The sequence below is a fragment of the Balaenoptera acutorostrata genome, chromosome X (genome assembly GCF_949987535.1).
Source record: "Balaenoptera acutorostrata chromosome X, mBalAcu1.1, whole genome shotgun sequence".
Classification (NCBI taxonomy): Eukaryota; Metazoa; Chordata; class Mammalia; order Artiodactyla; family Balaenopteridae; genus Balaenoptera; species Balaenoptera acutorostrata.
This window is the reverse complement of record NC_080085.1, coordinates 131,190,918-131,332,982: the sequence shown is the minus strand read 5'-3', so window position 1 is coordinate 131,332,982 and position 142,065 is coordinate 131,190,918. Positions and strand designations below refer to the sequence as shown.

General features: G+C 49.1%; 5 protein-coding genes and 2 pseudogenes across 12 annotated transcripts; 3 read left to right on the top strand and 4 right to left on the bottom strand.

Moving 5' to 3' along the window:
- Positions 1-3,930: 3,930 nt before the first annotated feature.
- ZNF275 (zinc finger protein 275) lies at positions 3,931-22,249 on the bottom strand. 6 transcript variants are annotated; one of them, XM_057538463.1, is made up of 5 exons: positions 22,112-22,237; positions 11,737-11,828; positions 11,168-11,275; positions 10,175-10,259; positions 3,931-9,870 (listed from the first exon to the last, which is right to left on the bottom strand). In XM_057538463.1, exon 5 carries the CDS (start codon positions 9,839-9,841, stop codon positions 8,714-8,716), a length of 1,128 nt encoding a protein of 375 aa, XP_057394446.1. In that variant the 5' UTR covers positions 9,842-9,870; positions 10,175-10,259; positions 11,168-11,275; positions 11,737-11,828; positions 22,112-22,237; the 3' UTR covers positions 3,931-8,713. The 6 variants fall into 6 exon arrangements, with proteins under 6 accessions (XP_057394446.1, XP_057394447.1, XP_057394445.1 ...); XM_057538464.1 differs by lacking the exon at positions 22,112-22,237 and adding an exon at positions 21,931-22,105; XM_057538462.1 differs by lacking the exon at positions 11,737-11,828 and having other exon boundaries at positions 22,112-22,249.
- Positions 22,250-41,146: 18,897 nt separating this feature from the next.
- On the bottom strand, positions 41,147-43,085 carry LOC130706440 (melanoma-associated antigen 10-like). Of its 2 annotated transcripts, none has more exons than XM_057538492.1 (2): positions 42,820-43,085; positions 41,147-42,509 (listed from the first exon to the last, which is right to left on the bottom strand). In XM_057538492.1, the coding sequence occupies exons 1-2, from the start codon at positions 43,013-43,015 to the stop codon at positions 41,635-41,637; spliced, it is 1,071 nt and encodes a 356-aa protein (XP_057394475.1). In that variant the 5' UTR covers positions 43,016-43,085; the 3' UTR covers positions 41,147-41,634. The 2 variants fall into 2 exon arrangements, with proteins under 2 accessions (XP_057394475.1, XP_057394476.1); XM_057538493.1 differs by lacking the exon at positions 42,820-43,085 and adding an exon at positions 42,584-42,645.
- Positions 43,086-46,539: 3,454 nt separating this feature from the next.
- On the bottom strand, positions 46,540-47,778 carry LOC130706333 (uncharacterized). The gene has a single exon (XM_057537719.1). The coding sequence runs from the start codon at positions 47,776-47,778 to the stop codon at positions 46,540-46,542; it is 1,239 nt and encodes a 412-aa protein (XP_057393702.1).
- A 478-nt stretch (positions 47,779-48,256) lies between these two features.
- Positions 48,257-49,880, top strand: LOC130706438 (melanoma-associated antigen 10-like). 2 transcript variants are annotated; one of them, XM_057538475.1, is made up of 2 exons: positions 48,257-48,636; positions 48,947-49,880. In XM_057538475.1, the coding sequence occupies exons 1-2, from the start codon at positions 48,441-48,443 to the stop codon at positions 49,822-49,824; spliced, it is 1,074 nt and encodes a 357-aa protein (XP_057394458.1). In that variant the 5' UTR covers positions 48,257-48,440; the 3' UTR covers positions 49,825-49,880. The 2 variants fall into 2 exon arrangements, with proteins under 2 accessions (XP_057394458.1, XP_057394459.1); XM_057538476.1 differs by lacking the exon at positions 48,257-48,636 and adding an exon at positions 48,811-48,872.
- A 16,651-nt stretch (positions 49,881-66,531) lies between these two features.
- LOC130706332 (homeobox protein Hox-D1-like) lies at positions 66,532-90,024 on the bottom strand (annotated as a pseudogene).
- Positions 90,025-92,366: 2,342 nt separating this feature from the next.
- LOC103020146 (melanoma-associated antigen 10-like) lies at positions 92,367-95,078 on the top strand. The gene is made up of 2 exons (XM_057538439.1): positions 92,367-92,781; positions 93,768-95,078. Exon 2 carries the CDS (start codon positions 93,845-93,847, stop codon positions 94,643-94,645), a length of 801 nt encoding a protein of 266 aa, XP_057394422.1. The 5' UTR covers positions 92,367-92,781; positions 93,768-93,844; the 3' UTR covers positions 94,646-95,078.
- A 10,781-nt stretch (positions 95,079-105,859) lies between these two features.
- Positions 105,860-129,353, top strand: LOC130706331 (homeobox protein Hox-D1-like; annotated as a pseudogene).
- Positions 129,354-142,065: the final 12,712 nt, after the last annotated feature.

Here is a 142,065-nt window from a genome sequence, read left to right as displayed (position 1 = left end):
TGCTCCAAGGAGGCGAGGGGAGGAGCCAGGATATATAGGAGTTTTGCAAGGAAGGGCAGGTAATTGGGAACATCAAAAAATTATTGTTAAATAAAGAAAACCAGATCTCTCAAGGTAAGGAATTTAGTGCTTTTCTTTGTCTGGGAAGATGCAAGAGTCTGGGCTCACTGAAATCATTCCTTTGATATGCACCTCAGCTCTCTGGGGCCAGTATCCTGTGTTTTCACATCCCGAGTTTCCTCAGGGCTCATCGCAGGGAGTGGCTGCAGTCTGATGGCTGCTGGATGGCAGGTATTCTTTTCAGCCCTGAGTTTCCTCAGGGCTCACCGGCTCACTTTGGAGGGCTGCAATCGTTGGTGACTGTGACATCCTTTGTTTCTTGATATGGCAGGAAATATTCCATTTATAACTATTCCATTTATCAGTACAAACTTCCTTGTGGAAAACATACTACTGAAACCTTTCTTCTCAAATCCTCGAAAAACATGAGGTCATGCTGAGGCAAGTGCACAGCACAAGGACCCAATGAACCAGTCACAGGCAACTGAGAGCATGGGTCCTGAAAGTGTGTAACAAAATTGTAATAACAGTTACATTTGGAGAAAATTTCAGAATTATGGAATCTCAGAAGTTCATTCTCTGATAGCGAGATTTGGGATTTGGCCTTGGCCATCTTCCGTGCCAGCTTGGTGCTGTGAGGCTTCTAGAGGTTCAGGGTCAGTAGTCCCCACCCCCAACAATTCAGCACCTCCCATTCAGCTTCCCAGGGTGCAGGCGTCTCCTGGTCTGGGGGGTGGGGTTTCTGAGTCAAGGCTGAGGCTGCATCCATTCCCATCCTCCGGGCACATGCCACTCACCTGTCATCTCCAACCAGACTTTGAAGTGGCTGTCCTGGAACACACAGAGGCCTGGGACGAAGTTGCGTCCGGCCAGGCTTCCTGCTGCCTGACGCGCCTGGGGCTCTGGCACCCACCCCGGCTCCCCCGGGGCCCTCCTTCCCTTCCCGAGGGTTCTGGGCCGCACCTCGCCCCATCTCCCCGTCTGTAAAGGGAGCCATCGGGGCCCAGCTCCGAGGGGGGCGGGTGCGGGCGGAGGAGGCGCCCCGGGGGCGGGGAGTAGGGCGTCGCCCTGCCCCCCAGCCCCCCAGGCCCTGTCTGGTAGCCGCCGCCCGCCTCCTGCCCTGCCCCCACCTGGACATGCCGCAGAATCCTCCCGGCGCACCAGTCCCCCAGCTCCGCGTAGCTGCCCGCCAGCTCCTCGTCGGCCTCCCCGAGCTGCTCCACCAGGCTGAGCAGCACCATGGGCACCGCCATGGACTCCGAGGCCGGGGCCCCGGGCAGGAAGGTCTTTGTGATGTAAAATCAACAGGACCTGAGGATGGAGGGAGGGTGATTCATTTGCTAATATTATGCGCGTGTGTTTGGCTCTGTAGTTTTTGGTTTTTTTTTTAATGTTTAACCCAAGTGTAACCGGTACCCACTAAACTGCACAAATCCTAGGAGCCCAGCTTTGTGAACTTAGGTCCCATTTGTGGTAACATTTTGGTTATGGGTCTGTCTTGCTCTAGTGCTCTGTCCCCGGGGGCAGGGGTTACGTCATTCTCTTTTGGACTTGGAAAACAGAAGGTCCTCAATAAATGCTTGTTGAATGAAGGTCAGAAAAGGGGTGAGGGGTGAGAGAGTACAAGGTTTTTTCTAAGCTGTCTTGCCTGAAAAAATTTGGGGGCCATATTTTTATTATATATTTTAAAATATTTTAATTAAAGCAGTAATATGTGCTCAGTGGGAAAAAGGTCAAGCAGTTCACCAAAGTGTAAGTCAAACTCATAAATGCATGAATCCAAGAGAAGCCCAAGTCCCCTCACCTCCATTAATGGTGGGCAGGGCAGCCTTGCCCACGTGTTTCTCTCTCCTTCTTTCTTCTTTCTCTCATCACCAGTGTGATAGTTTCAGTCCAGTCCTGCTGGACCACCTCAGACTCACATCAACGGTGCACTTCAATGTGAGGCTAGTGGCAGCCCAGCAGTCAGTCTTTTGAATGAAATGCATTTTAGCCCAGTGTTCCGATGAAGACCTGGGCCAGCGGGGCTGGCACCCAGCAGACGCTCAGCATCTCTTGGAGGAGCTGCTGAGGGTGGACCTCGATACAGCTCTGGAAGCTTCAGCCTAGTGGGCTAGGAGACTATTGGGACTATTCTGCATTTTAGCATAAGTATCCCCTTTCTACTTACATGCTGGCTACGGACTGCATGTCTGTGTCCCCCCCACCCCCACCCAACTCATACATTGAAATCCTAACCCTCAATGTGATGGGATTAATAGGTGAGGCCTTTAGAGGGCTTTTAGGTCATGAGGATGGAGCCCCATGAATGGAATTAGTGCCCTTATAAAAGAGACCGCAGAAAGCTCCCCCACCCTTTCCACCACAGGACACAGCTAAATGACAGCCATCTATGAATGAGGAAGCAGGTTCTCACTGGATACTAGCTCTGCCAGCACCATGATCTTGGACTTCTCATTCTCCAGAAGTGTGAGCAATAAATGTCTGTTGTTTAAAAGCTACCTAGTTTATGGTATTTTTGTTATAGCAGCCTGAATGGACTAAGACAATGCCAGTGGCCCCTCCCAGGTGGTTGGTGAGCTGGGCAGAAGTGGGCTGGGGCAGAGGGCCGTGGGTGGGAGCCTCCTTAGCAATGAGGGAGGCTCAGACGCTGGCCCATAAGGTGGGGGGGGTCTGGGTACTGTGAACTCTCAGGTAAGCAAAAGACTTCTGGGGGCCCTCAGAGGAGGGTGTGTTGAGAGAAGCTCCAGGGCTCCAGGGCTCCAGAAGGCAGGGGCACTAGAAGAGGGGCAGAAATGAACATTCTCCATCCGCCCCCTGCTGGAGGTCCACAAGGCCCCAAGAGAAAAGCCCCAGGCTGTCCCCCCTCCCCTGGGCCCATTACTAGCTATTCAAGTGGACCTGTGGCCTTGACTTTTACACAGGGAAGTTTGCCAGAACAGAGCTTGCACATGTTTTAAGGAAAAGTCGGTGAAACTCTTAGTAGCAAGTACATCATGAAACCAGCAAAGCAAATGAATGGTTCTTTCCAAACAACTGGCTTGCAAGCAGAGATGGCTGGGCTGCGGGTGGGGCACGGTGGTATCACGCCACCTGCTTAGAAGCTGCATTTGGGTAGAAGAATAATTGACAGCGTGATGAGGATGGGACCACGGGGGAAAGATGACATAGGCCTTGCCTGGGCGCCTCCAGGGAGACTGGGTTGGTGGGTGAAGTCATGAGCCTTTCCAAAATGTGGCTTCCTCTTGTTGGAGCACATCGTGGCCCAGAAGGGCCCAACCCAAGCACTTCCTGGAGCCCACTTTACACTTGGCCTTCCAGGATGGGGCAGCTGACTCCATGGCCGATCTCTGTTTGTTTGCATTTGGGAGGGTCAGGAAGCCAGCAGCCTGTCCTTGTCACCTGCCTTTTCTGAGGCTATGGACACTAGAGAGAAGGCCGGCCACTGGCCACTAAGAAGACTGACCTCCCCACTCCCACGCAGCCCAGAGAGGCTGGCCAATTCTCAAGTCCCAGAAGCCACTTCTGTCACCCCATTCCTGATTCCTAGGGGAGAAGCTCAGGGTCAAGCCGGTCTTCTGCTTCCACTTGGAATTCAGACCCAGGGGAGAGCCCCAGCTGGAGTGGAGGGAGGCAAGTGGCTGAATGACGGGCCCCTTCTGCCAAGGGACAGCTTAAACTTCCAGGAAAACCAGCCATCTCTCTCAGGGCACCTCCTTTCCCCTCTAGGCATCCAGCAGGCAGTTGCAGGGGCGGGGGCGGGCAAGACAGGGGCGGAACTCCAGAGCGTGGAGAAAAGAGGAAGGGAAGAACTGATAAACCAAGCTTTGACGAAATAAGTCAAGGAAGACCAATGCCATTGAACATATATTTATTGAAATCTACTCTATGCAAGGCACTGTGCTAGATCTGGAAGGGGAATCAGACATGAAGGGTCACCCCTGTCTTCTAAGAGCTCACAATCTAATGGGTTGGGGAGGGTGGGGAGGGAGAAGCTCTAGTGCAAAGCTGATTGTAGTAAGTGCCATAAAACAGACAAGTTAAGGAGACTGGGGAGGAATGAGAAAATAGTGCCAACAACCAAAATACGAACTGGGGCAGGACATAGCTGTTCTCAGATCTGCAAGTAATGCTGAAGGCCATTTTTGTTTAAAGAGACCATTTCTACTTTTGAAAATAAACACCCAACTGATGCAATGAGAACTACACAACGTAAGTATACTAGTCATACAGAAGTTATCAATTCCCCAATCTGACGGATTTGCTACAAGTAGCGAGACACTTCCAAAATAAAGAACAGGGTGAGCGGTGACTTAAACTCATTTCCTGGGGCAAACATGGGGTCAGTACAGGAACAGTGCCCAGACAGAAAAGCATTGGTCAAACTCACTGAGACTAGGAGGCATAGATTTGCACCCACCCTAGCAAACAGAATACAGTACCACATTTAAAACAGGTGTTTACGACAGTCAGGTGGGCCTTGGGCCAGGAACGAGGGCCAGGTAGGACATGAGGAAAGCGAGCTGTGTGATTCTTCTCAGGAAGCAGCCAAATGGGACAATGCAATTGCTCCTGACAGACTGCAAAAAGCAGAGACCCACTCAAGCTGGCTTAGGTCAAGGGAGTCTATGGCAGGGACACAAGTGGACCAGAGAGGGCAGTTGCCAGAGATCCCAGAAGGTAAGCCAGTCAGGCCTCCCTTGCGTTGCTGGGGTTGAGGCTGCTCTGGGGGTGCCCAGCCGGAGCCCACAGATCTTCAAGCCAGTGCCACCCATGGGGGCAACTCCTCTAAATCCCAGGTGGCTCCCTCTTTCTTCCAGCACCAACTAGAAACTTCTCTCTCAGTTTCCTTGTTTGTACTTCACAGTTGGAGAACCCGAAAGGTCTGGTCCATGTCTCCAGCGCTGTGGACCGGTTGCCGCCCTTGAGTCAGGTGCTCAGTTCTGGTTGAATTAATGTGGCCTAGACGGGGTGGGGGCCACATGGCGCACAATGGGGCTGGAGCCCCAGGCACGCGGAATGCAACCCCACGGGAGAGAGACACGCCCACCGTAACCGGGCGGGGCTCAGTCTGGAATGACACAACTAATGGGTATGACACAACTAATCCACACAGTTAATCTTATTAAGCAGCAAAAGTGGTAAACAGTTACTTTCTTTTGAAAATTTCTGCAAGTATTCAAAACTTTAATAAAAGCAATGGAGGGTTTCTTTCAGAATATAAGAAAAGGGCCTATTTCGAAGGAGAGCCAGCATTCTATATAACCCACCTGCTCTCCATTTGCCTTGCAAAAGGAATACGTGTGATTAGAAAGAAAAATGAAATGAGGTAGATACACAAATGCATAGACAAGCACACACGACAGCAAGTCTGATCACATTTTGCATCTGACGGAGCAGTAGACCTAGAGAGTCCAAGGAAATCCACCCCCCAGGGACCAGAGGCAAACACCTGAACTCGGTGCAACTACAGGACACACATTAAAGCCACAGAGAGAGCACGGACTTCACCTGCAAACAGAGTGACGGAAACGACGTGTTCACTCTGGCAGACGGTTTGTTCGAGAGAAAATCATAGAACCAAGAATGGAACAAAGGAAAGGAGGGCATGACGGGATGCCAAGATGCCGTGCCCTGGCTGGGGACAAGTGCAGCGGTGACGGCGACGCTAAGTTCTGAGTTAATACTGCATCTGGATCCTTCATAAAACACGGGCAAGACATGGCAAGGTACTTCCAGGTTAAGGTGCCAGACTTGCCCCGCCGTGGACGCCAACATTCCTTACCAAATAACAGTTGTAGCAAATACATCATAACAGCTTGAAAAGAGAAAACTCATGAGAGAAGGAAGTAGTGATTTCACACGCAGATTCACAACTACTGCAAGAACTGACGCCCCCAGAGCAGAAAGAATCACTATGCAACAAGTGCTATCAGCTTCTCTCCAGCCCGGGGGTCAGGATGGAGACGTCCCAGAGAGCCACTGGCATGGCCTGGGGGCCATTCCAGAGTACCTTCTGGCTAAGGTCACAAGGGTCACTGTGGGACCCTGCTTCCCAGCCTCTACCCCAGGCACAGCTGCTGGGAAGTCACACTACAGCCCCTGCGAGGCCAGCTTCTACCTGTGGGCTCTGCAGGCCACTGGAGGAGCCAGGTTCCTGGCCAGCCCTTGCCGCTGAAAGTGACAGGCCAGCCCCAGGATGACCAACTTCTACTTTTATGCCACGTGGGCCGTCGTCAGAAGGGCATCGTTGCCCTCCAAACCCTTGTTTTACTGCCCTCCTGGGCAAGGCTGTTACAAGTCACAGCCCAGGCCTGGTGAGGCCATCAGTGGGGCACGGTTCGTCTCCGAGCCTTTGCTCTGTCGCCCCTCTTAGGTGTGGCTGCAGGAGGTGACGTCAGAACACATGGGTGAATTTCCCCCTAGTTGCCAAAAGCAGAAGCCACCAAACCGACCTCTTTCTAGTTCCAGAATCACTCGCTAGGAGGATGTCATCCATGTGACAGTGTCAGTCGGGTAAGTTTTCTTGTGTTTTAGATGTCTCTTGGGTGGATCTGCTGCTCAGGCACTGAATCCACGCTGAGCATGGCCAAGGCTCCCAGGAGCTGGAAGGTTGGCCAGCTGCTGCCAAGACCAAGTTCGGACCACCCCATTGACCTAGGTGAGGCCCAGCCCTGCTGCTGAAGGTTAGGGCTATACTGAGGAACAGTCAGAGTGTTCTGGCCAATCCGAGATGGAAATTCCTCTCGAGTGCCTGAGTGGCCAGGTTGGATAGTCAAGTACCGCCCACAGACATGCAGAGTCTGCATCTTGGATGAGGAGTGAGCCTGTGTCTCTGGCCCATTTCCATCCAGCCTGCCCACCTGGAGCATCCACCTTCTGGTGGGGCAGGGTTTTCAACTTTTCGTTTGTAATTCAAATTCTAGAAGAAAATGTCATCATCTCTAACTACTGAAGCAATGGAAGTTAAGACTTAACTGACAACAATGAACATTTGGATACGTAAAGATCAAAAGCTTGCACAACAAAAATGTAATAAAACTGCTACAAAGAGCAAAGCAATAAAACTGGAAAAGAGATCATCACAATCGATACAGAAAGAACTGCCGTATAAAGTCAATATATCCAAAGGTAACTTGGTAACTGGTCAAAGGAGATGAACGTACTCTGCATGCAAGAAAATGGAAACAGTATTTTAAGTCATCACGTGAGAGAAAGAAGATGAGACTAGGAGTCAGGAGGCCTGGGTCCATCCTCAGTTTGGGTACTAATGAGTCATAGAACAACAGCGATAACCATGGCGATGACGGCACATGACCCCACTGAGTGTGCGCCTCCATGCCAGGCGCGGCATCGCAGTCCCTGCGATAACCTTAGGAGGTAGTCCTGCGATCATCCTCATTTTACAGAGGTGGAAACGGAGGATCGGAGAAGTACCATCTAGGCCCCATATGAGAGGCTATCGTTCCCGAAAAGGAGGCGTCACCTTACACTTGAGTCCTTGCGACGTCCCTATTACGGGGATGCTCTCTCAACTACTTGATTTTGAACAAAACAGTGCTGCTTGAGGACAAGACTCGTTAGCCTGAAACAAACCCCAGTCGACGCTAGTTTTGGATATGCCTGGGAGTCACCAGATTGAATTGGTTTAAGAAAAAAGGACACAAAAGAAATTTAACTCAGATTTAGTACTTCTTAAGAGTACGACCTCACAATGACAAGTCTTCGATGCTTTAAGAAAGCCTTTTAAAGGTCATTTAAAAAAAGGAAAACCTTAAGTGGTTGCATTGTACAGCTACAGAATAAATTAAAAAACGACAACAATCATTCTAATGTTACATGAACCTGTACTTATGGCTTGGGAGGCGGTTTCTAGTGAGAGCCTTGTGCAGGGATTGTCACAGTGCTATGTGGCACATAGCTCGGATGGATGGAAGTCATTGGATGTGTGCTTTGAAAATGATGACGCCAAAGGGCCTCTGAGGTTGGTGAAGACGGTGAGGTTAGAAATGCATATGAGGAATTAGGATAAAATGATCTCATGGAGTGGAGCTAGGGAAAAAAGGAATCTTTTCTAAATTAATATATTATTCTATATAATATGTGATTTACAATATGTATGTAGAACTAAATTAATAAATTAAATATTATAAGACATTTGATTATTCTATTTACAACCCTAAAAATTTATAAATTCAAGTAGGCCAAAAAAGTTTGGGGCTATCGATCTCCTGTTGGGGAAAGTCGGGATCACATTCCATGGACACCATCGTTGAATAGCTCTGGGTCTCAGCTTCCTTGAAGGGGGAGCTTGCAGGAGAGGACCAAGCATCCCGAGCTCCACCCCCACGTCCGGGTTTCTCTTCTCTCGTTCTCCAATTCAAGGCCTGTGCATTTTAATACCTTGAAGGTACTCGATTCCAGCTGAACCAGCCAAAACTCAATCAAAATGGTAGAAGCTACTCTTGAGAGGCAAGATGGGAAACACAAACACTTATAAATTGCTGGTGGCAGTATAAATCGGTTTCAACCTTTCTGAAGAGAAAATATATAAGCGCTACAAAACTGTTCATCTCCTTTGACTCTGCCCTCCCCCTCTAGGGCCCCGGGCCCCGAGGGAATCGGCCGCCGGCCACGGGGCCGCGGGCCTTCCCTACTCGCGGTGGGTGGGTTGATGCTTCTGCAGCGCCGACCGCCTCTTGAACACGCGGCCACACTCGCTGCACTCGCAGCGTCTTGCTCCGCTGTGGGTCCTCTGATGGCGACTCAGGCCGGAGCTCCGGCGGAAGGCCTTCCCGCACTTATCGCACTCGTAGGGTTTCAGTCCGCTGTGGATGCGCCGGTGTTTGATGAGGTCGGAGGGCCCCCGGAAGGCCTTGCCGCAGTCGCCACACGCGTAGGGCCGCTCCCCGGTATGGATGCGCTGGTGCTCCAGGAGGCTGGAGCTCTGCCGGAAGGCCTTCCCGCACTGGCCGCACTCGTACGGCTTCTCGCCCGTGTGGATCCGCCGATGCTTGGTGAGCTCTGAGCTCCTGCGGAAGAGCTTGCCGCAGTGGGGGCAGCCGTAGGGCTTGGCCCCACTGTGGATGCGCTGGTGCTCGGCCAGGCCGTTGACCCCTCGGAAGGACTTGCCGCAGTCGTCGCAGTCGAAGGGCAGGTGGCCGGTGTGCATCCGCTGGTGCTTGAGAAATTCCTGGCGATCCAGGAAATCCCTGCTACACGTCTTGCAGGCAAAGGGCTTCTCCGAAGTGTGCAGCTTCTGATGGCGAAAGAGGAGGGTGTTGACTTTGAAGGAGCGCCCGCATTCCTCGCAGTCAAAGGGCTTCTCTCGGCTGTGGACGCGCAGGTGCTGACTGAGGCCCGCGCTCTTCTTGAACCTCTTCCCGCATTCTTCACACGCGAAGGGCTTCGCCTCCCTCTCCATTTGCTCTCTCTTCTCCATGGCCTCGTCAAGGGCCCGGCTGGGGCCCGGCCGGGGCTCTGCCGCCACGTGGCTCTTCCGGTGCTCGTTGAACTCAGACACCCCCCGAAAGACCTGCCCGCAATCGCCGCACTCCCAGCCCTTTTCCTCACTGTGAATTCGCTGGTGCTGCACGAGGAGGACCTTAAGCCGAAAGGCATCCCCACACTCTTTACATGCAAAATGATGTTCTACAGGTAGATTCCGGGGGCTCCCTCCCCTCCCCTCAGAGTCCCCGTTCTGTTTGACCTCAGGGCTGTGCTCACTGGCCGTCGGGGAGCTCGTGGGCGCCATCTCCTGTGACTGGGCGTCTTCGCCCATCCTCGGCGGTTGGGCCACCCAGATGCTTTCTGAAATGGAAACCACAAGACACTGCACTCTGCCGAGGAGGAAGGAAGGAGGTTACTCTCCTTTGTCAACGATCACTTTCCTCCTGAGACAGCTGCCAAGCATCGGGCCTGGAGGCCACCGGGGCAGGATGGCAGCTCCCCACCCAGCTGGAAACAAGCACGGTAGATGGAAGGGGCACAAGGGCCTGATTGCTGGATGCTCCCTGTCAAGGTGACTGAGGAGCAGCACACCACTCCCACCCCAAAGGCTCACCTGGGCCTCCCCAACGACGCCCTGACATTTCTTCAGGTTTCTTTTACTCACCTGAATGCTCAGCTCGTTCCACGTGAAGGGATGGGTCAGACTTGCACCAGGTGAGAGACCAAGTCAGGATTCAAAACAGGAACTCCTGCTTGCGGAAAAGGAAACAGGCTATGGCAGCATCCGGAGATGACATCAGGATGGGGTAGGAATGGTTCAGGGCCTTTGAAGGGGAAAGCCTTTCAATCCCCAAAGGCTGGGCTGGCTGTTCCCTTAGGCAAGTCATTCATCCATTTAAAATGCCTTTCCCAACAGTCGGCTCCTTCCAGGGGCTGGATGAAGCAAGCTCTGGGCCCATGTGGGTGGAGAACCAGCTTGTCTTCCTGAGGAGCTGATCCTCCCTTTCCCCATCCACCCTCCTCAAGGTCTGCACATTGAACTTGGGGTTCTCCCAGAACTGTCAAAGCTGACCCCTGGCAGTCTCTCCTCCGAAGAAGCCTCCCCACCTCACCACGTGCAGCCCGATGGTGCAAAGGAGCTTGCTACGTCAACCTCTCTCAACAGTAAACTACAGTAAAGTTGTCATGAAATTTATATAATTTGTGGGTTAAAAAAGTATTTAATTAGGTGGCATAGGAAGGGTGGGAGGGAGGGAGACGCAAGAGGGAAGAGATATGGGGATGTATGTATATGTATAACTGATTCACTTTGTTATAAAGCAGAAACTAACACACCATTGTAAAGCAATTATATTCCAATAACGATGTTAAAAAAAAGTATTTAATTATAGTGGCTAGTTTGTTCTAATTTCTTTCCCAATGAAAGACTGAGGGCGCTTCTTTCCATGCCATTAGGAGTTGGGAGGGACACCTGTTACTTTGAGAGATCGGGTGTAGCAGACCCTCTGTATTTCCTCACAGCCCATTCCCAGGGAGCATAAGCCCCTGGAAGGTGAGCTTGTGTGACGCTATGCCAGGTGCCCCTTATCCTACTCCCAGCGGCGTAGGACCATGAAGCTGGTGGCAAAGCTTGTGGAAGGGCTGGGGGCATCCTTACCCACAGAGGTCACATTCCTTCAATATGCCGGTGTCCTCTGCTCAGGATCCAGCCTCAGCCACTCCCTTTGATGAGGTACTGTGCCACGTCACCAAATGTCACCGGATCCTGAAAGAATTCCCAGGGATAATCTGTCCTTCCATCCACTCTAGAATGAGGCAAGGGCAGTGCCACTAACCCAGGGATGAGAGGTGAGAGTCTGAAGTGAGCGTACATTGCTAACATGGAAATATAACTACAAGCCTCAAGAAGTGCTAGAAAGAGAACCTGACCACGTGCCAAGAGACCTGGGCTGTGGCCCTGGCTCCCACTGTCCTCCCAAGGGAGTTCGGTTCAATCACTTTCCTGGATTGAAACGCAGCTCCCCCATCAGTAAGATGGGAATTACAAGCCCAGCAGGCAACCATTCCTTGGCAGACTCCTGGGAGAGAAGCAGAGAGAGGGAGGGAAGGCAGCAGCTGGGGTTCAGGCCCTGTTGTGTGTCATGCTGGGGCAAGAGGCAGAGTCCAAGGCCAGAATCAGGGAGCAGTGACAGATTCCCAAGCCAGACTGAGGGAAGCACAGCTCACCTGGGCCTCCAGCACCCCAAGGGGGCCTGCCAGGACTTGGTTTCCCAGGAATCCATCTTGGGGAAGAGCAAGACCCTGTGGGGCAGGCAGAGCTAAGGAAAGTGAAAGGTGCCGTGAGTGACAGCAGCCCTGCCTCTGGGTCCTGTGGGATGAGACTGGTGACTTCCTTTTCCCCTGTTTTAAATTTTCTTGAGTCTTCTGTTGCACAGAGGCTGAATGACAAGCCAGAGCACGGATATACCTAACAAAATGTATCCCAAACAGTGGGGAAAGTGGGCTGGCAGAGAATTGATACAGGCAGGCCAGAGGGAACCCAGACAAGACAAATGAATGTTAGCCCAGGCACAGGCAGAAGACAAACTCAGACCAAGAGCCAGTGGCAGGGAGACTGGCTCTCAGAGACAGGTCGGCCACAGGCCTCCTAGCAGTAGGCCTTGTAGAGTTCAATGCTCACACTGCACAGGAAGGAAGTATCCCCAAAAGAACATCAGAAGAAATAACTAGGAAGTGAGAGGTCCTTCTCAACTTTGTAGGGGCAACAAAAAACCAGACTGGGCTACTGGAGGGAAGAGACATAACAGGGCAGGAGCCAGGGCCTCCTGACTAGCAGCAAGGCCCTCTAAAGGCCACACTCCACCCCACCGAAACAACTCACCAGGTGACAGCTTGCAGACAAGAATGTTTCTGTGATATATTTGACAAAATGAAAAGTTGAACAAAATACCTGGAAAAAGACACCTCCCAAAAAAAAAAAAAAAGATCTTCAAAGACTGTTGCTAAATAAAGGATTTGAACCACATGTGTACGTTGCCTTTGTCTTTCGGATCCCACCACAGGTGTGCATGCATCGCAGGCCTCCCACTTCAGTGAGTTCACAGAAACAGGAACACAGTTTCTGTTCTGATGTCAGGTCAATTCGGTTCACAGTTATATGAAAAGGAAGCATTTTTACACTAGCTCAAGGAGTACAGAACCCAGATACTCCAGAAATACTTTTACGTAAAATTAGATGTTATATTAAAAGGGTTAGACAGAGACTTCCACTTCTAGCCATGAAGGAGTAACAAGGAACAGATTTAATGTCGTGCCATAAATAAGTAGAAAACTGGATAAAATAGATGTGAAACAACAGTGTTTAGATATTGGACAGCAGGCAGCACAGGATCATGATCCTTGTGAGACGAGAAACAAATGAGGTGAGCTTTATCAGTGTCCCAGATCTCTTCCTGGAGGCAATTTCCAGATTGAGAGTATAGGGAAGGGGGACCCAAACAGAGCTTGGTGGCTTTATTATCAACACAGACCAGCGTTCAGGGAAGCTGAGGCTGAGCAGAGTTCCAGAAAGTAGGGAGCTATGCAGAAAAAAAGAGCTCCAAAAAATCTGTACAAGGCTCCCCTTTAGTCTTTCTTAACTACTAAGCCATGCATGCATAGAGTGAAACTCCCAAAGACTAGGAAAAGAATGACCAGGAAGCTGTAAGTTGAACAATTCCTAGGACACACAAAGGTAGGAAGATGTTCAGGGTCTAACCAACCAGAGCAGGGAGTCCTCAGTGATCACATGGGGTATTCACTAGAGAATCAGAGGGGCCTTAGTAGTAGGACTGATCTATCCCTGGAGCCTCAGCTACCCTGGATCTGCTCTAGAAAAACTTGAAATTAGGCCTTGAAGGGATCAAACTATTCCACAAATAACTACCTCCCAAAACAAAGTCCAACAATTTTCACAGTGAAACAACAAAATCCAGACAATCAACAACATAATCTCTACAATGTTCAACATCCAATAAAAAATTAAGTAAATTCCATATATATGTGTTAGCATACGGTATTTGTTTTTCTCTTTCTGACGTACTTCACTCCGTATGACAGACTCTAGGTCCATCCACCTCACTACAAATAACTCAATTTCGTTTCTTTTTATGGCTGAGTAATATTCCATTGTATATATGTGCCACATCTTCTTTATCCATTCATCTGCTGATGGACACTTCGGTTGCTTCCATGTACCGGCTATTGTAAATAAAGCTGCAGTGAACATTGTGGTACATGACTCTTTTTGAATTATGGTTTTCTCAGGGTATATGCCCAGTAGTGGGATTGCTGGGTCGTATGGTAGTTCTATTCCTTAGTTTTTTAAGGAACCTCCATACTGTTCTCCATAGTGGCTGTATCAATTTACATTCCCACCAACAGTGCAAGAGTATTCCCTTTTCTCCACACCCTCTCCAGCATTTATTGTTTCTAGATTTTTTGATGATGGCCATTCTGACCGGTGTGAGATGATATCTCATTGTAGTTTTGATTTGCATTTCTGAAGAACCTAGGGGCAAGATGGGAATAAAGACACAGACCTACTAGAGAATGGACTTGAGGATATGGGGAGGGGGAAGGGTAAGCTGTGACAAAATGAGAGAGTGGCATGGACATATACACACTACCAAATGTAAAACAGATAGCTAGTGGGAAGCAGCCGCATAGCACAGGGAGATCAGCTCGGTGCTTTGTGACCACCTAGAGGGGTGGGATAGGGAGGGTGGGAGGGAGGGAGACGCAAGAGGGAAGAGATATGGGAACATATGTATATGTATAACTGATTCACTTTGTTATAAAGCAGAAACTAACACACCATTGTAAGGCAATTATACTCCAATAAAGATGTTAAAAAAAAATTAAGTAAATGCCAAGAAGCAGGAAAATGTGACTCATGGAAAGGAAAATAATGTCAATAGAAACACTCAGAAGTGATCACTGACAGAACTTACAGACAAGGATAACAGCTAGTTTAACAATGTATAACTATTTAAAGAAAAACAGGAACATAATGAAAGAAATGGATGATATAAACAAGAACCAGATGGGACTTATTGAGGTGAAAACTGTAATATTTAAAATGAAAATTTCATTGGATGTGATTAACAGCAGATTAGACACAGCCCTCTCCCCCGAAAAAGATTAGAAAATTTGAAGACATAGCAATAGAAATTATCCCAAATTTAGATCAGAAAGAAAAACATATTTAAAAAACAGAGTCTCAGTGACTTGAGGATAACAGAAAGTGGTCTAACACATATGCAACTGGAATCTGAGAAGATGAGGAAAAGGAGGAGGGGGATAAAAGTATAATTGAAGAAATAATGGTTAAAATGTATTGTTTTCTAAATTTGATGAAACCTAGATCCAAGAAGCCCAATTACCCCCTAGCAAGACTAAACAAACAAACAGAAAACAAAACCAAAAAAAAACCCCAACAACCCCACACATGTACACTAAGACACATCATAATCATATTGCTGAAAACTAGTGATAAAGGGAAAATCTTAAAGCAGCCAGAGGAAGAAAAGATGTTGTATACAGAGGAGCAAAGATAAGAATAGCTGCTAACTTCTTATCAGAAAATGTGCAAGCCTGAAAACAACTGAATGACATTTTTAAAGTGCTAAAGGAAAAAAAAAACATGTCAACCGAGACTTCTATATTCAGGGAAAGTATCCTTCAAAAATGAAGGCAAAATAAAAACTTTTTTAGACAAAGAAAAGCTGAAAGGATCTGTCACCAGCAGACCTGTACTACAAGACATATTAAAGAAAGTTTTTCCAGTGAAGGGAAATGATACCAGATGGAAACTTGGATCACAAAGGAATGAAGAACATCAGGAATGTAAATATGTGCAGAAATATAAACACTTTTACCTCTCTCATTTTTAAATCTTTAAGAGATAACTGAACATTTAAAGTAAAAATAATAAGGTAGTGCAGGGTTTATAACAGATGTAGAAATAAAATGTATGACTGTGTGCTTTACAAAGCCCTCCAAGACTCTGATGCATGCCAGTAGTGGAAATAAAATACAGTTCTAAAAAATAATCCAAAAGAAGAAAGGTAAAAAAAAACAAAGGAAAAAGAACAGATGGGGCAAATGGAAATAAATACCAAGAGGCATATTTAAACACAACCATATGGATAGTTAAATTAAATATAAATGAACTAAACACACCAGTTAATAGGCAGAGATCATCAGATTGTATTTTTTTTTTAAATGAGACTGAACTATATGCTGTCAACAAGAAACTTTAAATATAAAGAGTTTAAATGTAAAGACAGAAATAGGTTAAAAGTAAAAGGATGGAAAACAATATACTATAACCAACAGGAAGAGTCTCAATAATCCCAACGTCATAGAAACATGAGGGAGACCTTTCTGAAGAATCCTAGAACTCAGAGCAGGAAGAAAACTGGAGAGCTTAAGTATAAAATCAATAGGTGGTAAGAGACAAGAAAAAAAAACAGAAAAAATTTTAAAAAGTAAATGAAAATGAAAAAAAAAAATCAACAGGTGGCCAATACAGAATGACACACAGCAGATTACAAAAATTTGAATCCTCCTTCAAAGAAGATTATAGACAGACAGTAACTGTTTATTAAAAAATCCAAAGAGTGTAGGGGAAGGGGAGAGAATAGTATATATTTGTGTTTTAGGAGAAAAAAGGAATAAACTGAGAGTGACTCACAGTGAATGAGCACATCGAGACTGCAATGTGCACCACCCTGGGGTAGAGTCCAGGTCTAGAAAGGTCTTCTGCTTTCTGTTTCTGTAATGAATTTTTAGTAACCAAGCTGCATTTCTTTGGTAATCAGAAAGGAACAACAATTTTAAAAGATTTCAGTTGACTTTGGATAAGAAAGATGCTCAGCATGTGCGAGGACAGGGCTGAGGCCAAGGAGACAACAGGGAACTGCCCCTGAAGCTGGGCAACATCCCGAGGTGCCCACACAGGCAAGGCAGGCACAGTGGAGCAGTGCTGGCAGGAATGTGTGGGCAGTCCCAGAAAGCTTAGAGGCAGGTCCATGGGGTTGTCACTTCCTGGGATCATCCCCCCAAGCTATCGGAACCATGACAGATGTGAGCAGAAGGCCTCCTTCGGCCCCCGTGTCCACGGAAACTCTATTTCCATCTTTAAGCAGCTGCCAGCACAGGTGCTCCCCAGTGTGTGAGGGAAGCCGCAGGTGCCCAGCAGCCAAGCCCTCTGTATCCCACTGTCACCTGGGCAGGGCACCCTCGGAGCAGTTGGATTCTTCCTGGTATACATTTGATGTCTGGTTTGACTTTGGCTTCCAATACAAAATGAACTGGTCATAGATTACTTATACAATTCATTCTAAAAAATTCACTTCCAATTGACATTGAGGTTTTGTTGCCAAGTGGAATGGAGAGGAGAACATCTCACCTTCACCTCCTGAGGAAGATGGTCTGTTACAAGCCTCATCTCACCACCCTCAGGCCAGAGACCTAAGGCCTTAACCCCTTCCAAGGCCCTGGCTGAGCCCACCAGACCCATATCCTGCACCCCATGTCTCAGTCATTCCTTCCAGACCCTCGGCCTTCATCCTGTCATAAACACGCCAAGGCAATACCCCTGAGGGCCTCTGAACCTGCCTCAGGTGGCTCCTTCGAAGAATTTGGGCCTCACTCAAGTGTCACCTCCTCCAAATGTCTTCACTCTCCAGCCCCATCACGGTTTACTTATAACACGTTTCACTACCTAAAACGTATCCTCCAAAACTGCTTGTTTTTACCTGATTCTCCCTGGGGGAAATGTCACCTCTGACAGGACAGGGCCCTTCTCTTTCTTGGTCACCCCTGAATCCCCAGCATCTGCAGCAGCTCCTAACACTCAGTGGGCATGTGAGAAACTGTGGTGGGAGGGGTGTGTTAAATTCATCTAACTTCCATTAACAGAGCACCTACTATGCGTTTGGCACTGTGCTTCTCCCTTCCCATAACGTAACTATCGCCACCTATAGTCATTCCCGCCTCCATTTTACAGAGAAGGAAGACACGGATCTGAGAGGTGAACTAACTTGCCTAAGGTCTAGCTCCCAAGATTTGAGACATTTCAAACCACACCAGAAAAGAGAGAAATAATATGCCACCAGGTAATATCTAACACCAGGCCTTATCCAAAGGCCAGGCAGCCATTGAGTGTCCTTGAAGCCTAATGGTGCGTATGGGTTTAGGGGACTGGCTTTAAATCCTCCCATGAACATGCCATCACAGACCCTCCCTGCGCAATAGATACACACGTCATTCTCTCTCTCACTCACAGTTTTTCCAAGCCACCCATGTTTAATTGAGCAGGTCCTCCTGAAGTGTTCCCATTTAACTGAGCGGATCCCACCAAAGTGTTCTCACTTAATCGGCGTGATTAATCGTTGAAGTCCTGGAGCCACAACCCCCAAGTGAATTGTTAATTATCCTTTAAGTCCTGTGTAGCAACAGGACTGGCCCTTCCTGTACCAGGCTTGCCCAAGGGACTTAACCCAAGTGCACTTCAGATCACTACCCACAGTGACAGAACCCATGGACACACAGAGACCATTTTGAAGGTGCTCATAAAAATGGGAGGGAAAAAGTGAGCCCTGCTTTCACAAAAGGAAGCTAAACTCTGCACAATGAACAAGGTATATCGGGTAAAAGCTTTATGAGACGCAAAGGAAGATCATTAAAAAAGATAATACACATTAATCCCACTGCAGTTAAAAATAAAATCATCATCAATCCTGAAAACAATCTGATAATTCAGAAGCCGGATTGCCCAACAGCTCCACTTTAAAATGGTGGAACTAATCTGGAAAAGAAACTGCACTCTGTGACAAAAGTGACACATACAGGTGTCTGCTGCCTTCCAAAAGTGGACCTTGGGAGATCAAGGTCAAAGCAATTCCAGGCACAATATGAAAACCATTGTAGTGCACCCGATGGATACAGGGGGCGATCCTGATCTTGAATGCGAGGCACTTTCACTCACCATGGAAAAGCCCCAAATCTCGGAAGTGCACTTCTTCACCCAATCGGGAAAAGGAAGTTGGTAGACAGACTATGGGAAAACAAACCTCTGCCTCTTAATGTAAATATTATCTTCCTTCTTTAAGTGGGATCTGAAGTATAGTCTAACGACTATATGCTCCCAGAGAGTGAAGGCCGTATCAAGGTTGACTGCGGATTCCACTCTGGACCTAGCCAAGTGCCACAGACACCGCAGCTGCTTCACAGACACACTTCTGAAAAATCATGCTTCCTAAAGCATGAGAGTTCACGTGAGTGAACAAATGTTCCTGAAATGTGCTTTAGATGGCAATGTAAATTTTAACCAACTTATTTAAATCCAATTTTCCGTATTGAATCAGAAACATTGAGAACCAAAACAACCATTTCACTCTGATTTGAAAGAACAGAAGTTAACAGCTGAACCCAATGGAGACAAAAGCCAACATGTGTCACAAAAAATAGTGAATAATTAGGTGTATTCTGGTCACCTTTGAGCTCGGGACCCCTCCTTAGGATGTCTGGCTACTAGGAAAGTTCACTTCTGAGCCTAAAAGATCAGTGTTAGACTAATTCCATGGCACAAGTAGCCAAGCAACCTCCTCAGCAGGTGCCATCCTTCCCTGGGCAGTGGGGGCAGGGGACAGGGAGCAAGGCCACCCAAACTAGATCAATCTGGCAGCTTCCAGAAACTTCAAAGGGGTGCCAGAAACACCTGGACTCCCTGGAGCATCTAGATAAGGACCTGAAACAGAATGTCCTCAGGCCCCCAGAAGACAACAGGTGGCTCATGGTGTTCATTTCAGTTCTGGGCCAGAGCAAAAATGCCCTGGAGGGAATCTTTATAGGTCACACGAGAGACTGCACTCGCGACCATCTAATTCAGATGGGTGCCTTCAGCTCCCTCTCCCACCCCTAACCCTAACCCTAAGTCATCCTATTAATTACCTAGATTCCCAATTCTCCTTACTGGATATCTGTTCTCCCTTGAGTTGTGTTGTTTAGATCGAGAGAACTATCTCTGGGCAAAGATGGTTCAACGGCACTGGCATATATAAAAATATAAGTGCTTCCAGAATCAAAAACAATACTTCTCACCATCTTGCATCCCCATGGGGTCTTCTAACAGCATGGCCAGCTTTAAGGCCAGCAGACATGGTCTATAAACATCCAGACTTGCCCCAAAGAGAGATGCAGGGATGGCATCGTGTCTCAGAACAATTCTGAGCGATTAGTCAGGCAGGTAAGATCCCACCTGTTGGACTGAAATAATTTGGGGGGGACAGAAGCAGACTTGGGTACTCCTTCCGGGAACACGTCTTTTTGGGTCATGAGTGCTCAACCAAAGGACAGGCTGTGAGACTGAACACACTGCTGAGACCCCAATCCACCTGAGTCAGGCAAGGCTGGGATCCTGAGCCGAGCCCCTGGGCTGGAGCTGGGCTTAGCCTTCACCAGCTCTCAACCCGTCCCGCCAGGATGTGGCCGCAAAGGCCCCATTTGGGCCCACCCTGTACTGTGCAAATGCACTGCTACTAGAAGTGAATCCTAAAGGGCCAGAAGAGAGGGTGTTTCACCAGGAAAGTCTGTTTCTCTTGGGATGTTTGTGTCTGTGTGTGCCTTTTTCTGTGTGCGTGGGTGGCAGGCATCTGTCTCCGTCTTCCCCGTTTTCCTCTCTCACTCTACCTGGGCACCTGTCTCTCTCTGTTTAGGTTTCCATTTTCTTTGCCTTCTATAAAAAGCCAGAAGGTAGACCAGAAGGGGATTTTGTAGTGTTTGTTGTACTTAATTGAGGGAAGGTTTATGTTCCCATTTCCCCAAGAAGACGCATGCTATCTTACTGAAAATCAAAATAAATTTTAAGTATAGCTTCGTTTAAGTCACACTGCCCAGGATATGAACGATTCTAAATGGGGGTGGGGGAATGTTGTGCAAATCCCAAGGGGCCCTGGGCAGTTGGGGAGCCCAGGCAGGTTAGGGCCAGGGTTGGACGGGTGGGTTAGAACCCTGGCCTGGGGTTTGCTAAGAACTCAAGGGACAGAGTAGCTGGTGTAGGTGGGGATGAGAAATCTGCATTTTCAACCAGCACTCAGGAAACTGGGATGCTGATCTGTGCCTGGTTAGCACTGGGCCCATCTAGAATCCGGAGGCTTCCTCACCTCCAGGGCTCATCAGACAGGATTCTGGCCCATGAGCCTCCTGAATGGGATCCCACTCTCTGTGCTGACTGTCAGATTTCTGGGAAGAGAATTCACACTTTCTAGTGATTTTCTAAGGGGTCTCCTCACCCAAAGAAGGCTGAAAATCACTGTTCGATAGGATTCTAAATGTAGATCCTAAGACATTTGGGGGGAATGGATTGGACTGTGTCAGGCACAGGGCAGGAGGGAGCATGAGGGATAGGGTGAGGCAGCATTAGTACCCAGAGGGGGTGCTGTTCTAGCGATCCCATCTGAAATCCTTTGGTAAAAGAAAAGTGTCGGGTCTGAGGTTGAAGAGGAAATATTTCACTGACCAAGGAGACTGGAGGGGGCTGGTGGCCCCCAGCTGCGCCAACGTTGGCTGGAGGGTGTCAGTTGGAACAGGATGGGACCTCCGGGAAAAGGGCCAGGATTCTGGGGGGGGGGTTGGTGTTTGAAAGGGACCATGGGCTTCGGGCAGCAAGCGACTGTGTGGGGGGGAGGATGGAAAAAGACATGTAATTAATCACCCAAATATAGACTAGAGAAGGCAGCAAAGGAGTTTAAGGGGGGGGGGGACACTGGAGCGGGTGATGGTGGCCCCAGAAGAGCGACAGAAAAAGCACTGTTCAGATCCAGGGCCTTGAGCTTGTTTTCACCCAGCAAGGGCTGCCCCTCCCCCTCCCTCACAGCATTTGGGCTCTAGGCTGCCCCCCCCATCCTCCCCGACAAGCTGACGCTCGACCCCCACCCAAAAGGAAAGGAGAGACTCCGCCAGCAGGAAGTCCCCAGTACCGTCCCCAGTACACCTACCCGCGTCTCTGACTGCTGTTCAGCCCCTCCCCCAGACTAGGGAAAAGCCCTTTTAACACCCCCCAACGCCCCCTCCCACTTGGCCTCCTCTGCACTTGGGGTGGGGGGTCCCCTCTTCCCATAGCGACCGGTTCCCATCCCCTAGCGTCACCCCAAAAGCAGCGTAGGCCTCAGCACGTCCAGCGATTCCCGCCCCTAACCGTCGCCCCCTGGCCGCCGCGGGAAGGCCTTCGGCCTCTTCGCACCCGCCATCCCGGACCCGCCTCCCGCTCCACCTGGCCCCAGGGCCGAGCAGCTTCCCGCGGGAACAGAGACGTCCCCCAACAAGCTTGGCCGCCCCCTGCCCCCCCCACCGCACACCTTCTGGAACACTCACCCCAGTCCTGCACACTCTCCTGGGCCGTCCCCTGCACATCCTCCCGAGGCCCAAACGATCACCCGGGACCCGCACATTCATCCGCGACTCCCAGCACATCCTCTGGCGGCCCGCGCGCTCATCGCGGCCCCGCACACCCTCCCGGGCTCCGCGCACATCCTCTTGTGGCCCGCACGCTCACCTCGGCCCGGCGGCGGCCAACGCGCGGTCCTCGGCGGAGTGGCGCTGGCGCGGCCCAGGCCCGGCGTGGCAGGAAGCGCCACGGAGCCGCCAGCAACCGGCTGAGCCCAGCAGCCCCACGGCGCGTTTCCGGAGCCGCGGGCGCCGCCGTGGGTAGTGGGAGAGCGAGGCCCCGCCCCGGCTCCGGCCCCGCCCGGCCCGCCGATCTCGATTGGCCCGGAGAGTGGGGGGGCTGGAAGGGGGCGTGGCCTAGCCCGGGGTGGGTGGGTCAGGTCAGACCCCAGGGGAGCTGCGCGGTGGGGCCAGGTGAATGTACTAATGAATGAATGAATGAACTAGCGAATGAACCAACAAGACCACGAAGGAGGGAACGAAGGAATGAAGAGGACCCCTCCCCCTTGGGCGCCTTTAGGACGGGAATATGGGTGGGGGGATGAGAACGGAGGGCGACGGAGAGCAAAGCCAGCCCCCACTGGAGGGGTCAAAGCGCCTCGCTCAGTCACGGAAGGTGTGAGCTCTCGCCGTGCCAGGCACTGAGAATACAGCTGTGAGCAAAACCAGGCTGCAATCCCTGCCCTCAGGGGGCGCGCATTTGGCGCCCAAGAGCTCCTGTGAGTATGTTTGTGTGTGGGTGTGTGCGCGCGCGCGCGCGCCCGCGTGCTCGGGTAAAGGTGGAGGGGAAAGTCACTTGAGTTAATTTCAAAATGACAGGTCATACTGAGAAGAGAAAAGAACAGGATTCTTGGATCGGGGCTGCTGCAAGTAATGACAGCCACTTCCAGAGGAATTTCTGCCAGTCAACAAAGATCTAGGAATCTGCTGCACCCTGCAGTGTGCTAAGCCCATCGATGCTTTCTTGAAGATTCCTGTTTCGTAAGGAATACAGTAATAAACAAGGGTCAACAAACAACACACAAGAATGACAAGAACTGTGAAGAACATCAATTAGGGGGGTGTTTGGGAGTGATGGGTGGGGAATTTCAGTGAGGCTATGGTTGATATGAGACTTGAATGACAAGAAGGACTCAGCCGTGTGAAGGTTGTTGATAGGAAGAGCATCCACAGGTAAAAGGAACAGCAAGTGCAAATTCCCTGTGATAGGAACCAACTGGGCATATTCTAGGATCAAAAGGAAAATGCTGGACAGCAGTAAGCCAAGGGAAAAAGAGCCACACTAGCTGGGCACTGAAATTAAGTCTGAAGGACACGGTCTAACTTTTTTGTTCATTTTTTATTAGTATACATTTATCGTTTTATTAGTGATAATGATTATAACCAACTTCTTAAATATTCTTGTAACAATTTTATCTGTTAGATGCTACCAACTTTTTTTAATTTACCTTCCACATTTTATTATGAAAACTTTGCAACATACAGATCAATTGAAAGATTTGTACACATATACCAATCACCAGTATTCTACAATTAGCATTATGCTACACTTGCTTGATTGCATGGTCATCCTTATTTAACTGATCCATTTCAAAGTATCAGGAAGTTGCAGACATACAAGCACACTTCACTCCTTAACACCTCAGCACGCATAGCATTACCTAGAGATCAATACCTGTTTACTGTTTTTTTTTTTGGTTTTGGAGGTAAAATTTACATACAGTGAAATGCGCAAGTCTTAAGTGCCCCATGCAGTGAGTTTTGACAAATGCATACGCCAAGCTCTTGTCAGGATACTGAACATTATCAACACCCCAGAAATTCCCTTTGTGCCCATTCCCAGTCAGCTCCCACCACAATTCCACACAGAGGCAACCGCTGTTCTAAATTTTTTCCATCTTAGATTACTTTCACCTATTTGAGAACTTCATATGGATGGAATCATGTGGTATGTACTATTTTGTGTCTGGTTTCTTTCATTCAGTATGATGATTTTGAGATTTATCTATGTTGTTTAATGTGTTGCTTCTTTCCTTTAATAACTGAATAGTATTCCATTATCTGGATATATTCGAGTTGGTTTTTATTCATTCACCAGTTTATGACCTGGTCTCTTTTCATTTTGGAGTATTATAAATAAAGCTACTGTGAACATTCGTGTACAAGTCTGTGTAGACATATGCTTTCATTTAGTTGGGTAACTACCTAGAAAGGGAATTGCCACATCATAGTAGAGTTGTTTTATAAGAAACTGCCAGAATATTCTCCGAAGTGGTTGTACAATTTATGTTCCCACAGATATGTATGAGAGTTCCTTTTCTTTCCAATCCTCCTCTGTATTTGGGGTTGTAAGCCTTTATTTTTAGCCATTTAAGTGGGTGTGAAGTGGTAACTCATTGTGATTTTAATTATCTCCCTGATGACTAATCATGTTGCGTGTGATGTTTTTATGTGTCTGTTCAAATAGCTTGCCCACATTTATGGGTTGTTTGTCTTTTTATTATTTACTTGTAGGTGTATTTTTTTAAAAAATAGCTCTTTTGAGGTATATTTGGCAAACAATAACCTGGACATGTTTAAGCTGTACTATCTGATAAGGTTTGACATATATATATATATACATATATATATATGTTCATGAAACCATCACCACAATCAAGGCAATTAAAGATATCCATTACTCTCAAAGTTTCCTTGTGTCCCTTTGTAGTCCTTTTCTCTTGTCATTTCTTCTTCCTCTTGTCCTCAAGCAACCACTGATCTGCTTTCTGTCACTATAGGGTAGTTTGCATTTTCTAGAGTTTTATGTAAATGGAATCATATAATAAGTGTACTTTTGTATCTGGCTCCTTTTACCCAACAAAATTATTTTGAGATTTATCCATATTGTTGCATGTATCAACAATTCACTCCTTTCTATTGCTGAATAATATTCCATTGCATTAATGTACCATAATGGGTTTATCCATTCATTGGTTGATGGACATTTGGGTAGTTTCCAGTTTGGGGCAACTATAAATAAAGCTTCTATGAACATTTGTGTACAAACCTTTATATGGACATACATTTCCTTTTACCTTGGGTAAATACCAAGGAGTGGTATGGCTAGATAATATAGTAGAGGTATGTTTAACTTTCAAAAAAACTACGAAATCGTTTTCCAAAATGGTTGTACCATTTTACATTCCCACCAACAGTGTAGGAGAGCTCCAGTTGTTTCCTTTTACCTTGGGTAAATACCAAGGAGTGGTATGGCTAGATAATATAGTAGAGGTATGTTTAACTTTCAAAAAAAACCATGAAATCGTTTTCCAAAATGGTTGTACCATTTTACATTCCCACCAACAGTGTAGGAGAGCTCCAGTTGTTTCCTATCCTTGTCAATACTTGGTATGGCCAGTCTTAATTTTAGCCATGCTGATAGGTATGTAGTGTAATCTCATTATGATTTTAATCTGAACTTCCCTGACTAGTGATATTGATGTCAGCCATCTGTTACTCTTCTTTGGTGAAGTGTCTACTTAAACCTTTTGCCCATTTTACAGTATTATTATCAGGTTGTTTGTCTTCTTATTAAGTTGCAAACGTTCTTTATATATTCGGAATACAAGTCTTCTGTCAGGTATATGCTTTGCAAACATTTTCTCCCAGTCTGTAGCTTGTCCTTTGAAGAGCACAAATTCTAAATTTTGATGAAGTTAAGTTTATCAATCTGCTCTTTTATGAATTGTGCTTTTGGTGTCATATCTAAGACATCTTTGTCTAACCCAGGGTCACAAAGATCTTGTTTTCTTTTAAAAGTTGTATGGTTCTAGGTTTTATATTTACTTAGGTTTCTGATCCATTTTGAGTCAATTTTTGTGTGTTTTGTGAGATATGGGTCAAAGTTCATTTTTGTGCATGTGGATATCCAATTATTTCATCATCATTTGTTGAAAAGACTATCTCTACTGTAATTTTTTGCCTATATCAAAGATCAGTTTTCCAGAAATTTGTGGATTCAGGGCTGTCTATACTGTTCTATTGATGTATTTTCTATCTTTATACCAATAACATGAAGTTTTGATTAGTGTAGTTTTGTAATAATCTTTGGAATCAGATAGTGTAAGTTCTATAACTTTGTTCTTTTCAGTGTTGTTTTAACTAGTCTAGGTTTTCTTGCATTCCCAAAAATGGGATTTGGGGATTTTGATTGGGACTGGTTTAAATTCTGTAGATCAATTTGGAGAGAATTGACATCTTTTCACCAATACTGAGTTCTTTGAGCCATAAACTAGGTCTCTCTCCATTTATTTTGGTCTTTAATTTCTCTCACCAATATTTGGTATTTTTCAATGCACTGTTCTTTCATATTTTTTGTCAGATTTGCTCCTAAGTATTGCACATTTTTGATGCTATTGTGAGTGGTATTGTTTTTAAAATTTTTAATTTCTGATTGATCATTGCTAGCATATAGGAATACAATTGATTTTTGTATATTGATCTTATATCCTGCAGCCTGCTGAACTCACATATTAGTTCTAGTAACTTTTCTATAGATTCCATTGCATTTTCTAAATAGATAATCTTGTCATCTGTGAACAAAGACAGTTTACTTCTTCCTTTCCAGTCTGGATGCTGTTTACTTCTTTTCCTTGCCTAATTTCCCAGGCTTGAACCTCCAATACAATGTTGAATAGAAAGTGTAAGAGTGGACATCCCTGTCTTCATTCTGATTTTAGGGGGAAAGCACTCAGTCTTTCACCACTAAGGATGAGGTTAGCTGTAGGTTTTTTATAGATGTCATTTATCAGGTTGAGGAAGTTTCCTTCTATTCCTAGTTTTCTGGGAGTTTTTTTTTTTTTATCATGAATGGATGTTGGATTCTGTCAAATGCTCTTTCTGCATCTATTGAGAATATTGCTATAGTCGGAATGTATCCCCCCTGCCCCCCCCCCAAAATCGTATGTTGAAATCTTAACTCCCAAAGGTGATGGTATTAGGAGGTGGGGCCTTTGGGAAGTATTTAGGTCCCAATGGGATCAATGCCCTTATAAAACAGGCTCCAGAGATGCCTTGCTCCTTTAGCATGTGAGGACCTAGCAAGAAGTTGCTGGCTATTAACTAGGAAGGGAGCCCTCACCAGGATGCAACCATGTTGGCACCTTGATCTTGGACTTCCAGCCTCCAGAACTGTGAGAAATTTCTGTTGTTTATAAGCCACACAGTCTGTGGTATTTTGTTATACCAGCCTGAATAGACTAAGAGATATGTCATATTGTTTTTATTTTTATTTGTTAATATGCTGAGTTACGTTGATAAAATTTCAAATGTTTAAACTTGTATTCTCATTATAGACTACTTAGTCATAATATGTTATCATTTTTGTATCTTGTTGAACTCCATTTGCTAAAATTTTGTCTAGAATTTTTGCGTGTATGTTGATGAAACACATCAGTCTGTAATTTTCTTTTATATGATGTCTTTGAATGGTTTTGATATAAAGCTAGTGCTGGCCTCGTTGAATGAGTTGGAAGTATTCTTTCCTCCTCACGTCTATGGAAGAGTTTGTGTAATATTGACATTATTTCTTCCTTAAATAATTGGTAGAATTTGATATTCCCGCTTGCATATTTGTTTACATGTGAGGGCAGGCTGCAGAGGATGTCATGCTGGGTGGCTAAAACTTCAGAGACCCAGAGGACACAGTTCAGGGTGACCACAGTGGAGGGAAAGTGAGAAGGAAAATCCTGGACAGGAAAGAACCACAGGCACAGAACCCAAATTTGGCATATAAACTCTACCCAAATCTCTGGTGACACTGGGATGTGTATGTACAGGGTAGACTCCAAGAAAATAACTGAGCAGAGATTTCAGATGACGCTCAACACAGGGGAGACAGAGTTTGGAGTCTGAGTTTAGCTAAGTTAACTGGCTGCTAAAGCAGCAGCAGCAACAATAACACCTCTTTGGAGAAATATAACAGAAAGCAAGAAGCCAGAGCCACTAGAACACATTATTGACAATGTCCAGGATATGATGCTTAATTACTAGACGAAACAAGAAAATGTGGTGACACTCAAGAAAAAAAAAACATTCAAAGGAAACTGACCCTGATACTATAATTCACAGACAATATTTTTAAAGCAGCTATTATAAATATGCTTAAGGACATAAAGCATGCTCATAATTATATTTTTACAGTGATATATGTGCTTCTTCATTAACATATAATATAACAGTATCTAAAACTGGTCTACCAAGTGTCTAATTTTGAGGTAATGCTATTTTTAGTAAATATTTCTAGATATCTGCAATAACTATAATGGGATATAGAAATATTTATTTTTGTTGGTGATGAAGTAACATGTACTGCTAATAGTACTGTGGCTTGCTGTCCACATTCATAATTGAAGGATATGCTATATTTTAGTTGCTTGAGTAAAAATAAATATGAATTTTCCCCCATTCAATTACAGATTCCTTGAGTTCTTAATGTCAGGTTTAGATCTTAAGGTCACAGATACTGTTTTTCCCAGTAAAACCAAAAAACCATGTCTGGCATATAAGAGGTGCTCAAAAATATTTCTTAAATACATGAATACATCTGTGTTCCAGTCTGGTGGTTAAGGGATTAAAATATGTTCCCTAGTCTTTCATATCCATCTTAATAATGAGCTGAGGGGCTTCCCTGGTGGTGCAGTGGTTAAGAATCCGCCTGCCAATGCAGGGGACACAGGTTCGAGCCCTGGTCTGGGAAGATCCCACATGCCGCGGAGCAACTAAGCCCGTGTGCCACAACTACTGAGCCTGTGCTCTAGAGCCCACGTGCCACAACTGCTGAAGGCCTCATGCCTAGAGCCCGTGCTCTGCAACAAGAGAAGCCACCACAATGAGAAGCCCGCGCACCGCAACGAAGAGTAGCCCCCACTTCCTGCCCGTGCAGCAGCAACGAAGACCCAACGCAGCCAAAAGCCCGTGCGCAGCAACGAAGACCCAACGCAGCCAAAAATAAATAAATAATTAAAGAATTTATTAAAAAAAAATGAACTGATAACAAAAGCTACTATTTGATGATTGTTTGATATGTGCCAGGCACTGTTTTATAAATAGTATCTCATCTTATTCTTACAATGACCCTGAGGCATGTACTATTATTACTCCCATTCTCTTGTTACAGAAACTGAGCCAAATAGATTTTAAGCAATCTCTTTAAGGCTACACTGCTTTCTAGCTGGTGTTAGAAAGCAGATTTGTGTGATCCAGAGTCTGTATTCTTAAAGTATTAAGATAAGCTTACTCTGGGTGTCTCAGGCTTGGAGATTGGCCCTCAGTTCTAACATGTCCTGCCCAGGTCTCCTTTGTTGACTAAGGCTCAGACCAGTTCTCTTTCACCCTCATCTTCTTAGGCAACCTGTAGGGCCACCTGGGGGATCTCAGCCATCCCCTCAGCTTCACAAACCAACTCAAATCTAAAGACCACCAAACCTGGATCTCCAGGGCCGAATTCTCTTCTGTTCTCCAAATCCTAATGCCCATCTGCCCACTGGACACCTTCCGCTGATGTTCTTTAAGCTCCTCTACACCAATGCAAGGGTCACCTTCTCTGTGAGGACTTTTCTGACCTTTCCTAATAGATCTTCTCACCTGCTGCGCCTGCCATACTCTGTATACACCTTACCACCACCTCAGTCATATCATATTATCCCCTGCCTCTCCTTACCACTCTGGAGACCATTTCTAGTTTGTTTCTAAATTCTTAGGAATTAGGACAATGTCTGACACAGTAGGTACATAGTAGATGCTGGTTGAATATATCAATACATGAATGAATGATATGTATCAACCCTACTACTTAAATAACACTTTGGCTGTTGTGTTTATTATGACCTATATACATAATCAAGTGTGTAATGTAAAAATATAAATGTAAAGTGTAAAATGTAAAAATAAAAAATACATGGTCGAAGGGAATAATAATGAATTTATAAAATAGGAAATTTTAGCAAGGAAAAAGAAACCAGTCAGAGTAAAATTAAGCATTACATATAGAAGAACATTAACAAGAATTTTCACTAAATTCTCATTAGAAACAGTGGAAGCCAGGAGACAGCAAAACAACATCTTTAAAGTGCTGAAAGGGAAAAAACTTTCAACCCAGAACTCTATATCCAGGGAACATATCCTTAAAGAATGAAGGTGAAATAAGTATATTTTGAGATAGATGAAAGCTAAGAGAATTCATCAACAGATCTGCACTAAAAGAAATGCCAATAAATGCTTTCAATCTGAATAAATATGACAGTAGAGAGAAACCTTGACTTGAAGAATACCAGAAATGGTAAATATGTGGGTAAATATTAATACTTTCTCTTAATTTCCTTATAACACATGTGACTTTTTAAAGTAAAAATGTTGAAAGTGTATTATAGGGTTCATAACATATGTAGATGTAATATATATGGCAACTACAGCATAAAGGATGGGGTAGAGGGGGAACAAATTTATGTAGTAGAAAGGTTCTTACATTTATGTACAATATTAACTCTAAGCAGACAGTGAAAAGTTAAGGATATATATATTATAATCTCTAGAACAACCACTAAAATAACGCTGCAAAGAGGTATAGCCAAAAATATAGCAGATAAATGAAAATGGAATTCTTAAAAAATATTTGATTAACCAAGACAGGAAAGGGGAACACATGAACAAAAATAAGTGGGATAGATAGTGAAAGGATAGACCTAGGTTCCAACCGTTTAAAAAATTACATTCAATGTAAATGGGCTAAACATTCCAATTAAAAGGTAGAGATTATCAGAATAGATAAAAAAGACCTTTTCTGTCTATAAGAGATTCAGTTTAAATATAAAGATACAGATGTTTGATAGTAAGAGGATGCAAAATGACATACCATGCAAGGAGTAAGCATAAGAGAATGGGAAGGGCTATATTAATACTAGACAAAGTGGAGTTAAAGACAATGAGTATTACCTGAGATAAAGGGTAATAATAATATAAGGATCAATTAATCAGGAACACATAGAATTCATAAGTGTATTTGCACCCAATAACAGAACTTAAAATATCTGAAATAAAATTTGACAGAATAAAGGGAGAAATAGATATTTCAACAATTTTAGTTGGAGATTTTAACACTGCTGCTTCAGCAATTGATAGAACAACTAGGCAAGAAATCGGTAAATATATAGAAGATCTGTATGACATAACCAATCACCTTTACTTCACTGACACTTATAGAACAGTATACCTAACAACTGCAAAATATAGATTATTTACAAGGGCACATTGTACATTCACCTGGGTAGATCAAATGCTGGGCAATGAAACAAGTCTCAACAGAAAGAGAGAAATTTTATCTAGTAAATTATCTGAGTCCACGGTGGCATTCCACTACAAATTAATAACCATACTATATCTCCAAATATTTGGAAATTCAACATCATACTTCTAGAGAACCCATGGGTCAAAGAAGAAAACATAAAAGGAATTTAGAAAATATTTCAAATGGAATAATAATAAAAATAAAACGTCAAAATTAGTGGGAGACAGCTAAAGAAGTGATTAGAAGATTGTTAAGTACTAAACCTTGATAAAAAAGATTTTGGAAAAAAGGGAAATTATGGAAAAATACCCCTCATGAACAGTGTAACAAAAATCTTTAACTATCAGCAAGTCAAATCCAGCAATACATAAATAGGAAAGTTTTTCTATTGCCTACTCACAGATGTGAGGCACAGATATTCAGTGACTTGTATAGGCCACTCAGCTGTTAAGAGACTTTATGTTCACCTGACCCAAAGCCCACACGCTTTCTAATGCCATGGCTGCCCGGGTGGGTGAGGGCAGGCTTTACAGTGTGAAGAGGTGTGATAAGGCTCCTGGCTCGGGCACAGCCAGCCCGTGTCTGTTGTGCAGAGTCCAGGCTTAATGAGGGCAGGATGTGAGTGCAGGGTGGGGTCCTGTTATTAGGTTCCTCTGCCCCCACAACTCCTGGCTTCCGGCACCCCACCCCCGACACATTTGGGACAGTTACCGATGGAGGCCATTCTGTTGCTGGAGGGCCAATGAGTGTGCCTGGATGCTCCCAGCCCTGCCACATCAAGCCCTTACCAAGCAGGTCCCGTTGCGGCAACACTGACGCCTCCAGGGCTCTCCTGATCCAGCCATTTGCCCTGCACAGAGACGCTGAGACCTTTCTCCTTCGTCCACCTGGGCTTTCTGGGAGCAGTGGGAAGACCACGGTGGCCTCAGCACGGAGGGCCTGGGACACCCCCGGACTGTGCAGCGCTGAGGCGCATTCTTCTGGCTCTCAGGCTCCGTCCAGGGCTTCGAGGTGGCCTCTGGAGTCGGCTCGGCAGCCCGCAGGCAGCGCCCACAGAGTCGGAGAAAGTGAGCGGGCGACCAGGGGCTTCGCTCAGGCGGGACCCCAGAATTACCGCGGGCGCCCTGGGCAGGGGCCAGATCGCTACCCCGACAGGCAGTGGGGGCGGGAGGGGCGTCGGGGGTCCCGTCACGCTGGCGAGGAGGGGGTGGGGCTCCTGCCTGCGGGCAGCGGGGGGAGGGGGAGGGGAGGGGATGGTGGCTCCAGCTGCAAAGGGGCAGGTGCTGGTGGGAGGGGGAGGGGCTCCTGACTCAGGATGGGGGGTGCGAGAGGTGGTCTCCAGGTTGCCGGGGTCGGCGTAGGGGGCAGGGGCGCTCCAGGTCCCGCACTGGGAGAGAGAGGCTGGGACGGCCCCTGGTTGGGGGGTCTGGGAGGGGAGGGCTCTGCTTCGCCTAGCCTCCCGCCCAGATGAGTGCTCCCTGGCCCGTGCTGGGCCTGGCCGCCGCGCCCCCCCAGCTCCTCAGCCTGCCCCCGCGCGTGGCTCCCGGTGGCCGCGCCGCTGCCTCTTGCGCCCCCTGGATGCCCGAGGTGGCCGCCAGGCCTGCCGCCTCCCTGACCTTGATCCCTCGGCCCCTGAGCCCCTTCTGCTACTACTGCGTGGGCTCCCGCTGTTTCAGGGAATACCCGGCCCCTCCGGGCGGGCCCACAGAGGACCCTGACCAGGCAGACCCTGCAGACACACGGAGGTGGTAACGCGGTCACAACCTTGCAGGGCAATAAAGAGCACGGGGACATGAGAGCGATGTTCCGCCCAACACGTGTTTGGCGCCTCCGTCCTGGGCCCGGCTGAGCAGTTGAGTCCCCTCAGCAGGAAACGATGACAGGGGACAGCCCACCCCCGGCACAGTGCGGGCACCTAGCAGACACCCGGTGAAGCCCCTCAGACGCCCTGCCTCCACTCACTAGAGAGACCCTTCAAGGGCTTGACAAGCACAAGGAAGGGCCTGGCATCCGCGGCTTCACGGTCGCGGGGACACCGTGTCCAGCAGGGTCTTGATTTGACAGATGAGAAGAGCTCAGGCCTCCCCGGGTCAGAGGCCTGAAAAGAGCCCTTACTGTCCTGAGACGCACAGGGGTGGAGGGGACGGTCCCCGCCAGGGGCCTGCGGGGGTTCAGTTTGGGGGTGCTCTCTGGTGTCTGGACAGCAGGACTGAGGTTTGCTTTGCACTGCGGGTCCTGCGTCTGGTGACATGTTCTTGGTTCTCTTTCCCTTGCCTTTTCGAGCTAAACACTTCAAGGGCGCCGTGCTCCAACACCCTCTGGTCGCTGGGGTGTCGAGCTTAGAGCGCGAGTCCTTGTGGACGAGCCCCCCTAAAGAGTGTTTGCCTTGAGGAGCAAAGGAAGTAAAGCTCCACGGTCATACTGTTGAGATAAGAGCCCCGAGCTCAGCGGGAGGAGAGAGCGCACACACCAGTCCACCAGAACCAGAAGACTGGGGGCTCCCTTCTTTGCACTTTGGCGGCAGGTAGAGCAGGCCCCCTGAGGCGGGCACACTGGGCGGTGCAGGACAGGAGCGCTGTCACCCGGGTGCTGACCTGCAGGTGCCGCCCGGCCCGGGCTGCTCGCGCTTACATCCCGAGGCCCGCTGGTGCGCGCTCAGCCCCTTTCTAGGGTTCGTTGACTGCGGCACGCCTTCACTTTTTTTTTTTTTTTTAAAGAAAGGTTGTGACCAAATTAAAGGTTGTTGACCAAATTCTTTTTTTAATTTTTATTTATTTATTTATTTATGGCTGTGTTGGGTCTTCGTTTCTGTGCGAGGGCTTTCTCCAGTTGCGGCAAGTGGGAGCCACTCTTCATCGCGGTGCCCGGGCCTCTCTCTATCGTGGCCTCTCTTGTTGCGGAGCACGGGCTCCAGACGCGCAGGCTCAGTAGTTGTGGCTCACGGGCCCAGTTACTCCTCGGCATGTGGGATCTTCCCAGACCAGGGCTCGAATCCGTGTGCCCTGCATTGGCAGGCAGATTCTCAACCACTGCGCCACCAGGGAAGCCCACGCCTTCACTTTTAAGGAGTAGGTTGCTCTCCTCTTGGTCGTGGACTTGCGTAGGCCTCCTGACCTGGGACCACAGGGCGATGCTCCTATTTAAAAACCACTTTCCCGTTCACCTCAGCCCGTGGGGAACTTGCTTACATGTAACTCTACAGAGAAAGGGGAGATTGTGCGGACTGTAATATCAAGCTATCTGCTTTTCACAAAGGCACCTTTTGATTTACGAAGTCCAGGCTGCCTGGCGTCAGTAAAGAGAGCAGCGGCGTACCTCACGCCAGCGCTGAGTCCCTCTAGACTTTGCACCGCGTGTCTGCGGACTGACGTTGGCTGAGCTCCCGCCCTCCTGGGCTGGGTAGAGGCAGCTGCCCAAGCTCCCGCAGGAGTAAAGGGGACGCGAGAAGGGGCTTCACAGGCTGACCTGTGACAGCCACATAGAGTCGCCGAACCACTCGTGCCCGGGCCACCAGAGGAGAGGCCGGGCTGGTCCCGAGCCCTGGGCTTGACTTCTGTTCCCAGGGCGTCCCAGGCGACAGTGTCTAGGACAGTGGAAAGGCTTCTCAACCGGAAAGGGTGGCTCAGAGAGAGAGAGGGCTGCGTCACAAGTGCTCCAGACTCTGTAAGGGTGACCCTGGAGGCCGAAACGGGCAGAGCCACGTGAGTCTGGCGATCGATGGCGGACTCACTTGCCACCAGCTCTGCCCGAGCCTCCTTCAGCCCCGTGGTCAGCCCGGGGCTGCCCGTCCACCAGCCGCGGCCTCGTCGCCCTCGCTGCCGGCTGTGCCGATACCAGCCGCGGCAGGGCCCCGAGGGCTCAGCACCACGCGGACACACACGTGACTGAGCCAGCTCGCACTGGTCAACGACGTACATTCTGGAAATGTGCTGGGTCCCCGCTTCGGGGGTGGGGGGCGGGCGTCCTGAGCCTGCGTCCCCACGAAGACAGTGAGCAGGGTCAGCGCCCAGTGATGTGTGCAGAGCACTGAAGGCCAGGGCGCGCCCCCAGCTCACAGCTGCTGCCTCCACGTGTGGGGGATGGGCTGGGGGACCTGGCCAGGCCTCTGTGGCTGTCACAGCGATAGGGCGACATCCCCTCCCAAACACTGCTAAGGAGGCGGCGGGGGGGAGCGGGAATTGCCTGGAGTTCCAGGGGTTAGGACTCGACGCGTTCACTGTGGTGGCCCGGGTTCAATCCCAGGTCGGGGAACTAAGATCCCCCAAGCCTTGCGGGGTGGCCAAAAACACAAAAAAGGAAAAAAAAAGGAGGGTTGGGGGAGCAGGGGAAGTAGACCCAAGGTACGAGGAATGATCCAACCACCAGCAGCCAGAGGAGCCGCGGGTCAGCCCGGGTGAGGGGTGGTCCCATCTGCCGCTCCTGTCTGTCACAATCCAACAGCTAGTGGACGTCAGGGGGGTCTCTTGAGCAACCCAACAGCAGTGCCCCAAAATGAACGATGCAAAAATGGACAGAAGGGAAGGAAGAAACAGGTGTACAATAGAAGTGGGAGACTTCAGTTCCCCCTGTGATGGATTCAAATGGATCCCCCAGCTCCCACCCCAACCATTAAATCCACCTGTTGCAGTGCTAATCCCAAGGTGAATGTGTTTGGAGATAGCACCCTTGGGGGAGTCAGTAAGGTTAAATGAGGTCATAAGGGTGGGACCCTAATTCCACAAGAGTGGTGTCCTTTGGAAAAGAGGAAGAGACAGGGAAGATCTCCCTCCCTCCCTCACCCTCTCTTCCTCCCTCCCACCCTCCCTCTCTCTCTCTCTCTCTTTCTCTCCCTCCCTCCCTCTCTCTCTCTCTCTCCGTACCTTCCTACCCCTCTCTTTTTCCCTCCCTCGCCCCCCCTTTCTCTCTCTCCCTCCCCCTCTCTCTGTCCTTCCCTGCCCCTCTCTATCTCTCTCCCTTCCCTGTATCTCCCTCCCTCCCCCCTTTCTCTCTTGCCCTCCTTCCCTCTCCCTTCCCCTCCCTCCCTCTCTCTCCCTCCCTCCCTCTTTCCCTCTCTCTCTCTCTCCCTCCCTCCCTCCCGTCCCCCCCCAACCTGTGCACAGAAGCAGCCAAGTGAGAGACCAAGAGAAAACCGGCTCTCTGCGAGCCAGGAGGAGAGGCCTTCCCTCACCAGATAGTCCACACGTTAAGCCACACAGCATCCCTCAGTAGACTTAAGGGGATACAAACAAAAGGACTGAAATCATACAAAGTATGTTCTCTGGCCAAAATAGAGTGAAATTAGACATCAATAACAGAAGGAAACTTGGGAAATCTGCAAAGAGAGGGAAATTGTGCCAGGCCTCCCCAAATAACAGCATTAGTCTGGGACGATGCCAAACGCAACAGCACAGGATGAGGGGCTGAAACAGCAGACACAGATTCTCAACGGTGGTGGGGCCCGGGAGGCCGAGAGGGAGGGTCCAGCAGGGGTGGCTCGTACTGCGGCCGGTCTCCTTGGTTGCAGGTGGCCGTGCTCTAACCGCCCCTCACGTGGTCACCCTCTGTGCACGCACCCCCAGGCCCTGCCTTCTCTCCTTGCATGTGCTGATCTGCTCTTCCCTCAAGGGCGCCAGCCATCTTGCTTTAGACCTCATCCCAATGGCCTCACGTCAACCTGAGAACCACTAACTCCCGTCACAGTGACATTGTGAGGTTCTGGGGGTTGGGGCTTCAACATGCAAAATTTGGGGGGACGCAGTTCAGTCCGTGACAATAGCCCAGGGAACACACAAGACATCACAAGGGAAATTAGAAAATACTTTGAAATGAAGAAAACACATACCAACGCCCCCAGGACTTACGGCACGCGGCCAAAGAGGCACTTGGGAGTTAAAGCTGCAAACACCTGTGTTCAAATGGAAGCAACACCTCAAATGAATAGCCTCACCTTGAACAGGGACAAGCGAGAAAAAGAGTAAGGCGAATCCAAGCATTCTGATAACAAATTTTCACGAGAAAAGGAAAACTGCACTAATCCACGTATGCGGGGATCAGAAGACACGTACTGGTTTGGAATCTTCACAACGTGGGGGAGGGCGCGTCTTTCTTACACACTCAGTAACAAGAGCTACATCCACCGACCACTTCATTTGGCCCAGGCCTTTTACAAACAGGTCACATCATGGGGAAGCCCACGCCAATGCTTTTGCCTTGTACTATTACGAGGCCCATTTTACAGACGGAGAAATCGAGGCATAGGGAGTCTCCATGATTTGATCAGCTTATCACTAGAAGGACTCTTATTCAAGCTGAGCTTTGTGTACGTGCAAAGCCCCGTCCCTGCACTGGCCTGACTTGTCTCCCCAACAGTCAAGGGGGATTCAGCTGTCCTCCACGGGGTCCTACTACCTGATGCCTCAGGCCACATAATGGAGAAAACACAGGGAAGCCAGGCATTAGTGCCCATGAGAGCCTGACACTGGATTCTGCCCACGTGGCCTCCCCAGCCCCATCAGGTCACCATCTCTCGTGAAATGGACACGAGGGCCAGGGAGGAGGGTGAGGGTCTAGGACTGAGGGTGTGAGGATGGAGAAGGGTCCTGGACGTGGGGGTCCGAGGCACGGCCCTCGGCAGGCGGCTCTTCTGCGCAGGCTTGGGCCCTGCTCTCTCCTTCCACTGCCCACTCTGCTCCCTTCTCTCCCGGCGGCGTGGTGGCCCCACCTTCTCCTGCAGGCTCACTTCCCCGGGCAGACTGGCTGTGAGGCAGGCGGCAAGCCTGCATTCAAAGCACGGGGACCGCCGGGCTGGAGGACTCTCAGCACCCCCACGGGGCGTGAGTGTCTGTGCCCTTCAGGGCCCCGTGGATGACCTCAGTCTGGGTACTGGAACATACATGACGCGTTCCCTATACATACATGTGGTATGGCGATGCATGTGTATATAGGCACATATATTCTACACACATGTTATATATATATACATAGGACACACACTGCACTGCACAGACATGTAAAATGTATTACTCACTATGAATGAGGATGAAAAAGTGACAAACACGTAACTCCAACAGGTAATATGATCTAATCATCAAAGCAAGCGTTTCCCTAAATCACCTGCCACTGCTCAGGCCTCTTCAGCTAAAACTAAACGTTTCTTAAAACAGGTTGCCAAAGTCCGGAGGCTGGTGAGGAGCCCCGAGGGGACGGTGTGCGGTTCTCTGTGCTCCCCCCACGGTCATGGGCGCGGCAGCCCCCCATCCAGCATCTGTGCTGGGACTGCAGCCTTTCTCTCCCCTGCCTGCCCCCAGAACTCATCCCTGTGCGGATCACAGAGGGATTGTCTTCAGCGTCCATTTCTTCCCGTAGAAGCCCTTCTCGTGGCCCAAGAGTGCTCACTTTTGGAACACCTGCGTGTGTCCTTTTCCCATCGCCGTCCCAGACCGTCGGATCCAGCCTCCCTGGAGGCTGCCTCGAAAGCCCTGTTTCCTTTCCGCAGTGGGGTGGTTTGGTTTCTGCTGCCCCCGATCCTGGCCTCCCACGTCCACCTTGGGTCTCTGTGGGTACTTGCCCTTTGAAGGACTTGATTTGGGGCTTCAGCGTGTAGCCTGTCCCATTGAAAGCGAGCATTTCACTGGTGCGCTCCCAGGCCAGCCCTGCTCTCCTTCCCCACGCCCGCCCCTGCCCCCCTCCACCTCCACCCCCGGGGCCCTGTCTCGCTGTTACCTTGAGGATACATAGAATGATTTTGTTTGCTTTCAGCTTACACGCGTTTGAACGGGCCTAAGTGACACGGACTCACTCTCAAGGAAATTTCCTACTTGCTGACCTAGACGCGACTGGAGGAAGCCCCTGTCCACGTGCATTTGGAAATAGATGAGGGTCTGGGTGTCAGACGCACCGAAACCCGAATGAGAGTCGTCCGTCTTCACCGCAGGTGGGAGGATAGGATGGTGGGTTTGGCGATGCGCGTTCTCTGTCCGTTGTGGGCGACTTTGTCCTTCATAGCCACCGTGGAGGGGACAGAGTGGCACCTTGGAGAGGCCCGTCTGCGAGGATCCGAGGTCCCTGTCCCAGCTCTGCCACTAAGCAGGGTCATCTGCCCTCTGTGAGCGCCACTGCCCTATTTCTGAAAGGGGAGAGCTAAGAGGGTGTGGAAGAGGACCTCCCGAGGTGCCTTTCAGCCTAAGGACTGGCATCCTGGATGGAGCTCCCAGGCCTAGATTCGGGCCTGCTCCCTGGTCTTTACGCTTCTAAAGTGGTTTACAAAGCATTCTTTCAGGTCAGTTCCTCCTGTAGGGACGTGACCTCGGAGGCTGCGAATTTCGGTGGAGGCCGTCGGTGGCCCCTCGGAAGGGGCCCGAAGGCTGGGGCCTCCTTGGGCGGGCCCGCCTGTGTGGCCTTGCCTGCTGCCGCCCTCCTCGGGCCCTCCCTCGCCCCCTGGGTCCCGTAGGAGCTGCCTCCTTCCTGGTCCCCCTCCCTCCCAGGTGCCAGCCAGGCCCCGGCAGTGGGTTTGTGTGCACCGTGGGGGTCTTTCTCAGCCGGGTCTCGGGACCCTTCAGTTGGGCGGGCACAAGCCCTGGTGACGTCCAAGGCCTGCCTTTCCCAGCCTCGCCCTGCGGCCCCTGCCCTTGGCTTCCGCGCCCTGATGCCCCCAGCCCAGAGGCCCTCCAGCCGCTCCCCTCCCTCGCTGCCGCCAGGGTCTCGGGGTGTCTGCCAGCGTTCACTTCCCTCCAGTATCTGAGGAGGCTCCTGGAGGGGCCTTGTCCCGGTAGGCACTGGGGCCTTACAGTCAGTCCCAGGCAGTCTCAGTCCCTCCCTGCCCGTGGCTCAGCCATGAGCAGCTCAGCAGGCCGGGCTCCCGTTGGGCAGGAGGGCCCCAGGGCAGGAGCAGGGACGGGGCGCCGTCACGCGGGAAGGAGCCGGCACTGGACAGAAATGCCGGCGCCTGGCAGCGGCGGGTCTCAGCAAACCACAGACCAGCCCCGCACCGCCTCTGCTTCTCCTCGGCACCTTCCTTTCTTGGGCCTGCTTTTCGTCAACTGAAAGACACCGTGTAGCACCGAGAAGAGCAATGAGTCGCCAGTCAGAAGGTCGGCCACGGGCCGGGGGTGGGTGGGAGCAGCGTGGGCTCGAGAGGAAGTCAGACCAGGGCTCTGGTCCCCACCCCGTCACTTAGCAGCACGTGACCCTGGGAAGATTCCCAAGCCCCGTGGCCTCAGGTTCTTCACCTGTGAAGCGAGTGGGTGTGACGAGCCGTGTCTTGTAGGGGCTGCAGGGATGCGCGTGAGCTTCGTAAAGCAGCTCACAGGACCTGGCGTCTGTGGGAACGTTGATGACTGGCAGTTATTTCTCATATTGTTTGGATCACAGACCCTTCCCCTCTCTCCTCTGGCCTTTGGTTGGGCGGTTTCTTGTCCCGGTCATGTCAGAGAACATGCAGCTTCATCACCATCACCTCCCACAGAAGGAAGCCCCGCTTCCCAAAGGCCCAAACTGCCCTGGCTCGGGGCACTTACACTCCAGGGCCCGCTCCTGGAGCCCCACCGCCTCGTCCCATGTTGACTTGTTCTGTGGGACTTGGGGGACGTCTCACCACCTTCCTCATGTGACTGCGGCTCCTAGACCATCCCCCTAGGTGTGGGTGTGTCCTGCTTTTCCTAGCATTCCCGCTACTAACACAGGCCCTTCCAGAGAGCAGAGGCTCCGTGGAGGGCTGCCGAATAAATAAGCCAGAGAGCAGGGGGCTTACTTACTCAAATCAAGTTTTTCATGCTTTCGTAAATCACCGTGCAAATCCAACTAAACAGAGATAGCTTAGTTTTACAGAATGACAGACAAGAAGGATAAGAAGCAAAAACTCACTACGATTACTTTTATTTTTCTAATTCTTCCCCCATCTATATTACTGCTAAGTACTTTCACACTTCCAGAGCAGTTCTGATTCCAATTCCATGTTATCTGCCTCAGGGTCACAAAATGGAATGGGAGATTTCCCAATCTCTTTTACAAAACAGCAAAACTCTTGTACTTAAACTGGGTAATTATAAACACATTCTAATCAAAGTCATTCACAAAGTTAGACACTGTAGCTTGTTTAGTCTTCCATTAAAACGAATAACATTTGAAAAATTCCTAAAGAAAACAGATGATATTCCATGTCAACATACACAACAGGAACCCAAAGATGCTACACACCATGTTCCCCCCACTCGCAGGGGCCCTCGCTACTTGGAAACTCGACCGCTCTCTCTTCAAACTCAGAGTGAAGGACCAACCTCACTTCCTACCAGTGAACTTGGGCCTGGAAGGAGCCTGGCTGCTGCTCTGGCTCAGGCCCCCTCTTCCTCATCGCTCACACCCTCTGCACACAGGGATAGGAAGGACCTGAGATCCCATCCATTGACCCTGAGCAGATGCTCCAGGACCTGCCACTTGCTGGTCTCCACGTAGGCCCGGGGACCCCACAGGAACTCGTAGCGGGTGGGGTCGCTGTGGGGCACCTGCCGGTACTCCAGGTAGCCCTCCTGCACCCACACTTCGGTGAGGAGCTCCCTGGGCTCTCCATAGATGCAGTGCTGCTCCCCTACATACACCTCCATGATGCTGAGCAATTCCCAGACATCCTCCTCAGGGGTGCGGTCACCGTACAGGGCGATCTGGCCCAGAATCAGCACCAGGAGGCCGGCCTTGGGCCTCTGCCCATCGCTCAGCACTGCATCACAGGTGAGGCCCAGGGTGGGGACCAGGACGTAGGTGCACTCGCGGGGGTCCACCTCCTTCACGTCCACGCCAAACACCAGCTGCATGCACTCGCAAGCTTGGCTGAAGACCACGGGGAAGTGGTCCCGATGGTCGCCGAGGACCATATTCAGCATCTCCGCCTTGCAGATCGGCTCCTTGGTGCGATACTTGAGGAGCAGGAACGCCACCAGGTCAGCCATCAGCACAGTAAGTGCCTCCTGGGGCAAGGACTCGGCATAGGCGGAGAAGGAGGGGGCGACGGGGGAGGAGGAGGACGAGGGGGAGGCGGCCTCCTCGCCCGCAGCCCCGAACACCTGCGCCTCCACGGGGCCCTGGGCCTGGACTGGGGCCTGAAGGTCAGCCTCAGGCTGGCGCAGCTCGCTCATCTCGACCAGGGCCCTGATGACTGGGGTCGGGCCGCCGACGGGAGTCTGGGCAGGGGTGACAGGTGGGGACCACGGACCTGGGGGAGAGAGGGGGTGTGAGCGGCCTCGGCGGAGAAACGCACCCTGGGCAGCTCTGACAAAGGCCACTTACAGGGCTCGCCTGGAGGGGTTCCCTCGGGCATCACAGGGGCGCTCCTCCTGGGCGGCCTGTCCCCTGCCAACCTGAAGAAGGAAGCGACGTGGCCCCTCAGGGTGCAGCCAGCACAGCCCCAGGTACCGACCGGGGCTGAGAGGGCTGTGGGGAGGTGCGGTGACTTGGGCCTTGTGGGGTCCCCTCTGTTCTGGGACGGGGAGCCCCTGGGTGCACACTCAGGGCACACACCTCACCTTGACTCCTGGCGCTGCCTGGGCCTCCTCTGCTCTGTGGCCTGAGGACACGTGCCTCAGACCTGGGCCTTCGCCTCCCGGTTCCTGGAGCCCCTGTAAGGGGAATGGAGGGCGCACCTCGGGTGTAGGTTGTGCCACAGCCCTGGGCCCCTCGGTGCTGGTAGGAGGGGTGGGCCGGACTCTGTGGGCCCCCCATTGTTCCGGGGATTGGGCTCTCCTCAGTCCTCTCCCGGGGTCCACACCTTGACCCCGGCAGATCCTGGGACTCCTCCCTCTGCTGACCTGATGTTTCCCCTCAGACCAAGGTCCTCACATCCTTAGACGCCTCCATCCCCAACCACGTGGCAGAGGTGAGAGCCTGCAACGTCAAGTCAGCCCTGCCCGGGACCTCCCAGGGCTGACAGCATGGGCGAGCTCCTCTGAGGTCCCCTCTGTCCTCCCACAGGGTCCTCACCTTGACGCCCGGCAGGACCTCGGATACCCCCCTTTGCCCACCTGAAGCCCTGCCCCTTACCCCAAATCCGCACTCTCTCTGGGACCCGGATGTCAGGAAATGCTGCCTGGGGTCATCCCGCCCCGCTGTTGCCCAGGGCTGACCACACGCATGGGTTTCTGTGGGCTCCCCTCAGTCCTCCCTCAGGGCCCTCACCTTGATTCCACGCAGGACCTGGGATCCTTCCCTCCGCCCACCTGAGACACCGCCCCTTATACCCGCTCCCCAGTCTCTCCGCGGCCAGGATGTCAGGAAGTACTGCAAGCGCTCATCGCGCCCTATGGCCTCCAGTGCGACCTGGAGCTTCTCGATGCCTCATGCAGGGGGCCAGAGCCCCTCCCTGGACCCCCACAAATCCATCTGCCATGGCCAACAGCCTCCACCGGATCACAGCAGCCCCAGCGCCTGCCCCTCTCAGCATCACTTACGCCCCTCGTGGCCAGGCGGCTCCTCCCCGCACCCTCCCCCACTACATCCCCCCATACACCCTCCCCCACCCACCACCTGCTGGCGTTCCGCTCTGGGCCCTGCAAGCCGGGCGCCCCCCCATGCGTAAGAGATCAGACTGCCTCTCTCACCTCCCCATACCAGGGAGTCCTCCCCCGAGCACCCTCAGAGCCAGGGGCTCTCGCCTCACGCACCCCAGACGCAGAGCCCACCCCCTTGCCCTCACCCACCCGGGAGCCGGAGCCCCCTTCCTGCCACGAGCGTCCTCCGCCCCCCACCCCACCCCCCGCCCCGGCGGGAGCTCCCATAACGCCTACCGAGCCCGCGCCCGGGAGTCCTCCCCATCGACCCGCGCCTCAGCCAGGAGTAGCTCCGCCTTCCTCCCGCCACACGCAGCAGCCGTTAGCCCTCGCCTCGTGTCTCGGCCCGGGGAGGGGGCCCGAGAGTCCTCAGCATCGACCCGCGCCTGCGCCAGGAGTAGCTCCGCCTTCTTCCCGCCACACGCAGCAGCCTTTAGCCCTCGCCTCGTGTCTCGGCCCGAGGAGGGGGAGTGGCCCGCCCGTCGCGTCCTCCCCACCCCCACAGCCAGTCGTCCTCTCCTCTGGCCCCCAAAGCTGGCTCCACCCGCCCAGGAGGAAGCCCTCCGCTCTGGATCCCCCCACGCTTAGCCATTAGCCCCACCCCGGCAGCCAGCGGAGCTTCTTGATGCCTCATGCAGCAGAGCAGGACCCCTCCCTGGACCCCCACAAATCCATCTGCCATGGTCAACAGCCTCCACCATATCACAGCAGCCCCAGCGCCTCCCCTCTCAGCATCACTTACGCCCCTCGTGGCCAGGCGGCTCCTCCCCGCCCCCCCACTACATCCCCCCATACACCCTCCCCCACCCACCACCTGCTGGTGATCCGCTCTGGGCCCTGCAAGCCGGGCGCCCCCCATGCTTAGAGATCAGACTGCCTCTCTCACCTCCCCACACAGGGGAGTCATCTCCCGAGCACCCCCAGACCCAGGGGCTCTCGCCTCTTCCACCCCAGACGCAGAGCCGACCCCTCTTGCCCTCGCCCAACCGGGAGCCGGAGCCCCCTTCCTGCCACGAGCGTCCGCCACCCCACCCCACCCCACCCCACCCCCCGTCCCGGCGGGAGCTCCCATAACGCCTACCGCACCCGCGCCCGGGAGTCCTCCCCATCGACCCGCGCCCCCGCCAGGAGTAGCTCCGCCTTCCCCCCCGCCACACGCAGCAGCCATTAGCCCTCGCCTCGTGTCTCGGCCCGGGGAGGGGGAGTGGCCCGCCTGTCGCGTCCTCCCCACCCCCACAGCCAGTCGTCCTCTCCTCTGGCCCCCAAAGCCGGCCCCACCCGCCCAGCAAGAAGCCCTCCGCTCCGGGCCCCCCCACGCTTAGCCATTACCCCACCCTCTGCACCCCGACTCCAGAACGACCCCACCAGCCACCCTGGCAGCCAGCGGTCCTCCCCTCGGACCCGCACACTGGGGGACACTTCCCTCAGCCCCCCTTCAGCCCGCTGCCCTCCGCCGCCCCTCCCCCACTCCCCATCGAGCAGCCCGTACCCCTCCCCCCACCCCCACTCCTTCCCAGCGCCCCCGGTACCTGCAGAGTCCAGCCACCCGCAAAGCCCCCGCCTGTCTCCTGACTTTCTGTGACTCTGTGGATGACGCCAGAGTCCCGCTCAGAAGGGGCTGAAGAGCTCGTCTCAGCACTGCAGCCAGGAAATGTGAAGCCCACTGTCCCAGGCACTCTGTGCGAACACCACGTTGGTTTCCGGGTGCTCCTGGAAGCCCGAGGAAGATGAGGGAGAAAGATCTAGACGTCTCCTTACACAGAAAGTGGTTGGATCAGAAGAGCACGTGAGGAGGCGCTTTGCTACAGAAGCAGCAGTAGCCATGCGCACTGAGGGCCTGAGGTCCCAAGGCTTGGCGCCTCCGGAAGCAATCACAGTAGAAACCCACCTGTAAAGACAGATTGACCAATGTGCCACCATGGGCTCTGCATCTCCAAGTTTGCTCCTCCGACTCGGCAGCCTTGCAGGGAGGCCTTCCTATTGGTGGAAGGCCAATGGGCGTGTCTTTTGCTTCCGGAGGCGCCAAGCCTTGGGACCACACGCCCTCAGTGCGCGTGGCTACTGCTGCTTCCGTAGCAAAGCGCCTCCTCACGTGCTCTCCTGATCCAACCACTTTCTCTGTAAAGGGACGTCTAGAACGTTCTCCCTCATCTTCCTCGGGCTTCCGGGAGCACCCAGAAACCCACGTGGCGTTCGCACAGAGTGCCTGGGACAGTGGGCTTCACAGTTCCTGGCTGCAGTGCTGAGACGAGCTCTTCAGCCCCTTCTCAGCGGGACTCTGCGTCATCCACAGAGTCACAGAAAGTCAGTAAACAGGTGGGGGCTTTGCCGGGGGCTGGACTCCACAGGTACCGGGGGCGCTGGGAAGGAGTGGGGGTGGGGGGAGGGGTACGGGCTGCTCGATGGGGAGTGGGGGAGGGGCGGCGGAGGGCAGCGGGCTGAAGGGGGGCTGGGGGAAGGGTCCCCCAGTGTGCGGGTCCGAGGGGAGGACCGCTGGCTGCCGGGGTGGCTGGTGGGGTCGTTCTGGAGTCGGGGTGCAGAGGGTGGGGTAATGGGTAAGCGTGGGGGGGCCCGGAGCAGAGGCCTTTTTGCTGGGCGGGTGGGGCCGGCTTTGGGGGCCAGAGGAGACGACGACTGGCTGTGGGGGTGGGGAGGACGCAACGGGCGGGCCACTCCCCGGGCCGAGACACGAGGCGAGGGCTAATGGCTGCTGCGTGTGGCGGGGGGGAAGGCGGAGCTATTCCTGGTGCAGGCGCGGGTCGATGGGGAGGACTCCTGGGCCCCCTCCTCGGGCCGAGACACGAGGCAAGGGCTAAAGGCTGCTGCGTGTGGCGGGAAGAAGGCAGAGCTACTCCTGGCTGAGGCGCGGGTCGATGGGGAGGAATCCCGGGCGCGGGCAAGGTAGACGTTATGGGAGTTCCCGCCGGGGCGGGGGGTGGGGTGGAGTGGAGGACACTCGTGGCAGAAAGGGGGCTCCGGCTCCCAGGTGGGGGGGGGCAAGACGGATGGGGTCTGCATCTGGGATGTGAGAGACGAGAGCCCCTGGCTCTGAGGGTGCTCGGGTGGGGGGACTCCCCGTTGTGGGGAGGTGAGAGAGGCAGTCTGATCTCTACGCATGGGGGGGGCGCCCAGCTTCCAGGGCCCAGAACGGAGCACCAGCAGGTGGTGGGTGGGGGAGGGTGTATGGGGTGATGTAGTGGGGGAGGGTCCAGAGCGGAGGGCTTCCTGCTGGGCGGGTGGGGCCGGCTTTGGGGGCCAGAGGAGAGGACGACTGGCTGTGGGGGTGGGGAGGACGCTACGGGTGGGCCACTCCTCCTCCTCGGGCCGAGACACGAAGCGAGGGCTAACGGCTGCTGCGTGTGGCGGGAGGAAGGCGGAGCTACTCCTGGCGCAGGTGCGGGTCGATGGGGAAGACTCTCGGGCCCCCTCCCCGGGCCGAGACACGAGGCGAGGGCTAAGGGCTGCTGCGTGTGGCGGGAAGAAGGCGGAGCTACTCCTGGCGCAGGCGCGGGTCGATGGGGAGGACTTCCGGGCGCGGGCTCGGTAGGCGTTATGGGAGCTCCCGCCGGGGCGGTGGCTGGGGTGGGGGGAGGACGCTCGTGGCAGGAAGGGGGCTCCGGCTCCCGGGTGGGTGAGGGCAAGGGGGTGGGCTCTGCAGCTGGGGTGCGTGAGGCGAGAGCCCCTGGCTCTGAGGGTGCTCGGGGGAGGACTCCCTGGTATGGGGAGGTGAGAGAGGCAGTCTGATCTCTTACGCATGGGGGGGCGCCCGGCTTGCAGGGCCCAGAGCGGAACGCCAGCAGGTGGTGGGTGGGGGAGGGTGTATGGGGGGATGTAGTGGGGGAGGGTGCGGGGAGGAGCCGCCTGGCCACGAGGGGCGTAAGTGATGCTGAGAGGGGCAGGCGCTGGGGCTGCTGTGATCCGGTGGAGGCTGTTGGCCATGGCAGATGGATTTGTGGGGGTCCAGGGAGGGGCTCTGGCCCCCTGCATGAGGCATCGAGAAGCTCCAGGTCGCACTGGAGGCCATAGGGCGCGATGAGCGCTTGCAGTACTTCCTGACATCCTGGCCGCGGAGAGACTGGGGAGCGGGTATAAGGGGTGGTGTCTCAGGTGGGCGGAGGGAAGGATCCCAGGTCCTGCGTGGAATCAAGGTGAGGGCCCTGAGGGAGGACTGAGGGGAGCCCACAGAAACCCATGCGTGTGGTCAGCCCTGGGCAACAGCGGGGCGGGATGACCCCAGGCAGCATTTCCTGACATCCGGGTCCCAGAGAGAGTGCGGATTTGGGGTAAGGGGCAGGGCTTCAGGTGGGCAAAGGGGGGTATCCGAGGTCCTGCCGGGCGTCAAGGTGAGGACCCTGTGGGAGGACAGAGGGGACCTCAGAGGAGCTCGCCCATGCTGTCAGCCCTGGGAGGTCCCGGGCAGGGCTGACTTGACGTTGCAGGCTCTCACCTCTGCCACGTGGTTGGGGATGGAGGCGTCTAAGGATGCGAGGACCTTGGTCTGAGGGGAAACATCAGGTCAGCAGAGGGAGGAGTCCCAGGATCTGCCGGGGTCAAGGTGTGGACCCCGGGAGAGGACTGAGGAGAGCCCAATCCCCGGAACAATGGGGGGCCCACAGAGTCCGGCCCACCCCTCCTACCAGCACCGAGGGGCCCAGGGCTGTGGCACAACCTACACCCGAGGTGCGCCCTCCATTCCCCTTACAGGGGCTCCAGGAACCGGGAGGCGAAGGCCCAGGTCTGAGGCACGTGTCCTCAGGCCACAGAGCAGAGGAGGCCCAGGCAGCGCCAGGAGTCAAGGTGAGGTGTGCGCCCTGAGTGTGCACCCAGGGGCTCCCCGTCCCAGAACAGAGGGGACCCCACAAGGCCCAAGTCACCGCACCTCCCCACACCCCTCTCAGTCCCGGTCGGTACCTGGGGCTGTGCTGGCTACACCCTGAGGGGCCACCTCGCTTCCTTCTTCAGGTTGGCAGGGGACAGGCCGCCCAGGAGGAGCGCCCCTGTGATGCCCGAGGGAACCCCTCCAGGCGAGCCCTGTAAGTGGCCTTTGTCAGAGCTGCCCAGGGTGCGTTTCTCCGCCGAGGCCGCTCACACCCCCTCTCTCCCCCAGGTCCGTGGTCCCCACCTGTCACCCCTGCCCAGACTCCCGTCGGCGGCCCGACCCCAGTCATCAGGGCCCTGGTCGAGATGAGCGAGCTGCGCCAGCCTGAGGCTGACCTTCAGGCCCCAGTCCAGGCCCAGGGCCCCGTGGAGGCGCAGGTGTTCGGGGCTGCGGGCGAGGAGGCCGCCTCCCCCTCGTCCTCCTCCTCCCCCGTCGCCCCCTCCTTCTCCGCCTATGCCGAGTCCTTGCCCCAGGAGGCACTTACTGTGCTGATGGCTGACCTGGTGGCGTTCCTGCTCCTCAAGTATCGCACCAAGGAGCCGATCTGCAAGGCGGAGATGCTGAATATGGTCCTCGGCGACCATCGGGACCACTTCCCCGTGGTCTTCAGCCAAGCTTGCGAGTGCATGCAGCTGGTGTTTGGCGTGGACGTGAAGGAGGTGGACCCCCGCGAGTGCACCTACGTCCTGGTCCCCACCCTGGGCCTCACCTGTGATGCAGTGCTGAGCGATGGGCAGAGCATGCCCAAGGCCGGCCTCCTGGTGCTGATTCTGGGCCAGATCGCCCTGTACGGTGACCGCACCCCTGAGGAGGATGTCTGGGAATTGCTCAGCATCATGGAGGTGTATGTAGGGGAGCAGCACTGCATCTATGGAGAGCCCAGGGAGCTCCTCACCGAAGTGTGGGTGCAGGAGGGCTACCTGGAGTACCGGCAGGTGCCCCAAAGCGACCCCGCCCGCTACGAGTTCCTGTGGGGTCCCCGGGCCTACGCGGAGACCAGCAAGTGGCAGGTCCTGGAGCATCTGCTCAGGGTCAATGGATGGGATCTCAGGTCCTTCCTATCCCTGTGTGCAGAGGGTGTGAGCGATGAGGAAGAGGGGGCCTGAGCCAGAGCAGCAGCCAGGCTCCTTCCAGGCCCAAGTTCACTGGTAGGAAGTGAGGTTGGTCCTTCACTCTGAGTTTGAAGAGAGAGCGGTCGAGTTTCCAAGTAGCGAGGGCCCCTGCGAGTGGGGGGAACATGGTGTGTAGCATCTTTGGGTTCCTGTTGTGTATGTTGACATGGAATATCATCTGTTTTCTTTAGGAATTTTTCAAATGTTATTCGTTTTAATGGAAGACTAAACAAGCTACAGTGTCTAACTTTGTGAATGACTTTGATTAGAATGTGTTTATAATTACCCAGTTTAAGTACAAGAGTTTTGCTGTTTTGTAAAAGAGATTGGGAAATCTCCCATTCCATTTTGTGACCCTGAGGCAGATAACATGGAATTGGAATCAGAACTGCTCTGGAAGTGTGAAAGTACTTAGCAGTAATATAGATGGGGGAAGAATTAGAAAAATAAAAGTAATCGTAGTGAGTTTTTGCTTCTTATCCTTCTTGTCTGTCATTCTGTAAAACTAAGCTATCTCTGTTTAGTTGGATTTGCACGGTGATTTACGAAAGCATGAAAAACTTGATTTGAGTAAGTAAGCCCCCTGCTCTCTGGCTTATTTATTCGGCAGCCCTCCACGGAGCCTCTGCTCTCTGGAAGGGCCTGTGTTAGTAGCGGGAATGCTAGGAAAAGCAGGACACACCCACACCTAGGGGGATGGTCTAGGAGCCGCAGTCACATGAGGAAGGTGGTGAGACGTCCCCCAAGTCCCACAGAACAAGTCAACATGGGACGAGGCGGTGGGGCTCCAGGAGCGGGCCCTGGAGTGTAAGTGCCCCGAGCCAGGGCAGTTTGGGCCTTTGGGAAGCGGGGCTTCCTTCTGTGGGAGGTGATGGTGATGAAGCTGCATGTTCTCTGACATGACCGGGACAAGAAACCGCCCAACCAAAGGCCAGAGGAGAGAGGGGAAGGGTCTGTGATCCAAACAATATGAGAAATAACTGCCAGTCATCAACGTTCCCACAGACGCCAGGTCCTGTGAGCTGCTTTACGAAGCTCACGCGCATCCCTGCAGCCCCTACAAGACACGGCTCGTCACACCCACTCGCTTCACAGGTGAAGAACCTGAGGCCACGGGGCTTGGGAATCTTCCCAGGGTCACGTGCTGCTAAGTGACGGGGTGGGGACCAGAGCCCTGGTCTGACTTCCTCTCGAGCCCACGCTGCTCCCACCCACCCCCGGCCCGTGGCCGACCTTCTGACTGGCGACTCATTGCTCTTCTCGGTGCTACACGGTGTCTTTCAGTTGACGAAAAGCAGGCCCAAGAAAGGAAGGTGCCGAGGAGAAGCAGAGGCGGTGCGGGGCTGGTCTGTGGTTTGCTGAGACCCGCCGCTGCCAGGCGCCGGCATTTCTGTCCAGTGCCGGCTCCTTCCCGCGTGACGGCGCCCCGTCCCTGCTCCTGCCCTGGGGCCCTCCTGCCCAACGGGAGCCCGGCCTGCTGAGCTGCTCATGGCTGAGCCACGGGCAGGGAGGGACTGAGACTGCCTGGGACTGACTGTAAGGCCCCAGTGCCTACCGGGACAAGGCCCCTCCAGGAGCCTCCTCAGATACTGGAGGGAAGTGAACGCTGGCAGACACCCCGAGACCCTGGCGGCAGCGAGGGAGGGGAGCGGCTGGAGGGCCTCTGGGCTGGGGGCATCAGGGCGCGGAAGCCAAGGGCAGGGGCCGCAGGGCGAGGCTGGGAAAGGCAGGCCTTGGACGTCACCAGGGCTTGTGCCCGCCCAACTGAAGGGTCCCGAGACCCGGCTGAGAAAGACCCCCACGGTGCACACAAACCCACTGCCGGGGCCTGGCTGGCACCTGGGAGGGAGGGGGACCAGGAAGGAGGCAGCTCCTACGGGACCCAGGGGGCGAGGGAGGGCCCGAGGAGGGCGGCAGCAGGCAAGGCCACACAGGCGGGCCCGCCCAAGGAGGCCCCAGCCTTCGGGCCCCTTCCGAGGGGCCACCGACGGCCTCCACCGAAATTCGCAGCCTCCGAGGTCACGTCCCTACAGGAGGAACTGACCTGAAAGAATGCTTTGTAAACCACTTTAGAAGCGTAAAGACCAGGGAGCAGGCCCGAATCTAGGCCTGGGAGCTCCATCCAGGATGCCAGTCCTTAGGCTGAAAGGCACCTCGGGAGGTCCTCTTCCACACCCTCTTAGCTCTCCCCTTTCAGAAATAGGGCAGTGGCGCTCACAGAGGGCAGATGACCCTGCTTAGTGGCAGAGCTGGGACAGGGACCTCGGATCCTCGCAGACGGGCCTCTCCAAGGTGCCACTCTGTCCCCTCCACGGTGGCTATGAAGGACAAAGTCGCCCACAACGGACAGAGAACGCGCATCGCCAAACCCACCATCCTATCCTCCCACCTGCGGTGAAGACGGACGACTCTCATTCGGGTTTCGGTGCGTCTGACACCCAGACCCTCATCTATTTCCAAATGCACGTGGACAGGGGCTTCCTCCAGTCGCGTCTAGGTCAGCAAGTAGGAAATTTCCTTGAGAGTGAGTCCGTGTCACTTAGGCCCGTTCAAACGCGTGTAAGCTGAAAGCAAACAAAATCATTCTATGTATCCTCAAGGTAACAGCGAGACAGGGCCCCGGGGGTGGAGGTGGAGGGGGGCAGGGGCGGGCGTGGGGAAGGAGAGCAGGGCTGGCCTGGGAGCGCACCAGTGAAATGCTCGCTTTCAATGGGACAGGCTACACGCTGAAGCCCCAAATCAAGTCCTTCAAAGGGCAAGTACCCACAGAGACCCAAGGTGGACGTGGGAGGCCAGGATCGGGGGCAGCAGAAACCAAACCACCCCACTGCGGAAAGGAAACAGGGCTTTCGAGGCAGCCTCCAGGGAGGCTGGATCCGACGGTCTGGGACGGCGATGGGAAAAGGACACACGCAGGTGTTCCAAAAGTGAGCACTCTTGGGCCACGAGAAGGGCTTCTACGGGAAGAAATGGACGCTGAAGACAATCCCTCTGTGATCCGCACAGGGATGAGTTCTGGGGGCAGGCAGGGGAGAGAAAGGCTGCAGTCCCAGCACAGATGCTGGATGGGGGGCTGCCGCGCCCATGACCGTGGGGGGAGCACAGAGAACCGCACACCGTCCCCTCGGGGCTCCTCACCAGCCTCCGGACTTTGGCAACCTGTTTTAAGAAACGTTTAGTTTTAGCTGAAGAGGCCTGAGCAGTGGCAGGTGATTTAGGGAAACGCTTGCTTTGATGATTAGATCATATTACCTGTTGGAGTTACGTGTTTGTCACTTTTTCATCCTCATTCATAGTGAGTAATACATTTTACATGTCTGTGCAGTGCAGTGTGTGTCCTATGTATATATATATAACATGTGTGTAGAATATATGTGCCTATATACACATGCATCGCCATACCACATGTATGTATAGGGAACGCGTCATGTATGTTCCAGTACCCAGACTGAGGTCATCCACGGGGCCCTGAAGGGCACAGACACTCACGCCCCGTGGGGGTGCTGAGAGTCCTCCAGCCCGGCGGTCCCCGTGCTTTGAATGCAGGCTTGCCGCCTGCCTCACAGCCAGTCTGCCCGGGGAAGTGAGCCTGCAGGAGAAGGTGGGGCCACCACGCCGCCGGGAGAGAAGGGAGCAGAGTGGGCAGTGGAAGGAGAGAGCAGGGCCCAAGCCTGCGCAGAAGAGCCGCCTGCCGAGGGCCGTGCCTCGGACCCCCACGTCCAGGACCCTTCTCCATCCTCACACCCTCAGTCCTAGACCCTCACCCTCCTCCCTGGCCCTCGTGTCCATTTCACGAGAGATGGTGACCTGATGGGGCTGGGGAGGCCACGTGGGCAGAATCCAGTGTCAGGCTCTCATGGGCACTAATGCCTGGCTTCCCTGTGTTTTCTCCATTATGTGGCCTGAGGCATCAGGTAGTAGGACCCCGTGGAGGACAGCTGAATCCCCCTTGACTGTTGGGGAGACAAGTCAGGCCAGTGCAGGGACGGGGCTTTGCACGTACACAAAGCTCAGCTTGAATAAGAGTCCTTCTAGTGATAAGCTGATCAAATCATGGAGACTCCCTATGCCTCGATTTCTCCGTCTGTAAAATGGGCCTCGTAATAGTACAAGGCAAAAGCATTGGCGTGGGCTTCCCCATGATGTGACCTGTTTGTAAAAGGCCTGGGCCAAATGAAGTGGTCGGTGGATGTAGCTCTTGTTACTGAGTGTGTAAGAAAGACGCGCCCTCCCCCACGTTGTGAAGATTCCAAACCAGTACGTGTCTTCTGATCCCCGCATACGTGGATTAGTGCAGTTTTCCTTTTCTCGTGAAAATTTGTTATCAGAATGCTTGGATTCGCCTTACTCTTTTTCTCGCTTGTCCCTGTTCAAGGTGAGGCTATTCATTTGAGGTGTTGCTTCCATTTGAACACAGGTGTTTGCAGCTTTAACTCCCAAGTGCCTCTTTGGCCGCGTGCCGTAAGTCCTGGGGGCGTTGGTATGTGTTTTCTTCATTTCAAAGTATTTTCTAATTTCCCTTGTGATGTCTTGTGTGTTCCCTGGGCTATTGTCACGGACTGAACTGCGTCCCCCCAAATTTTGCATGTTGAAGCCCCAACCCCCAGAACCTCACAATGTCACTGTGACGGGAGTTAGTGGTTCTCAGGTTGACGTGAGGCCATTGGGATGAGGTCTAAAGCAAGATGGCTGGCGCCCTTGAGGGAAGAGCAGATCAGCACATGCAAGGAGAGAAGGCAGGGCCTGGGGGTGCGTGCACAGAGGGTGACCACGTGAGGGGCGGTTAGAGCACGGCCACCTGCAACCAAGGAGACCGGCCGCAGTACGAGCCACCCCTGCTGGACCCTCCCTCTCGGCCTCCCGGGCCCCACCACCGTTGAGAATCTGTGTCTGCTGTTTCAGCCCCTCATCCTGTGCTGTTGCGTTTGGCATCGTCCCAGACTAATGCTGTTATTTGGGGAGGCCTGGCACAATTTCCCTCTCTTTGCAGATTTCCCAAGTTTCCTTCTGTTATTGATGTCTAATTTCACTCTATTTTGGCCAGAGAACATACTTTGTATGATTTCAGTCCTTTTGTTTGTATCCCCTTAAGTCTACTGAGGGATGCTGTGTGGCTTAACGTGTGGACTATCTGGTGAGGGAAGGCCTCTCCTCCTGGCTCGCAGAGAGCCGGTTTTCTCTTGGTCTCTCACTTGGCTGCTTCTGTGCACAGGTTGGGGGGGGACGGGAGGGAGGGAGGGAGAGAGAGAGAGAGGGAAAGAGGGAGGGAGGGAGAGAGAGGGAGGGAGGGGAAGGGAGAGGGAAGGAGGGCAAGAGAGAAAGGGGGGAGGGAGGGAGATACAGGGAAGGGAGAGAGATAGAGAGGGGCAGGGAAGGACAGAGAGAGGGGGAGGGAGAGAGAGAAAGGGGGGGCGAGGGAGGGAAAAAGAGAGGGGTAGGAAGGTACGGAGAGAGAGAGAGAGAGGGAGGGAGGGAGAGAAAGAGAGAGAGAGAGAGAGGGAGGGTGGGAGGGAGGAAGAGAGGGTGAGGGAGGGAGGGAGATCTTCCCTGTCTCTTCCTCTTTTCCAAAGGACACCACTCTTGTGGAATTAGGGTCCCACCCTTATGACCTCATTTAACCTTACTGACTCCCCCAAGGGTGCTATCTCCAAACACATTCACCTTGGGATTAGCACTGCAACAGGTGGATTTAATGGTTGGGGTGGGAGCTGGGGGATCCATTTGAATCCATCACAGGGGGAACTGAAGTCTCCCACTTCTATTGTACACCTGTTTCTTCCTTCCCTTCTGTCCATTTTTGCATCGTTCATTTTGGGGCACTGCTGTTGGGTTGCTCAAGAGACCCCCCTGACGTCCACTAGCTGTTGGATTGTGACAGACAGGAGCGGCAGATGGGACCACCCCTCACCCGGGCTGACCCGCGGCTCCTCTGGCTGCTGGTGGTTGGATCATTCCTCGTACCTTGGGTCTACTTCCCCTGCTCCCCCAACCCTCCTTTTTTTTTCCTTTTTTGTGTTTTTGGCCACCCCGCAAGGCTTGGGGGATCTTAGTTCCCCGACCTGGGATTGAACCCGGGCCACCACAGTGAACGCGTCGAGTCCTAACCCCTGGAACTCCAGGCAATTCCCGCTCCCCCCCCCGCCGCCTCCTTAGCAGTGTTTGGGAGGGGATGTCGCCCTATCGCTGTGACAGCCACAGAGGCCTGGCCAGGTCCCCCAGCCCATCCCCCACACGTGGAGGCAGCAGCTGTGAGCTGGGGGCGCGCCCTGGCCTTCAGTGCTCTGCACACATCACTGGGCGCTGACCCTGCTCACTGTCTTCGTGGGGACGCAGGCTCAGGACGCCCGCCCCCCACCCCCGAAGCGGGGACCCAGCACATTTCCAGAATGTACGTCGTTGACCAGTGCGAGCTGGCTCAGTCACGTGTGTGTCCGCGTGGTGCTGAGCCCTCGGGGCCCTGCCGCGGCTGGTATCGGCACAGCCGGCAGCGAGGGCGACGAGGCCGCGGCTGGTGGACGGGCAGCCCCGGGCTGACCACGGGGCTGAAGGAGGCTCGGGCAGAGCTGGTGGCAAGTGAGTCCGCCATCGATCGCCAGACTCACGTGGCTCTGCCCGTTTCGGCCTCCAGGGTCACCCTTACAGAGTCTGGAGCACTTGTGACGCAGCCCTCTCTCTCTCTGAGCCACCCTTTCCGGTTGAGAAGCCTTTCCACTGTCCTAGACACTGTCGCCTGGGACGCCCTGGGAACAGAAGTCAAGCCCAGGGCTCGGGACCAGCCCGGCCTCTCCTCTGGTGGCCCGGGCACGAGTGGTTCGGCGACTCTATGTGGCTGTCACAGGTCAGCCTGTGAAGCCCCTTCTCGCGTCCCCTTTACTCCTGCGGGAGCTTGGGCAGCTGCCTCTACCCAGCCCAGGAGGGCGGGAGCTCAGCCAACGTCAGTCCGCAGACACGCGGTGCAAAGTCTAGAGGGACTCAGCGCTGGCGTGAGGTACGCCGCTGCTCTCTTTACTGACGCCAGGCAGCCTGGACTTCGTAAATCAAAAGGTGCCTTTGTGAAAAGCAGATAGCTTGATATTACAGTCCGCACAATCTCCCCTTTCTCTGTAGAGTTACACGTAAGCAAGTTCCCCACGGGCTGAGGTGAACGGGAAAGTGGTTTTTAAATAGGAGCATCGCCCTGTGGTCCCAGGTCAGGAGGCCTACGCAAGTCCACGACCAAGAGGAGAGCAACCTACTCCTTAAAAGTGAAGGCGTGGGCTTCCCTGGTGGCGCAGTGGTTGAGAATCTGCCTGCCAATGCAGGGCACACGGATTCGAGCCCTGGTCTGGGAAGATCCCACATGCCGAGGAGTAACTGGGCCCGTGAGCCACAACTACTGAGCCTGCGCGTCTGGAGCCCGTGCTCCGCAACAAGAGAGGCCACGATAGAGAGAGGCCCGGGCACCGCGATGAAGAGTGGCTCCCACTTGCCACAACTGGAGAAAGCCCTCGCACAGAAACGAAGACCCAACACAGCCATAAATAAATAAATAAATAAAAATTAAAAAAAGAATTTGGTCAACAACCTTTAATTTGGTCACAACCTTTCTTTAAAAAAAAAAAAAAGTGAAGGCGTGCCGCAGTCAACGAACCCTAGAAAGGGGCTGAGCGCGCACCAGCGGGCCTCGGGATGTAAGCGCGAGCAGCCCGGGCCGGGCGGCACCTGCAGGTCAGCACCCGGGTGACGGCGCTCCTGTCCTGCACCGCCCAGTGTGCCCGTCTCAGGGGGCCTGCTCTACCTGCCGCCAAAGTGCAAAGAAGGGAGCCCCCAGTCTTCTGGTTCTGGTGGACTGGTGTGTGTGCTCTCTCCTCCCGCTGAGCTCGGGGCTCTTACCTCGACAGTATGACCGTGGAGCTTTACTTCCTTTGCTCCTCAAGGCAAACACTCTTTAGGGGGGCTCGTCCACAAGGACTCGCGCTCTAAGCTCGACACCCCAGCGACCAGAGGGTGTTGGAGCACGGCGCCCTTGAAGTGTTTAGCTCGAAAAGGCAAGGGAAAGAGAACCAAGAACATGTCACCAGACGCAGGACCCGCAGTGCAAAGCAAACCTCAGTCCTGCTGTCCAGACACCAGAGAGCACCCCCAAACTGAACCCCCGCAGGCCCCTGGCGGGGACCGTCCCCTCCACCCCTGTGCGTCTCAGGACAGTAAGGGCTCTTTTCAGGCCTCTGACCCGGGGAGGCCTGAGCTCTTCTCATCTGTCAAATCAAGACCCTGCTGGACACGGTGTCCCCGCGACCGTGAAGCCGCGGATGCCAGGCCCTTCCTTGTGCTTGTCAAGCCCTTGAAGGGTCTCTCTAGTGAGTGGAGGCAGGGCGTCTGAGGGGCTTCACCGGGTGTCTGCTAGGTGCCCGCACTGTGCCGGGGGTGGGCTGTCCCCTGTCATCGTTTCCTGCTGAGGGGACTCAACTGCTCAGCCGGGCCCAGGACGGAGGCGCCAAACACGTGTTGGGCGGAACATCGCTCTCATGTCCCCGTGCTCTTTATTGCCCTGCAAGGTTGTGACCGCGTTACCACCTCCGTGTGTCTGCAGGGTCTGCCTGGTCAGGGTCCTCTGTGGGCCCGCCCGGAGGGGCCGGGTATTCCCTGAAACAGCGGGAGCCCACGCAGTAGTAGCAGAAGGGGCTCAGGGGCCGAGGGATCAAGGTCAGGGAGGCGGCAGGCCTGGCGGCCACCTCGGGCATCCAGGGGGCGCAAGAGGCAGCGGCGCAGCCACCGGGAGCCACGCGCGGGGGCAGGCTGAGGAGCTGGGGGGGCGCGGCGGCCAGGCCCAGCACGGGCCAGGGAGGACTCATCTGGGCGGGAGGCCAGGCGAAGCAGAGCCAGGGGACCTCGGCGGGCTGGGCCACCTCTGCCAGGCCAGGGCCTAGAGGGACCAGAGCCTGCGCGTCGGGATCCGGCGCAGGGGGCTCGGCTGCTGTCCGAGGAGGGGCCGGAGGGACAGAGTCAGTCCTGGCCAGGGCGGCTGCATGGTCGAGTTCCGGGTCGCTCGGGGTCCCCTGGATGTCCTCAGGATAGAGTGGGAGGCCGTCCTGCGGCTCCGAGGCGCTGGGCGCCGGGAGGTACCCCAGGGCTGCCGGCTTGCCGTCCACCTTCCAGGATGCAGGTTTAGTGCGCACTCTCCCCTTCATCCTCACGAGGAGGTGCGGGCAGCCTCTCTTAAACAGGGGCCCTTCTCGTCCTCAGCCATGCGGAGGGCGGCGTGTCCCTCCTGCACGTAAACGGGACAGTGCAGCGCGGCCGGCAGCACCCTGGGCTCACACTCCCGCTCAGCCCCTCACAAAAGTGCTCCGGTTGCTCGGGGGTGACATCACAGCCCAGCCAGGAAGTGACATCATACAGGGCAGGCCCGTCAGCACGTCAGCCTCCTGCTTCACGCCCGTCACCGCAGGGGGCACGATGACACCCGTGCACGGGTGCAGAGCCACAGGCCGAGCCCTCGTGCAAACCGGGCACGGCCTTCTGGTCCCGGAGCCCCCGGGCCAGGCCGACGTGCACGGACCCACGTGTGACCCACGAGGTCAGAGCTCCTCCTCTGTGTCCACTGGCCTTCAGGGCCCTGCACAGCACCCATGCTTTCAAGCACGAGCAACGTCCGGGACGGGGTCCACGGTCAAGGGCGCAGGCACCCTGCCCTTTTGGCACCGTCACAGGCCGGGCAGCCGGTCCTCCACGGAGACCCTCTCCACGCCCTGCCATCGGTCTGCAGGAGGTCCAGGGCAGGGGCTGCAGAGGTGATGGGTGAGCTCCTGGGGACAGAGGAGGACAGGCCGCCGTCCCCTGCGGCTCCTGAGCCTGCACGTGTCCACCCCAGGCTGGTCCCGCTCTGCACGCCTAGTCTCCTGTCACCCGGGACGGGGCGGTCGCCCTGGGCCTTCACCCACAGTGCAGCTCACTTTCCGCTGACCGCCGTCCACGGGACCCCCGTCTGGGTTTGCGCACAGGCCGTGAGTGCTGCCATCCTGCTCTGGGGCTTGCTGCTCGAGCATCAGACAGGCGGCCTTGCACAACCACCCGTCTGGCACGTTCTCCCCACGTGCGCCGCCACCTACACTGATGCCCCACCCCCCTACTCTGGTCACAGGCTTGAGGATCTTCCTGAGATTTCCATGAACCAGAAACGCCTCCAAACCCAATATGTCACCAGCCCAGGGCCCAGGTGCCCGGCCCAGTGGGTGAGAGCGAGGGCTCTGCCAGAAGATGCCAAGGCCGGACCCACAGCCCTGCTGATCCCCCAGCTGCCTGGCTCACACCCTCGGAGCCTCTGCTTCCCCACGAGGATACTCGTAGGAGCACGTGCTTCGTGGGGTCCTGAGGACTCAGGGGGACATACAGCAGGAGGCAAGGCACCTGACACTTAACTCACAGCTACTGTGGTTACGGAGAAGCATGCTGTCTCACAGCAAGTTTGAATCTAAGGAGCTTAAGCAATGGTCCATCAGTGGCCCTTGGCTACGTGCAGGAAGCCTTCCATCACCAGCAAAGGGTGGCCTTCCTTGTCGATTCTTGCAAACCGTGGGCTGAAACGCCACCTGAGTTAACTGTCTCCAGAGACAGCTCGGGTGAGCTACACAGAAATCACAGTGCATTTTGCATAGATGTAAGTGGTACTCAGCGCCCACGTGACTGGGCAATGCCCCAGGACCACTGAAAAGCCGAGTTCCACTTTAGAATGTCTGGGAACTCGCAAACACTCTCGGGCGCCTCCTCAGCTGTCAGCATTGTGGCCGTGTGCTCCCACGCCAATAGCCGAATCCCTGGGCCCCCCGCTTTCCTCTCTGGACTGCATATTCCAGCTGCCCCTGGAGACTCCTGAGAGATGCTCACCCACCCCGCTCCCCTCGGCTGCTGGTGGCAGCTCGAGGTTTCCGTTTGTGCTGGCTGACAGGACTTCCAGCATCCTGGACCAGAAAACTACTAGAGCTCGTCAATGATTTCGGTCAAGCTGCAGGATACAAAGTTCATATACAGAAATCTGTTGCATGTCTATACACTAACAACAAACTAGCAGAAAGAGAAATTAAGGAAATAATCCCATTTACCGTTAAATAATCCCATTTAATGGCATCAAAAAGAATAAAATACCTAGGAATAAACGTACCTAAGGAGGAAAAAGACCTGTACTCGGAAAACTATAAGACACTGATGAAAGAAATTGAAGAGGGCATAAAGAGATGGAAAAATATACCGTTTTTTTTGGATTGGAAGACTCAATATTGTAAAATGACTATACTACCCAAGGCAATCTACACATTCAATGCAATCCCTCTCGAACTTCCAGTGGCAGTTTTCACAGAACAAGAACAAATAATTTAAAAACTTTTATGGACACAAAAGACCCCAAATAGCCAAAACAATCTTGGGAAAAAAGAACAGAGCTGGAGGAATCACGCTCCCTGACCTCAGACTATACTACAAAGTTACAGTAATGAAAACAGGATGGTACTGGCAGAAAAACACACATATAGATCAACGGAACAGGATAGAGAGCCCAGAGATAAACCCACTCACTTATGGTCAATTAATCTATGACCAAGGAGGCAAGAATATACAGTGGAGAAAAGACAGTCTCTTCAATAAATGGTGCTGGGAAAACAGGACAGCTACCTGTAAAAGAATGAAATTAGAACCTCTTCTAACACTGTATACAAAAATAAACTCAAAATGGATTAAAGACCTAAATGTAAGACAAGATACTATAAAACTTCTAGAGGAAAACATGGGCAGAATGCTCTTTGTCATAAACCACAGAAGTATTTTTTTTGGATCCATCTCCTCAAGTAAAGGAAATAAAAGCAAAATGGGAACTAAATTAAACTTAAAAGCTCTTGCACCGCAAAGGAGACCATTGAAAAAATGAAAAGGCAACCTACCGAACAAGAGAACATATTTGCAAATGACTGATAAGGGGTTAATATCCAACATATGTCAACAGCTCATACAACTCAATATCAAATAAAGAAACAAACCACTTTAAAAATGGGCAGAAGAACTGAATACACATTTTTCCAAAGAGGAAATGCAGATCACAAACAGTCACATGAAAAGATGCTCAACATCACTAATCATCAGGGAAATGCAAGTCAAAATCACAATGAGATACCACCTCACACCTGTCAGAATGGCTGTCATCAAAAAGAACACAAATAACAAGTATTGTCAAGGATGTGGAGAAAAGGGAACCCTTGTACACTGTTGGTGGGAATGTAAATTGGTGCAGTCACTGTGGAAAATAGTATGGAGGTTTCTCAAAAAACTAAAAACTGGGGACTTCCCTGGTGGTCCAGTGGTTAAGAATCCGCCTTCCAATGCAGGGGATGCGCATTCGATCCCTGGTCGGGGAACTAAGATCCCACATGCCGCGGGGCAACTCAGCCCACGTGTCACAACTACTGAGCCCACGTGCCCTGGATCCCGCGCACCACAGCTAGAGAGAAGCCCACGCTCTGCAACTAGAGAAACCCACGCACCGCAATGAAAGATCCCGCATGCCGTGGGACCTGACGCAGCCAAATAAATAAATAAATATTTCTTAAAAAACCTAAAAATTGGGGCTTCCCTGGTGGCGCAGTGGTTGAGAGTCTGCTTGCTAATGCGGGGGACACGGGTTCGAGCCCTGGTCTGGGAGGATCCCACATGCCGCGGAGCGACTGGGCCCGTGAGCCACAACTACTGAGCCTGCGCGTCTGGAGCCTGTGCTCCGCAACAAGAGAGGCCACAATAGTGAGAGGCCCGCGCACCGCGATGAAGAGTGGCCCCCACTTGCCACAACTGGAGAAAGCCCTAGCACAAAAAAAAAAAAACAAAAAAACGAAGACCCAACATAGCAATCAATCAATCAATCAATAAAGAAATCTTAAAAAAAAAAAAAAAAAAAAAAAAACCTAAAAATTGAACTGCCATACGACCCAGCAATTCCACTCCTGGGTATATGTCCGAAAAAAACAAAAACACTGATACATGCACCCCAATGTTCACAGCAGCATTATTTACAACTGCCAAGATATGGAAGCAAACTAAGTGTCCATCAATGGATGAATGGATAAAGAAGATGTGGTTTAAACACACACACACACACACATGCACACACACACACAATGGAATACTACACAGCCATAAAAAAGAATGACATTTTGCCATTTGCAGCAACATGGATGGACTTGGAGGGCATTATGCTAAGTGAAATGAGTCAGAGAAAGACAAATACTGTATGATCTCACTTATATGTGGAATCTAAAAAATACAACAAACTAGTGAATATAACATAAAAGAAGCAGATTCACAGAAATAGAGAACAAACTAGTGGTTACCACTGGGGAGAGGGTAGGGGGAAGGGGCACGATAGGGATAGGGTATTAAGAGGTACAAACTACTATGTATAAAATAAGCTACAAGGATATCTTGTAAAACAAGGGGAATATAGCCAATATTTTATAATAACTGTAAATGGAGTATAACCTTTAAAAATTGTAAATCACTACATTGTATGCCTGTAACACATAATACTGTATAGCAACCATACTTCAATTTAAAAAATGAGTTTTCTGAATTGGTTTTGGGGTTTCTAGAATTAGCTCTCTAATCTGATCCGATCTAAAGCTGCTAATGACTCTATTTGTAGTAAAGACAGCATTGATAGTCCATGGCCATAGAAATATGCATAATATCTCCTCTGGATACTCCTAATCAACCACTTATAAGAAGTGCTGAGGACTTCCCTGGTGGTGCCGTGGTTAAGAATCCGCCTGCCAATGCAGAGGACACAGGTTCGAGCCCTGGTCCCGGAAGATCCCACATGCCGCAGAGCAACTAAGCCCGTGCGCCACAACTACTGAGCCTGCGCTCCACAGCCTGCGAGCCACAGCTACTGAGCCCGCGTGCCACAACTACTGAAGCCTGTGTGCCTAGAGCCCCTGCTCCACAACAAGAAAAGCCACCGCAGTGAAAAGCCCACACGCCGCAACCAAGAGCAGCCCCCGCTCGCCACCACTAGAGAAAGCCCGTGCGCAGCAACGAAGACCCAACGCAGCCAAAAATAAATAAATAAATAATAAATAAAATATCAGTGGCTCCCATGGGACGTAGACGGGTTCCCTTGGCCTGCATTCCGGGCCCAGCCTGGCATGGCTCCTGAAAGCATTGCTGCCTTGATGTTTTCTTCCTCTCATCCTATCCCCCAACATGGGCAGATGTCTAACCAAGGGCCTGGCTCAGAGAAAGAGCTCATAAAACGGTAGCCTACTCACATTTCATGAGGCTCCACTTGTAGGCTTCGTTTCTGCAGGGGCCACTTGGCTTGGTTCTCTCTTGTTGAAGCTATCTGTCCCCACGGATGGGGTCTACACAAAGCCCACGGCACATTGACCAGAATATGTGTGAAAGTCACCTTGTATAGACAAAGAGATCCCTGCCTGACTATGCAGACCAGAGCTGCCTCTGCCCTCCCCCGCTCCTAACTCAGCTTACAGAACAGCCTCTGAACAAATTACAACCGCATGTTCAAGCCTTGGGGTTTGAGACGGATTATGGAGTTCTTCTTTCTTCTAATGCCTCCTCAAGAATGAACTCATGTCCTGCAGCACTGAACAGGGGATTTGAATCCCTAAAGCAGGTCAGTGAGGTCAGAACCTCAACCTACCTGCACAGGTGTTATTTGCCAGACAGTGTTGATCCGAGGCTGGCCTCCCCCACCTGTCTGCTGGTGCCTGTTCAGGGAAGGTAACAAACATGGTGGGTGATGGGGAACCCACATGCTTAGGGCGCTGATATCACTCTTGACGCCGCAGCTGACAATCGGCAGATGCCTCGCACTGGCCTTTGGAATACCTGCCCTTTTGCTACTTCCCTTCAGCCTGAACAGCAAGCATTATGGAAAGCCACATCACTGAGAATTCTGCTGCCCTCTCACGAATTGGAAGTCGTAAGTGAGTTGCAGCTGTATCAGAGACAAGCAAACGACTAAAGCAGTGAGTTGTAATTTCTTCATATCCTTCCAAAAGTTGTCTTTTTAAAAGTTATATCACTTCTATAGGTGTTGTTATCGGTAAGAGTTCAAGCAGAGAGAACCTGTAGCGTGTACATGTGCGTGAATGTGTATATACATCTACTCCCAAGCCCTACCTAACGTCTGAATCCCCCTCTAAGAAAACCACTAATTTGAAAGTAACTGGTTTGGAGTCCCTAGAACAGAAGTGGCATTACTTACAACAGCTGTTTCTCTGAGAGCGTCACAGGCAGCTGCCCGTCTGACTCTTCTCACTGGTACTCCTTCCCTGCAGGGGACTGCCTTTGCAGGTGCTGGGTTATGTTGTCTACCCTGGGCTACTGACAGCCAGTGCCAGAAAGCAACATGCATCCTCAAGCGCCAGGGAAGCAGATGTATGGGAAAACCCAGAGCTGGGCTCAGAAGAGCAGAGAAATGATGGAACTATGTAGAAGCTGGTCGCAAATAGGAGTACTCCTGTTGATATGACTTTTCCACTCCAGCCAAGGCTCCCAGTTACCTCTCAAATAACAGCACGATGAGTTGGATGCGCAGCAAAAACACATGCCCTGTCCTGCCTGATTCATACATCATGGAAGGGTGGTGGAAAGATGTAAATGAGTATTTGGGGCTGAGCAGCAGACGTCAGGATGTTGATCTACTTACTTATCTAAATGAGAAGAGGCTAAGGAATAGCAAAAGACTGGTTTCAAATTGTTACTGTGACCCCTGTGATCTGAAATGGCAGCACAAGTGAGTGGAAGAATGAAATGCAAGTTAATACCCTGCAGTTTGGCTGTTGGAGGCTTAAGTCATGGGAAGGGAGACCATCCATGTGTTCTGTCAAAAACTCCAGAAACAGCGCTCCCTAACTACCACTATTTGCCTTGGGCTCAATCAAAAGCCAGAATCTCAAGCCTACTGTGCCCTGTTGCTTGTTTTAGCAAATGAGATCATCTCCGTGATCCACTGTGTAAACTGCAATGTGCTGGTAAGCAGTTACCATTGTTATTATGATAACAATATTTATGCATGCCACAGTAAGCCACTGGAGCCATTTACTACATTCAGGATGTTAAGGGGCTTCACCAGAATTGGCCACTGGGTGGCTGCAGAGAAAGTAAGAACACTCGACAGAAGCAACAGTGCCCTCCGGAGCGTCGGAGGACCTGAGGGCTTCCGGGCCTCCATCAAGGATGAGGATGACCACACGCCACGTACTGCAGGGGGCTGAGTGTTTCAAATGCATCACAGCTCTATGGAGTACAGGTTCTAGCCCTGTTTTACAAACTTTCCCAGTTCAGTCAGTTTAATGAGCTGACTGACTTAATCCAGTGTCTGGTGAGGTGAGGATCTGCTGATTTAATAAGCAGTCACTTGGCATTTACTATGTGCCAGGCACTGTTGTATGTGCTTTACAGATATTACCTGGTTTTGTCCTCGTAACTGCCCCGTGAGGTAGGTGCTATTGCTGCCCACAGTTTACAGATGAGGGAACTGAGGCACAGAGAGGTCAGAAGCTTACACAAGATCACACAGCCAGGAAGTGGCAGAGTCAGGATTCGAATCCGGGCTGGCTGGATTCAGAGCCCCTGCTCACAGCCATGTACTTTGCTGCCTCCTTTAAACCTAAGTCTGGCTAAATATTCTCACTCAGAAACAAACACTTTTTTTTTTTCTGTAGCGCATTCTGTAATTTTTATTACAAAAAGAAGTTCAAACCCTTTATATGGTATGACATTAAATGTCACCTATGAGTTCATTGCAAGCAAACCTCTCAAAAAACGTACATACTATATATATTTACATTCAAGTTTGAGTAGCCGGTGTCAAGGTATAGTTCAGGATCTCTACCCACCCTGTGGATTTGTTCAGCTACTAACTAAACAGCGACTGTATCTTCACTCGGGCACATGGAGAGGTAGAACCTGCTTTTTAAAGGAAACGAACAAACAAACACAAAAAACCTGTAGCGCAAACATGAAGATCATTGTTGAAGCAGCTTATACATCAAGGAGGCCCTGACTGTAGCTACCTTTGGTCATCTCAAGACTACATGGAGTCTTGTCTTTTAAATTAAAACCAGATGAAACTTTGGGTAGACGCTCTTCTGAGCACATCAGGCGGTTGGGAGAGCTCAGCACCGAGAACTGCACACGACTAAGTTAGGCAACATGGCAGCAGGGCTAGGCTGGCGGCTGGGCACCTTTTCCCTGATAAGACACAGTTAATACACACATCAGTGGCTTTAGAGACTGCAAATTAACACCCAACTGTACACCCTCAGCTCCGAACTCAGAGCCACCAAGATACTTCCTCTCCCAAGTGAACCCTCCATTATTTCTGCCAGGCCCGCCTCCATCCCAAATTGAGCTAACAAGGCCAGATAGGGGTGGGGTGGCCTGTGAGTTCTGCAGGCCACGGTTCCTCAGCCTCGTGACTGAAGCTCATGAAGGTGCTTGGGCCTGAAAAGGCTCCCCGGGTTCTGGCCAGACTTAGTGGGGCTCGTTCCGGAGAGGAGAAGTTGCAGGGAAGTCACGGTGGTGGCCGAGGGCAGAAGCCCTTCTCGTCTCGTTCCCCTTTCTTCTGTTTCATCCTGCGGTTCTGGAACCGGATTTTGACTTGGGTGTCGCGCAGCTGCAACGAGTTGGCTACCTGGATGCGTCGGGCCCGAGTTAAGTACTTACGGAAATGAGACCCCTTCTCGAGTTCTGTTGGTTGCTGGGTGCTGAAGTCCGTGCGGATCGCGCTGGAGGAGCTGGCGAATCTGCTTGTCTTCGGGGGAGGCGTTCCTCTTCACTGTCGTCCACTCGAACGTGCTGAAGGCGGCGGGGAGGCCGCGGGGCGGGGGCGCGGACTTGGGGCAGGCGCCGCGGGCGCGGGACGCGGTCTGGAAGGCCCCGGAGTGGCCCTCGGCCGGCTCTTTGAGACACGCCGGGAAGGGGGCGGCCCCGCCGAAGGCCCCGCGCAGTCCGCCCGGCTGCTGAGGAGGAAGGAGCCGCCGCCCGGGAAGACGGCCGAGGCGGCGTAGCGGACGTGCGCCCCGCCGTCGCCGGCCGGCCGCCCGCGCGCGCGCCGGAAGTCGTACGCGGGCCCGGGCCCCGGGGGACCGCAGTCCGCGCCCCCAGCCGCGGCAGGTGCGGCGTCCGGCTCCTCGTCGGTCCCCTCCGCGGGGGCACGGCGCGTACGCGGCCGGGGGCGGCGCGGGAGGCCGCGCCGGAGCGGCCGGGGGCAGGCGGCTCACGAAGCCGCCGTCGCCGCTGCCCAGGGGCAAGGCCGGCTGCGGGACCACTGGCCGGGCGTCGGCGCGGCAGAACTTGGGCGCGAAGCTCAGCACGTCGCCGCCGCCCCTGCCGCTGCCGCGCGACACGTAGCGCAGGTAGGAGCTCAGGGTTCCGGCCCACCCACCTGAGCGCGGCGGCCGGGCCCCGGTGAGGGGCCCGCAGGACCGCCGGGGTCTGCGCCGCTCCGCCTTCCCTCTCTAGCCGAGCTGCCCTCACTGAGCCATGGGCAGGAACAAGCACATTTGTAATTATCAGTGTTTGTTGTCTGTGTGCCTTGACACTTCTGGAAGCCTGCAGAAGGAACTCTGTTGTGTGCCCGCACCTCCTATGAGATGGTGAGCTGCAGAGTTCACACGTCATGCTCCGTGGTCCTGGTGCCCATCATGGGCCTTGGCACCCAGCAGAAGATCGGAAAGTGCCTCACAGCCCACGCGATCTGGTTGCATCAACTTTATTTGGCCTCCCACACGTGTAACACGTCAACACGACCATAAACACAAAGCAGGAGCAGTAACACGAGTACACCTCTCTAAACGTCTTTAGAAGAGGTGCCTGATCCTCACACAGCCAACGTAGACAGAACCGTTTTAGCCCACGTGAAACTTGAAAACATCACATCTTTCGTGAAAACCAGATCCGTGCTGTGAAAGAAGCAAATGATGGCAAGAGAGAGCTCCTCACAGACTGAGCAAGTTGAGACACTGTCCTCCAAGCGGTGGAGGGACGGAGGTGGCACTTAGGAAGAAATGACCAACCAGGCGCAAGAGGAAGGCAAGTTAAGCTTGGGGTTGGCGGTGGGGTGGAATGCGCTACAATATCCCGATGCTTACAGAAGTGTGAGATGGAGCCCCTTCCTAAAATATCCCCCAGCAAACCCAAGTGTTTACACATCCAGTAGCTTTAAATGTAGTCCGAATGAGCTGAGTTCTACCCTTTAGAGCCTGCCTTCTTTGCCTACCCTGCAAAACTGTACCCCAAGCCTGCTGGGCGTAGATAGGATAACCCTGAGGCTATAAGACTCCAAGCCACTGCTGCCTTTTGGAGCTCTCTGACCCAAAGACTCCCACTGTGCCGAGAGGTGGCCTCACTCTCTGATCCCTCCTCTCCTCTGGGACTTCCCTTGCGTCTTGCCCTTCTGGGTGGTGAGCCTTTGCCGTTATCTCTGCAAGGTCTCTCGCTGTGAGGGACTTCCCTTCACATGCCATCCTGTCGAAGTACTGCCCATATAAAGCTTGTCTTATGCTGCTGCCATGTTATGGTCATAACCAGCCCCCAGATCCTCAAACTCACAAACACTTCGGTGTGAAAGGGTCTAGAATCAGCTTTAAAAGTAACATACACCAGATTGTTAGTTGTGGTCGTTTCTGAAGATGGGGCTGAATTGTGAAGAAACTCTGTAAAGGGAGAACTATGATTTGTCTGAAGTTTTAGGATTTTTTTCAGCAAGAGTGCGTGCACTATTACCATTCTACTTACAATACTTGAGTAACTCTAACAGAAAGAGTAGCTGTGTGTTAGTCAGCTAAAGTAACTGTGAGTTGACACAACAGGGAAAACCCGAAATTTGAATGGCTTAACACAATACAAGTTTATTTTTGGTGCACATAAGCTCTGACTTTTTTTGGTAGGGGCTCTCTGCTCTCAGGGGGCCCAAGTTTCCAGGCTGTTTCCTTTTTGGAGTTCCACCACAGGATTGCCATGTTTGCTGCTGAGCGAACGAAAGCACAGAAATGGCACGTTGGCTCTGGATGTGACAAGTAATGCTTCCACTCATATCCCGATGGCCACGGCTGGTCACATGACCCTTCCTGACTACAAGTGGACTGGCCATGTAGCACCCCCTGTGTCCAGGATGGGGGAAAGGAAGACAAGATATGGACGAGCACTGGTAGTCTCTCCCATACAGTGTGACTTAGTAGGTGCTTACTTAAGCGTGACCGTTATAATTTGTTAGGACAACAAGCTTCTTCATTTCTTGGAGGGGTTTCTGAGAAGGCCAGATCTGCCTTGCTATCCTCCAAATATTTAAGTGCCTCCTGTATGACAGATGTTTTCACACACAGTATCACATCTCATTTTAAGAGGATCACATAAATATCAGCCGGGTGGATTTGCGCTTCACCACATAGTAGCTTTCTGCACTTACTTCCCTTTGCAGTACTGTCTATCATGCTGACTGTAATGTCAGTTGGCTGGGAATGGTCTCCTTCCTTTTGATGCAAAGGTAAAATCTTAACCTGGGAGTCTCAGCGGCCTCCACAGGGCGGAACGTACCTGAGCACCTGCACAGCTGCCCTCGGGCACCCTGACAGCCACGACCTTCCTGTGGGGCAGGGACCAGACAAGAGGCCATGGAAGGATGGTTAATTCTTTTTTCTTTTAAAAGCTGAGCTACCAAGGAACTATGTTTCACCTCCTCAGAGGATCCCACGGTTTTCAAGAGTTCAACCTTAGTAGATGTTGGCTCCGCAGTGGCTTCCGTGGTCCTTCCTCATGTACCATTTAGGAGGGAGGCTTTGGGTGACCTAGGTAAGCTCATGCATCTGTGCGTGGGTTCAGTGGCCAGTTTCAAAGAAGGCACCCCGTTAAAATCCTGCTGCAAATGTCAGGGAGGTTTCAAAAACCCTCTCTCTCAATTCAGGGCTGTCTCCAAAGAACCAGTCGATTACGTGGCAAATCAGACTACTCACAAACCCAATTGCAAAACATTTTGAGAAAGCGTTGGAGTTGCCCAGAAGGATTACCAGGTGTCTAAAGGTTATTATCCGAAGTCAAAGGGACTGTCGGTGTCAGAGGGGTTCCGGAGTGAGGGATGGGAGAGTCGGAGGATTCTTCTGCAGGGACTAGGAATGCTCTGTGTCGGGGGAGGGCAGGAGATCCTGTGCAGCCCTCAGAAGGGGCAGCAGGTGGTCAGCAGGTTCAGGTTCCAGAGCCTGACAGGAGGGCACGTGGGGGAAGAGCAGGGGCAGGGTGCTGTCACAGGGGAAGGTGCTGGGGCTGGACAGACATGCCGGAACCTCAGCCCGCAAAGACCCTGGGACTCGGGCGGGAGGACCTCAGGTTAATAAAGCTCACAGGCAGCACTGAGGTCGTCTTTGATTCTCGTTGTCGCCTTTCTTGGGCCTGCTTTTTGTCAACTGAAAGACACCGTGTAGCACTGAGAAGAGCAATGGGTCGCCAGTCAGGAGGTCGGCCACGGGCCGGGGGTGGGTGGGCACAGCGTGGGCTCGAGAGGAAGTCAGACCAGGGCTCTGGTCCCCACCCCGTCACTTAGCAGCACGTGACCCTGGGAAGATTCCCAAGCCCCGTGGCCTCAGGTTCTTCACCTGTGAAGCGAGTGGGTGTGACGAGCCGTGTCTTGTAGGGGCTGCAGGGATGCGCGTGAGCTTCGTAAAGCAGCTCACAGGACCTGGCGTCTGTGGGAACGTTGACGATGGGCAGTTATTTCTCATATTGTTTGGATCACAGACCCTTCCCCTCTCTCCTCTGGGATTTTACTTTTATTGTCCTGTTCAACACAGTCTTGAGTCTCCTCCAGAGGTTTCTCACGTTCTGTTGTTTAGCTTTGGTTGTTGATACTGTGTTTTTCATTAGTTTCATTTTTCCCTTCTCTAGTTTGCGAGGGTTGGTTCTGGGAGCAGAAGACGGCAGTCTACACTTCATCGCCATCGTGGCAGCTACAGGTAAGGCCCTAAACCTGTAAATAATTTAAGCAGACTTGACACCTTTACAACAGTCTGTTCCCCAGAAATGAATGTGATATACTGCTTGATTTATTTGCGACTTTTTTTTTTTTACCTGAATCTATCAGTAAATTTATACTGATGAGTAGCCTGTACTGTATAGTAGCGTCCATTAAGATCTTATATACTTTTGTTAGGCTTCTTCTTAGGTAATTTTTCGATTTTGTCACTGTTGCGAATGGGGTAGTTTCTATTATATCTTCTAAATAGTTGGTGCTTTTTGTGTGTGTGTGGCAAGGCTCTTGGTTGTGATCTTCCATACAATATTTCTCTGGTCTCTTATTAACTCGAGTATTCCATGTACTGATTTCTTTTTTTTTTTTTTGTCTTTTTTTTTTTAACTTTTGGGGTTTTTATTTATTTATTTATTTATTTATGGCTGTGTTGGGTCTTTGTTTCTGTGTGAGGGCTTTCTCTAGTTGCGGCAAGCGGGGGCCACTCTTCATCGCGGTGCGCGGGCCTCTCATTATCGCGGCCTCTCTTGTTGCGGGGCACAGGCTCCAGACGCGCAGGCTCAGTAGCTGTGGCTCATGGGCCCAGTCTCTCCGCGGCATGTGGGATCTTCCCAGACCAGGGCTCGAACCCGTGTCCCCTGCATTGGCAGGCAGATTCCCAACCACTGCGCCACCAGGGAAGCCCTACCGATTTCTTTGAATTCTCTAGGTAGATGACCATATTGTCCCAAAATATTATCTCTTTTTCAATATTCATACTTCTCATTTACTTTGATATGCATAGTTCTGACTGTGTGTTCCAGTGAACTTTTGCATCGTAGAGGGGAGAGCATACATCTATGTCTTGTCCCTGTCTTTAATGGGAGTGCATCAAACATTTCACATTTAAGTATGTTTGCTGTAGATATTAGGAAGGGGCAGTTCCCTTCTAATCTTAATTTGCTAAAAGTTGTACTCATGTTGAATTGCTTTCAGAGGCTTTTTCCATACCCACTGACACGCTTCAATGTTTTCTCCTAACTTGTTATTGTGGAGAATTACAATTGAACTATTTTCTAGTTTAAATCATATTTTCATTCTTTAGGCACACCTGTCTGTTCATTTAACTCACTGCTACATTGAATATGCTATTAGTTTGCGTAGGATATTTGCTACTGTGTGGGTGAACTTGGCTCAAGTGTTCTGTTCATGGGAGGAGTGGGGTACTCATCTGGCTTTATAGTCAAGCAGAGCTAGTCTGGGAAAATAAGTTAAATCACTTCCCAGTTTTTTTATGCTTTGGAAGACTTTACTTAAGATGGTGATTAGTTTTTCCTGACCATTGGTAGAATTGGCCACCCAAAATGCCTCTCCTGGAGCATTTGCGGGTAGCTTGGGTGTTGAATACAGTTCAAGTTTGTATTGTTTAAAGTTTTCTATTTCTTTATGGACCGATTTGGTCTTTTTTTTTTTTTAATATTGTCCATTTCACCCAGGATTTCAAATTTAATTGCATGATATTTATAATAAAACTTTTATTACAGAAACTGTGAAACACACACAACAGTAGAGAATAGTATAACGAATCCAATATACTTGACACCCAGCATCAATAATCTTCAGTACATGGCCAGTCTGGTTCCAGTGTACCCTCACCTTCCCCACATCTCTGCCAATAGAATACTGTGAAGGTAGTCCAAGACATCACGCTATTTCATCTCTAAGTATGTCAGTATGCATTTCTAAAAGACCAGGAATCTTTTATTCAACATAAACCCAAAACAATGATCATTCCTAAAAATTTAAATAAGTTTTAACTTCACCAAATATCTAGTCATTTTTCACATTCACCTTATACATTAAAAAATGTTTTTTAGTTTGTTTGGATCACAAATATGGTCTATATATTGTGATTGTTTTTGGTTAGGTCCCTTAAGTCTTTTTTAATCAGTAGGTTTCCCCTGTACCACCTTTTTTTTTCCTTGTAGTTTTTTTGTTGTTGTTGAAAATTAATCAGGTCTTGTACTTTGTCAAGTTTCCCGTTATATGGATCATGTGGAATGAAACACTTTGGTGTCATTTAACATGTACTGTGGCCCCTCAATAGTTCTTTAAGTTGGTAGTTACGGGTAGGAGCTTGATTAACTTGTTTGTTTATTTACAAGACTGCTACATAGGTGATGTATGCACTTCCATTAGGAAGAACATAATGTTTGCTGTCCTTTGTGCTGAAGTTGGCAGTCACTGATGATCATCACCTTCATTTATCCATTGGGGGTTGCAGAGGGGTAATTTTCAAATTCTCTCATTCATTTGTAGTTTATTACCTGAAATAGTTTCATATGTAGAAACTTTTCCTTGTCCACCATTTGCTTATCTTGAGGGAATCATATAACATACTTGCTGTGTCTTTACATCACTTAAATATCTTTTGCATCTATATTTTATACAGTTTTAACTTATCTTGTTTACTTGTTATTTTTCTTTAATATCTGGTCATATTTTCAAAAAAAGTCTGTTTCGTAAATATTTTCAAATAATTGGCATTTGTTTGTTGGCCTTACTCTTTTCTAATTCATTATTTCTACACTTATCTTCATTATTTCCTACCTTCTACTACTTAAGGTTTAATATAATGTTCATTACCTAGCTTCTTGAATTTCTTGGGTGATTTAAAGATTTCTTCTTTTCTAATGCATCTAGTTAAGGCTATATATTTCCCTTTGAGTACCATTTTGGCTCTACTGCACAGGTCGTACTATATAACTTCATGTGTATTGATTGAATTGTTTTACAAGTTGACTAAATCACTCTATTACTTAGGTTGTTAGAATTTTTTCAATATATATCAGAAAACTAGGGAGTGTAAAATTTATTTTTGAGAAGGCTGTGAAGATGATGATGAGAGATATGTTATTTGGGGGAAGTTTCAGAGCCCGGGGGTGTTTTATTTGATTATTATTATTATTAATTACAGAAGAGACAATCGTATTTAACTGCTGGTGACAGAGCTGGGTTTATCCCAGTAATGCAAAGAAGTTTAACACTAGAAGATCAATCAATATAATTGGCCACATGTAACAGTCAGGGATTGTCCAGGGAAATAGAAAGCACTGTAAATATTTAACACAGAGGGAATTTAATGCAGGGGATTGGTTACACAAGTGATAGAGAAGCCAAGCAGTGGAGACTTGGGAAACCCATTTATTAGCAACACGAGAAAATCACTCTCACGTCTAGCACGGAAGGACCAAGAGAGGAGATAGTGTTACTGGAACCTGGGTGTTGGATTCAACAGGATCTGGAGCCATGATGGGTCAATCTGATGGTGGCTGAAGCCATGGAGAATACATAACCATTGAAGGAGAAGCCACCTGATGCAGAGGAAGGAGAAAATCTCTGACTGCTCTATCTTCCAGGGTTCTAATCTCTTGATGGTATTTCCAGTTAGCTGAACCAAAATGGCAGCCACATGTTGGCTAGTTTGAGTTGCAGCCTGCAGGGGTCAGCCCCTGTATAATCTAGAGCAGAGCAATGAGGAATGAGGGGTGCATCTGGGAATGAGTAAGCCCAGGATTGCCTTATTACAATAACAGATTGAATGAGAAAAATCAGATCTAAATCGACACAGGCAAGTATCTAATAGAAATCGACATCCATTCATCGTAAAAAGAAGTGTTAGTCCAAAGTGTTCAACTGGGATTATGAGTTTTGGGGAGGAAGACCAGAGAGATAAAGTGCCATTCTTATGACATTATATCAAGGGTACATACTATCAACATGATTTATCACTGTTGATATTTACCTTGATCACCGAGCTGAGGTAGTGTTTGTCAGGTTTTCTCCTCTCTTGAGCTCAGATGTAGCAGTAAGGAAGAGAAGGAAGAGAGGAATCTAGCACTTGGATCATTTCCTAAATAACCAGCCCAGGAATCAGTGCTAACTGTGGCTAACTTGTCACATGGATTACAACCCAACACAAAAAAAATCAGCCCTACTTCCTGCAGTGTAAGAGAAGTCTTCCACCGTGGAAAACAATCAATAGGATCACAGTGTGTATAGAGAAGATATGGGGGTTTGTGTCCAACTTAGAGGGGCCCTGAATATCAGAGTAAGGGGTGTGGACCTTATTTTATGGGTGGTGGAGAATTAAGCAGCAGAGTGACATGATCACATGTGGGCTCTTCTCATCCTTCTTAGTTCCTTTTGGGTGTGGGGTTTGGATCTGTTTTCTCATATACTGCCTGTCTGCCAACTTTCCTCACGGGGTATGAGGAAGGCTTAAACGTTTTCAGTTTGAAGTGTACCTATGAATACCTCCAAAGAAGGGTGCCATTTAAACTCCCATCTGAGAACAATCCTTTGCTCATTTTGAGATCAAGGTGTTTCAATAAGAAACACATTCAGGACTACAGTTCTGCAGCCTGTGGAAGGAAAACCACATTCACAGAAAGACAGACAAAATGAAAGGCAGAGGACTTTGTACCAGATGAAGGAACAAGATAAAACCCCAGAAAAACAACTAAATGAAGTGGAGATAGGCAGCCTTCCAGAAAAAGAATTCAGAATAATGATAGTGAAGATGATCCAGGACCTTGGAAAAAGAATGGAGGCAAAGATTGAGAAGATGCAAGAAATGTTTAACAAGGGCCTAGAAGCATTAAAGAACAAACACCTAGAAGAGTTAAAGAACAAACAAACAGAGATGAACATTACAGTAACTGAAATGAAAAATACACTAGAAGGAATCAATAGCAGAATAACTGAGGCAGAAGAATGGATAAGTGGCCTGGAAGACAGAATGGTGGAATTCACTGCCGCAGAAGAAAATACAGAAAAAAGAATGAAAAGAAATGAAGACAGCCTACGAGACCTCTGGGCCAACATTAAATGCAACAACATTCGCATTATAGGGGTCCCAGAAGGAGAAGAGAGAGAGAAAGGACCCGGGAAAATACTTGAAGAGATTATAGGTGAAAACTTCCCTAACGTGGGAAAGGAAATAGCCACCCAAGTCCAGGAAGCGCAGAGAGTCCCAGGCAGGATAAACCCAAGGAGAAACACGCCAAGGCACATAGTAATCAAATTGACAAAAATTAAAGACAAAGAAAAATTATTGAAAGCAACAAGGGAAAAACGACAAATAGCATACAAGGGAACTCCCATAAGGTTAACAGCTGATCTTTCAGCAGAAACTCTACAAGCCAGAAGGGAGTGGCACAATATATTTAAAGTGATGAAAGGGAAGAACCTACAACCAAGATTACTCTAGCCAGCAAGGATCTCATTCAGATTCAGCGGAGAAATCGAAAGCTTTACAGGCAAGCAAAAGCTACGAGAATTCAGCACCACCAAAGCAGCTCGACAACAAATGCTAAAGGAACTTTTCTAAGTGGGAAACACAAGAGAAGAAAAGGACCTACAAAAACAAACCCTTAACAATTAAGAAAATGGTCATAGGAACATACATATCAATAATTACCTTAAACGTGAATGGATTCAATGCTCCAACCAAAAGACACAGGCTCGCTGAATGGATACAAAAACAAGACCCATATATATGCTGTCTACCAGAGACACACTTCAGACCTAGGGCCACATACAGACTGAAAGTGAGGGGATGGAAAAAGATATTCTATGCAAATGGAAATCAAAAGAAAGCTGGAGTAGCAATCCTCATATCAGATAAAATAGACTTTAAAATAAAGACTGTTACAAGAGACAAGGAAGGACATTACATAATGATCAAGGGATCAGTCCAAGAAGAAGATCTAACAATTATACATATAAATATATATGCACCCAACATAGGAGCACCTCAGTACATAAGGCAACTGCTAACAGCTATAAAAGAGGAAATCGACAGTAACACAGTAATAGTGGGGGACTTTAACACCTGACTTACACCAATGGACAGATCATCCAGACAGAAAATTAATAAGGAAACACAAGCTTTAAATGACACAATAGACCAGGTAGATTGAATTGATATTTATAGGACATTCCATCCCAAAACAGAAGATTACACTTTCTCCTGCAGTGCACACGGAACATTCTCCAGGATAGATCACATCTTGGGTCATAAATCAAGCCTCAGTAAATTTAAGACCCCGAATAGCCAAAGCAATATTGAGGGAAAAAAACGGAGCTGGAGGAATCAGACCCCCTGACTTCAGACTATACTACAAAGCTACAGTAATCAAGACAATATGGTACTGGCACAAAAACAGAAATATAGATCAATGGAACAGGATAGAAAGCCCAGAGATAAACCCACGCACCTATGGTCAACTAATCTATGACAAAGGAGGCAAGGATATACAGTGGAGAAAAGACAGTCTCTTCAATAAGTGGTGCTGGGAAAACTGGACAGCTACATTTAAAAGAATGAAATTAGAACACTCCGTAACACCATACACAAAAATAAACTCAAAATGGATTCGAGACCTAAATGTAAGACCAGACACTATAAAACTCTTAGAGGAAAACACAGGAAGAACACTCTTTGACATAAATCACAGCAAGATCTTTTTTGATCCACCTCCTAGAGTAATGGAAATAAAAACAAAAACAAACAAATGACCTAATGAAACTTAAAAGCTTTTGCAAAGCAAAGGAAACTACAATCAAGATGAAAAGACAACCCTCAGAATAGGAGAAAATATTTGCAAACGAATCATCGGACGAAGGATTAATCTCCAAAATATATAAACAGCTCATGCAGCTCAATATAAAAAACAAACAAACAACCCAATCCACAAATGGGCAGAAGACGTAAATAGACATTTCTCCAAAGAAGACATACGGATGGCCAAGAGGCACATGAATAGCTGCTCGACATCACTAATTATTAGAGAAATGCAAATCAAAACTACAATAAGGTATCACCTCACACCAGTTAGAATGGGCCTCATCAGAAAATCTGGAAACAACAAATGCTGGAGAGGGTGTGAAGAAAAGGGAATCCTCTTGCACTGTTGGTGGGAATGTAAATTGATACAGCCACTATGGAGAACAGTATGGAGGTTCCTTAAAAAACTAAAAATAGAATGACCATATGACCCAGCAATCCCACTACTGGGCATATACCCGGAGAAAACCATAATTCAAAAAGACACATGCACCCCAATGTTGACTGCAGCACTATTTATAATAGCCAGGTCATGGAAGCAACCTAAATGCCCATCGACAGATGAATGGATAAAGAAGATGTGGTACGTATCTACAATGGAATATTACTCAGCCATAGAAAGGAACGAAATTGGGTCATTTGTAGAGACGTGGATGGATCTAGAGACTGTCATACAGAGTGAAGTAAGTCAGAAAGAGAAAAACAAATATCGTGTATTAACGCATATATGTGGAACCTAGAAAAATGGTACAGATGGACCGGTTTGCAGGGCAGAAATAGAGACACAGATGTAGAGAACAAACGTATGGACACCAAGGGGGGGAAAGCAGGGGTGTGGGTGGTGGTGGTGGTGGGATGCATTGGGAGATTGGGATTGACATATATACACTAATATGTATAAAACAGATAACTAATAAGAACCTGCTGTATAAAAAGTAAATAAATTTCAAAAAAAAAAAAGAAAGAAACACATTGAGTTCACCTGTGTTCTCTTTATTCTTTCAGGTCAGGCTCCGTCCAGTGGCTGCTCGACATCATGGCCCCAGACCCAGGCAAGCATGAAGTCTCGATGAGGGGCTAAAAACACCAGCTGAGCATCCTCATTGTGTATTATGAATTCTCTAACCTATGGTCGGTCATGTGCACAATTGCATTTCCATCTGAATTTTGGTCATAGGCGTATTTTTTTGCTTAGGTATCTATCAACTTACTGTCTTGACCTCTCTGTCACTAGAATGGTGGAGCTGCTAACCAAACACAAAAGTCTTAGGTCCTTTTGACTTAAGCAAAAATGACACTAAATTACTAAATACTTGTTTCGTACGCTCACTTTTCTGTAATAATGATAGGAATGTGAGGCCTGGAATTTGGACTGTGCAGGCACTCGTTTCTTGTGTACTGACATTTAACGTGTACACTAGCTGGGAGGGGCCAGAATGCTTATCCTGTTAGGAGGAGAGTCAAAGGTCTCTGTCTCTTGAATGTGCCAGAGGATAATTTAGGAAAGGACTTGGTTTTGTGCTTCTGGAACTCATCAGAACATTGTGCCCCTCCCCAGACCTAACCTGCCCTCCTACTGTGCCTGGTTGGCCATTTCCTCCTAAGTGCCACCACTGTCCCTCCAGCACGTGGAGGACGCTGGCTCAGCTTGCTCGTTCTGTGAACAGCTCTCTCTTGCCATCATTTTTTTTACAGAGCTTTTTTTCCCATTTATTTGTTTGTTTATTTATTTATTTATTCATTCATTCATTCATTTATTGGCTGTGTTGGGTCTTCATTGCTGCACGCGGGCTTTGTCTAGTTGTGGTGAGCGGTGGCTTCTCTTGTTGTGGAGCATGGGCTCTAGGCACGCAGGCTTCAGTAGTTGTGGCTTGCGGGCTCTAGAGCGCAGGCGCAGTAGTTGTGGCGCACGGGCTTAGTTGTTCCGAGGCATGTGGGATCTTCCCGGACCAGGGCTCGAACCCGTGTCCCCTGCGTTGGCAGGCGGATTCTTGCCCACTGCGCCACCAGGGAAGCCCCTCTCTTGCCCTCATTTTGTTCTTTCACAGCATTGATGTGCCTGTGTAAGGATCAGGCACCTCTCCTACAGATGTTTGGAGACGTGTGCTTGTGTTACTGCTCCTGTTTGTGTTTATGGTCATGCTGACATGTTACATATATTGGAGGCCAAATAAAGTTGATGCAACCAGATCGCGTGAGCTGTGAGTAAGATGTTATTTAACAAACACTTTCTGATCTCCCACTGAGTGCCAAGAACCATAGTGGGCACCAGGACCACAGAGCATGACACATGACCCTTACCCGGAGGTGCTCACAATCTTGATAGCTTGGTTGCTGCAAACCTTTGACTGTTTTTCAGAGTTCTGACAAAGTTGGTTCTGACAGTTTCCGCTTGATTTTTTGATGTTTCTCTAGTTCTAAAGATTTCCTCTTTAGAAACTTTAAACGTATGATATCAGTTCTTGAACAGTTGTAGTACTATTCAGGTTATGCATTTCATCTAGGGTGAGTTGGGTAGTTTCTGAATTTTGAGGAATTGTACAGTTCCATTTAAGTTCTTGAATTTAGGTACATAGATTTGTTCTTAGTGTTTCCTTCCGATCCCAACATCTTTAGTGTAGGGCTTGTAGACTTGTAGTGATATTCAGTGTTTCCTTTCTGATATTAGCAATTCGTGTCTTCTCTTTTTTTACTTTGTTTATCTGGCTAGAGTTTTATCAACTTTATTGATCTTTTCAATGAACCAGTTTTGCTTTCCATGATTTTCTTTTCTTTCTGATTTCTATTTTTTTCTTCTGTTTTTTGTCTGTTTATTGGTGTGTGTTTGTTTTCTGATTGCTTTGGGTGAAGTTTTTTCTTCTTTTTCTTTCTCAGTTAAGGTGGAAGCAAAGATTATTGATTTGTGGTCTTTCTTCTATCTTAATCTAAGCATTAAATGCTATAATTTTCCCTCTTAACACTGATTTAGCTGCATCTCAGAAATTTTAATATGTTGCACTTTCATTTTAATTCAGTTCAGTACCGTTTCTATTTCCTTGAGAATTTCTCTTTGACCTATGGATAATTGTTTAATTTCCAAGTGTTTTGAGATTCTTCTTATCCTTCCATTATAGTTTGAATTCTAGTTTGATTCCTTTATTGTCAGAGAACATACTCTGCATCATTTAAATTTTTTAAATGTGTTTTTATGGCACAGGATGTAATCTATCTTGGTGGATGTTCCACATGTGCTTGAAATAAATGTGCATTTTGCTGTGGTTGGTGCAGTGATATGTAGATCCATAGTGTTTGTGAATCACCCAGGGCCCAGTCTGACCCTTGGGCAACTGTTCAATTCGCCATGCTTTTCGTATTCTGTTTATGGTGAGACTTCTGCATGCACAGCTCAGGTCAAACCCAGGAATTCCTACAACTTGATGGAACCCCTTGCTTATATTTGCTCCTTTCCGCTATCTTCCCTCACTCTCTGGCCACCAGGAGACTCCCCTCCTGGTCCTCTAACTCTGTGTGCGGGGTCTTTAGTCTCCTCACTCTGTTGTGTACGTCCCTTGAATGGACTTGCCTAGATGACCAAGTGCTGAGATAATAGAAAAATAGCAAAACAGTTACCTCTCACGTTTTGGACAAAAGTTTTCCCTTACGGAGAGAAACATTACCCTCCCTCAGAGTTTTAGGTGTCTGTCATGCTGTTACTGAGGCTCCCGCCACAGGGTTACAGCTTCGGGCCTGGGGCTTTTGCTTCTACCTACGTTATAAACCCGTCAATATATTCGTGTTATTTTGCTTTACATCAGTGGTCAACAAACTTTTCCCGCAAATGGCGAAATTGTAAATATTTTTGGCCTTGTAGGCCGTATTTTCTCTGAGGTAGATTTTGTATTTTCTTTTTGTATTATATTCATGATAACTATATGTTTATGTATTCATATTTAACATTTATCATTAATTTAATTACTTAATGGCTCAACTTAATTATGTAATATTAGTATTCAATTTAATACTTATAATAGTAATTAACTTATATTATATTTTTATATTTAGTCTTTACCTAATGTTCTTTCTTTTGTTATAGGATCACATCCAGCATACCACGGTCCATGTAGCTGTCATATTTTCTTAAACTTCTCTTTGCAGTGCCAGTTTCTCAAACTTTACTTTTTTTTTTTTTTGATGACATTGACAATTTTGAGGAGTACTGGTTAAGAATACTGTAGAATGTCCCTCTACTCGAATTTGTCTTGTGTTTCTCTCATAATTAGAGTGTTGTTATGAGTTTGGGGGAGGAAGACCAGAAAGGTGAAGTGCCCTTCTCATTGCATCATATCAAGGGTACATACTATCAACATGACTTCCCACTGCTGATATTGACCTTGATCACCTGGCTGAGATGGTGTTGTTGAGGCTTTTCCACCAAATAGTTACTCTTTTCCTCCCCTGTTTCCATACTCTAGTATTTGGAAGGAAGTCACTATGTGCAACCCACAGTTAAGGAGTGAGGGTTATATGTTCCACCTCGTTAAGTGGGGGAGTGTCTACGTAAATGATTTGAAATTCTTCAGCACAAAAATTTGTCTCTTCTCCCCCATTTATGTATTTATTCAGTACTTTTGAAATCTTACTATGAACTCATGCATATTTATTCTATGCTTTGGGTTTTAATGCAGTATACTTTTATTTAATTGCTCAAATTGTTCCAGATTTGACCATTGGGAGCTCTTTCCATTGACTCCTGTGGTCCTCTGACATACCCCCATCATTGTTTGTTTGTTTTTGAGCATTTCCTTGCTTTATGGCACAAGAAGATGTCCCAGGCTTATCTTGTATATTTCCTGCCTCAGCTCTAGAATTATCCATTTCTCTAAGGATCCCTGGCTTCCTTTATTGGGAAATCAGATTAGAAACCAATGCTAGGTGTGTCCATTGCTACTGGTGTGTCCTTGCTTCTAGGCCCTGTCAGCTGACAGAGCAAGGAAATATATGTGTGTATATTCCACTTATGTTTCATAGTTCTCAGGTAGCTGCTTCATACTTTTTCCTAAGGTTTGTACTTGCTTTAAGTGGGAGGGACAAGGAACAGTATGCTTAATCCATCTTGACCCTAGACCATTTACATTTAATGTAATTATTGAGATGGTTGGTTTAAATATACTATTTGCCTGCTGTTTTCTATTTGTCAATCTCTTCTTCCTTTTTTCTCTTTTCCAGACCTTTTCTGATAAATTGAGAATTTATATGATTCCATTTTATGCATACTATTTGTTGACAGCTATATATCTTTTGTGTTTTCTTTGTGGTTGCTCAAATGTTTTCAGTATCAAGTTTTACTTACCACAGACTATTTTCAAATAATATTATAACAATTCGGGCATAATGTTATATCCCTAAAATAGTAAACTTCCATTTTCTCCCTCTCATTCTTTGGATTATTGTTGTCACAAGTTTTACTTGTACGTATTTTACAAATTCTTCAATGTATTGTTGCTGCTTTTGCTTTACACCAGGAGCCAGCACACTTTTCCCATAAAAGGCCAGATAGTAAATATTGTAGGTTTTGCAGACCATCCAGTCCGTAAAATATATGTGTTTAAAACTATTCTTGGGCTTCCCTGGTGGCGCAGTGGTTGAGAATCTGCCTGCCAATGCAGGGGACACGGGTTCGAGCCCTGGTCTGGGAGGATCCCACATGCCGCGGAGCAACTAGGCCCGTGAGCCACAGCTACTGAGCCTGCGCGTCTGGAGCCTGTGCTCCGCAACAAGAGAGGCCACGACAGTGAGAGGCGCGCGCATCGCGATGAAGAGTGGCCCCCACTCGCCGCAACTAGCGAAAGCCCTCGCACAGAAACGAGGACCCAACACAGCCATAAATAAATAAATAAATAAAAACAATGCAACCTGGCTTTAAAAAAAAACAAAAAACAAAAAAAACTACTCTTAGTTCAAAGGCTGAAAACAAACAGAACAATCCAGATTTGGCCTACAGGCAGTAATTTGCCAACCTTTGCTTTAGACAATTATCTTTTAAGGTGTCTAAATATAAGAAAAAATTATCTTTTATATTTACCCTAATTTTTACCATTTCGGGTGCTCTTCATGTTTTGGGCATATATCCACATTTACACATATTAGTATACTCCACCTGCCTGAAGAACTTTCTTTAAAATTTCTTACACTGTATTGCTGGCAATGAATTATCTCAGATTTTGTTTGTCTGTAAAACTCTTTATTTCCCATTCATTTTTGAATAATATTTTTACTAGGTATAGAGTTCTGGGTTCAGAGGGTTTTTGTTTTTGTTTTTCCCTTCTTTTAACACTTTAAAGATCACTCTTTTGGGGACTTCCCTGGTGGTCCAGTGGTTAAGGCTTTGCCTTCCAGTGCAGGGGGTGCGGGTTCGATCCCTGGTCAGAGAGCTAAGATCCCATATGCCTCAGTGCCAAAAAACCAAAAAACATAAAACAGAAGCAGTATTGTAACAAATTCAATAAAGACTTTAAAAATGGTGCACATCAAAAAAAAAAAAAAAAGATCACTCTTTTGTCTTCTGGATTACATACTTTGTGATGAGAATCTGCTGTAATTCTTCTCTTTGCTTCTTCATATATAATTTTTATTTTTCTTCTTGTTGCCCTTATTTTCTTCTTGTATATTTCTCCTTATCTTTGTTTTTCAGCAGTTTGAGTATTAGGTGTCCTTCTTTTTATCATGCTTCGTGTTCCATGAGCTAATTGGATCTGTGTGTGTGTGTGTGTGTGTGTGTGTGTGTGTGTGTATTTTCTCTTTCACTAATTTTAGAAAATTCTTGTCCATCATCTTTTCAAATATATCATCTACCCTGACCTTTCTCTCTCTCTTTCTTATTCTGGAACTCCACTAACATACAAACTACATCATCTGATATTGCCCTACCACTCTTGGATGCTCTATTCGGTTTTTCACTCCTTTTTTTCTCTTTGTATTGATACTATGTCTCTCTATTGATTTGCCTATTCTGTATATTTCATATGAACGCAATAATAAAGTATGTGGTCTTTTGTGTCTAGTTTCTCTCCCTAAACATATGGTATTCAAGGTTCATCCATGTTGTACTTCGTTTATTTTTACTGACAAATAATATTACATTGTATGAATAGATCATATTTTTATGCATTCATCTGTTCATGGACATTTGGGTTGTTTCCTGATTTTGGTTATTATGAATAAGGAATGCTGCTATGAACATTGTGTATAGGTTTTTGCATGGACATACGTTTTTGTTTTCTTGGCTATATACTTGGGAGTAGAATCGATGGATCGTATAGTTACACTCTATGTTTAACTTTTTGAGGAACTGCTGACTCCTTTCCACAGTGGCTACACCCTTTTATGTTCCCACTAGCAATGTATGAGGATTCCAATTTCTCTCTATCATCACCAACACTTGTTATTTTCTATCTTTTTCTTTCAGCCAGTGAGTCTGAAGTCCTATGTCATTGTGGTTTTGATGTGCACTTCCCTAAAGATCCTGTTGAGCATCTCTTCTTTTGCTTATTGGCCACTTATATATCTTATTTGGATAAATGTCTATTCAAATCTTTTGCCCATTTTTAAATTGGTTTATTTGTGTTTTCTTAGTGGAGTTGTAATAGCTCTTTATATATTCTGGATACTAGACTTTTATCACATATATGACTGTCAAATCTTTACTCCCAATCTGTGGATAGTCTTTTCATTTTCTTGATGATGTTCTTTGAAGCACAAGCAATTTTAATTTTACTGGAGTCCAATATATCTTTTTCTGGTCACTTGTGTATTGGTGTCTGCTGTGGACTAAAATGCGTCCCCTTCAAATTCATATGTTGAAACCCTACCCCACCATGGGATGGTATTTGGAGATACGCTTTGGGGAGATAATTAGGGTTAGATTAGGTCATGAAGGTGGAGCCCTCATGATGGGATTAGTGGCCTTAGAAGAGAAAGATCTCTCGCTCTCTCTCTCTCTCCATTTTTCCAAGTACACAGGAAAGGCCATGTGAGGACATAGAAAGAAAGTGCTCATCGGAGGGTTCTCACCAGAAACTGAACCCTGCCAGACCTTGCTCTAGGATTTCCAGTCTCCAGAACTGTGAGACATAAATTTCTATTAAGTCCTCTAGTCTGTAATATTTTGTTATGGCAACCCAAGCAGACCGTGTCATATCTAAGAAATCATTGCCTAACACAAGGTCATTAAGATTTACTCCTATGTTTTTCAGTAACTATTACTCATAATAGTTTATCATACTTACACATACTTGAAGCATTTCATGTTCAGTAACACTTGTGAGACTGTCCTGTGGAAAAGAGACGCAGAAAGGGGAGAATGGGGCATTCCAAAGAGTGGACCTCCCTGGGTGAGTGAAGAGAGTATCCACTCCACGAAGTTCTCCCTGAACCCAGCAGGAGACGGCAGGAACAGTATCCACATGTCTGTGGCTGTCTGTGTGTGGGATGTGTCTGGCAGTCTGCAGGGGTAGCTGACAAGCCAAAGCTGAAAAGGAGACACAAGGAAGAATAGTTATCGCTTGTTTTCTGCAATAGAGAATGCAGCCATTGCTTCCAGAATCCAATCAGATGTTCAAGCCCTGCCTCCATTTACAGTACAATGAAATAGAGTTTCAAAAGCAAACTAGGTTGTGGCAACCACAAGTCCCTCTTTATCCCTCACCACTTTACTCATTTTTTTTAAAATTTTATTTATTTGTTTATGGCTGTGCTGGGTCTTCGTTGCTGCACGCGGCCTTTCTCTAGTTGCGGCGAGCAGGGGCTACTCTCCGTTGTGGTGCGCGGGCTTCTCATTGCGGTGGCTTCTCTTGTTGCGGAGCACGGGCTCTAGGTGCACAGGCTTCAGTAGTTGTGGCTCGCAGGCTCAGTAGTTGTGGCTCGTGGGCTCAGTAGTTGTGGCTTGTGGGCTCAGTAGTTGTGGCTTGCGGGCTCTAGAGCACAGTCTCAGTAGTTGTGGCGCACGGGCTTAGTTGTTCCGAGGCATGTGGGATCTTCCCGGACCAGGGCTCGAACCCGTGTCCCCTGCATCGGCAGGTGGATTCTTTACCACTGCGCCACCAGGGAAGTCCACCACTTCACTCTTGAGCTCCACACACTGCAAGACACTCTTGCTAACCCCTGGGTTGAGGTGGGGTGCACACCTGTTTGGGTACCATGATCCTTTTCTCACCTTAAAAGACAACTCCATGGACTCCTACAAGAAAGCAGTGGGAGTTCCAGGAAATAGATTACAGCCACTCTCAAGTCAGCACAGCTTCTGCAGACATTGGTGTTTACTCATCACAAGAGCAACTGCAAACAGTCTGTGGGAGACATGGAGTTACCACTGTAGAGAATCTCTCAAGTTCCCAGAGGGGTAAGGCGACTTCCTCAAGATCTCACCCTGGAGAGCTAGCTCTGTGTGTGGCCTCCCATGGCTGGCAGTGGTTGGCGAAAAGGGTTTTGTGGAGGGAGAGTGGGAAGGACCCAAATACAGTCAGAGTGGGGGTAGAGTGGTCCTTGTCCTGGTCTCTGTAAACTTGGACTTTGGGTTCAACCCTGTAGCTGGAGAAATGGCCTGGGAAGCCCAGGGTCGGGGCAGAGGGCTCCTCCACATCGAGAATGAAGGTCCCTAGGACTTCCCTGGCGGTCCAGTGGTTAAGGCTCCACGCTTCCAACGCAGGGGGCACGGGTTCAATCCCTGGTCCGGGAACTAAGATCCCGTCTGCCATGTGGCACGGCCAAAAAATTTTTTAAAGTTGAAAAAGAAAAATGAAGGTCTGTGTTTATTCTCTCTACAGATGTTGGAACATGGATGCCCATCTCTTTGGGAGACATTCTGACTCCTGAGACTCTGGGGGTGGGGCTGGGGGAGGCCTTGGCTCTAATCCAGGCCAGGTAGATCTCTGAGCCTCTTCATTCATGTAACTGGAACCAAGAGTAATTCTTCACTTTGTAAAGGATTAATCAAATGTCTTTCAAGTTCACTCCAAAGACAGTTCAATTGATGAAAATATACAAGACCCATTACACTTGAGGGCCCTAGACCAGGTGCAAAACTTATAGTAGGACCTTAGGAGAGCAGAGTGCTCTAGAGGTACTGTTAGACAGCTTTCACCTGTGTCTTCTGCTGTGTTGCGTCTTGCTCTGTCACATGGTGCTTCTTAAACTTGACTATGTGGTGATAATTGTGGAAGCTGGGAAACAGACTCACACTTTTCTCTGTGTGCATGTGTGGAGGGGAGGTGACACTTTCTGAGTAATAAATGTTTGAACCAGAAAAGCAATTCTTACCAGTAGGTGTCCTCTAGTCCCATTAGGTGTTCCTGCTGTTCAGTCAGGGATGGCAAGGGAATTTGAAATTGGAAAAGTTTGACAACTTAAAGATTCCAATTAAAGAAAATTAAAACAACCTGAAAAGGATTATGATCCGTAGGCTAATCTCCAGAGTGTCATCTGGGATGCTGTACTGGAGTTGGGACAGTAGCTCCTTAGGGATGTTAAAAATTTTGCTCACGACTGTGAACTGTTTCTTGCTTAAATCTGGAAGTATCACATGGGTGAATGAAAGCAGAATTGCAGTTAGGTTTACTCCACTAAAGGAAAAGCCTCGCTAGCAAGGAGGGATGGAGTTGAAGCAAAAATCTTGACGTGTTGATATGATACATTTATAAATTGCAAGATGATTACTGACATAGTACTAGCTACCACCTCCATCCTGTCACATTTCTTTTTTGTGGTGAGAACATGTGAGTTCTACCCTCTTAGCAACAGTCAAGTATATGATACACTATTATTTGCCATAAGCACCATACTCTACATTAGATCCCCAAACTCGTTAATCGTATAACTGGAAGTTTGTACCCTGTGAGCAATATCTCCCCATTTCCCCCATCCCCCAGCCCCTGGGAAACACCACTCTCCTCTCTGTTTCTCTTGAGTTTGTCCTTTTTATATTTCACATATAAGTGGTATCAAACAGTATTTCTCTTTTGCTGTCTGACTTATTTCATTTAGCAGAATGCCCTCAAACTCCATCCAAGTTGTTGCAGATGGCAGGATTTCTTTCTCTCACGTGGCTATACATACCACATCTTCTTTATCCATTCATCCATTGACGGACACTTAGGTTGTTTCCTTATCTTGGCTATTGTGAATAATGCTGCAATAAACATAGGAGCGCAGATATCTTTTCAATATCATGTTTCCATTTCCTTTTGGATATACACCCAGAAGTGGAATTGCTGGATCATATGGTAGCCTTCGTGTTCTTTGATGCACAGAAGTTTTTAATTTTGATGAAGTCCAATTTATCTATTTTTTTTCTTTTTTTTTTTACCTGTGTTTTTTGGTGTCCTAGCCATGAAATCATTGCCAAATCCAATGTCATGAAGCTTTTCCCTTATGCTTTCTTCTGATAGTTTTATACTCTTAGCTGTTAAGCTAAGGTCTTTGATCCATTTTGAGTTAATTTTTGTATGTGGAGTAAGGTAAGGGTCCCAGCTTTATTCTTTTGCATGTGAATGTCCAGTTTCTCCAGTATCATTCGTTGGAAAGACTGCCCTTACCCATTGCACGTCATGGTGCACTTGTCAAAAATCATTTAACCGTACATGCAAGGGTTTATTTCTGGGCTCTTTCTTCTGTTCCATTTGTCTGAATGTCTGTCTTCTTGCCAGTACCACATTGTTTGATTATCTTTGTAGTAAGTTTTGAAATCAGGAAGTGTGAGTCCCCCAACGTGTTCTTTTTCAAGATTGTTTTCGCTACTAAGGGTCCCTTGAGATTCCATATGCATTTCAGAATCAGCTTTTCCATTTCTGCAAAAAAAGTTTGTTGAGATTGTTTAATAAGGATTTTTTGAACCTGTAAATTGTTTTGGTTGGATTGCCATCTTAACAATATTAAGTCTTCCAATCCACGGACATAGGATATATTTCCACTTGTTGAAGTCCTCTTTAATTTATTTGAGCAATGTTTTGTATTTTTAGTGTACAAGTCTTGCACCTCCTTGGATACTTATTTCTAAGTATTTTGTTCTTGTACTTATTTTTTTACTTCTTTTCCAGTGTGTGGATGTGTTTTATTTCTTTTTCTTGACTAGTTGCTCTGGCTAACGCTTCCAGTACAATGTTGAATAAAAATGGCAAAAGCTGGCTTATTTCTGATCTTAATGGGACAATTTCCGCCTTTCACCATTGAGTGTAATGTTAGGTTTGGGGTTTTATGAATGCCCTTTATCATGTTAAGAGAGTTTTCCTCTATTTCTAGCTTGTTGAAAATTTTCATCATGAAAGAATATTGGATAGTTTACTTTTCTTTTGATGTCTTTGTCTGGCTTCACCATGTTAGTAATGCTGACCTCATAGAATGAGATGGAAAATATCTCTTCCTGTTCTAAATTTGGGGAGGAAATTGAGAAGGATTTGTGTAAGTTCTTTAAAGTCTTGGTAGAATTCACCAGTAAAGTCATCTAGTCTTGGGATGTTCTTTCTTGTGAGATTTTTGATCACTGATTTGGTCTCTTTACGTGTTAGCTCTGTTTGAATTTTCTATTTTCTCTTGAGTCAGTTTTGGTTGTTTGTGTTTCTAGAAATGTACCCATTTCGTTAGGTTATATAATTTCTTGGAGTACAATTGTTCAGAGCGTTCTCTACTAATCCTTTTTATTTCTATAAGATCTGTAATACTATCCCCACTTTCAGTTTTTTGTTTTTTGTTTTTTTTTTAAATTTGGTTGCGCCGGGTCTTAGTTGCAGCACGTGGGATCTTCGTTGTCATGTGTGGGATCTTCTTTGTGGCATGCGGGATCTTTCAGTTGTGGCATGTGGGCTCTTTGTTGTCGCATGCGGGATCTCGTTCCCTGACCAGGGATCAAACCCGGGCTCCCTGCATTGGGAGCGCAGAGTCTTAGCCACTGGACCACCAGGGAAGTCCCCCCACTTTCAGTTTTGATTTTAGTAATTCAGTCTTCTCTCTTTTTTTCCTTGGTCAGTCTTGCTAAAGGTTTGTCAATATTTTTGATCTTTTCAAAGAACCAACTTTTGTTTTATAGGTTTTTCTGTTTGTGGAGTGAGTTCTATAAACTATTTTTAATGTTTGTAACCAAAATTAAAATCCCAGTCTTTTCGGATGTTCTGTGTGTGTGCGTGTGTTGGGGCACAGCACACCACAGAAGGTGACCTAGTATACTATTTTCATTTCCTGCCAATTTAAGAGTTTTCCTGAACACAGTAATACCATCATCATTCATCTAGTATCATTTTGGAAAACAGTCATACTGTATACAATAGCAGAGTTTCACAATGGACAGTTTTATGCTGGTTATTCCAGGGGCAGCTTGAGAGGATCATAATTGTGATACTCATGATTTGCCATGATGTGTCACCTTTAATCTGAGAACTTGGAAACATTTCTCAAATTCTAATAAGGCTTTCTAACACTCACCGGAGAATGTGTATTATTATATGTTAGTTTTAAGGATGATTAACATATAGCAAGTTTGTCAGATGTTGAATCAGAGGGGCTCCATTTTTGGTCCAGCTATCCTGCCCACCCTTTTGACAGAGTCCAGTTTCCATCCCTGAGGCGTTTCCCAGTGAATGTTCAAATACAGAAGAAGAACCAAAGCACACAGGAGTTCTATAACGTGCCCTGAGCCATACAGCTCGTTAAGGGTGTAGGAACAAAGATGTACCTTGGGGTCCGGCTTACTCTGAAGCCCGTGATCTGGTAAGAAAGAGATACTTTCCCATGCAACTCAGCAACAATAACAAAAAACAAACAACCCAATCGAAAAATGGGCAGAAGAACTAAATAGACATTTCTCCAAAGAGGACATACAGATGGCCAAAAAGCAGATGAAAATAGATGCTCAACATCGCTAATTCTTAGAGAAATACAAATTAAAACTACGATGAAGTACCACCTCACGCCGGTCAGAATGGCCATCATTAAGAAGTCTACAAATAACAAAGGCTGGAGAGGGTGTGGAGAAAGGGAACCCTGCTACACTGTAGGTGGGAATGTCAGTTGGTGCAGCCACTATGGAAAACAGTATGGATGTTCCTCAAAAAACTAAAAATAGAGTTTCCATATGATCCAGCAGTCCCACGTGCTCTCCTGATCCAACCACTTTCTCTGTAAAGGGACGTCTAGAACGTTATCCCTCATCTTCCTCGGGCTTCCGGGAGCACCCGGAAACCCACGTGGCGTTCGCACAGAGTGCCTGGGACAGTGGGCTGCACAGTTCCTGGCTGCAGTGCTGAGACGAGCTCTTCAGCCCCTTCTGAGCGGGACTCCGGCGTCATCCACAGAGTCACAGAAAGTCAGGAGACAGGTGGGGGCTTTGCCGGGGGCTGGACTCCGCAGGTACTGGGGGCGCTGGGAAGGAGTGGAGGTGGGGGGAGGGCTACGGGCTGCTCGATGGGGAGTGGGGGAGGGGCGGCAGAGGGCAGCGGGCTGAAGGGGGGCTGGGGGAAGGGTCCCCCAGTGTGTGGGTCCGAGGGGAGGACCGCTGGCTGCCAGGGTGGCTGGTGGGGTCGTTCTGGAGTCGGGGTGCAGAGGGTGGGGTAATGGCTAAGCGTGGGGGGGCCCGGAGCGGAGGGCTTCTTGCTGGGCGGGTGGGGCCGGCTTTGGGGGCCAGAGGAGAGGACGACTGGCTGTGGGGGTGGGGAGGACGCGACGGGCGGGCCACTCCCCCTCCTCGGGCCGAGACACGAGGCGAGGGCTAACGGCTGCTGCGTGTGGCGGGAGGAGGGCGGAGCTACTCCTGGCTGAGGCGCGGGTCGATGGGGAGGACTCCCGGGTGCGGGTGCCGTAGGCGTTATGGGAGCTCCCGCCGGGGCGGGGGGTGGGATGGGGGCGGAGGACGCTCATGGCAGGAAGGGGGCTCCGGCTCCCAGGTGGGGGGGGGCAAGAGGGGTGGGCTCTGCGTCTGGGGTGCGAGAGGCGAGAGCCCCTGGCTCTGGGGGTGCTCGGGAGATGACTCCCCGGTGTGGGGAGGTGAGAGAGGCAGTCTGATCTCTAAGCATGGGGGGCGCCCGGCTTGCAGGGCCCAGAGCGGATCACCAGCAGGTGGTGGGTGGGGGAGGGTGTATGGGGGGATGTAGTGCGGGGGCGGGGAGGAGCCGCCTGGCCACGAGGGGCGTAAGTGATGCTGAGAGGGGAGGCGCTGGGGCTGCTGTGATCTGGTGGAGGCTGTTGACCATGGCAGATGGATTTGTGGGGGTCCAGGGAGGGGTCCTGCCCTGCTGCATGAGGCATCAAGAGCTGCCCAGGGTGCGTTTCTCCGCCGAGGCCGCTCACACCCCCTCTCTCCCCCAGGTCCGTGGTCCCCACCTGTCACCCCTGCCCAGACTCCCGTCGGCGGCCCGACCCCAGTCATCAGGCCCCTGGTCGAGATGAGCGAGCTGCGCCAGCCTGAGGCTGACCTTCAGGCCCCAGTCCAGGCCCAGGGCCCCGTGGAGGCGCAGGTGTTCGGGGCTGCGGGCGAGGAGGCCGCCTCCCCCTCGTCCTCCTCCTCCCCCGTCGCCCCCTCCTTCTCCGCCTATGCCGAGTCCTTGCCCCAGGAGGCACTTACTGTGCTGATGGCTGACCTGGTGGCGTTCCTGCTCCTCAAGTATCGCACCAAGGAGCCGATCTGCAAGGCGGAGATGCTGAATATGGTCCTCGGCGACCATCGGGACCACTTCCCCGTGGTCTTCAGCCAAGCTTGCGAGTGCATGCAGCTGGTGTTTGGCGTGGACGTGAAGGAGGTGGACCCCCGCGAGTGCACCTACGTCCTGGTCCCCACCCTGGGCCTCACCTGTGATGCAGTGCTGAGCGATGGGCAGAGCATGCCCAAGGCCGGCCTCCTGGTGCTGATTCTGGGCCAGATCGCCCTGTACGGTGACCGCACCCCTGAGGAGGATGTCTGGGAATTGCTCAGCATCATGGAGGTGTATGTAGGGGAGCAGCACTGCATCTATGGAGAGCCCAGGGAGCTCCTCACCGAAGTGTGGGTGCAGGAGGGCTACCTGGAGTACCGGCAGGTGCCCCAAAGCGACCCCGCCCGCTACGAGTTCCTGTGGGGTCCCCGGGCCTACGCGGAGACCAGCAAGTGGCAGGTCCTGGAGCATCTGCTCAGGGTCAATGGATGGGATCTCAGGTCCTTCCTATCCCTGTGTGCAGAGGGTGTGAGCGATGAGGAAGAGGGGGCCTGAGCCAGAGCAGCAGCCAGGCTCCTTCCAGGCCCAAGTTCACTGGTAGGAAGTGAGGTTGGTCCTTCACTCTGAGTCTGAAGAGAGAGCGGTCGAGTTTCCAAGTAGCGAGGGCCCCTGCGAGTGGGGGGAACATGGTGTGTAGCATCTTTGGGTTCCTGTTGTGTATGTTGACATGGAATATCATCTGTTTTCTTTAGGAATTTTTCAAATGTTATTCGTTTTAATGGAAGACTAAACAAGCTACAGTGTCTAACTTTGTGAATGACTTTGATTAGAATGTGTTTATAATTACCCAGTTTAAGTACAAGAGTTTTGCTGTTTTGTAAAAGAGATTGGGAAATCTCCCATTCCATTTTGTGACCCTGAGGCAGATAACATGGAATTGGAATCAGAACTGCTCTGGAAGTGTGAAAGTACTTAGCAGTAATATAGATGGGGGAAGAATTAGAAAAATAAAAGTAATCATAGTGAGTTTTTGCTTCTTATCCTTCTTGTCTGTCATTCTGTAAAACTAAGCTATCTCTGTTTAGTTGGATTTGCACGGTGATTTACGAAAGCATGAAAAACTTGATTTGAGTAAGTAAGCCCCCTGCTCTCCGGCTTATATATTCGGCAGACCTCCACGGAGCCTCGGCTCTCTGGAAGGGCCTGTGTTAGTAGCGGGTACGCTAGGAAAAGCAGGACACACCCACACCTAGGGGGATGGTCTAGGAGCCGCAGTCACATGAGGAAGGTGGTGAGACGTCCCCCAAGTCCCACAGAACAAGTCAACATGGGACGAGGCGGTGGGGCTCCAGGAGCGAGCCCTGGAGTGTAAGTGCCCCGAGCCAGGGCAGTTTGGGCCTTTGGGAAGCGGGGCTTCCTTCTGTGGGAGGTGATGGTGATGGAGCTGGGTGGTGGCAGCAGCCAGACCTGCAGAGGGTGTGTCTTGGGTTTGGGGGGAAAGTCTGAAATGCGACATGGCTGTGAGATGTCCTTTTGGATCATGGATAAAGGCGAGAGGAATCCCGTCCTGGGGCAGGAAGGAAGGGGTGCCGGCTCTTGTCGCATTGCGGTGGACCACACTGAAGCGGCAGGTGTTTTATCCCCACCATGTGCAGGGATTTCCAGAGAAATGAGGATCTTGCGCTTTGAAGTACTGCTCAGTATTCCCTGGGCTGGCCCTGCTCTCCCTGCCCTGGGAGAGCCAGTTACCAACTATATTGAAACGACTATTTTAGTCACCTGGAGTTTACTTTGGCCACCTGTGAGCAAGGTCTAGATTTCACTGGGATGAAACGGATGAAAATAGGTGGTTTGAACGAAGAGAGGCTGCCAAAGTGGAAAGGACTCGCTGTGTGACTGGAATCCTGGGAGCTTTGCGTGAGCTGCGCCCAGCTGGGGAAAACACCACCCCTCCCTCCCCGCCGACAGACACACACACACACACACACATCCAAATTGAATAATATATCCTCCAGGAGTAAAACACACAGAGCAGCAATTTTGGCTGGTTTTCTATTCCGTTTCCTATGGAGCTGCAAATTCTCTGAGATGTCATGAAAAGAAAAGAATTTCCAGAGGAAAGAGGGACAGAGTCTGGGATCAGAATAATACTAGAAATAAGTCCTAGCCACTAAAGAAGCAATGTCCGCCAGTGTCCCCGGGTTCAGGCAGGTTCAGAAATGTGACGGCATCAGAGACCCACAGGTTCGGGCCGTGACCTGGCATCGAAAGGAAGGAGCAACTTCTGGGCCTAATGAGATTGTGAGGTCACTGCAGTGGGAGGTGCAGACGGCGCCGGGGGCTAAAGAGGCAGCCCTCCCTGCTGAGCGCCGTAGAGCAACGTGAACGTTACGTGCGATCCTGGATTTGAAGCACCTGCCACATAGCAGGCGGGCACTTGGGAAAGGAGGAGAATTTCAAGGCCAATGTGACGTGTTCAGACACTCCTGCCGGAAAAGAAGGGGATTTTGTCGTCACAAATGGTAAGCGCTGCTTCTGTTGAGCCTCTACTAGGCAGTGTGGACTTGGAGAGACGTCAGGTGCTCGTCCCCATCTTGTCTTCCTCTCCTCCCCGCACAAATGGGGACACAGCACTGCCAGTCCTCTTTACTTAGGAGGGGTCATGTGATGACCTTTTGCCACTGAACTCTGAGCAGAAGCACTTTTGTCACGGCCAACTGTGTAGAAGGCACAGCGGGGCCGGGGGTTCATCCTCAAGGCATGACAGCACAGACACAGGCCACTGTGTTTCCTCCCCCAGGGTCTTAAGTCCTGCACCTTTGACCCTTAGATGTGAGATGCCAGACTCGGTGCCTGTAAGGCCCTGGGCAGGGTTGGAGGTGTTCCAGAGAGAGGCTGCCCCACAGGGAGGCCGCGGAGGGAATTCCCCCAAGCCACCCGCAGCCTTAGGCCCCTGAGCTGCACCCATCCGTCCCCGCGGGGCTGTGCTGAGTCTCTGTCAGGAGGGCAGCCGCCAGCTGCCAAACGGCCCTGTTGGGGTCGGGGGCGTCCTCGGGGGGCCCAGCCCCGAGTCCCCCCCGGGGGTGACCCTCCTGCGCCCAGCGCCCACTCTCTCCGGAACCTGGCCTCGGTCTGCGCAGCCTGGCTTCTGCCCTGCCTGTCCCCCCACTGAGAGCCGCTTAGGCCCCGGTCCTGATGACCTCATGCATGTGTGTTTATCTGAAAGTGCCAGAGAAGCATCCCCTCCCACCAATATCATGCTTCGGGTGGAGCTGGCAGGACGTGATGCAGCCACCCGGCGAGTCTCCTCGTGGTTGGTAAATGATAATCATGGCCGCGTGGATGTGGGGCGAATCTCTGTGCTTCCGAGTTATTTTGAAATCATTCCCTACGTAATGCCCAAATGTTTGAGTACACTGATGGCCTTCTGAATGTGACCGTGAGGTTTTGGTTTTTGAGCCTGAGTGTGAGAGGCAGAGGGGCGTCTTGTGAGCCCCGCGCAGAGCCGGCTAGGACTCTGGTGTCCCCGATCAGGGTGTCTGAGCAGAGGGCCAGGCTGCAGCAGATGGCAGGGGTGGTCCCCAGGACGCTCCCCCAGGCCCCAGCCACCCGCAGACCCGCATGAGGATGTGGAAAGGAGCCAGGCAGGAGAGGGCTTTGGGGTCCCGGTGATGCAGGCTGTGAAGAGGGTCAGCCGCCCCAGAGAGGGGGAAGGGGCAGCGCCCACCAGACCCCATGTGACCTGCCCTGGGCTGGCCGGGGGCGGCCGGTGGGAGCAGGTGCCTCTGCCGGCGAGCTGCAGCCCTGGACCCCAGCAGGAAATGGGTGCTCCAGGACCAGACCCCCGTGGGGCACTCCCGGGGGAAAGCAGGGATTCCTAGTGCCCGTTCGTGCAGTGAACTGACTGATGGGGGACAGTGCCAGCCCAGGCACGGCCGCGGCAGGCAGGGCAGCAGCGGCCGGGACACGCCAAGAGCACCCCAGGGACATTCCGGGAGGCACTTTTCAGGGGGGCAGCAGGACCCTCCCCAGTAGACTCTGGACGAGCACACACCAGCCCGGCACCCAGCCAGTCCTGACCAGGGCGGGGCAGAGCACACGGGAGCTCCCTGCCCATCAGCGGGAAGGCCTGACGTCCTCTACGTGCCCTGAGCCTGCCCCGTGAGGGGCTGGTGTAAGTTGTCTCAGCCGTGGCCCTGTTTCCCGAGAAGCCCCCGTTCCCGGGCCCCAGCTAAAGTCTGCTCTCAGCTCCAGCCCCCTTGGCAAAGCGCTGACCTCCTGCCTGCCTCTCGCCTACCCTCCTCTGTGGCAAACATCGCCGGCTGCTGCTTGAGGGGCCTTCGTGAGCAAGTAAGGGGTCCCGGGCCTTTGCCTGTCCTTGGTCCCTGAGCTGGGGCTGGGCACAGGGACAGGGCTGGGATGGTGGCGGGATGCAGGGTGTGAAGCCAAGGGACATTCACAAGACAGCAGCAGGGTGCAAAGCCACGTGCGCTCAAGCATCCAGAGGAGGTGCATCCACAGGGCCCTGAAGGGCACAGACACTCACGCCCGTGAGGACACTGTGAGAGTCCTCCAGCCCGGCGGTCCCCGTGCTTTGAATGCAGGCTTGCCGCCTGCCTGACAGCCAGTCTGCCGGGGGAAGTGAGCCTGCAGGAGAACGTGGGGCCACCACGCCGCCGGGAGAGACGGGAGCAGAGTGGGCAGTGGAAGGAGAGAGCAGGGCCCAAGCCTGAGCAGAAGAGCCGCCTTCAGAGGGCCGTGCCTCGGACCCCCACGTCCAGATGGAAACCTTCTCCATCCTCACGCCCTCTCTGCTAGATCCCACCTCTCCTCCAGGGTCTCGTCTTCATTTCAGGGGAGGTGGCGTCTTGACAGGGTTTAGGAGAGTCCCCGTGGGCAGGGTCCGGCGTCAGGCTCTCAGCGTCCTCATCTGTAGAATGGAGAGTGTAACAGTACAACTTCTGAGCCTTGATATGAGATTGTGTTCGGTTCCTGGAGCCGCCCCACAAGGTAGCACAAATTGAAGTCGCCAGTGGGGTTGCGACTTCTCTCCCTTTTCTGAAGGCTCAAGTGAAAAGCATCACGGTGCTGGCAGGGCCATGCTTCCTCTGATGGCTCTGGAGGAGGGTTTTTCTTCTTTCTTCCATCTCGTGATGTCCCCAAGTGTTCCCTGGTTTATGGCTGGATTACTCCAGTCTCTGCCTTCATTTTCACATGGCTGTCTCCCCTCTGGTCATGCCTACGGCCAATTTGCCCTCTTCTTCTAAGAATACCAGTCATATGGGATTAGGCCCAGTCTCATGACCACATCTTTTTTTTTTTTAACATCTTTATTGGAGTATAATTGCTTTACAATGGTGTGTTAGTTTTTGCTGTATAACAAAGTGAATCAGTTACACATATACATATGTCCCCATATCCCCTCCCTCTTGCGTCTCCCTCCCACCCTCCCTATCCCACGGCTCTAGGTGGTCGCAAAGCTCCGAGCTGATCTCCCTGTGCTATGTGGCTGCTTCCCACTAGCTATCTATTTTACATTTGGTAGTGTCTATATGTCCATGCCACTCTCTCCCTTCGTCCTAGCTTACCCTTCCCCCTCCCTGTGTCCTCAAGTCCATTCTCTACGTCTGCATCTTTATTCCTGACCGGCCCCCTAGGTTCTTCAGGACCATTTTTTTTTTTTTTAGATTCCATATATATGTGTTAGCGTACGCTATTTGTTTTTCTCTTTCTGACTTACTTCACTCTGTATGACAGACTCTAGGTCCATCCACCTCACTACATATAACTCAGTTTCGTTTCTCTTTATGGCTGAGTGATATTCCATCATATATATGTGCCACATCTTCTTTATCCATTCATCTGTCGTTGGACACTTAGGTTGCTTCCATGTCCTGGCGATTGTAAATAGTGCTGCAATGAACATTGTGGTACATGTCTCTTTCTGAATTATGGTTTTCTCAGGGTATATGCCCAGTAGTGGGATTGTTGTAATGACCTCATCTTAACTCGACTACATCTGCAAAGGCCCTATTTCCCAATAAGTTCCCCTCGCAGGTACTGGGGATGAGGGTTTCAGCATATCTTTTGGGGGGCATAATTTAACCCCAAACAAATATGCCACAAGGTGTCACCTGCATATGAAGTGCCTGACCCAGTGTAGGTGCTCAATGCCAAGGGGCTATTATTACTGCGTATCCAAGATCTACCTTTCCCCAGGCTGTAGCCCTGGACCCCATCATGAAATGTGTACTCTTGGGACACGTCCCTGCGGGACACTCCAGGATGGAAGAAGTGCACCTCTGGAAACAGACACTCCTTTTGCCCCTTATTGGAGGCGACCGTCAGGTGTGGGTGACGTCTTGCCTCAGGGTCGTGGCAGCTAAGAGGCCCAAAGCACCCCCACCCCCAACCCCGCTGACTTATCTGGCGGCATTTCCAGGATCCAGCATCTTTAGCAGCAGCCTCTGTGTGGGCACACACCACGCAGTTCCCAAACCAATCTTACCCAGAGTGGGGAAGGTTAGACAGCAGCCCTGGCTTGAGGACTCTCAGTCAAGGTCCCGCTCCTCTGAGAAGCCCGTGCTTCCCCACGCATACCTAATGGTTTGCTCTGAACTCCCGTTTCCTTGGCAACAAGCTGAATCTTGCCTGGGTCTTGACAGACCTCTTTAAGTAACACTGGCAGATATCCTAAAGCCATTCTTGAGCAAGTACGGGGTTCCAGGTCTACACCTGGCTTCATTAGGGGGCTCCTGCCGTAGTCCAGGCAAACATCTATGAGGCTGGATCAAGGCACTGACTGCGGGGCTTGAGAAGAAAGTGCATTCCAGATATGTTTATGCAGTGGAAGAGGCCGGGCTTGTGTATCATATGGGCTTGGAGGTTAAGGGAGAGGGAAAGCTGAAGATAATTTAGGAAGGGTTTGTTTCACACTTACAGGCTCTGTGTGCTTGTGTTTGGTTTCCTTTCTATTTCCTTTTCTAACATACCCATCACCTTTTGTCCAAAGTTTCCTTTTGTCCTTTTTATTTTGAAAATGTCAATAGACTTTATTTATTTTGACCTTTTCCTTTAAGATTTGAAAACATTTTGTGAAAATAGCAGAATTCTTACATGCCCCTCACCCAGTTCCCTCTATTACTAACATTTTACATTAATATGATAGACTTATTACAATTAATGAGCAGGTATTGATGCATTATTTATTATCAACTAAAGCCCATACTTTACTCAGATTTCTGTAGTTTTTACCTAAATGTCCTTTTCCCACTCCAGGAATCCAGCCAGGAAACCACATGACATTTAGTTGTAATGTCTCCTTGGCCTCCTCTTAGCTTTAACAGTTTCTTTGTTTTTGATGATCTTGACAGTTTTGAGGAGCACTCATTAGGTATTTTGTACCATGTCCCTCAGTTGGGATTTGTCTTCTATTTTACTCATGATTAGTCTGGGGTTATGAGTGTGGAGGAGGAGGATTACAGATGTAAAATGCCATTCTCATCACACCATGCCAAGTGTGTACACACTATTAGCACGATTGAGCACTGATGACGTTCACCTTGAGCATCTGGCTGAGGTAGTGCTTGTCAGGTGTCTACACTGTAAAGTGACTGTTTTGTGCCCCCTTTTCATACTGTCCTCTTTGGAAGAAAGTCACTACGTGTGGTCCATACTTCAGGGGTGAGGAGTTGTGCTGCACTTTCTTGAAGTGCAAGTACCTGTATAAACTGGAAGTTTTCTCTATGGGAGATGTGTCTATTCTTCCTTATTTATGTAATTAATAAATCATTTATTTTTCTCAGTATGGACTCATGGTATTTGTATGACACTTTGGGGTAAAATCCAATATAACTTTATATATTTTTATTTTCAAATTGTTGTAGGATTGGCCCTCGGTGCTCTTCCTGTTAGCTCCCTTCGTACATACCTTTGTCATACCCCTGGAAATATTGCTCTTTTTTTTTTTTTTGAGCACTTTCTTTTCACACACTACAAGATGCCCCAGGCTCATTTTGCATATTTCCTGTCCCAATTCTAGAATCATCAATTTCTCCATGGAGCCCTTGTTCCTTTTATTGTAAAATGCTATGAAAAAACTAGATCTGGGCACTACGTGTGCTCATTGCTACTGGGGTGTCATGGCTTCTAGGACCCCTTGGCTGACAGAGCAAAGAATTATATGTGTGCTTACTACTCTTTATTTATATATCTCTAAATATTTTATATGTAATCATCTGCATGTATATTAAGCTAAACAAGAGTGCTTACTGATGTCTCCAACTCTGACCCACTATCACATAGATCATTCCTGCCTCCCCTGCTTGCTTCTCTGCAAATTTCCACTCAATAGTGAAAAACCTTGAGATTGATAAATTGTGTGTTAGTGTCCCATTGTCTCTACTGAGCAGCCCCCAGGACCTGGTTATCTCTGGAGGAACTGCTAAAATTGAATTTATAGGCCTGCAAAGCAGCAGCTCCAGGACTCCCTGGGACCTCATCAAAGTGGTGCCTGCCTTCCAGGCTCTGGACTCTGAGAAGCCTGCCTGGTCTCTGTCTGTGAAGCTCTTGACAGGGCAACAGTGTCTGTTATTCAGGTGTCTGAACTGACAATCTAACTCTTCATGCCTGTTTGGGTTGAAGCCACCTGTAGCTAAGTTTGGGCTGCTCAATCTGTCCACAGGAAAGTATCTCTTTTCTCTTTACATTCTTTTTAAAATTATTCTTTTCCATTGTGGTTTATCACAGGATATTGAATATAGTTCCCTGTGCTATACAGTAGGACCTTGTTGTTTATCCATCCTATACATACTAGCTTGCATCTGCTAATCCCAAACTCCCAATCCTTCCCTCCCCCACCCCTCTCCCCCTTGGCAACCACAAGTCTGTTCTCTATGTCTGTGAGAGTCTCTCTCTGTTTCATAAAAGTTCATTTGTGTCATATTTTAGATTCCACATATAAGTGATATCCTATGGTATTTGTCTTTCTCTGTCTGACTTCACTTAGTATGATAATCTCTAGGTCCATCCATGTTGCTGCAAATGGCGTTATTTAATTCTTTTTTACGGCTAAGTAGTAGTCCATTGCATATACGTACCACATCTTCTTTATCTATTCATCTGTCGATGGACATCTAGCTTGCTTCCATGTCTTGGCTATTGTGAATAGTGCTGCTATGAATATAGGGGTGCATGTATCTTTTGGAATTAGAGTTTTGTCCAGATATATGCCCGGGAGTGGGACTGCTGGATCATATGGAAACTCTATTTTTAGTTTTTTGAGGAACATCCATACTGTTTTCCATAGTGGCTGCACCAACTGACATTCCCACCTACAGTGTAGCAGGGTTCCCTTTCTCCACACCCTCTCCAGCCTTTGTTATTTGTAGACTTCTTAATGATGGCCATTCTGACCGGCGTGAGGTGGTACTTCATCGTAGTTTTAATTTGTATTTCTCTAAGAATTAGCGATGTTGAGCATCTATTTTCATCTGCTTTTTGGCCATCTGTATGTCCTCTTTGGAGAAATGTCTATTTAGTTCTTCTGCCCATTTTTCGATTGGGTTGTTTGTTTTTTGTTATTGTTGCTGAGTTGCATGGGAAAGTATCTCTTTCTTACCAGATCACGGGCTTCAGAGTAAGCCGGACCCCAAGGTACATCTTTGTTCCTACACCCTTAACGAGCTGTATGGCTCAGGGCACGTTATAGAACTCCTGTGTGCTTTGGTTCTTCTTCTGTATTTGAACATTCACTGGGAAACGCCTCAGGGATGGAAACTGGACTCTGTCAAAAGGGTGGGCAGGATAGCTGGACCAAAAATGGAGCCCCTCTGATTCAACATCTGACAAACTTGCTATATGTTAATCATCCTTAAAACTAACATATAATAATACACATTCTCCGGTGAGTGTTAGAAAGCCTTATTAGAATTTGAGAAATGTTTCCAAGTTCTCAGATTAAAGGTGACACATCATGGCAAATCATGAGTATCACAATTATGATCCTCTCAAGCTGCCCCTGGAATAACCAGCATAAAACTGTCCATTGTGAAACTCTGCTATTGTATACAGTATGACTGTTTTCCAAAATGATACTAGATGAATGATGATGGTATTACTGTGTTCAGGAAAACTCTTAAATTGGCAGGAAATGAAAATAGTATACTAGGTCACCTTCTGTGGTGTGCTGTGCCCCAACACACGCACACACACAGAACATCCGAAAAGACTGGGATTTTAATTTTGGTTACAAACATTAAAAATAGTTTATAGAACTCACTCCACAAACAGAAAAACCTATAAAACAAAAGTTGGTTCTTTGAAAAGATCAAAAATATTGACAAACCTTTAGCAAGACTGACCAAGGAAAAAAAGAGAGAAGACTGAATTACTAAAATCAAAACTGAAAGTGGGGGGACTTCCCTGGTGGTCCAGTGGCTAAGACTCTGCGCTCCCAATGCAGGGAGCCCGGGTTTGATCCCTGGTCAGGGAACGAGATCCCGCATGCGACAACAAAGAGCCCACATGCCACAACTGAAAGATCCCGCATGCCACAAAGAAGATCCCACACATGACAACGAAGATCCCACGTGCTGCAACTAAGACCCGGCGCAACCAAATTTAAAAAAAAAACAAAAAACAAAAAACTGAAAGTGGGGATAGTATTACAGATCTTATAGAAATAAAAAGGATTAGTAGAGAACGCTCTGAACAATTGTACTCCAAGAAATTATATAACCTAACGAAATGGGTACATTTCTAGAAACACAAACAACCAAAACTGACTCAAGAGAAAATAGAAAATTCAAACAGAGCTAACACGTAAAGAGACCAAATCAGTGATCAAAAATCTCACAAGAAAGAACATCCCAAGACTAGATGACTTTACTGGTGAATTCTACCAAGACTTTAAAGAACTTACACAAATCCTTCTCAATTTCCTCCCCAAATTTAGAACAGGAAGAGATATTTTCCATCTCATTCTATGAGGTCAGCATTACTAACATGGTGAAGCCAGACAAAGACATCAAAAGAAAAGTAAACTATCCAATATTCTTTCATGATGAAAATTTTCAACAAGCTAGAAATAGAGGAAAACTCTCTTAACATGATAAAGGGCATTCATAAAACCCCAAACCTAACATTACACTCAATGGTGAAAGGCGGAAATTGTCCCATTAAGATCAGAAATAAGCCAGCTTTTGCCATTTTTATTCAACATTGTACTGGAAGCGTTAGCCAGAGCAACTAGTCAAGAAAAAGAAATAAAACACATCCACACACTGGAAAAGAAGTAAAAAAATAAGTACAAGAACAAAATACTTAGAAATAAGTATCCAAGGAGGTGCAAGACTTGTACACTAAAAATACAAAACATTGCTCAAATAAATTAAAGAGGACTTCAACAAGTGGAAATATATCCTATGTCCGTGGATTGGAAGACTTAATATTGTTAAGATGGCAATCCAACCAAAACAATTTACAGGTTCAAAAAATCCTTATTAAACAATCTCAACAAACTTTTTTTGCAGAAATGGAAAAGCTGATTCTGAAATGCATATGGAATCTCAAGGGACCCTTAGTAGCGAAAACAATCTTGAAAAAGAACACGTTGGGGGACTCACACTTCCTGATTTCAAAACTTACTACAAAGATAATCAAACAATGTGGTACTGGCAAGAAGACAGACATTCAGACAAATGGAACAGAAGAAAGAGCCCAGAAATAAACCCTTGCATGTACGGTTAAATGATTTTTGACAAGTGCACCATGACGTGCAATGGGTAAGGGCAGTCTTTCCAACGAATGATACTGGAGAAACTGGACATTCACATGCAAAAGAATAAAGCTGGGACCCTTACCTTACTCCACATACAAAAATTAACTCAAAATGGATCAAAGACCTTAGCTTAACAGCTAAGAGTATAAAACTATCAGAAGAAAGCATAAGGGAAAAGCTTCATGACATTGGATTTGGCAATGATTTCATGGCTAGGACACCAAAAAACACAGGTAAAAAAAAAAAGAAAAAAAATAGATAAATTGGACTTCATCAAAATTAAAAACTTCTGTGCATCAAAGAACACGAAGGCTACCATATGATCCAGCAATTCCACTTCTGGGTGTATATCCAAAAGGAAATGGAAACATGATATTGAAAAGATATCTGCGCTCCTATGTTTATTGCAGCATTATTCACAATAGCCAAGATAAGGAAACAACCTAAGTGTCCGTCAATGGATGAATGGATAAAGAAGATGTGGTATGTATAGCCACGTGAGAGAAAGAAATCCTGCCATCTGCAACAACTTGGATGGAGTTTGAGGGCATTCTGCTAAATGAAATAAGTCAGACAGCAAAAGAGAAATACTGTTTGATACCACTTATATGTGAAATATAAAAAGGACAAACTCAAGAGAAACAGAGAGGAGAGTGGTGTTTCCCAGGGGCTGGGGGATGGGGGAAATGGGGAGATATTGCTCACAGGGTACAAACTTCCAGTTATACGATTAACGAGTTTGGGGATCTAATGTAGAGTATGGTGCTTATGGCAAATAATAGTGTATCATATACTTGACTGTTGCTAAGAGGGTAGAACTCACATGTTCTCACCACAAAAAAGAAATGTGACAGGATGGAGGTGGTAGCTAGTACTATGTCAGTAATCATCTTGCAATTTATAAATGTATCATATCAACACGTCAAGATTTTTGCTTCAACTCCATCCCTCCTTGCTAGCGAGGCTTTTCCTTTAGTGGAGTAAACCTAACTGCAATTCTGCTTTCATTCACCCATGTGATACTTCCAGATTTAAGCAAGAAACAGTTCACAGTCGTGAGCAAAATTTTTAACATCCCTAAGGAGCTACTGTCCCAACTCCAGTACAGCATCCCAGATGACACTCTGGAGATTAGCCTACGGATCATAATCCTTTTCAGGTTGTTTTAATTTTCTTTAATTGGAATCTTTAAGTTGTCAAACTTTTCCAATTTCAAATTCCCTTGCCATCCCTGACTGAACAGCAGGAACACCTAATGGGACTAGAGGACACCTACTGGTAAGAATTGCTTTTCTGGTTCAAACATTTATTACTCAGAAAGTGTCACCTCCCCTCCACACATGCACACAGAGAAAAGTGTGAGTCTGTTTCCCAGCTTCCACAATTATCACCACATAGTCAAGTTTAAGAAGCACCATGTGACAGAGCAAGACGCAACACAGCAGAAGACACAGGTGAAAGCTGTCTAACAGTACCTCTAGAGCACTCTGCTCTCCTAAGGTCCTACTATAAGTTTTGCACCTGGTCTAGGGCCCTCAAGTGTAATGGGTCTTGTATATTTTCATCAATTGAACTGTCTTTGGAGTGAACTTGAAAGACATTTGATTAATCCTTTACAAAGTGAAGAATTACTCTTGGTTCCAGTTACATGAATGAAGAGGCTCAGAGATCTACCTGGCCTGGATTAGAGCCAAGGCCTCCCCCAGCCCCACCCCCAGAGTCTCAGGAGTCAGAATGTCTCCCAAAGAGATGGGCATCCATGTTCCAACATCTGTAGAGAGAATAAACACAGACCTTCATTTTTCTTTTTCAACTTTAAAAAATTTTTTGGCCGTGCCACATGGCAGACGGGATCTTAGTTCCCGGACCAGGGATTGAACCCGTGCCCCCTGCGTTGGAAGCGTGGAGCCTTAACCACTGGACCGCCAGGGAAGTCCTAGGGACCTTCATTCTCGATGTGGAGGAGCCCTCTGCCCCGACCCTGGGCTTCCCAGGCCATTTCTCCAGCTACAGGGTTGAACCCAAAGTCCAAGTTTACAGAGACCAGGACAAGGACCACTCTACCCCCACTCTGACTGTATTTGGGTCCTTCCCACTCTCCCTCCACAAAACCCTTTTCGCCAACCACTGCCAGCCATGGGAGGCCACACACAGAGCTAGCTCTCCAGGGTGAGATCTTGAGGAAGTCGCCTTACCCCTCTGGGAACTTGAGAGATTCTCTACAGTGGTAACTCCATGTCTCCCACAGACTGTTTGCAGTTGCTCTTGTGATGAGTAAACACCAATGTCTGCAGAAGCTGTGCTGACTTGAGAGTGGCTGTAATCTATTTCCTGGAACTCCCACTGCTTTCTTGTAGGAGTCCATGGAGTTGTCTTTTAAGGTGAGAAAAGGATCATGGTACCCAAACAGGTGTGCACCCCACCTCAACCCAGGGGTTAGCAAGAGTGTCTTGCAGTGTGTGGAGCTCAAGAGTGAAGTGGTGGACTTCCCTGGTGGCGCAGTGGTAAAGAATCCACCTGCCGATGCAGGGGACACGGGTTCGAGCCCTGGTCCGGGAAGATCCCACATGCCTCGGAACAACTAAGCCCGTGCGCCACAACTACTGAGACTGTGCTCTAGAGCCCGCAAGCCACAACTACTGAGCCCACAAGCCACAACTACTGAGCCCACGAGCCACAACTACTGAGCCTGCGAGCCACAACTACTGAAGCCTGTGCACCTAGAGCCCGTGCTCCGCAACAAGAGAAGCCACCGCAATGAGAAGCCCGCGCACCACAACGGAGAGTAGCCCCTGCTCGCCGCAACTAGAGAAAGGCCGCGTGCAGCAACGAAGACCCAGCACAGCCATAAACAAATAAATAAAATTTTAAAAAAAATGAGTAAAGTGGTGAGGGATAAAGAGGGACTTGTGGTTGCCACAACCTAGTTTGCTTTTGAAACTCTATTTCATTGTACTGTAAATGGAGGCAGGGCTTGAACATCTGATTGGATTCTGGAAGCAATGGCTGCATTCTCTATTGCAGAAAACAAGCGATAACTATTCTTCCTTGTGTCTCCTTTTCAGCTTTGGCTTGTCAGCTACCCCTGCAGACTGCCAGACACATCCCACACACAGACAGCCACAGACATGTGGATACTGTTCCTGCCGTCTCCTGCTGGGTTCAGGGAGAACTTCGTGGAGTGGATACTCTCTTCACTCACCCAGGGAGGTCCACTCTTTGGAATGCCCCATTCTCCCCTTTCTGCGTCTCTTTTCCACAGGACAGTCTCACAAGTGTTACTGAACATGAAATGCTTCAAGTATGTGTAAGTATGATAAACTATTATGAGTAATAGTTACTGAAAAACATAGGAGTAAATCTTAATGACCTTGTGTTAGGCAATGATTTCTTAGATATGACACGGTCTGCTTGGGTTGCCATAACAAAATATTACAGACTAGAGGACTTAATAGAAATTTATGTCTCACAGTTCTGGAGACTGGAAATCCTAGAGCAAGGTCTGGCAGGGTTCAGTTTCTGGTGAGAACCCTCCGATGAGCACTTTCTTTCTATGTCCTCACATGGCCTTTCCTGTGTACTTGGAAAAATGGAGAGAGAGAGAGAGCGAGAGATCTTTCTCTTCTAAGGCCACTAATCCCATCATGAGGGCTCCACCTTCATGACCTAATCTAACCCTAATTATCTCCCCAAAGCGTATCTCCAAATACCATCCCATGGTGGGGTAGGGTTTCAACATATGAATTTGAAGGGGACGCATTTTAGTCCACAGCAGACACCAATACACAAGTGACCAGAAAAAGATATATTGGACTCCAGTAAAATTAAAATTGCTTGTGCTTCAAAGAACATCATCAAGAAAATGAAAAGACTATCCACAGATTGGGAGTAAAGATTTGACAGTCATATATGTGATAAAAGTCTAGTATCCAGAATATATAAAGAGCTATTACAACTCCACTAAGAAAACACAAATAAACCAATTTAAAAATGGGCAAAAGATTTGAATAGACATTTATCCAAATAAGATATATAAGTGGCCAATAAGCAAAAGAAGAGATGCTCAACAGGATCTTTAGGGAAGTGCACATCAAAACCACAGTGACATAGGACTTCAGACTCACTGGCTGAAAGAAAAAGATAGAAAATAACAAGTGTTGGTGATGATAGAGAGAAATTGGAATCCTCATACATTGCTAGTGGGAACATAAAAGGGTGTAGCCACTGTGGAAAGGAGTCAGCAGTTCCTCAAAAAGTTAAACATAGAGTGTAACTATACGATCCATCGATTCTACTCCCAAGTATATAGCCAAGAAAACAAAAACGTATGTCCATGCAAAAACCTATACACAATGTTCATAGCAGCATTCCTTATTCATAATAACCAAAATCAGGAAACAACCCAAATGTCCATGAACAGATGAATGCATAAAAATATGATCTATTCATACAATGTAATATTATTTGTCAGTAAAAATAAACGAAGTACAACATGGATGAACCTTGAATACCATATGTTTAGGGAGAGAAACTAGACACAAAAGACCACATACTTTATTATTGCGTTCATATGAAATATACAGAATAGGCAAATCAATAGAGAGACATAGTATCAATACAAAGAGAAAAAAAGGAGTGAAAAACCGAATAGAGCATCCAAGAGTGGTAGGGCAATATCAGATGATGTAGTTTGTATGTTAGTGGAGTTCCAGAATAAGAAAGAGAGAGAGAAAGGTCAGGGTAGATGATATATTTGAAAAGATGATGGACAAGAATTTTCTAAAATTAGTGAAAGAGAAAATACACACACACACACACACACACACACACACACACACACACAGATCCAATTAGCTCATGGAACACGAAGCATGATAAAAAGAAGGACACCTAATACTCAAACTGCTGAAAAACAAAGATAAGGAGAAATATACAAGAAGAAAATAAGGGCAACAAGAAGAAAAATAAAAATTATATATGAAGAAGCAAAGAGAAGAATTACAGCAGATTCTCATCACAAAGTATGTAATCCAGAAGACAAAAGAGTGATCTTTTTTTTTTTTTTTTGATGTGCACCATTTTTAAAGTCTTTATTGAATTTGTTACAATACTGCTTCTGTTTTATGTTTTTTGGTTTTTTGGCACTGAGGCATATGGGATCTTAGCTCTCTGACCAGGGATCGAACCCGCACCCCCTGCACTGGAAGGCAAAGCCTTAACCACTGGACCACCAGGGAAGTCCCCAAAAGAGTGATCTTTAAAGTGTTAAAAGAAGGGAAAAACAAAAACAAAAACCCTCTGAACCCAGAACTCTATACCTAGTAAAAATATTATTCAAAAATGAATGGGAAATAAAGAGTTTTACAGACAAACAAAATCTGAGATAATTCATTGCCAGCAATACAGTGTAAGAAATTTTAAAGAAAGTTCTTCAGGCAGGTGGAGTATACTAATATGTGTAAATGTGGATATATGCCCAAAACATGAAGAGCACCCGAAATGGTAAAAATTAGGGTAAATATAAAAGATAATTTTTTCTTATATTTAGACACCTTAAAAGATAATTGTCTAAAGCAAAGGTTGGCAAATTACTGCCTGTAGGCCAAATCTGGATTGTTCTGTTTGTTTTCAGCCTTTGAACTAAGAGTAGTTTTTTTTGTTTTTTGTTTTTTTTTAAAGCCAGGTTGCATTGTTTTTATTTATTTATTTATTTATGGCTGTGTTGGGTCCTCGTTTCTGTGCGAGGGCTTTCGCTAGTTGCGGCGAGTGGGGGCCACTCTTCATCGCGATGCGCGCGCCTCTCACTGTCGTGGCCTCTCTTGTTGCGGAGCACAGGCTCCAGACGCGCAGGCTCAGTAGCTGTGGCTCACGGGCCTAGTTGCTCCGCGGCATGTGGGATCCTCCCAGACCAGGGCTCGAACCCGTGTCCCCTGCATTGGCAGGCAGATTCTCAACCACTGCGCCACCAGGGAAGCCCAAGAATAGTTTTAAACACATATATTTTACGGACTGGATGGTCTGCAAAACCTACAATATTTACTATCTGGCCTTTTATGGGAAAAGTGTGCTGGCTCCTGGTGTAAAGCAAAAGCAGCAACAATACATTGAAGAATTTGTAAAATACGTACAAGTAAAACTTGTGACAACAATAATCCAAAGAATGAGAGGGAGAAAATGGAAGTTTACTATTTTAGGGATATAACATTATGCCCGAATTGTTATAATATTATTTGAAAATAGTCTGTGGTAAGTAAAACTTGATACTGAAAACATTTGAGCAACCACAAAGAAAACACAAAAGATATATAGCTGTCAACAAATAGTATGCATAAAATGGAATCATATAAATTCTCAATTTATCAGAAAAGGTCTGGAAAAGAGAAAAAAGGAAGAAGAGATTGACAAATAGAAAACAGCAGGCAAATAGTATATTTAAACCAACCATCTCAATAATTACATTAAATGTAAATGGTCTAGGGTCAAGATGGATTAAGCATACTGTTCCTTGTCCCTCCCACTTAAAGCAAGTACAAACCTTAGGAAAAAGTATGAAGCAGCTACCTGAGAACTATGAAACATAAGTGGAATATACACACATATATTTCCTTGCTCTGTCAGCTGACAGGGCCTAGAAGCAAGGACACACCAGTAGCAATGGACACACCTAGCATTGGTTTCTAATCTGATTTCCCAATAAAGGAAGCCAGGGATCCTTAGAGAAATGGATAATTCTAGAGCTGAGGCAGGAAATATACAAGATAAGCCTGGGACATCTTCTTGTGCCATAAAGCAAGGAAATGCTCAAAAACAAACAAACAATGATGGGGGTATGTCAGAGGACCACAGGAGTCAATGGAAAGAGCTCCCAATGGTCAAATCTGGAACAATTTGAGCAATTAAATAAAAGTATACTGCATTAAAACCCAAAGCATAGAATAAATATGCATGAGTTCATAGTAAGATTTCAAAAGTACTGAATAAATACATAAATGGGGGAGAAGAGACAAATTTTTGTGCTGAAGAATTTCAAATCATTTACGTAGACACTCCCCCACTTAACGAGGTGGAACATATAACCCTCACTCCTTAACTGTGGGTTGCACATAGTGACTTCCTTCCAAATACTAGAGTATGGAAACAGGGGAGGAAAAGAGTAACTATTTGGTGGAAAAGCCTCAACAACACCATCTCAGCCAGGTGATCAAGGTCAATATCAGCAGTGGGAAGTCATGTTGATAGTATGTACCCTTGATATGATGCAATGAGAAGGGCACTTCACCTTTCTGGTCTTCCTCCCCCAAACTCATAACAACACTCTAATTATGAGAGAAACACAAGACAAATTCGAGTAGAGGGACATTCTACAGTATTCTTAACCAGTACTCCTCAAAATTGTCAATGTCATCAAAAAAAAAAAAAAGTAAAGTTTGAGAAACTGGCACTGCAAAGAGAAGTTTAAGAAAATATGACAGCTACATGGACCGTGGTATGCTGGATGTGATCCTATAACAAAAGAAAGAACATTAGGTAAAGACTAAATATAAAAATATAATATAAGTTAATTACTATTATAAGTATTAAATTGAATACTAATATTACATAATTAAGTTGAGCCATTAAGTAATTAAATTAATGATAAATGTTAAATATGAATACATAAACATATAGTTATCATGAATATAATACAAAAAGAAAATACAAAATCTACCTCAGAGAAAATACGGCCTACAAGGCCAAAAATATTTACAATTTCGCCATTTGCGGGAAAAGTTTGTTGACCACTGATGTAAAGCAAAATAACACGAATATATTGACGGGTTTATAACGTAGGTAGAAGCAAAAGCCCCAGGCCCGAAGCTGTAACCCTGTGGCGGGAGCCTCAGTAACAGCATGACAGACACCTAAAACTCTGAGGGAGGGTAATGTTTCTCTCCGTAAGGGAAAACTTTTGTCCAAAACGTGAGAGGTAACTGTTTTGCTATTTTTCTATTATCTCAGCACTTGGTCATCTAGGCAAGTCCATTCAAGGGACGTACACAACAGAGTGAGGAGACTAAAGACCCCGCACACAGAGTTAGAGGACCAGGAGGGGAGTCTCCTGGTGGCCAGAGAGTGAGGGAAGATAGCGGAAAGGAGCAAATATAAGCAAGGGGTTCCATCAAGTTGTAGGAATTCCTGGGTTTGACCTGAGCTGTGCATGCAGAAGTCTCACCATAAACAGAATACGAAAAGCATGGCGAATTGAACAGTTGCCCAAGGGTCAGACTGGGCCCTGGGTGATTCACAAACACTATGGATCTACATATCACTGCACCAACCACAGCAAAATGCACATTTATTTCAAGCACATGTGGAACATCCACCAAGATAGATTACATCCTGTGCCATAAAAACACATTTAAAAAATTTAAATGATGCAGAGTATGTTCTCTGACAATAAAGGAATCAAACTAGAATTCAAACTATAATGGAAGGATAAGAAGAATCTCAAAACACTTGGAAATTAAACAATTATCCATAGGTCAAAGAGAAATTCTCAAGGAAATAGAAACGGTACTGAACTGAATTAAAATGAAAGTGCAACATATTAAAATTTCTGAGATGCAGCTAAATCAGTGTTAAGAGGGAAAATTATAGCATTTAATGCTTAGATTAAGAAAGAAGAAAGACCACAAATCAATAATCTTTGCTTCCACCTTAACTGAGAAAGAAAAAGAAGAAAAAACTTCACCCAAAGCAATCAGAAAACAAACACACACCAATAAACAGACAAAAAACAGAAGAAAAAAATAGAAATCAGAAAGAAAAGAAAATCATGGAAAGCAAAACTGGTTCATTGAAAAGATCAATAAAGTTGATAAAACTCTAGCCAGATAAACAAAGTAAAAAAAGAGAAGACACGAATTGCTAATATCAGAAAGGAAACACTGAATATCACTACAAGTCTACAAGCCCTACACTAAAGATGTTGGGATCGGAAGGAAACACTAAGAACAAATCTATGTACCTAAATTCAAGAACTTAAATGGAACTGTACAATTCCTCAAAATTCAGAAACTACCCAACTCACCCTAGATGAAATGCATAACCTGAATAGTACTACAACTGTTCAAGAACTGATATCATACGTTTAAAGTTTCTAAAGAGGAAATCTTTAGAACTAGAGAAACATCAAAAAATCAAGCGGAAACTGTCAGAACCAACTTTGTCAGAACTCTGAAAAACAGTCAAAGGTTTGCAGCAACCAAGCTATCAAGATTGTGAGCACCTCCGGGTAAGGGTCATGTGTCATGCTCTGTGGTCCTGGTGCCCACTATGGTTCTTGGCACTCAGTGGGAGATCAGAAAGTGTTTGTTAAATAACATCTTACTCACAGCTCACGCGATCTGGTTGCATCAACTTTATTTGGCCTCCAATATATGTAACATGTCAGCATGACCATAAACACAAACAGGAGCAGTAACACAAGCACACGTCTCCAAACATCTGTAGGAGAGGTGCCTGATCCTTACACAGGCACATCAATGCTGTGAAAGAACAAAATGAGGGCAAGAGAGGGGCTTCCCTGGTGGCGCAGTGGGCAAGAATCCGCCTGCCAACGCAGGGGACACGGGTTCGAGCCCTGGTCCGGGAAGATCCCACATGCCTCGGAACAACTAAGCCCGTGCGCCACAACTACTGCGCCTGCGCTCTAGAGCCCGCAAGCCACAACTACTGAAGCCTGCGTGCCTAGAGCCCATGCTCCACAACAAGAGAAGCCACCGCTCACCACAACTAGACAAAGCCCGCGTGCAGCAATGAAGACCCAACACAGCCAATAAATGAATGAATGAATGAATAAATAAATAAATAAACAAACAAATAAATGGGAAAAAAAGCTCTGTAAAAAAAATGATGGCAAGAGAGAGCTGTTCACAGAACGAGCAAGCTGAGCCAGCGTCCTCCACGTGCTGGAGGGACAGTGGTGGCACTTAGGAGGAAATGGCCAACCAGGCACAGTAGGAGGGCAGGTTAGGTCTGGGGAGGGGCACAATGTTCTGATGAGTTCCAGAAGCACAAAACCAAGTCCTTTCCTAAATTATCCTCTGGCACATTCAAGAGACAGAGACCTTTGACTCTCCTCCTAACAGGATAAGCATTCTGGCCCCTCCCAGCTAGTGTACACGTTAAATGTCAGTACACAAGAAACGAGTGCCTGCACAGTCCAAATTCCAGGCCTCACATTCCTATCATTATTACAGAAAAGTGAGCGTACGAAACAAGTATTTAGTAATTTAGTGTCATTTTTGCTTAAGTCAAAAGGACCTAAGACTTTTGTGTTTGGTTAGCAGCTCCACCATTCTAGTGACAGAGAGGTCAAGACAGTAAGTTGATAGATACCTAAGCAAAAAAATACGCCTATGACCAAAATTCAGATGGAAATGCAATTGTGCACATGACCGACCATAGGTTAGAGAATTCATAATACACAATGAGGATGCTCAGCTGGTGTTTTTAGCCCCTCATCGAGACTTCATGCTTGCCTGGGTCTGGGGCCATGATGTCGAGCAGCCACTGGACGGAGCCTGACCTGAAAGAATAAAGAGAACACAGGTGAACTCAATGTGTTTCTTTCTTTTTTTTTTTTGAAATTTATTTACTTTTTATACAGCAGGTTCTTATTAGTTATCTGTTTTATACATATTAGTGTATATATGTCAATCCCAATCTCCCAATGCATCCCACCACCACCACCACCCACACCCCTGCTTTCCCCCCCTTGGTGTCCATACGTTTGTTCTCTACATCTGTGTCTCTATTTCTGCCCTGCAAACCGGTCCATCTGTACCATTTTTCTAGGTTCCACATATATGCGTTAATACACGATATTTGTTTTTCTCTTTCTGACTTACTTCACTCTGTATGACAGTCTCTAGATCCATCCACGTCTCTACAAATGACCCAATTTCGTTCCTTTCTATGGCTGAGTAATATTCCATTGTAGATACGTACCACATCTTCTTTATCCATTCATCTGTCGATGGGCATTTAGGTTGCTTCCATGACCTGGCTATTATAAATAGTGCTGCAGTCAACATTGGGGTGCATGTGTCTTTTTGAATTATGGTTTTCTCCGGGTATATGCCCAGTAGTGGGATTGCTGGGTCATATGGTCATTCTATTTTTAGTTTTTTAAGGAACCTCCATACTGTTCTCCATAGTGGCTGTATCAATTTACATTCCCACCAACAGTGCAAGAGGATTCCCTTTTCTTCACACCCTCTCCAGCATTTGTTGTTTCCAGATTTTCTGATGAGGCCCATTCTAACTGGTGTGAGGTGATACCTTATTGTAGTTTTGATTTGCATTTCTCTAATAATTAGTGATGTCGAGCAGCTATTCATGTGCCTCTTGGCCATCCGTATGTCTTCTTTGGAGAAATGTCTATTTACGTCTTCTGCCCATTTGTGGATTGGGTTGTTTGTTTGTTTTTTATATTGAGCTGCATGAGCTGTTTATATATTTTGGAGATTAATCCTTCGTCCGATGATTCGTTTGCAAATATTTTCTCCTATTCTGAGGGTTGTCTTTTCATCTTGATTGTAGTTTCCTTTGCTTTGCAAAAGCTTTTAAGTTTCATTAGGTCATTTGTTTGTTTTTGTTTTTATTTCCATTACTCTAGGAGGTGGATCAAAAAAGATCTTGCTGTGATTTATGTCAAAGAGTGTTCTTCCTGTGTTTTCCTCTAAGAGTTTTATAGTGTCTGGTCTTACATTTAGGTCTCGAATCCATTTTGAGTTTATTTTTGTGTATGGTGTTACGGAGTGTTCTAATTTCATTCTTTTAAATGTAGCTGTCCAGTTTTCCCAGCACCACTTATTGAAGAGACTGTCTTTTCTCCACTGTATATCCTTGCCTCCTTTGTCATAGATTAGTTGACCATAGGTGCGTGGGTTTATCTCTGGGCTTTCTATCCTGTTCCATTGATCTATATTTCTGTTTTTGTGCCAGTACCATATTGTCTTGATTACTGTAGCTTTGTAGTATAGTCTGAAGTCAGGGGGTCTGATTCCTCCAGCTCCGTTTTTTTCCCTCAATATTGCTTTGGCTATTCGGGGTCTTAAATTTACTGAGGCTTGATTTATGACCCAAGATGTGATCTATCCTGGAGAATGTTCCGTGTGCACTGCAGGAGAAAGTGTAATCTTCTGTTTTGGGATGGAATGTCCTATAAATATCAATTCAATCTACCTGGTCTATTGTGTCATTTAAAGCTTGTGTTTCCTTATTAATTTTCTGTCTGGATGATCTGTCCATTGGTGTAAGTCAGGTGTTAAAGTCCCCCACTATTACTGTGTTACTGTCGATTTCCTCTTTTATAGCTGTTAGCAGTTGCCTTATGTACTGAGGTGCTCCTATGTTGGGTGCATATATATTTATATGTATAATTGTTAGATCTTCTTCTTGGACTGATCCCTTGATCATTATGTAATGTCCTTCCTTGTCTCTTGTAACAGTCTTTATTTTAAAGTCTATTTTATCTGATATGAGGATTGCTACTCCAGCTTTCTTTTGATTTCCATTTGCATAGAATATCTTTTTCCATCCCCTCACTTTCAGTCTGTATGTGGCCCTAGGTCTGAAGTGTGTCTCTGGTAGACAGCATATATATGGGTCTTGTTTTTGTATCCATTCAGCGAGCCTGTGTCTTTTGGTTGGAGCATTGAATCCATTCACGTTTAAGGTAATTATTGATATGTATGTTCCTATGACCATTTTCTTAATTGTTAAGGGTTTGTTTTTGTAGGTCCTTTTCTTCTCTTGTGTTTCCCACTTAGAAAAGTTCCTTTAGCATTTGTTGTCGAGCTGCTTTGGTGGTGCTGAATTCTCGTAGCTTTTGCTTGCCTGTAAAGCTTTCGATTTCTCCGCTGAATCTGAATGAGATCCTTGCTGGCTAGAGTAATCTTGGTTGTAGGTTCTTCCCTTTCATCACTTTAAATATATTGTGCCACTCCCTTCTGGCTTGTAGAGTTTCTGCTGAAAGATCAGCTGTTAACCTTATGGGAGTTCCCTTGTATGCTATTTGTCGTTTTTCCCTTGTTGCTTTCAATAATTTTTCTTTGTCTTTAATTTTTGTCAATTTGATTACTATGTGCCTTGGCGTGTTTCTCCTTGGGTTTATCCTGCCTGGGACTCTCTGCGCTTCCTGGACTTGGGTGGCTATTTCCTTTCCCACGTTAGGGAAGTTTTCACCTATAATCTCTTCAAGTATTTTCCCGGGTCCTTTCTCTCTCTCTTCTCCTTCTGGGACCCCTATAATGCGAATGTTGTTGCATTTAATGTTGGCCCAGAGGTCTCGTAGGCTGTCTTCATTTCTTTTCATTCTTTTTTCTGTATTTTCTTCTGCGGCAGTGAATTCCACCATTCTGTCTTCCAGGCCACTTATCCATTCTTCTGCCTCAGTTATTCTGCTATTGATTCCTTCTAGTGTATTTTTCATTTCAGTTACTGTAATGTTCATCTCTGTTTGTTTGTTCTTTAACTCTTCTAGGTGTTTGTTCTTTAATGCTTCTAGGCCCTTGTTAAACATTTCTTGCATCTTCTCAATCTTTGCCTCCATTCTTTTTCCAAGGTCCTGGATCATCTTCACTATCATTATTCTGAATTCTTTTTCTGGAAGGCTGCCTATCTCCACTTCATTTAGTTGTTTTTCTGGGGTTTTATCTTGTTCCTTCATCTGGTACAAAGTCCTCTGCCTTTCATTTTGTCTGTCTTTCTGTGAATGTGGTTTTCCTTCCACAGGCTGCAGAACTGTAGTCCTGAATGTGTTTCTTATTGAAACACCTTGATCTCAAAATGAGCAAAGGATTGTTCTCAGATGGGAGTTTAAATGGCACCCTTCTTTGGAGGTATTCATAGGTACACTTCAAACTGAAAACGTTTAAGCCTTCCTCATACCCCGTGAGGAAAGTTGGCAGACAGGCAGTATATGAGAAAACAGATCCAAACCCCACACCCAAAAGGAACTAAGAAGGATGAGAAGAGCCCACATGTGATCATGTCACTCTGCTGCTTAATTCTCCACCACCCATAAAATAAGGTCCACACCCCTTACTCTGATATTCAGGGCCCCTCTAAGTTGGACACAAACCCCCATATCTTCTCTATACACACTGTGATCCTATTGATTGTTTTCCACGGTGGAAGACTTCTCTTACACTGCAGGAAGTAGGGCTGATTTTTTTTGTGTTGGGTTGTAATCCATGTGACAAGTTAGCCACAGTTAGCACTGATTCCTGGGCTGGTTATTTAGGAAATGATCCAAGTGCTAGATTCCTCTCTTCCTTCTCTTCCTTACTGCTACATCTGAGCTCAAGAGAGGAGAAAACCTGACAAACACTACCTCAGCTCGGTGATCAAGGTAAATATCAACAGTGATAAATCATGTTGATAGTATGTACCCTTGATATAATGTCATAAGAATGGCACTTTATCTCTCTGGTCTTCCTCCCCAAAACTCATAATCCCAGTTGAACACTTTGGACTAACACTTCTTTTTACGATGAATGGATGTCGATTTCTATTAGATACTTGCCTGTGTCGATTTAGATCTGATTTTTCTCATTCAATCTGTTATTGTAATAAGGCAATCCTGGGCTTACTCATTCCCAGATGCACCCCTCATTCCTCATTGCTCTGCTCTAGATTATACAGGGGCTGACCCCTGCAGGCTGCAACTCAAACTAGCCAACATGTGGCTGCCATTTTGGTTCAGCTAACTGGAAATACCATCAAGAGATTAGAACCCTGGAAGATAGAGCAGTCAGAGATTTTCTCCTTCCTCTGCATCAGGTGGCTTCTCCTTCAATGGTTATGTATTCTCCATGGCTTCAGCCACCATCAGATTGACCCATCATGGCTCCAGATCCTGTTGAATCCAACACCCAGGTTCCAGTAACACTATCTCCTCTCTTGGTCCTTCCGTGCTAGACGTGAGAGTGATTTTCTCGTGTTGCTAATAAATGGGTTTCCCAAGTCTCCACTGCTTGGCTTCTCTATCACTTGTGTAACCAATCCCCTGCATTAAATTCCCTCTGTGTTAAATATTTACAGTGCTTTCTATTTCCCTGGACAATCCCTGACTGTTACATGTGGCCAATTATATTGATTGATCTTCTAGTGTTAAACTTCTTTGCATTACTGGGATAAACCCAGCTCTGTCACCAGCAGTTAAATACGATTGTCTCTTCTGTAATTAATAATAATAATAATCAAATAAAACACCCCCGGGCTCTGAAACTTCCCCCAAATAACATATCTCTCATCATCATCTTCACAGCCTTCTCAAAAATAAATTTTACACTCCCTAGTTTTCTGATATATATTGAAAAAATTCTAACAACCTAAGTAATAGAGTGATTTAGTCAACTTGTAAAACAATTCAATCAATACACATGAAGTTATATAGTACGACCTGTGCAGTAGAGCCAAAATGGTACTCAAAGGGAAATATATAGCCTTAACTAGATGCATTAGAAAAGAAGAAATCTTTAAATCACCCAAGAAATTCAAGAAGCTAGGTAATGAACATTATATTAAACCTTAAGTAGTAGAAGGTAGGAAATAATGAAGATAAGTGTAGAAATAATGAATTAGAAGAGTAAGGCCAACAAACAAATGCCAATTATTTGAAAATATTTATGAAACAGACTTTTTTTGAAAATATGACCAGATATTAAAGAAAAATAACAAGTAAACAAGATAAGTTAAAACTGTATAAAATATAGATGCAAAAGATATTTAAGTGATGTAAAGACACAGCAAGTATGTTATATGATTCCCTCAAGATAAGCAAATGGTGGACAAGGAAAAGTTTCTACATATGAAACTATTTCAGGTAATAAACTACAAATGAATGAGAGAATTTGAAAATTACCCCTCTGCAACCCCCAATGGATAAATGAAGGTGATGATCATCAGTGACTGCCAACTTCAGCACAAAGGACAGCAAACATTATGTTCTTCCTAATGGAAGTGCATACATCACCTATGTAGCAGTCTTGTAAATAAACAAACAAGTTAATCAAGCTCCTACCCGTAACTACCAACTTAAAGAACTATTGAGGGGCCACAGTACATGTTAAATGACACCAAAGTGTTTCATTCCACATGATCCATATAACGGGAAACTTGACAAAGTACAAGACCTGATTAATTTTCAACAACAACAAAAAAACTACAAGGAAAAAAAAAGGTGGTACAGGGGAAACCTACTGATTAAAAAAGACTTAAGGGACCTAACCAAAAACAATCACAATATATAGACCATATTTGTGATCCAAACAAACTAAAAAACATTTTTTAATGTATAAGGTGAATGTGAAAAATGACTAGATATTTGGTGAAGTTAAAACTTATTTAAATTTTTAGGAATGATCATTGTTTTGGGTTTATGTTGCATAAAAGATTCCTGGTCTTTTAGAAATGCATACTGACATACTTAGAGATGAAATAGCGTGATGTCTTGGACTACCTTCACAGTATTCTATTGGCAGAGATGTGGGGAAGGTGAGGGTACACTGGAACCAGACTGGCCATGTACTGAAGATTATTGATGCTGGGTGTCAAGTATATTGGATTCGTTATACTATTCTCTACTGTTGTGTGTGTTTCACAGTTTCTGTAATAAAAGTTTTATTATAAATATCATGCAATTAAATTTGAAATCCTGGGTGAAATGGACAATATTAAAAAAAAAAAAGACCAAATCGGTCCATAAAGAAATAGAAAACTTTAAACAATACAAACTTGAACTGTATTCAACACCCAAGCTACCCGCAAATGCTCCAGGAGAGGCATTTTGGGTGGCCAATTCTACCAATGGTCAGGAAAAACTAATCACCATCTTAAGTAAAGTCTTCCAAAGCATAAAAAAACTGGGAAGTGATTTAACTTATTTTCCCAGACTAGCTCTGCTTGACTATAAAGCCAGATGAGTACCCCACTCCTCCCATGAACAGAACACTTGAGCCAAGTTCACCCACACAGTAGCAAATATCCTACGCAAACTAATAGCATATTCAATGTAGCAGTGAGTTAAATGAACAGACAGGTGTGCCTAAAGAATGAAAATATGATTTAAACTAGAAAATAGTTCAATTGTAATTCTCCACAATAACAAGTTAGGAGAAAACATTGAAGCGTGTCAGTGGGTATGGAAAAAGCCTCTGAAAGCAATTCAACATGAGTACAACTTTTAGCAAATTAAGATTAGAAGGGAACTGCCCCTTCCTAATATCTACAGCAAACATACTTAAATGTGAAATGTTTGATGCACTCCCATTAAAGACAGGGACAAGACATAGATGTATGCTCTCCCCTCTACGATGCAAAAGTTCACTGGAACACACAGTCAGAACTATGCATATCAAAGTAAATGAGAAGTATGAATATTGAAAAAGAGATAATATTTTGGGACAATATGGTCATCTACCTAGAGAATTCAAAGAAATCGGTAGGGCTTCCCTGGTGGCGCAGTGGTTGGGAATCTGCCTGCCAATGCAGGGGACACGGGTTCGAGCCCTGGTCTGGGAAGATCCCACATGCCGCGGAGAGACTGGGCCCATGAGCCACAGCTACTGAGCCTGCGCGTCTGGAGCCTGTGCCCCGCAACAAGAGAGGCCGCGATAATGAGAGGCCCGCGCACCGCGATGAAGAGTGGCCCCCGCTTGCCGCAACTAGAGAAAGCCCTCACACAGAAACAAAGACCCAACACAGCCATAAATAAATAAATAAATAAATAAAAACCCCAAAAGTTAAAAAAAAAAAGACAAAAAAAAAAAAAAGAAATCAGTACATGGAATACTCGAGTTAATAAGAGACCAGAGAAATATTGTATGGAAGATCACAACCAAGAGCCTTGCCACACACACACAAAAAGCACCAACTATTTAGAAGATATAATAGAAACTACCCCATTTGCAACAGTGACAAAATCGAAAAATTACCTAAGAAGAAGCCTAACAAAAGTATATAAGATCTTAATGGACGCTACTATACAGTACAGGCTACTCATCAGTATAAATTTACTGATAGATTCAGGTAAAAAAAAAAAAGTCGCAAATAAATCAAGCAGTATATCACATTCATTTCTGGGGAACAGACTGTTGTAAAGGTGTCAAGTCTGCTTAAATTATTTACAGGTTTAGGGCCTTACCTGTAGCTGCCACGATGGCGATGAAGTGTAGACTGCCGTCTTCTGCTCCCAGAACCAACCCTCGCAAACTAGAGAAGGGAAAAATGAAACTAATGAAAAACACAGTATCAACAACCAAAGCTAAACAACAGAACGTGAGAAACCTCTGGAGGAGACTCAAGACTGTGTTGAACAGGACAATAAAAGTAAAATCCCAGAGGAGAGAGGGGAAGGGTCTGTGATCCAAACAATATGAGAAATAACTGCCCATCGTCAACGTTCCCACAGACGCCAGGTCCTGTGAGCTGCTTTACGAAGCTCACGCGCATCCCTGCAGCCCCTACAAGACACGGCTCGTCACACCCACTCGCTTCACAGGTGAAGAACCTGAGGCCACGGGGCTTGGGAATCTTCCCAGGGTCACGTGCTGCTAAGTGACGGGGTGGGGACCAGAGCCCTGGTCTGACTTCCTCTCGAGCCCACGCTGTGCCCACCCACCCCCGGCCCGTGGCCGACCTCCTGACTGGCGACCCATTGCTCTTCTCAGTGCTACACGGTGTCTTTCAGTTGACAAAAAGCAGGCCCAAGAAAGGCGACAACGAGAATCAAAGACGACCTCAGTGCTGCCTGTGAGCTTTATTAACCTGAGGTCCTCCCGCCCGAGTCCCAGGGTCTTTGCGGGCTGAGGTTCCGGCATGTCTGTCCAGCCCCAGCACCTTCCCCTGTGACAGCACCCTGCCCCTGCTCTTCCCCCACGTGCCCTCCTGTCAGGCTCTGGAACCTGAACCTGCTGACCACCTGCTGCCCCTTCTGAGGGCTGCACAGGATCTCCTGCCCTCCCCCGACACAGAGCATTCCTAGTCCCTGCAGAAGAATCCTCCGACTCTCCCATCCCTCACTCCGGAACCCCTCTGACACCGACAGTCCCTTTGACTTCGGATAATAACCTTTAGACACCTGGTAATCCTTCTGGGCAACTCCAACGCTTTCTCAAAATGTTTTGCAATTGGGTTTGTGAGTAGTCTGATTTGCCACGTAATCGACTGGTTCTTTGGAGACAGCCCTGAATTGAGAGAGAGGGTTTTTGAAACCTCCCTGACATTTGCAGCAGGATTTTAACGGGGTGCCTTCTTTGAAACTGGCCACTGAACCCACGCACAGATGCATGAGCTTACCTAGGTCACCCAAAGCCTCCCTCCTAAATGGTACATGAGGAAGGACCACGGAAGCCACTGCGGAGCCAACATCTACTAAGGTTGAACTCTTGAAAACCGTGGGATCCTCTGAGGAGGTGAAACATAGTTCCTTGGTAGCTCAGCTTTTAAAAGAAAAAAGAATTAACCATCCTTCCATGGCCTCTTGTCTGGTCCCTGCCCCACAGGAAGGTCGTGGCTGTCAGGGTGCCCGAGGGCAGCTGTGCAGGTGCTCAGGTACGTTCCGCCCTGTGGAGGCCGCTGAGACTCCCAGGTTAAGATTTTACCTTTGCATCAAAAGGAAGGAGACCATTCCCAGCCAACTGACATTACAGTCAGCATGATAGACAGTACTGCAAAGGGAAGTAAGTGCAGAAAGCTACTATGTGGTGAAGCGCAAATCCACCCGGCTGATATTTATGTGATCCTCTTAAAATGAGATGTGATACTGTGTGTGAAAACATCTGTCATACAGGAGGCACTTAAATATTTGGAGGATAGCAAGGCAGATCTGGCCTTCTCAGAAACCCCTCCAAGAAATGAAGAAGCTTGTTGTCCTAACAAATTATAACGGTCACGCTTAAGTAAGCACCTACTAAGTCACACTGTATGGGAGAGACTACCAGTGCTCGTCCATATCTTGTCTTCCTTTCCCCCATCCTGGACACAGGGGGTGCTACATGGCCAGTCCACTTGTAGTCAGGAAGGGTCATGTGACCAGCCGTGGCCATCGGGATATGAGTGGAAGCATTACTTGTCACATCCAGAGCCAACGTGCCATTTCTGTGCTTTCGTTCGCTCAGCAGCAAACATGGCAATCCTGTGGTGGAACTCCAAAAAGGAAACAGCCTGGAAACTTGGGCCCCCTGAGAGCAGAGAGCCCCTACCAAAAAAAGTCAGAGCTTATGTGCACCAAAAATAAACTTGTATTGTGTTAAGCCATTCAAATTTCGGGTTTTCCCTGTTGTGTCAACTCACAGTTACTTTAGCTGACTAACACACAGCTACTCTTTCTGTTAGAGTTACTCAAGTATTGTAAGTAGAATGGTAATAGTGCACGCACTCTTGCTGAAAAAAATCCTAAAACTTCAGACAAATCATAGTTCTCCCTTTACAGAGTTTCTTCACAATTCAGCCCCATCTTCAGAAACGACCACAACTAACAATCTGGTGTATGTTACTTTTAAAGCTGATTCTAGACCCTTTCACACCGAAGTGTTTGTGAGTTTGAGGATCTGGGGGCTGGTTATGACCATAACATGGCAGCAGCATAAGACAAGCTTTATATGGGCAGTACTTCGACAGGATGGCATGTGAAGGGAAGTCCCTCACAGCGAGAGACCTTGCAGAGATAACGGCAAAGGCTCACCACCCAGAAGGGCAAGACGCAAGGGAAGTCCCAGAGGAGAGGAGGGATCAGAGAGTGAGGCCACCTCTCGGCACAGTGGGAGTCTTTGGGTCAGAGAGCTCCAAAAGGCAGCAGTGGCTTGGAGTCTTATAGCCTCAGGGTTATCCTATCTACGCCCAGCAGGCTTGGGGTACAGTTTTGCAGGGTAGGCAAAGAAGGCAGGCTCTAAAGGGTAGAACTCAGCTCATTCGGACTACATTTAAAGCTACTGGATGTGTAAACACTTGGGTTTGCTGGGGGATATTTTAGGAAGGGGCTCCATCTCACACTTCTGTAAGCATCGGGATATTGTAGCGCATTCCACCCCACCGCCAACCCCAAGCTTAACTTGCCTTCCTCTTGCGCCTGGTTGGTCATTTCTTCCTAAGTGCCACCTCCGTCCCTCCACCGCTTGGAGGACAGTGTCTCAACTTGCTCAGTCTGTGAGGAGCTCTCTCTTGCCATCATTTGCTTCTTTCACAGCACGGATCTGGTTTTCACGAAAGATGTGATGTTTTCAAGTTTCACGTGGGCTAAAACGGTTCTGTCTACGTTGGCTGTGTGAGGATCAGGCACCTCTTCTAAAGACGTTTAGAGAGGTGTACTCGTGTTACTGCTCCTGCTTTGTGTTTATGGTCGTGTTGACGTGTTACACGTGTGGGAGGCCAAATAAAGTTGATGCAACCAGATCGCGTGGGCTGTGAGGCACTTTCCGATCTTCTGCTGGGTGCCAAGGCCCATGATGGGCACCAGGACCACGGAGCATGACGTGTGAACTCTGCAGCTCACCATCTCATAGGAGGTGCGGGCACACAACAGAGTTCCTTCTGCAGGCTTCCAGAAGTGTCAAGGCACACAGACAACAAACACTGATAATTACAAATGTGCTTGTTCCTGCCCATGGCTCAGTGAGGGCAGCTCGGCTAGAGAGGGAAGGCGGAGCGGCGCAGACCCCGGCGGTCCTGCGGGCCCCTCACCGGGGCCCGGCCGCCGCGCTCAGGTGGGTGGGCCGGAACCCTGAGCTCCTACCTGCGCTACGTGTCGCGCGGCAGCGGCAGGGGCGGCGGCGACGTGCTGAGCTTCGCGCCCAAGTTCTGCCGCGCCGACGCCCGGCCAGTGGTCCCGCAGCCGGCCTTGCCCCTGGGCAGCGGCGACGGCGGCTTCGTGAGCCGCCTGCCCCCGGCCGCTCCGGCGCGGCCTCCCGCGCCGCCCCCGGCCGCGTACGCGCCGTGCCCCCGCGGAGGGGACCGACGAGGAGCCGGACGCCGCACCTGCCGCGGCTGGGGGCGCGGACTGCGGTCCCCCGGGGCCCGGGCCCGCGTACGACTTCCGGCGCGCGCGCGGGCGGCCGGCCGGCGACGGCGGGGCGCACGTCCGCTACGCCGCCTCGGCCGTCTTCCCGGGCGGCGGCTCCTTCCTCCTCAGCAGCCGGGCGGACTGCGCGGGGCCTTCGGCGGGGCCGCCCCCTTCCCGGCGTGTCTCAAAGAGCCGGCCGAGGGCCACTCCGGGGCCTTCCAGACCGCGTCCCGCGCCCGCGGCGCCTGCCCCAAGTCCGCGCCCCCGCCCCGCGGCCTCCCCGCCGCCTTCAGCACGTTCGAGTGGACGACAGTGAAGAGGAACGCCTCCCCCGAAGACAAGCAGATTCGCCAGCTCCTCCAGCGCGATCCGCACGGACTTCAGCACCCAGCAACCAACAGAACTCGAGAAGGGGTCTCATTTCCGTAAGTACTTAACTCGGGCCCGACGCATCCAGGTAGCCAACTCGTTGCAGCTGCGCGACACCCAAGTCAAAATCCGGTTCCAGAACCGCAGGATGAAACAGAAGAAAGGGGAACGAGACGAGAAGGGCTTCTGCCCTCGGCCACCACCGTGACTTCCCTGCAACTTCTCCTCTCCGGAACGAGCCCCACTAAGTCTGGCCAGAACCCGGGGAGCCTTTTCAGGCCCAAGCACCTTCATGAGCTTCAGTCACGAGGCTGAGGAACCGTGGCCTGCAGAACTCACAGGCCACCCCACCCCTATCTGGCCTTGTTAGCTCAATTTGGGATGGAGGCGGGCCTGGCAGAAATAATGGAGGGTTCACTTGGGAGAGGAAGTATCTTGGTGGCTCTGAGTTCGGAGCTGAGGGTGTACAGTTGGGTGTTAATTTGCAGTCTCTAAAGCCACTGATGTGTGTATTAACTGTGTCTTATCAGGGAAAAGGTGCCCAGCCGCCAGCCTAGCCCTGCTGCCATGTTGCCTAACTTAGTCGTGTGCAGTTCTCGGTGCTGAGCTCTCCCAACCGCCTGATGTGCTCAGAAGAGCGTCTACCCAAAGTTTCATCTGGTTTTAATTTAAAAGACAAGACTCCATGTAGTCTTGAGATGACCAAAGGTAGCTACAGTCAGGGCCTCCTTGATGTATAAGCTGCTTCAACAATGATCTTCATGTTTGCGCTACAGGTTTTTTGTGTTTGTTTGTTCGTTTCCTTTAAAAAGCAGGTTCTACCTCTCCATGTGCCCGAGTGAAGATACAGTCGCTGTTTAGTTAGTAGCTGAACAAATCCACAGGGTGGGTAGAGATCCTGAACTATACCTTGACACCGGCTACTCAAACTTGAATGTAAATATATATAGTATGTACGTTTTTTGAGAGGTTTGCTTGCAATGAACTCATAGGTGACATTTAATGTCATACCATATAAAGGGTTTGAACTTCTTTTTGTAATAAAAATTACAGAATGCGCTACAGAAAAAAAAAAAGTGTTTGTTTCTGAGTGAGAATATTTAGCCAGACTTAGGTTTAAAGGAGGCAGCAAAGTACATGGCTGTGAGCAGGGGCTCTGAATCCAGCCAGCCCGGATTCGAATCCTGACTCTGCCACTTCCTGGCTGTGTGATCTTGTGTAAGCTTCTGACCTCTCTGTGCCTCAGTTCCCTCATCTGTAAACTGTGGGCAGCAATAGCACCTACCTCACGGGGCAGTTACGAGGACAAAACCAGGTAATATCTGTAAAGCACATACAACAGTGCCTGGCACATAGTAAATGCCAAGTGACTGCTTATTAAATCAGCAGATCCTCACCTCACCAGACACTGGATTAAGTCAGTCAGCTCATTAAACTGACTGAACTGGGAAAGTTTGTAAAACAGGGCTAGAACCTGTACTCCATAGAGCTGTGATGCATTTGAAACACTCAGCCCCCTGCAGTACGTGGCGTGTGGTCATCCTCATCCTTGATGGAGGCCCGGAAGCCCTCAGGTCCTCCGACGCTCCGGAGGGCACTGTTGCTTCTGTCGAGTGTTCTTACTTTCTCTGCAGCCACCCAGTGGCCAATTCTGGTGAAGCCCCTTAACATCCTGAATGTAGTAAATGGCTCCAGTGGCTTACTGTGGCATGCATAAATATTGTTATCATAATAACAATGGTAACTGCTTACCAGCACATTGCAGTTTACACAGTGGATCACGGAGATGATCTCATTTGCTAAAACAAGCAACAGGGCACAGTAGGCTTGAGATTCTGGCTTTTGATTGAGCCCAAGGCAAATAGTGGTAGTTAGGGAGCGCTGTTTCTGGAGTTTTTGACAGAACACATGGATGGTCTCCCTTCCCATGACTTAAGCCTCCAACAGCCAAACTGCAGGGTATTAACTTGCATTTCATTCTTCCACTCACTTGTGCTGCCATTTCAGATCACAGGGGTCACAGTAACAATTTGAAACCAGTCTTTTGCTATTCCTTAGCCTCTTCTCATTTAGATAAGTAAGTAGATCAACATCCTGACGTCTGCTGCTCAGCCCCAAATACTCATTTACATCTTTCCACCACCCTTCCATGATGTATGAATCAGGCAGGACAGGGCATGTGTTTTTGCTGCGCATCCAACTCATCGTGCTGTTATTTGAGAGGTAACTGGGAGCCTTGGCTGGAGTGGAAAAGTCATATCAACAGGAGTACTCCTATTTGCGACCAGCTTCTACATAGTTCCATCATTTCTCTGCTCTTCTGAGCCCAGCTCTGGGTTTTCCCATACATCTGCTTCCCTGGCGCTTGAGGATGCATGTTGCTTTCTGGCACTGGCTGTCAGTAGCCCAGGGTAGACAACATAACCCAGCACCTGCAAAGGCAGTCCCCTGCAGGGAAGGAGTACCAGTGAGAAGAGTCAGACGGGCAGCTGCCTGTGACGCTCTCAGAGAAACAGCTGTTGTAAGTAATGCCACTTCTGTTCTAGGGACTCCAAACCAGTTACTTTCAAATTAGTGGTTTTCTTAGAGGGGGATTCAGACGTTAGGTAGGGCTTGGGAGTAGATGTATATACACATTCACGCACATGTACACGCTACAGGTTCTCTCTGCTTGAACTCTTACCGATAACAACACCTATAGAAGTGATATAACTTTTAAAAAGACAACTTTTGGAAGGATATGAAGAAATTACAACTCACTGCTTTAGTCGTTTGCTTGTCTCTGATACAGCTGCAACTCACTTACGACTTCCAATTCGTGAGAGGGCAGCAGAATTCTCAGTGATGTGGCTTTCCATAATGCTTGCTGTTCAGGCTGAAGGGAAGTAGCAAAAGGGCAGGTATTCCAAAGGCCAGTGCGAGGCATCTGCCGATTGTCAGCTGCGGCGTCAAGAGTGATATCAGCGCCCTAAGCATGTGGGTTCCCCATCACCCACCATGTTTGTTACCTTCCCTGAACAGGCACCAGCAGACAGGTGGGGGAGGCCAGCCTCGGATCAACACTGTCTGGCAAATAACACCTGTGCAGGTAGGTTGAGGTTCTGACCTCACTGACCTGCTTTAGGGATTCAAATCCCCTGTTCAGTGCTGCAGGACATGAGTTCATTCTTGAGGAGGCATTAGAAGAAAGAAGAACTCCATAATCCGTCTCAAACCCCAAGGCTTGAACATGCGGTTGTAATTTGTTCAGAGGCTGTTCTGTAAGCTGAGTTAGGAGCGGGGGAGGGCAGAGGCAGCTCTGGTCTGCATAGTCAGGCAGGGATCTCTTTGTCTATACAAGGTGACTTTCACACATATTCTGGTCAATGTGCCGTGGGCTTTGTGTAGACCCCATCCGTGGGGACAGATAGCTTCAACAAGAGAGAACCAAGCCAAGTGGCCCCTGCAGAAACGAAGCCTACAAGTGGAGCCTCATGAAATGTGAGTAGGCTACCGTTTTATGAGCTCTTTCTCTGAGCCAGGCCCTTGGTTAGACATCTGCCCATGTTGGGGGATAGGATGAGAGGAAGAAAACATCAAGGCAGCAATGCTTTCAGGAGCCATGCCAGGCTGGGCCCGGAATGCAGGCCAAGGGAACCCGTCTACGTCCCATGGGAGCCACTGATATTTTATTTATTATTTATTTATTTATTTTTGGCTGCGTTGGGTCTTCGTTGCTGCGCACGGGCTTTCTCTAGTGGTGGCGAGCGGGGGCTGCTCTTGGTTGCGGCGTGTGGGCTTTTCACTGCGGTGGCTTTTCTTGTTGTGGAGCAGGGGCTCTAGGCACACAGGCTTCAGTAGTTGTGGCACGCGGGCTCAGTAGCTGTGGCTCGCAGGCTGTGGAGCGCAGGCTCAGTAGTTGTGGCGCACGGGCTTAGTTGCTCTGCGGCATGTGGGATCTTCCGGGACCAGGGCTCGAACCTGTGTCCTCTGCATTGGCAGGCGGATTCTTAACCACGGCACCACCAGGGAAGTCCTCAGCACTTCTTATAAGTGGTTGATTAGGAGTATCCAGAGGAGATATTATGCATATTTCTATGGCCATGGACTATCAATGCTGTCTTTACTACAAATAGAGTCATTAGCAGCTTTAGATCGGATCAGATTAGAGAGCTAATTCTAGAAACCCCAAAACCAATTCAGAAAACTCATTTTTTAAATTGAAGTATGGTTGCTATACAGTATTATGTGTTACAGGCATACAATGTAGTGATTTACAATTTTTAAAGGTTATACTCCATTTACAGTTATTATAAAATATTGGCTATATTCCCCTTGTTTTACAAGATATCCTTGTAGCTTATTTTATACATAGTAGTTTGTACCTCTTAATACCCTATCCCTATCGTGCCCCTTCCCCCTACCCTCTCCCCAGTGGTAACCACTAGTTTGTTCTCTATTTCTGTGAATCTGCTTCTTTTATGTTATATTCACTAGTTTGTTGTATTTTTTAGATTCCACATATAAGTGAGATCATACAGTATTTGTCTTTCTCTGACTCATTTCACTTAGCATAATGCCCTCCAAGTCCATCCATGTTGCTGCAAATGGCAAAATGTCATTCTTTTTTATGGCTGTGTAGTATTCCATTGTGTGTGTGTGTGCATGTGTGTGTGTGTGTGTGTTTAAACCACATCTTCTTTATCCATTCATCCATTGATGGACACTTAGTTTGCTTCCATATCTTGGCAGTTGTAAATAATGCTGCTGTGAACATTGGGGTGCATGTATCAGTGTTTTTGTTTTTTTCGGACATATACCCAGGAGTGGAATTGCTGGGTCGTATGGCAGTTCAATTTTTAGGTTTTTTTTTTTTTTTTTTTTTTTTTAAGATTTCTTTATTGATTGATTGATTGATTGCTATGTTGGGTCTTCGTTTTTTTGTTTTTTTTTTTTTGTGCTAGGGCTTTCTCCAGTTGTGGCAAGTGGGGGCCACTCTTCATCGCGGTGCGCGGGCCTCTCACTATTGTGGCCTCTCTTGTTGCGGAGCACAGGCTCCAGACGCGCAGGCTCAGTAGTTGTGGCTCACGGGCCCAGTCGCTCCGCGGCATGTGGGATCCTCCCAGACCAGGGCTCGAACCCGTGTCCCCCGCATTAGCAAGCAGACTCTCAACCACTGCGCCACCAGGGAAGCCCCAATTTTTAGGTTTTTTAAGAAATATTTATTTATTTATTTGGCTGCGTCAGGTCCCACGGCATGCGGGATCTTTCATTGCGGTGCGTGGGTTTCTCTAGTTGCAGAGCGTGGGCTTCTCTCTAGCTGTGGTGCGCGGGATCCAGGGCACGTGGGCTCAGTAGTTGTGACACGTGGGCTGAGTTGCCCCGCGGCATGTGGGATCTTAGTTCCCCGACCAGGGATCGAATGCGCATCCCCTGCATTGGAAGGCGGATTCTTAACCACTGGACCACCAGGGAAGTCCCCAGTTTTTAGTTTTTTGAGAAACCTCCATACTATTTTCCACAGTGACTGCACCAATTTACATTCCCACCAACAGTGTACAAGGGTTCCCTTTTCTCCACATCCTTGACAATACTTGTTATTTGTGTTCTTTTTGATGACAGCCATTCTGACAGGTGTGAGGTGGTATCTCATTGTGATTTTGACTTGCATTTCCCTGATGATTAGTGATGTTGAGCATCTTTTCATGTGACTGTTTGTGATCTGCATTTCCTCTTTGGAAAAATGTGTATTCAGTTCTTCTGCCCATTTTTAAAGTGGTTTGTTTCTTTATTTGATATTGAGTTGTATGAGCTGTTGACATATGTTGGATATTAACCCCTTATCAGTCATTTGCAAATATGTTCTCTTGTTCGGTAGGTTGCCTTTTCATTTTTTCAATGGTCTCCTTTGCGGTGCAAGAGCTTTTAAGTTTAATTTAGTTCCCATTTTGCTTTTATTTCCTTTACTTGAGGAGATGGATCCAAAAAAAATACTTCTGTGGTTTATGACAAAGAGCATTCTGCCCATGTTTTCCTCTAGAAGTTTTATAGTATCTTGTCTTACATTTAGGTCTTTAATCCATTTTGAGTTTATTTTTGTATACAGTGTTAGAAGAGGTTCTAATTTCATTCTTTTACAGGTAGCTGTCCTGTTTTCCCAGCACCATTTATTGAAGAGACTGTCTTTTCTCCACTGTATATTCTTGCCTCCTTGGTCATAGATTAATTGACCATAAGTGAGTGGGTTTATCTCTGGGCTCTCTATCCTGTTCCGTTGATCTATATGTGTGTTTTTCTGCCAGTACCATCCTGTTTTCATTACTGTAACTTTGTAGTATAGTCTGAGGTCAGGGAGCGTGATTCCTCCAGCTCTGTTCTTTTTTCCCAAGATTGTTTTGGCTATTTGGGGTCTTTTGTGTCCATAAAAGTTTTTAAATTATTTGTTCTTGTTCTGTGAAAACTGCCACTGGAAGTTCGAGAGGGATTGCATTGAATGTGTAGATTGCCTTGGGTAGTATAGTCATTTTACAATATTGAGTCTTCCAATCCAAAAAAAACGGTATATTTTTCCATCTCTTTATGCCCTCTTCAATTTCTTTCATCAGTGTCTTATAGTTTTCCGAGTACAGGTCTTTTTCCTCCTTAGGTACGTTTATTCCTAGGTATTTTATTCTTTTTGATGCCATTAAATGGGATTATTTAACGGTAAATGGGATTATTTCCTTAATTTCTCTTTCTGCTAGTTTGTTGTTAGTGTATAGACATGCAACAGATTTCTGTATATGAACTTTGTATCCTGCAGCTTGACCGAAATCATTGACGAGCTCTAGTAGTTTTCTGGTCCAGGATGCTGGAAGTCCTGTCAGCCAGCACAAACGGAAACCTCGAGCTGCCACCAGCAGCCGAGGGGAGCGGGGTGGGTGAGCATCTCTCAGGAGTCTCCAGGGGCAGCTGGAATATGCAGTCCAGAGAGGAAAGCGGGGGGCCCAGGGATTCGGCTATTGGCGTGGGAGCACACGGCCACAATGCTGACAGCTGAGGAGGCGCCCGAGAGTGTTTGCGAGTTCCCAGACATTCTAAAGTGGAACTCGGCTTTTCAGTGGTCCTGGGGCATTGCCCAGTCACGTGGGCGCTGAGTACCACTTACATCTATGCAAAATGCACTGTGATTTCTGTGTAGCTCACCCGAGCTGTCTCTGGAGACAGTTAACTCAGGTGGCGTTTCAGCCCACGGTTTGCAAGAATCGACAAGGAAGGCCACCCTTTGCTGGTGATGGAAGGCTTCCTGCACGTAGCCAAGGGCCACTGATGGACCATTGCTTAAGCTCCTTAGATTCAAACTTGCTGTGAGACAGCATGCTTCTCCGTAACCACAGTAGCTGTGAGTTAAGTGTCAGGTGCCTTGCCTCCTGCTGTATGTCCCCCTGAGTCCTCAGGACCCCACGAAGCACGTGCTCCTACGAGTATCCTCGTGGGGAAGCAGAGGCTCCGAGGGTGTGAGCCAGGCAGCTGGGGGATCAGCAGGGCTGTGGGTCCGGCCTTGGCATCTTCTGGCAGAGCCCTCGCTCTCACCCACTGGGCCGGGCACCTGGGCCCTGGGCTGGTGACATATTGGGTTTGGAGGCGTTTCTGGTTCATGGAAATCTCAGGAAGATCCTCAAGCCTGTGACCAGAGTAGGGGGGTGGGGCATCAGTGTAGGTGGCGGCGCACGTGGGGAGAACGTGCCAGACGGGTGGTTGTGCAAGGCCGCCTGTCTGATGCTCGAGCAGCAAGCCCCAGAGCAGGATGGCAGCACTCACGGCCTGTGCGCAAACCCAGACGGGGGTCCCGTGGACGGCGGTCAGCGGAAAGTGAGCTGCACTGTGGGTGAAGGCCCAGGGCGACCGCCCCGTCCCGGGTGACAGGAGACTAGGCGTGCAGAGCGGGACCAGCCTGGGGTGGACACGTGCAGGCTCAGGAGCCGCAGGGGACGGCGGCCTGTCCTCCTCTGTCCCCAGGAGCTCACCCATCACCTCTGCAGCCCCTGCCCTGGACCTCCTGCAGACCGATGGCAGGGCGTGGAGAGGGTCTCCGTGGAGGACCGGCTGCCCGGCCTGTGACGGTGCCAAAAGGGCAGGGTGCCTGCGCCCTTGACCGTGGACCCCGTCCCGGACGTTGCTCGTGCTTGAAAGCATGGGTGCTGTGCAGGGCCCTGAAGGCCAGTGGACACAGAGGAGGAGCTCTGACCTCGTGGGTCACACGTGGGTCCGTGCACGTCGGCCTGGCCCGGGGGCTCCGGGACCAGAAGGCCGTGCCCGGTTTGCACGAGGGCTCGGCCTGTGGCTCTGCACCCGTGCACGGGTGTCATCGTGCCCCCTGCGGTGACGGGCGTGAAGCAGGAGGCTGACGTGCTGACGGGCCTGCCCTGTATGATGTCACTTCCTGGCTGGGCTGTGATGTCACCCCCGAGCAACCGGAGCACTTTTGTGAGGGGCTGAGCGGGAGTGTGAGCCCAGGGTGCTGCCGGCCGCGCTGCACTGTCCCGTTTACGTGCAGGAGGGACACGCCGCCCTCCGCATGGCTGAGGACGAGAAGGGCCCCTGTTTAAGAGAGGCTGCCCGCACCTCCTCGTGAGGATGAAGGGGAGAGTGCGCACTAAACCTGCATCCTGGAAGGTGGACGGCAAGCCGGCAGCCCTGGGGTACCTCCCGGCGCCCAGCGCCTCGGAGCCGCAGGACGGCCTCCCACTCTATCCTGAGGACATCCAGGGGACCCCGAGCGACCCGGAACTCGACCATGCAGCCGCCCTGGCCAGGACTGACTCTGTCCCTCCGGCCCCTCCTCGGACAGCAGCCGAGCCCCCTGCGCCGGATCCCGACGCGCAGGCTCTGGTCCCTCTAGGCCCTGGCCTGGCAGAGGTGGCCCAGCCCGCCGAGGTCCCCTGGCTCTGCTTCGCCTGGCCTCCCGCCCAGATGAGTCCTCCCTGGCCCGTGCTGGGCCTGGCCGCCGCGCCCCCCCAGCTCCTCAGCCTGCCCCCGCGCGTGGCTCCCGGTGGCTGCGCCGCTGCCTCTTGCGCCCCCTGGATGCCCGAGGTGGCCGCCAGGCCTGCCGCCTCCCTGACCTTGATCCCTCGGCCCCTGAGCCCCTTCTGCTACTACTGCGTGGGCTCCCGCTGTTTCAGGGAATACCCGGCCCCTCCGGGCGGGCCCACAGAGGACCCTGACCAGGCAGACCCTGCAGACACACGGAGGTGGTAACGCGGTCACAACCTTGCAGGGCAATAAAGAGCACGGGGACATGAGAGCGATGTTCCGCCCAACACGTGTTTGGCGCCTCCGTCCTGGGCCCGGCTGAGCAGTTGAGTCCCCTCAGCAGGAAACGATGACAGGGGACAGCCCACCCCCGGCACAGTGCGGGCACCTAGCAGACACCCGGTGAAGCCCCTCAGACGCCCTGCCTCCACTCACTAGAGAGACCCTTCAAGGGCTTGACAAGCACAAGGAAGGGCCTGGCATCCGCGGCTTCACGGTCGCGGGGACACCGTGTCCAGCAGGGTCTTGATTTGACAGATGAGAAGAGCTCAGGCCTCCCCGGGTCAGAGGCCTGAAAAGAGCCCTTACTGTCCTGAGACGCACAGGGGTGGAGGGGACGGTCCCCGCCAGGGGCCTGCGGGGGTTCAGTTTGGGGGTGCTCTCTGGTGTCTGGACAGCAGGACTGAGGTTTGCTTTGCACTGCGGGTCCTGCGTCTGGTGACATGTTCTTGGTTCTCTTTCCCTTGCCTTTTCGAGCTAAACACTTCAAGGGCGCCGTGCTCCAACACCCTCTGGTCGCTGGGGTGTCGAGCTTAGAGCGCGAGTCCTTGTGGACGAGCCCCCCTAAAGAGTGTTTGCCTTGAGGAGCAAAGGAAGTAAAGCTCCACGGTCATACTGTCGAGGTAAGAGCCCCGAGCTCAGCGGGAGGAGAGAGCACACACACCAGTCCACCAGAACCAGAAGACTGGGGGCTCCCTTCTTTGCACTTTGGCGGCAGGTAGAGCAGGCCCCCTGAGACGGGCACACTGGGCGGTGCAGGACAGGAGCGCCGTCACCCGGGTGCTGACCTGCAGGTGCCGCCCGGCCCGGGCTGCTCGCGCTTACATCCCGAGGCCCGCTGGTGCGCGCTCAGCCCCTTTCTAGGGTTCGTTGACTGCGGCACGCCTTCACTTTTTTTTTTTTTTAAAGAAAGGTTGTGACCAAATTAAAGGTTGTTGACCAAATTCTTTTTTTAATTTTTATTTATTTATTTATTTATGGCTGTGTTGGGTCTTCGTTTCTGTGCGAGGGCTTTCTCCAGTTGTGGCAAGTGGGAGCCACTCTTCATCGCGGTGCCCGGGCCTCTCTCTATCGTGGCCTCTCTTGTTGCGGAGCACGGGCTCCAGACGCGCAGGCTCAGTAGTTGTGGCTCACGGGCCCAGTTACTCCTCGGCATGTGGGATCTTCCCAGACCAGGGCTCGAATCCGTGTGCCCTGCATTGGCAGGCAGATTCTCAACCACTGCGCCACCAGGGAAGCCCACGCCTTCACTTTTAAGGAGTAGGTTGCTCTCCTCTTGGTCGTGGACTTGCGTAGGCCTCCTGACCTGGGACCACAGGGCGATGCTCCTATTTAAAAACCACTTTCCCGTTCACCTCAGCCCGTGGGGAACTTGCTTACGTGTAACTCTACAGAGAAAGGGGAGATTGTGCGGACTGTAATATCAAGCTATCTGCTTTTCACAAAGGCACCTTTTGATTTACGAAGTCCAGGCTGCCTGGCGTCAGTAAAGAGAGCAGCGGCGTACCTCACGCCAGCGCTGAGTCCCTCTAGACTTTGCACCGCGTGTCTGCGGACTGACGTTGGCTGAGCTCCCGCCCTCCTGGGCTGGGTAGAGGCAGCTGCCCAAGCTCCCGCAGGAGTAAAGGGGACGCGAGAAGGGGCTTCACAGGCTGACCTGTGACAGCCACATAGAGTCGCCGAACCACTCGTGCCCGGGCCACCAGAGGAGAGGCCGGGCTGGTCCCGAGCCCTGGGCTTGACTTCTGTTCCCAGGGCGTCCCAGGCGACAGTGTCTAGGACAGTGGAAAGGCTTCTCAACCGGAAAGGGTGGCTCAGAGAGAGAGAGGGCTGCGTCACAAGTGCTCCAGACTCTGTAAGGGTGACCCTGGAGGCCGAAACGGGCAGAGCCACGTGAGTCTGGCGATCGATGGCGGACTCACTTGCCACCAGCTCTGCCCGAGCCTCCTTCAGCCCCGTGGTCAGCCCGGGGCTGCCCGTCCACCAGCCGCGGCCTCGTCGCCCTCGCTGCCGGCTGTGCCGATACCAGCCGCGGCAGGGCCCCGAGGGCTCAGCACCACGCGGACACACACGTGACTGAGCCAGCTCGCACTGGTCAACGACGTACATTCTGGAAATGTGCTGGGTCCCCGCTTCGGGGGTGGGGGGCGGGCGTCCTGAGCCTGCGTCCCCACGAAGACAGTGAGCAGGGTCAGCGCCCAGTGATGTGTGCAGAGCACTGAAGGCCAGGGCGCGCCCCCAGCTCACAGCTGCTGCCTCCACGTGTGGGGGATGGGCTGGGGGACCTGGCCAGGCCTCTGTGGCTGTCACAGCGATAGGGCGACATCCCCTCCCAAACACTGCTAAGGAGGCGGCGGGGGGGGGAGCGGGAATTGCCTGGAGTTCCAGGGGTTAGGACTCGACGCGTTCACTGTGGTGGCCCGGGTTCAATCCCAGGTCGGGGAACTAAGATCCCCCAAGCCTTGCGGGGTGGCCAAAAACACAAAAAAGGAAAAAAAAAGGAGGGTTGGGGGAGCAGGGGAAGTAGACCCAAGGTACGAGGAATGATCCAACCACCAGCAGCCAGAGGAGCCGCGGGTCAGCCCGGGTGAGGGGTGGTCCCATCTGCCGCTCCTGTCTGTCACAATCCAACAGCTAGTGGACGTCAGGGGGGTCTCTTGAGCAACCCAACAGCAGTGCCCCAAAATGAACGATGCAAAAATGGACAGAAGGGAAGGAAGAAACAGGTGTACAATAGAAGTGGGAGACTTCAGTTCCCCCTGTGATGGATTCAAATGGATCCCCCAGCTCCCACCCCAACCATTAAATCCACCTGTTGCAGTGCTAATCCCAAGGTGAATGTGTTTGGAGATAGCACCCTTGGGGGAGTCAGTAAGGTTAAATGAGGTCATAAGGGTGGGACCCTAATTCCACAAGAGTGGTGTCCTTTGGAAAAGAGGAAGAGACAGGGAAGATCTCCCTCCCTCCCTCACCCTCTCTTCCTCCCTCCCACCCTCCCTCTCTCTCTCTCTCTCTTTCTCTCCCTCCCTCCCTCTCTCTCTCTCTCTCCGTACCTTCCTACCCCTCTCTTTTTCCCTCCCTCGCCCCCCCTTTCTCTCTCTCCCTCCCCCTCTCTCTGTCCTTCCCTGCCCCTCTCTATCTCTCTCCCTTCCCTGTATCTCCCTCCCTCCCCCCTTTCTCTCTTGCCCTCCTTCCCTCTCCCTTCCCCTCCCTCCCTCTCTCTCCCTCCCTCCCTCTTTCCCTCTCTCTCTCTCTCCCTCCCTCCCTCCCGTCCCCCCCCAACCTGTGCACAGAAGCAGCCAAGTGAGAGACCAAGAGAAAACCGGCTCTCTGCGAGCCAGGAGGAGAGGCCTTCCCTCACCAGATAGTCCACACGTTAAGCCACACAGCATCCCTCAGTAGACTTAAGGGGATACAAACAAAAGGACTGAAATCATACAAAGTATGTTCTCTGGCCAAAATAGAGTGAAATTAGACATCAATAACAGAAGGAAACTTGGGAAATCTGCAAAGAGAGGGAAATTGTGCCAGGCCTCCCCAAATAACAGCATTAGTCTGGGACGATGCCAAACGCAACAGCACAGGATGAGGGGCTGAAACAGCAGACACAGATTCTCAACGGTGGTGGGGCCCGGGAGGCCGAGAGGGAGGGTCCAGCAGGGGTGGCTCGTACTGCGGCCGGTCTCCTTGGTTGCAGGTGGCCGTGCTCTAACCGCCCCTCACGTGGTCACCCTCTGTGCACGCACCCCCAGGCCCTGCCTTCTCTCCTTGCATGTGCTGATCTGCTCTTCCCTCAAGGGCGCCAGCCATCTTGCTTTAGACCTCATCCCAATGGCCTCACGTCAACCTGAGAACCACTAACTCCCGTCACAGTGACATTGTGAGGTTCTGGGGGTTGGGGCTTCAACATGCAAAATTTGGGGGGACGCAGTTCAGTCCGTGACAATAGCCCAGGGAACACACAAGACATCACAAGGGAAATTAGAAAATACTTTGAAATGAAGAAAACACATACCAACGCCCCCAGGACTTACGGCACGCGGCCAAAGAGGCACTTGGGAGTTAAAGCTGCAAACACCTGTGTTCAAATGGAAGCAACACCTCAAATGAATAGCCTCACCTTGAACAGGGACAAGCGAGAAAAAGAGTAAGGCGAATCCAAGCATTCTGATAACAAATTTTCACGAGAAAAGGAAAACTGCACTAATCCACGTATGCGGGGATCAGAAGACACGTACTGGTTTGGAATCTTCACAACGTGGGGGAGGGCGCGTCTTTCTTACACACTCAGTAACAAGAGCTACATCCACCGACCACTTCATTTGGCCCAGGCCTTTTACAAACAGGTCACATCATGGGGAAGCCCACGCCAATGCTTTTGCCTTGTACTATTACGAGGCCCATTTTACAGACGGAGAAATCGAGGCATAGGGAGTCTCCATGATTTGATCAGCTTATCACTAGAAGGACTCTTATTCAAGCTGAGCTTTGTGTACGTGCAAAGCC

What these genes read in the sequence shown, in the direction of transcription:
- LOC103020146 (XM_057538439.1), top strand. Translation starts at nt 93,845, where the DNA reads ATGAGCGAGCTGCGCCAGCCTGAGGCTGACCTTCAGGCCCCAGTCCAG.
- LOC130706333 (XM_057537719.1), bottom strand. Translation starts at nt 47,778, where the DNA reads ATGGCCAACAGCCTCCACCGGATCACAGCAGCCCCAGCGCCTGCCCCT.
- ZNF275 (XM_057538462.1), bottom strand. Translation starts at nt 9,841, where the DNA reads ATGGGCGAAGACGCCCAGTCACAGGAGATGGCGCCCACGAGCTCCCCG.
- LOC130706440 (XM_057538492.1), bottom strand. Translation starts at nt 43,015, where the DNA reads ATGGGGGGCCCACAGAGTCCGGCCCACCCCTCCTACCAGCACCGAGGG. An exon ending in AGGCAGCGCCAGGAGTCAAG is followed by an intron (nt 42,510 to 42,819) that starts GTGAGGTGTGTG and finishes TCTCTCCCCCAG; the next exon opens with GTCCGTGGTCCCCACCTGTC.
- LOC130706438 (XM_057538475.1), top strand. Translation starts at nt 48,441, where the DNA reads ATGGGGGGCCCACAGAGTCCGGCCCACCCCTCCTACCAGCACCGAGGG. An exon ending in AGGCAGCGCCAGGAGTCAAG is followed by an intron (nt 48,637 to 48,946) that starts GTGAGGTGTGCG and finishes TCTCTCCCCCAG; the next exon opens with GTCCGTGGTCCCCACCTGTC.